At 32.4% G+C, this 126,585-nt stretch overlaps 3 protein-coding genes and 1 long non-coding RNA gene across 6 annotated transcripts; all 4 read left to right on the plus strand.

The window, feature by feature from the left end:
- Nucleotides 1-7,765: 7,765 nt before the first annotated feature.
- LOC139512168 (uncharacterized) lies at nucleotides 7,766-36,381 on the plus strand. The gene is made up of 2 exons (XR_011662184.1): nucleotides 7,766-7,853; nucleotides 36,125-36,381. It is a non-coding gene; the product is annotated as an uncharacterized lncRNA (long non-coding RNA).
- A 6,071-nt stretch (nucleotides 36,382-42,452) lies between these two features.
- LOC139512169 (cytochrome P450 2B4-like) lies at nucleotides 42,453-48,723 on the plus strand. 3 transcript variants are annotated; one of them, XM_071299577.1, is made up of 5 exons: nucleotides 42,453-42,829; nucleotides 43,656-44,171; nucleotides 45,904-46,344; nucleotides 47,543-47,768; nucleotides 47,806-48,723. In XM_071299577.1, exons 1-4 carry the CDS (start codon nucleotides 42,487-42,489, stop codon nucleotides 47,722-47,724), a joined length of 1,482 nt encoding a protein of 493 aa, XP_071155678.1. In that variant the 5' UTR covers nucleotides 42,453-42,486; the 3' UTR covers nucleotides 47,725-47,768; nucleotides 47,806-48,723. The 3 variants fall into 3 exon arrangements, with proteins under 3 accessions (XP_071155678.1, XP_071155677.1, XP_071155676.1); XM_071299576.1 differs by having other exon boundaries at nucleotides 47,543-47,763; nucleotides 47,800-48,723; XM_071299575.1 differs by having other exon boundaries at nucleotides 42,454-42,829; nucleotides 47,543-48,723.
- A 42,110-nt stretch (nucleotides 48,724-90,833) lies between these two features.
- On the plus strand, nucleotides 90,834-97,190 carry LOC139512170 (cytochrome P450 2E1-like). Its single transcript, XM_071299578.1, has 4 exons — nucleotides 90,834-93,799; nucleotides 94,248-94,766; nucleotides 95,575-96,015; nucleotides 96,492-97,190. Exons 1-4 carry the CDS (start codon nucleotides 93,409-93,411, stop codon nucleotides 96,671-96,673), a joined length of 1,533 nt encoding a protein of 510 aa, XP_071155679.1. The 5' UTR covers nucleotides 90,834-93,408; the 3' UTR covers nucleotides 96,674-97,190.
- Nucleotides 97,191-112,298: 15,108 nt separating this feature from the next.
- LOC139512171 (neuropilin and tolloid-like protein 1) lies at nucleotides 112,299-122,707 on the plus strand. The gene is made up of 6 exons (XM_071299579.1): nucleotides 112,299-112,393; nucleotides 113,139-113,208; nucleotides 113,915-114,163; nucleotides 117,531-117,671; nucleotides 120,756-120,988; nucleotides 122,231-122,707. Exons 2-6 carry the CDS (start codon nucleotides 113,145-113,147, stop codon nucleotides 122,510-122,512), a joined length of 969 nt encoding a protein of 322 aa, XP_071155680.1. The 5' UTR covers nucleotides 112,299-112,393; nucleotides 113,139-113,144; the 3' UTR covers nucleotides 122,513-122,707.
- The last annotated feature ends 3,878 nt before the right edge of the window (nucleotides 122,708-126,585 follow it).

Genomic DNA, 126,585 nt, shown 5'->3' on the forward strand with positions numbered 1-126,585 from the left:
CAGAATCTATAACCAACGAGATGGTTTTAATTTTGAAATTATCAATTTTCCTCGCCCTAGTTGGTGTGTTTCGCCTGCGACAAAAGTCGCAGATTTCGAAACATAAGGATAAGAATGCGGCGGCGGCGTAAACTATTTGTTACCTGTATTAATTATACCTTATTTACAGATACCTTATGCAGCGAAGATTCTTATGATTTAGAACCATATTTATCACTGTTACATTTACTTTCAATGGTATGGTTTTGTTGTAAATACATTTCAATCAGCCCGGGCCCCCTTTTGTTGGAAAAAATTGGTTGATTATAATTATAGGGAATAACTGAAGCATGATTGGAGCCCTCCTTTAGAACAGTCAGCGGGACCTCCCTTATAAAAAGTTCTAGATCCGCCACTGTCCAGATGCAAATATTTCATGTATATTCTAGACAAGAACAAAATAATACGTAGGTTTTTTTTATCACGGTAAGGTGAGAACTTTGGTCTACTGTTGTCGGAACTGTGTCTATTGAGTAAGTATACACATTTCCCCTTGTAACTTGTCACCTATAGCTACTGAAGTTGTTCAAATTGTGTCAGGAAATAATATTTAAAATTATGATTATTTCTCTGTAGATTCAAATCTGGTTGCCGTTATGAAATCTAGATATCAGGTGCATGTACGTCTCTTAAGGACAAATTCGCCTGTTAGACCTCGATAGGTATATATACATGCTATTAAAAATAAATAATAAATAAATGAAAAAAAACCGCTTCTTGAGTATATAGATTTTAAATGAATGTTCTTTATTTATTAAAATTTGTCCTTAAGTTACATTATCATGCTCAATTTGAGATCGATATTTAATTGATGAACAAGGCTTTGGTCGAATGAATTTGTGAGTTGTTTTCGTGTCGAGGGTGTGTCTTGTTTTGTTGGTTCTCATTGGTTTGATGTTTTATGACCCTCAATTATTGACCAGTGGAAAACTTCCCGCTGAAATGTTTAAGAAAAAAAAACATTCTCTTTAGACGAACAAGTCGGACATATTTTTAGAGAAGAAAAAGACTTAATGTACTCTTCGAAGCTTTTTAAGCCACACATAAAAGGTATATATTTCTCCAGATTATTTTGTTTTATGGATCAAAACACGACATATAAAATCTGCTCTCATACATTTGGGGTACGTACGAGACAGATCATCAGACGCTCAAACTATTTTATATATTTATATATAAGATCAATAGATGTCCCTTTCCTAAACATCCATTTTTTTCTATACTTGTTAACCAAGTTTCTGCTATTTAGGACATTTGAAATAAGTCATGCAAGCCGAAGGACAAGCAATTTAAAACTTTTCAAATCGAATGAACCTTTGTCAACGGTCAAGGTCAAAGTAAGTGAAATCTACCTTTATCCGAGATTCTATAAAGCTCATTGCGCATGCATCTTTTTAAATTTGAACCACAAATGTTACGTTGAACATCGAGGAACATCAATAGAAAATTCGAGAGAGTTAATGTCTTATTCACAAGGGAAACAGCATGTTCAAATCTGAAACAGACGACAAACATTAAACGAAAAGTAAGTAAAAATGTGTCCATACATATTTTTAAAATGAACGAAACACAGGCCCTTGCTTCTGTTACAAAAAAGATATTTCGTACGGATGTGGTTAGTAAACCCCACATTGACAGAAACAAGTGCCTATGGAACGAAAGTGTCATCATTATACGTCTTATAGTCTTATAATTAGGCTACACATGGAGAGATTTAATCCTCCTACAAAAGTGTAAGGTTCACCATAACCATTTGGCTAAAATGGCCGTATTTACACCACAAATTTTACTCTTGAGTACAGACACACCCATTTGGCGGATCCAGGGGGGGGGGTTCCGGGAGGTTGAAACCCCCCTTTTTTTGGACGATCAATGCATTTGAATGGGGACATGTGGTTGGAACCCCCCTTTTATCTTGGGTTAGGAACCCCCCTTTTATCCTAGGTTAGAAACCCCCCTTTTTCAAATGGCTGGATCCGCCACTGACACCTGTAAAAGTTTAAGGCATGGATGGCTGGACTTAGATAATTAATTTTTAAATGCATTTTATGGTTCAGAAAATTAAAGTACATTGGGGTAATTAGTTGAAAAAACGTGTCCTTATAATGACCCGGCCAACCAACCTAGATGGCCGCCATGGCTAAAAATAGTACCTAGAGGTAAAATCTAGATTTTTGCTTCTATCTCTGAAACCTTTAGCATTAAGAGCAAATCTGATAGGGAGTTAAATTGTTTATCAGGTCAAGATTTATCTGCCTTGAAATTTTAAAACAAATTGGACAATATGTTGTTGGGTTGCTGTACCTGAATTAGTAATTTTAAGGAAATTTTGCAGTTTTTGGTTATTATTTTGAATAATTTTATAGATAGAGATAAAATGTTTACATTAATAATGTTCAGCAAAGTAAGATCTACAAATAAGTCAAAATCATTAAATGACCAAAATTATCAGTTGAATTTTAGTAATCTTTTTAAAAAAAATCATGCCTAGTTTACACTTATATGCTTTTAGCCTTAATACCTAGCTTATGCTTATATTCTGCTTTTAGTGCTTCATTTTTGTGCTGTGATATTTATTGCATGTGTACTATATTATGTATTGTATTGTTATAAATGTTGTACTGTTAAATAATGTCTCATATGTCGGTTAAAAGCTCATTAGAGCTTATGTTTGTCTATGTTTTATATACCATGCCGACTCTAAATAAAGCTTATTTATTTATTTATTTATTATTTATTTATCTCATCTGAAACTACTTTGACAATTTTAACCAAACTTGGCCACAATCATCATTGGGGTATCTAGTTTAAAAAATGTGTCTGATGACCCCACCCACCAACAAAGATGGCAAACATGGCTAAAAATTGTACATAGGGGTAAAATGTAGTTTTTAGCTAATATATCTGAAACCAAAGCATTATAATCAAGGCCTATTATAGCTGACTATGTGGTATGGGCTCATTGTTGAAGGCCGTACGGTGACCTATAGTTGTTAATGTCTGTCATTTTGGTCTTTTGTGGATAGTTGTCTCATTGGCAATCATACAACATCTTCTTTTTTATACATTAAGAGCAAATCTGACCGTAGACAGATTGTTCATAATAAGTCAAGATCTAACTGCCCTGAAATTTGAGACATATCAGGCAACCTGTTGTTTGGTTGCTGCCCCTGAATTGGTTATATATAGAGTTGAATTCTTTGATTTGTCGTTTTTACCCGATGACGGCTGACAAATTGGACCTCGTAATTTTAGTATTATAGATGTGGGAAACACACACAACAAAATAATAGCAATATATAATTGAATTAATATTATGTTGACATTGACTGAGCTAAATCTATGTTGATAGAGTACAGAAAAGCCTGAAAATATCTGAAATGAATAGAATATATAAAAAATGATGGATTTTGGAAAAAAGGGGGAGGACTTAAAAAAATTGTCCTGTCCCCAAGTACCTATGGGCATTTCTACTTGTAATTTCAGATAATGATACACTGTATTACATCAAGTCTGATATTCTTTCACTCTATTTTAGCTGACTTTGTGAAAATATTGTGTGTCATGGAAAAGTCTTTGAAATACCTGTATGAATGAATACTGATTTGCTTTTAGTTTGAAGTTGGTCCTATATGATTTTTTTTGTGACTTTTTCAGCATCATTCAATGGCTAAACTGTGAGGGATATATGTAGAGTTGGGTAAATGAAACACCAAATTATAGCTATAGAGCAAGAGAGAGATACATTAATACATTGTAGGTAAGTTTCAAACTAAGGGAGATAATTTAATTCATGAATAACATAAAAACACAACAGAATTGTTTTTTGTTGTTGTTTGACTATTTTTAGCTCACCTGACTTGAAAGGTCAAGTGAACTTTTCTCATCACTTGGCCTCCGTCGTCCGTTAATTTTTACAAAATCTTCTCCTCTGAAACTACTTGGCCAAATTTAACCACAATCATCATTAGGCCAACTAACCAAGATGGCGGCCATGGCTAAAAATAGACCATAGGGTCAAAATGTAGATTTTGGCTCATATCTCTAAAACCAAAGCATTCACAGCAAATCTGACTGAGATAAAATTGTTCATTAGGTGAAGATATATTTGACCCGAAATATTAAAACCAATCGGGCAACTCATTGTTGGGTTGCTGGCCCTGAATTGATCATTTTAAGAAAATTTTGCAGCTTTTGGTTATTATCTTGAATATTTTTATAGAATGAGATAAACTGTAAACAGCAATAATGTTCAGCAGAGTAAGATCTACAAATAAGTCAACATGACCAAAATGGTCAATTGACCCCTTAAGGAGTTATTGTGATTTATAGTAAGTTTTCAACAATTTTTACAAAATATTTTCCACTGTAACTACTGAGCCAAGTTTTTTATTAGATACAGATAATTTTAAGTAGCAAGAATGTTCAGTAAAGTAAGATCTACAAACACATCACCATCACCAAAACACAATTTTGTCATGAATCCATCTGTGTCCTTTGATCACCTAGCTTGCTTGCTATGTTTGTTTGGAAAAGCTGTAAATGTTCAAACCTGCTGCACTTGTTTGCACCTGTCCTAAGTCTGGAACCTGGAGTCGATTTTTTTGTTGATTTCACAAAAAAATTTACAACTAAGATTGATCGTAACTCATGAACAATTCTGTATACTTACAATTTATCTTAGTCACAAGTTTTTTGTGAAATCGACTCCTGTTGTTTAGTGGTTGTCTTTTGTTGATAAGGTTTATGAGTGTTTCTCGATTCTCGTTTTTAACGAGCCTGTAGAAAACTCGACATAGGGATAGTGATGGGTGGCGGCAGTGTTAACTAACTTCTTAAAAGTTTTATATTTTAGAAGGTGGAAGACCTGCATGCTTCATATTTTGTATATAAATGCCTTACCTATGTTATGAAGTTTCCGTCTTGTCACCTGTCCATTATCCTTGACTTTATTTTCATGGTTCAGTTACTATTTCAAAACATTTTTTGCTATGTTAATTTCTCTCTTGTTATGTGTTATGGATAACTATATTTAGTATGTGCATACCTTGCAAGGTAGTCATTTTTTAGCTCACCTGGCCCAAAGGGCCAAGTGAGCTTTTCTCATCACTTGGCGTCTGGCGTCGTTAACTTTTACAAAAATCTGCTCCTCTGAAACTACTAGGCCAAATTGAACCAAACTTGGCCACAATCATCATTGGGGTATCTAGTTTAAAAAATGTGTGGCGAGACCCGGTCAACCAACCAAGATGGCGGCCACGGCTAAAAATAGAACATAGGGGTAAAATGCAGTTTTTGGCTTATAACTCAAAAACCAAAGCATTTAGAGGAAATCTGACGGGGTAAAAATGTTTATCATGTCAGGATCTATCTGCCCTGAAATTTTCAGATGAATTGGTCAACCCGTTGTTGGGTTGCTGCCCCTGAATTGGTAATTTTGAGGAAATTTTGCTGTTTTTATTGGTTATTATCTTGAATATTATTATAGATAGAGATAAACTGTAAACAGCAATAATGTTGGCAAAGTTAGATTTACAAATAAGTCAACATGACCGAAATGGTCAGTTGACCCCTTTAGGAGTTATTGCCCTTTATAGTCAATTTTTAACCATTTTTCATAAATCTAAGTAATCTTACAAAAATCTTCTCCTCTGAAACTACTGCGCCAAATTAATCCAAACTTGGCCACAATCAACTTTGGGGTATCTAGTTTAAAAAATGTGTGGCGTGACCTGGTCAACCAACTAAGATGGCCGCCACGGCTAAAAATAGAACATAGGGGTAAAATGCAGTTTTTGGCTTATAACTCAAAAACCAAAGCATTTAGAGGAAATCTGACGGGGTAAAAATGTTTATCATGTCAGGATCTATCTGCCCTGAAATTTTCAGATGAATTGGTCAACCCGTTGTTGGGTTGCTGCCCCTGAATTGGTAATTTTGAGGAAATTTTGCTGTTTTTATTGGTTATTATCTTGAATATTATTATAGATAGAGATAAACTGTAAACAGCAATAATGTTGGCAAAGTTAGATTTACAAATAAGTCAACATGACCGAAATGGTCAGTTGACCCCTTTAGGAGTTATTGCCCTTTATAGTCAATTTTTAACCATTTTTCATAAATCTAAGTAATCTTTTACAAAAATCTTCTCCTCTGAAACTACTGGGCCAAATTAATCCAAACTTGGCCACAATCAACTTTGGGGTATCTAGTTTAAAAAATGTGTGGCGTGACCTGGTCAACCAACTAAGATGGCCGCCACGGCTAAAAATAGAACATAGGGGTAAAATGCAGTTTTTGGCTTATAACTCAAAAACCAAAGCATTTAGAGGAAATCTGATGGAGGTAAAAATGTTTATCAGGTCAAGATCTATCTGCCCTGAAATTTTCAGATGAATTGGTCAACCTGTTGTTGGGTTGCTGCCCCTGAATTGGTAATTTTGAGGAAATTTTGCCGTTTTTGGTTATTATCTTGAATATTATTATAGATAGAGATAAACTGTAAACAGTAATAATGTTCAGCAAAGTTAGATTTACAAATAAGTCAACATGACCGAAATGGTCAGTTGACCCCTTAAGGAGTTATTGCCCTTTATAGTCAATTTTTAACCATTTTTCATAAATCTAAGTAATCTTTTACAAAAATCTTCTCCTGAAACTAATGGGCCAAATTAATCCAAAGTTGGCCACAATCATCTTTGGGGTATCTAGTTTAAAAAATGTGTAGCGTGACCCGGTCAACCAACCAAGATGGCCGCCACGGCTAAAAATAGAACATAGGGGTAAAATGCAGTTTTTGGCTTATAACTCATTTTCATGTTTCAGTGGTCTAAGTTAAGTTTTTGAGATTCGGTCTTTTTCTTGTACTATATGCAATAGATCTACTTTATTTGGTGTGTGGAAATATTTTATGAAGTACATGTCAGTATCACAGGTTTTATTTGACCTTGATCTCATTTTTACTGTTCATATTTGCTCGGTGTTATTGTGTTCTGGTCTGTTTTTTTTTTTTAAATATAAGCAATAGGTCAACTATATTTGTTGTATAGAAGGATTGTAGACTAGGTGTACATATCCAACTGGCATGATTCATCTGACCTTGACCTCATTTTCATGGCTCATTGGTCAATATGTTTAGTTTCTTGGTTTAGTCCATCTGTTTCTTAAAAAACTACAAGCAATCGGTCAACTATATTAAGTGAATCGAATGATTGTAAGGTGTACAAAATTTCTCGTTTTTATATAGATTAGACTGTTGGTTTTCCCGTTTGAATGGTTTTACACTAGCAATTTGTGGGGCCCTTTATAGGTTGGTGTTTGGTGTTTGGTGTGAGCCAAGACTCCATGTTAAGGCTGTACCTTGACCTATAATGGTTTACTTTTATTGTCTCATTGGCACTCATACCATATCTTCTCGTATTTGTATTTCTCGTTTGGTTTATATGACCTTGCCCTTATTTTCTTGGATCATGTTAAGTTTATGTGATAGTTGTATTAAAAGCTTTATATCAGAACTATAATATCAATGGTTAGAAAAGAAGGCGAGACACTTCAGTGTGTGCACTCTTGTTTTTTTTTTTTATAGATTAGACCTTTTGTTGTCCATTTAAATTTAGTGGCAAAAACCAAGAATTGTTTTTTCCTTCAAAATATAATTATAATTGATTATAAACATTCATTGATTGCTACTTCTGTTTTGTTAATAAGGAACTTGCTTAATTACTGTTTTTAGATGGAATTTGAATAAGCAGAATAACAGATTGACAAATGAAGAGACAGAAAGTCTTAAAGGAAAGCAATTTGGTTGAGGAATGGTAAGTATATATAGTGGTTACATTTTTATTAAGCAAGGAAGAAATAATTTCATAATGATTGAAAACCTGAGTTATCTCCCATAATTAAAGTTTGTCCAAATACATTTTTACTAAAAATAGGGGAAGTAAGAAAAGATCGTTTTACAGTAATAATATTCTATATATAATAGATAAAATAGTGTTATTGTTAATATGCTTGTTTCAAATCAGGAACCCAGGTATAGTTGTTATATTTCGTCTAAACTAATAGTGATTCCTCTTGTTTCTTAGAAATTGGTAAGGCCAAATAAAAAAAGAAGTGTGTTTCATATTATGGTACTCACCCTATTTTTCAAGCTCGAAAATAGCCTACCCTGAAGTTTATTTTGTTATTTTACAATGAGCACTGTTAAAAGTCAGAATGTCCCTCCCATATCTCAATGTTTATTATTTTTGGCCTAGTGGAAGTTCTCAGATAATCTCTGGATTTCTCAACTTGTCTAATTTACAGCTTGATAAAATCTGCAGTTATTATTAATGAATTTTCGGCTCTCCCTTGACACCATTTGTGAGTATGGTTATGAGGAAATGATGGTAGTCCGTAGGAAGTGGACAATAAATGGCTGACATGTGTTAAGAGACTGCCATATCTCTTGCACATAAAAGACACCCTTTGAAGATTTCGAAAAAAGAGCAGGCTAATGCCACTACAAAGCAGCACTCGCACCCACAAAGTGTAAAGGGATTTATATAAGTTGCAATAACTTGTTTCCCAATCCACTATAAATAAATATGTTTAAATTAAATATTAATGATCTCAGATATGTTGACCACCAGATGTGTTTTAATTTTATAAACTATGTATTCATGAATAAAGCATGGATGCAACCATTTCCTGCTAATTCAGCTTTTCGGTAGATGGAAGCTTCAGGTCTTGTACACCAGAATGTTATTAGTATGACAACAATCCAAAATTTATTTATCAGTTGTAAAGCTGATATTGCTGTAAATTGTACTCTCAACCTTTAGGTAGGTGCACAAAATTCAATCAAAAAATTATTAACAGTGATATGTTTTAAAAGGTTTTGAGAATTAATTTTAAGGTTAAATCTATGATTGTAAAGCACAACACCATAATGTTAAAAAGTTCAGTGTAGCATAATTTTGCTTGACCGTGTTTACAATCTGTTTCAAAGCAAGATAGATTGTAACCTTTGGTTAGCAAAACATAAGAAAACATAAGCATGGCATGGATTAACACAGCAGCTGCACCAAAATAACACTACTAATAGCATGCATAAGCATAAAAACTTAAATGCTATGCTGACTTGCTGATCTTATGGTTGTTCTTATTCTCTCAATTTCTGGTAAATTTAATTTTAATTGACACAAATTGATAAATTGATTGTTTTCTGAGTGCTTGTTTCCTAACCTGTCCTATAAGATTTACAAAAAAATATCACAAAATTTCTGCCCAATTTTTTTCATTTTTCACCAGGATCTTCAACAGTGTGTTTTTTAACTTTAATTTACAAAGTTGACTCTGCAAACATATGTTAAAATAAATTAATGATGTTCACAATGATGTTACTGATTTTTTTTACTTTGCAATATAAATTTTATCAATTTAATTAAGAATAGTTTGACTTTGCCATCACATGTTTTAATAAATAAATGATATTCTTGTTACTTATGATGTTTTTGTGTGTAATCATTTTAATCAGAATCTGAATTATAAGCTCTATTGAGAGTAGCAAGTTTTGGCTATTAAGGAATTATTGAAAGCAGTGGCAGATCCAGAACTTTTCCTAAGGGGGGGCCCACTGACTGACCTAAGGCTCCAGTCATGCTTCAATGATTCCCTATATAATCAACCAACTTTTTCCCACGAAAGGGCCCCCCCTGGATCTGCCTATCAAGGGGTACAATCAAAATCACGTGATCGATATACACACACCGGAAGTAACAGTCGAGCAGACCGCTTGAAAGGTAAGTAGTCGTATTTACTTGTTTATATCAATAAAATTTAATAAATAAGGTAGTGCACCGAATGTAGGATACTATCTAGTTTTGAAATACACAATAATCCTTGCTGGAAAGCGTGCAGTTAATGCGAACACTTCGACACAGTTCCAAAATTTCACCGTCGAAGTGTTTGCAATAACTGCAAGCTTTCTAGCAAAAACAATTGTGTATTTTAAAACTACATACTATCCGACATTCGGTGTGCCAACTTATTAATCAAAATTTAATTGATATTAACAAGAAAATGCAACTACTAACCTTTCAAGCGGCGAGTTCGACTGTAAGTTCCAGTGTGTGTATACCCATCACGTGATTTTGATTGTACCCCTTGCCTATGGAAAGTGTTCCGAACAGAATATAAAATTGGACTTTGCATTCAAATGGAAGAAAAACTTGACTTCACAATCACATGTTTTAATACATCAATGATATTATTGTTATTTATGATGTTTTTTTGTGTATAATCTTTCTTTTTTGCTGTCTGATTAAAACCAGCCTCACCATCAACTTGTAGTAGAGGCTGGTTTTAATCAGACTCTCTTTGTAGCAGATTGTACTTCAAACAACAGAACCATCAGCTCCATTGGGGAGTAGCAAGTATTTTCTCTAAAGGAATTAATGAAAGTGTTCAGAATAAAATAAAAAAAATATTTTTTAGGTCAATATAATTTAACAAATTAAAGAATTTTTTGACTTTGCAATATAATTTAATAAATTTAAAAAAAGTTTGACCTCGCAATCACATGTTTTTATGTATCCTTGGTATTAATGTTATTTATGATGTTTTTTTGTGTGTAATCTTTCTTTTTTTGCAGTCTGATTAAAACCAGCCCCACCATCAACTTGTAGTAGGGGCTGATTTTAATCAGACTCTCTTTGTAGCAGATTGTTCCTTACACACCTGGACCAAACTCCATTTGGGAAGAGCCAGTATTGGCTCTAAAGGAATTAATGAAAGTGTTAAGAATTAAATATAAATATATTTTTAGTTCAATATAATTTAACTTTGAGAAAAGTTTGACTTTCCAATATAATTTTACAAATTTAAGACAAAGTTTGACTTTGCAATGACATGTTTTAATGTATCGTTGGTATTAATGTTATTTATGATGTTTCATGTGTGTAATCTTGTTTTGCAGTCTGATTAAAACCAGCCCCTGACCATCAACTTGTAGTAGGGGCTGATTTTAATCACTCTCTTTGTAGCAGATTGTTCCTTACACAACTGGACCAAGCTCCATTTGGGAAGAGCCAGTATTGGCTCTAAAGGAATTAATGAAAGTGTTAAGAATTAAATATAAATATATTTTTAGGTCAATATAATTTAACTTTGAGAAAAGTTTGACTTTCCAATATAATTTTACAAATTTAAGACAAAGTTTGACTTTGCAATGACATGTTTTAATACATCCATGATATTATTGTTATTTATGATGTTTTTTGTGTGTAATCTTTCATTTTTGCAGTCTGATTAAAACCAGCCCCACCATCAACTTGCAGTAGGGGCTGGTTTTAATCAGACTCTCTTTGTAGCAGATTGTTCTTCACACAACTGGACTAATCTCCATTTGGGAGTAGCAAGTGTTGGCTCTGAAGGAATTAATGAATAAATGTATCCTTGTTATTAATGTTATTTATGATGTTTTTTTGTGTGTAATCTTTCTTTTTTTTGCAGTCTGATTAAAACCAGCCCCACCATCAACTTGTAGTAGGGGCTGATTTTAATCAGACTCTCTTTGTAGCAGATTGTTCCTTACACACCTGGACCAAACTCCATTTGGGAAGAGCCAGTATTGGCTCTAAAGGAATTAATGAAAGTGTTAAGAATTAAATATAAATATATTTTTAGTTCAATATAATTTAACTTTGAGAAAAGTTTGACTTTCCAATATAATTTTACAAATTTAAGACAAAGTTTGACTTTGCAATGACATGTTTTAATACATCCATGATATTATTGTTATTTATGATGTTTTTTGTGTGTAATCTTTCATTTTTGCAGTCTGATTAAAACCAGCCCACCATCAACTTGCAGTAGGGGCTGGTTTTAATCAGACTCTCTTTGTAGCAGATTGTTCTTCACACAACTGGACTAATCTCCATTTGGGAGTAGCAAGTGTTGGCTCTGAAGGAATTAATGAATAAATGTATCCTTGGTATTAATGTTATATATGATTTTTTTTTTGTGTAATCTTTCTTTTTTTGCAGTCTGATTAAAACCAGCCCCACCATCAACTTGTAGTAGGGGCTGATTTTAATCAGACTCTCTTTGTAGCAGATTGTTCCTTACACAACTGGACCAAGCTCCATTTGGAAAGAGCCAGTATTGGCTCTAAAGGAATTAATGAAAGTGTCCATTTGGTATCTTTCATCCCTCTTTTAAACACTAATTAAGAAAAAAAAGTGTATGAATCTAGCTGAGACTATCAAAGATCTTCATCATCAACAAATTACTTAATTTAAAAAAAAAGTTGATTTCAGTTTTCAGAAACATTTAATGCCATATTTGGATGTCTGGTTAATGATGAATTATAAGCAATTAAATAAATTTGAGATGTTATCTGGTGTTAATGGCCATAATTAATTATCCTATGTTAAGGGGAATATGTGCACTACATTATAAATTGGCAGAAAAATATTTGTATTCAAAAGTAAAATGTTTTAATGCAAATAAATATCAAATTATAAATTCAGAAATACATCTTACTTTCTAGCCATTTCTATACTAATATTTAACCTACAATCTAACAAACCTAACATTTTTTCTTTATCATTGGTCATTTCTAAGTTGTGATTTCTTTATTTCTGACTATTTTGCTGGTTTGAATGGTTTCCTTTATTTGATAGTCGAAACGTTCTCTTTAGTTTTATTAGAGTTTCCTAGTTATGTATTTCTGAAATTATTCATTGGTATTTTAAGAACTTTAAAAAAAATCTATTTTTGAATTATTAAAATTAAATTGTCTCATTTGATTCATTAACAATTTAATATGTTTCGTAATTAATTCTTGATAATATTACCATTGTAGTGCATATTATTCATCTGCTAAAATTGTCCAGATCCTTGTCCAATTTTTTCTTTTATTTGTTCAGTAGAGAATTTAGTGTTCATAGCAGCTCTTTTCTGGTTTCTGCTTTAAATTCTCAAATTTTAAATATCCAAGTCTGAAATTTAATACAGATATACTAATAAAGATATATATTTGCGCTAATTCTCCTTCTTTTCATGATCATTAAAAAATTGCTTGTAGAAGGTATTTTCACATACATGTATAATGAAATTTAAAATTATACTTAAAAAAATTAAAAAAATGAGTAAGATCATAAAAAAACCTTTTTTATGAAATTGAGCAGAATTAATATTTATTAAATAGAAATGCACTTGAAATTGAACTCCCTTTTGCTTAAGTTTGATGTTTGAGTTGCATATATGAAAGCAGAATTAATTAAAAATCTAAATTTAATAGTTCCTTTCAGCTCACCTGGCCTGAATTTTTTTATATTGAGATAAACTGTAAACAGCAATACTCTGCAGCAAAGTAAGATATACAAATGACTCAACATTACCAAAATGTTCAGTTGATCCCCTAAAGGAGTTATTGCCCTTTATAGTTTATTTATTAAAAAAAATCGTTAATTTTTGTAATCTTACTAAAATCCTCTCCTCTGAAACTACTGACAAATTTAACCAAGCTGTCAATAATCATTAATAGGGTATGTAGTAAAAAAACTGTGTCCGATGACCCGGCCCGTGAACCAAGATGGCTGCCCTGGCTAAAAATAGTACATAGGGTAAAATGCAGCTTTTGGCTCATATCTCTTAAACCGAAGTATTCGGAGCAAATATGACAGTATTGAATTGTTCATTAGGTGAAGATCCATCTGCCCTGAATTTTAAGACCATTCCGGCAACCCATTGATTGATGGGTAGCTGCCCCTTAATTGGAATTTTAAGGAAATTTTGCAGTTTTGGTTATAGTTGACTGTAAACAGCATTACTGTTCAGCAAAGTAAGATATATAAATGAGTAAACATTACCAAAATGGTCAGCTGACACCCTAAAGGAGTTATTGCCCTTTATAGTTTATTTATAAAAAAAATCGTTTATTTTTGTAATCTTACTAAAATCATCTCCTTTGAAACTACTATGACAATTTTAACCAAGCTGTCCATAACCATTATTAGGGTATGTAGTCAAAAAATGTGGCCGATGACCCCGCCTGCGAACCAAATTGGTTTCCTTGGCTAAAAATAGTACATAGGGTAAAACTCAGCTTTTGGCTCATATCTCTTAAACCGAAGTATTTAGAGCAAATATGATAGTATAGAATGTTTCATTAGGTGAAGATCTATCTGCCCTGAAATTTTCAGACCATTCCGGCAATCCGTTGATGGGTTACTGCCCCTGAATTGGTAATTTTGCAGTTTTGGTTATTTTCTTGAATTTTATTATAGATAGAGATAAGCTGTTAAGAGCAATAATGTTCAGCAAAGTAAGATATACAAAGAAGTCAACATTATCATAATGGTCAGTTGACCCCTTAAGGAGTTGTTGACCTCTATAGTCAATTTATAACAATTTTTCGTTAATTTTTGTAAGCTTACTAAAATCCTCTCCTCTGAAACTACAATGACAAATTTAACCAAGCTGTACACAATCATAATTAGGGTATTTAGTTTAAGGAATGTGTCCGATGACTCCGCCCGCGAACCAAGATAGCTGCCCTGGCTAAAAATAGTACAGAGGGTAAAGTGCAGCTTTTGGCTCATATCTCCGAAACCGAAGCATTTAGAGCAAATCTGACAGGATAGAATTGTTCATTAGAAAAAGATCTATCTGCCCTGAAATTTTCGGACCATTCCAGTAGCCCGTTGTTAGGTTGCTTCCATTGAATTGGTAATTTTAAGGAAATTTTGCAGTTTTTGGTTATCTTGAATTTTATTTATAGATAGAGATGAACTGTTAACAGCAATAATGTTGAGCAAAGAAAGACCTAAAAAAAAGTCTTAACATTTATGTGCAGAAATTTAGAATATATTGAAAGAGAAATAAAACTTTACAACAGACAGAGTATAAATTCCAAAATACAAACAAGGTTAAAAGATCCATGAAAGTGTTAAGAATTAAATATAAATATATTTTTAGATCAATATAATTTAACTTTGAGAAAAGTTTGACTTTCCAATATAATTTTACAAAGTTTGACCGTGCAATGACATGTTTTAATACATCCATGATATTATTGTTATTTATGATGTTTTTTGTGTGTAATCTTTTATTTTTGTAGTCTGATTAAAACCAGCCCCACCATCAACTTGCAGTAGGGGCTGGTTTTAATCAGACTCTCTTTGTAGCAGATTGTTCTTCACACAACTGGACTAATCTCCATTTGGGAGTAGCAAGTGTTGGCTCTGAAGGAATTAATGAATAAATGTACCCTTGGTATTAATGTTATTTATGATGTTTTCTTGTGTGTAATCTTTCTTTTTTTGCAGTCTGATTAAAACCAGCCCCACCATCAACTTGTAGTAGGGGCTGATTTTAATCAGACTCTCTTTGTAGCAGATTGTTCCTTACACAACTGGACCAAGCTCCATTTGGGAAGAGCCAGTATTGGCTCTAAAGGAATTAATGAAAGTGTTAAGAATTAAATATAAATATATTTTTAGTTCAATATAATTTAACAATTTTGAGAAAAGTTTGACTTTCCAATATAATTTTACAAATTTAAGACAAAGTTTGACTTTGCAATGACATGTTTTAATGTATCCTTGGTATTAATGTTATTTATGATGTTTCATGTGTGTAATCTTTTTTTGCAGACTGATTAAAACCAGCCCCACCATCAACTTGTAGTAGGGGCTGATTTTAATCAGACTCTCTTTGTAGCAGATTGTTCCTTACACAACTGGACCAAGCTCCATTTGGGAAGAGCCAGTATTGGCTCTAAAGGAATTAATGAAAGTGTTAAGAATTAAATATAAATATATTTTTAGGTCAATATAATTTAACAATTTTGAGAAAAGTTTGACTTTCCAATATAATTTTACAAATTTAAGACAAAGTTTGACTTTGCAATGACATGTTTTAATACATCCATGATATTATTGTTATTTATGATGTTTTTTGTGTGTAATCTTTTATTTTTGTAGTCTGATTAAAACCAGCCCCACCATCAACTTGCAGTAGGGGCTGGTTTTAATCAGACTCTCTTTGTAGCAGATTGTTCCTCACACAACTGGACTAATCTCCATTTGGGAGTAGCAAGTGTTGACTCTAAAGGAATTAATGAATAAATGTATCCTTGGTATTAATTAAGGTCTTTCCTTTATCTATAAGGAAAGACCTTACTGTATTTCTTCTGATTATTATTATTATTATTCTTCTTGTTCCGCCAAACTTTGACAAAATTTCCCTCCGTAACCGTAAACCATGTCGCTTTCATGTTCACACTTTGTATTGGTGTCATGAATACCTATCCGGAACTCACCCTGTGAGTCGAAATATTTTGTCGGTTCGGAGTAATCCCTCCGAAACCCAAAAACCTTGTTATCGTTCCAACACCGTAACCGTAATAGGTAGAAAAAAAACGAAGGGTGAAATTTGTTCAGGACCAGACCCCGGTTCTTCTTTACATTTGGATCGAAAAGATTCAACGACTCATTGGTGGGGTTATGCCCCTATGAAAATTAACCGGTGTCGGTTGGCCACCAAAACTCAGAAACCGTAAGTCGTAGACACCTAGGATCTTCACCAATCATCATCAATTCATGTATCTTTGAAAAATACCTCAAGGTCAAATTTGTATGTTGACCTTGACCTCTGACCTAACACCTTGTTATGAGATAATCTCAGAAACCATTATACTTACAGAAGTTTTAAATAGTGGAAAATGTTTGGGTCATTATGGCGCAACTTTGTTACATTTTGACCAAAGAGATTTGACCTTTCTATAAGGGGCATAACCCTAGTTTTAGGTTTCTGAAAAGACAAAATCAGCTTTTACTATATAACCAAAGGTCCTAGACCCTTGGGGTCTTCAGTAATGGCGTTGGGGACTAATGACCTTGACAAAGGTCAAAAGGTCAAAGGTCAAGGTCATGTCCAAGATAGCGAATTTAGTGTTTTTAACCTTATATAAAGGATTTTTAGTGTGTTTTCGAGCTTTTTAAGGTTGACCTTGACCTTTTCAATACATTCTAGGTCTGTTGGAACATGTATTTTACATTAAAAAAGGAAAGACCTCTCAATTGTTCAAGAACAATTGACAGTTTAATGTTATTTATGATGTTTTTTTGTGTGTAATCTTTCTTTTTTTGCAGTCTGATTAAAACCAGCCCCACCATCAACTTGTAGTAGGGGCTGATTTTAATCAGACTCTCTTTGTAGCAGATTGTTCCTTACACAACTGGACCAAGCTCCATTTGGGAAGAGCCAGTATTGCCTCTAAAGGAATTAATGAAAGTGTTAAGAATTAAATATAAATATATTTTTAGGTCAATATAATTTAACAATTTTGAGAAAAGTTTGACTTTCCAATATAATTTTACAAATTTAAGACAAAGTTTGACTTTGCAATGACATGTTTTAATACATCCATGATATTATTGTTATTTATGATGTTTTTTGTGTGTAATCTTTCATTTTTGTAGTCTGATTAAAACCAGCCCCACCATCAACTTGCAGTAGGGGCTGGTTTTAATCAGACTCTCTTTGTAGCAGATTGTTCCTCACACAACTGGACTAATCTCCATTTGGGAGTAGCAAGTGTTGGCTCTGAAGGAATTAATGAATAAATGTATCCTTGGTATTAATGTTATTTATGATTTTTTTTTGTGTGTAATCTTTCTTTTTTTGCAGTCTGATTAAAACCAGCCCCACCATCAACTTGTAGTAGGGGCTGATTTTAATCAGACTCTCTTTGTAGCAGATTGTTCCTTACACAACTGGACCAAGCTCCATTTGGGAAGAGCCAGTATTGGCTCTAAAGGAATTAATGAAAGTGTTAAGAATTAAATATAAATATATTTTTAGGTCAATATAATTTAACAATTTTGAGAAAAGTTTGACTTTCCAATATAATTTTACAAATTTAAGACAAAGTTTGACTTTGCAATGACATGTTTTAATACATCCATGATATTATTGTTATTTATGATGTTTTTTGTGTGTAATCTTTCATTTTTTGCAGTCTGATTAAAACCAGCCCCACCATCAACTTGCAGTAGGGGCTGGTTTTAATCAGACTCCCTTTGTAGCAGATTGTTCTTCACACAACTGGACTAATCTCCATTTGGGAGTAGCAAGTGTTGGCTCTGAAGGAATTAATGAATAAATGTATCCTTGGTATTAATGTTATTTATGATGTTTTTTTGTGTGTAATCTTTTTTTGCAGTCTGATTAAAACCAGCCCCACCATCAACTTGTAGTAGGGGCTGATTTTAATCAGACTCTCTTTGTAGCAGATTGTTCCTTACACAACTGGACCAAGCTCCATTTGGGAAGAGCCAGTATTGGCTCTAAAGGAATTCATGAAAGTGTTAAGAATTAAATATAAATACATTTTTAGGTCAATATAATTTAACAATTTTGAGAAAAGTTTTACTTTCCAATATAATTTTACAAATTTAAGACAAAGTTTGACTTTGCAATCACATGTTTTAATACATCCATGATATTATTGTTATTTATGATGTTTTTTGTGTGTAATCTTTCATTTTTGCAGTCTGATTAAAACCAGCACCACCATCAACTTGCAGTAGGGGCTGGTTTTAATCGGACTCTCTTTGTAGCAGATTGTTCTTCACACAACTGGACTAATCTCCATTTGGGAGTAGCAAGTGTTGGCTCTGAAGGAATAAATGAATAAATGTATCCTTGGTATTAATGTTATTTATGATGTTTTCTTGTGTGTAATCCTTCTTTTTTTGCAGTCTGGTTAAAACCAGCCCCACCATCAACTTGTAGTAGGGGCTGATTTTAATCAGACTCTCTTTGTAGCAGATTGTTCCTTACACAACTGGACCAAGCTCCATTTGGTAAGAGCCAGTATTGGCTCTAAAGGAATTAATGAAAGTGTTAAGAATTAAATATAAATATATTTTTAGTTCAATATAATTTAACTTTGAGAAAAGTTTTACTTTCCAATATAATTTTACAAATTTAAGACAAAGTTTGACTTTGCAATGACATGTTTTAATGTATCCTTGGTATTAATGTTATTTATGATTTTTTTTTGTGTGTAATCTTTCTTTTTTTGCAGTCTGATTAAAACCAGCCCCACCATCAACTTGTAGTAGGTGCTGATTTTAATCAGACTGTCTTTGTAGCAGATTGTTCCTTACACAACTGGACCAAGCTCCATTTGGGAAGAGCCAGTATTGGCTCTAAAGGAATTCATGAAAGTGTTAAGAATTAAATATAAATACATTTTTAGGTCAATATAATTTAACAATTTTGAGAAAAGTTTTACTTTCCAATATAATTTTACAAATTTAAGACAAAGTTTGACTTTGCAATCACATGTTTTAATACATCCATGATATTATTGTTATTTATGATGTTTTTTGTGTGTAATCTTTCATTTTTGCAGTCTGATTAAAACCAGCCCCACCATCAACTTGCAGTAGGGGCTGGTTTTAATCAGACTCTCTTGGTAGCAGATTGTTCTTCACACAACTGGACTAATCTCCATTTGGGAGTAGCAAGTGTTGGCTCTGAAGGAATAAATGAATAAATGTATCCTTGGTATTAATGTTATTTATGATGTTTTCTTGTGTGTAATCCCTCTTTTTTTGCAGTCTGATTAAAACCAGCCCCACCATCAACTTGTAGTAGGGGCTGATTTTAATCAGACTCTCTTTGTAGCAGATTGTTCCTTACACAACTGGACCAAGCTCCATTTGGGAAGAGCCAGTATTGGCTCTAAAGGAATTAATGAAAGTGTTAAGAATTAAATATAAATATATTTTTAGGTCAATATAATTTAACAATTTTGAGAAAAGTTTGACTTTCCAATATAATTTTACAAATTTAAGACAAAGTTTGACTTTGCAATGACATGTTTTAATACATCCATGATATTATTGTTATTTATGATGTTTTTTGTGCGTAATCTTTCGTTTTTGCAGTCTGATTAAAACCAGCCCCACCATCAACTTGTAGTAGGGGCTGGTTTTAATCAGACTCTCTTTGTAGCAGATTGTTCTTCACACAACTGGACTAATCTCCATTTGGGAGTAGCAAGTGTTGGCTCTAGAGGAATTAATGAATAAATGTATCCTTGGTATTATTGTTATTTATGATGTTTTTTTGTGTGTAATCTTTCTTTTTTTGCAGTCTGATTAAAACCAGCCCCACCATCAACTTGTAGTAGGGGCTGATTTTAATCAGACTCTCTTTGTAGCAGATTGTTCCTTACACAACTGGACCAAGCTCCATTTGGGAAGAGCCAGTATTGGCTCTAAAGGAATTAATGAAAGTGTTAAGAATTAAATATAAATATATTTTTAGTTCAATATAATTTAACAATTTTGAGAAAAGTTTGACTTTCCAATATAATTTTACAAATTTAAGACAAAGTTTGACTTTGCAATGACATGTTTTAATACATCCATGATATTATTGTTATTTATGATGTTTTTTGTGTGTAATCTTTCATTTTTGATTAAAACCAGCCCCACCATCAACTTGCAGTAGGGGCTGGTTTTAATCAGACTCTCTTTGTAGCAGATTGTTCTTCACACAACTGGACTAATCTCCATTTGGGAGTAGCAAGTGTTGGCTCTGAAGGAATAAATGAATAAATGTATCCTTGGTATTAATGTTATTTATGATGTTTTCTTGTGTGTAATCCTTCTTTTTTTGCAGTCTGATTAAAACCAGCCCCACCATCAACTTGTAGTAGGGGCTGATTTTAATCAGACTCTCTTTGTAGCAGATTGTTCCTTACACAACTGGACCAAGCTCCATTTGGTAAGAGCCAGTATTGGCTCTAAAGGAATTAATGAAAGTGTTAAGAATTAAATATAAATATATTTTTAGGTCAATATAATTTAACAATTTTGAGAAAAGTTTGACTTTCCAATATAATTTTACAAATTTAAGACAAAGTTTGACTTTGCAATGACATGTTTTAATACATCCATGATATTATTGTTATTTATGATGTTTTTTGTGTGTAATCTTTCATTTTTGTAGTCTGATTAAAACCAGCCCCACCATCAACTTGCAGTAGGGGCTGGTTTTAATCAGACTCTCTTTGTAGCAGATTGTTCCTCACACAACTGGACTAATCTCCATTTGGGAGTAGCAAGTGTTGGCTCTGAAGGAATTAATGAATAAATGTATCCTTGGTATTAATGTTATTTATGATTTTTTTTTGTGTGTAATCTTTCTTTTTTTGCAGTCTGATTAAAACCAGCCCCACCATCAACTTGTAGTAGGGGCTGATTTTAATCAGACTCTCTTTGTAGCAGATTGTTCCTTACACAACTGGACCAAGCTCCATTTGGGAAGAGCCAGTATTGGCTCTAAAGGAATTAATGAAAGTGTTAAGAATTAAATATAAATATATTTTTAGGTCAATATAATTTAACAATTTTGAGAAAAGTTTGACTTTCCAATATAATTTTACAAATTTAAGACAAAGTTTGACTTTGCAATGACATGTTTTAATACATCCATGATATTATTGTTATTTATGATGTTTTTTGTGTGTAATCTTTCATTTTTTGCAGTCTGATTAAAACCAGCCCCACCATCAACTTGCAGTAGGGGCTGGTTTTAATCAGACTCCCTTTGTAGCAGATTGTTCTTCACACAACTGGACTAATCTCCATTTGGGAGTAGCAAGTGTTGGCTCTGAAGGAATTAATGAATAAATGTATCCTTGGTATTAATGTTATTTATGATGTTTTTTTGTGTGTAATCTTTTTTTGCAGTCTGATTAAAACCAGCCCCACCATCAACTTGTAGTAGGGGCTGATTTTAATCAGACTCTCTTTGTAGCAGATTGTTCCTTACACAACTGGACCAAGCTCCATTTGGGAAGAGCCAGTATTGGCTCTAAAGGAATTCATGAAAGTGTTAAGAATTAAATATAAATACATTTTTAGGTCAATATAATTTAACAATTTTGAGAAAAGTTTTACTTTCCAATATAATTTTACAAATTTAAGACAAAGTTTGACTTTGCAATCACATGTTTTAATACATCCATGATATTATTGTTATTTATGATGTTTTTTGTGTGTAATCTTTCATTTTTGCAGTCTGATTAAAACCAGCACCACCATCAACTTGCAGTAGGGGCTGGTTTTAATCGGACTCTCTTTGTAGCAGATTGTTCTTCACACAACTGGACTAATCTCCATTTGGGAGTAGCAAGTGTTGGCTCTGAAGGAATAAATGAATAAATGTATCCTTGGTATTAATGTTATTTATGATGTTTTCTTGTGTGTAATCCTTCTTTTTTTGCAGTCTGGTTAAAACCAGCCCCACCATCAACTTGTAGTAGGGGCTGATTTTAATCAGACTCTCTTTGTAGCAGATTGTTCCTTACACAACTGGACCAAGCTCCATTTGGTAAGAGCCAGTATTGGCTCTAAAGGAATTAATGAAAGTGTTAAGAATTAAATATAAATATATTTTTAGTTCAATATAATTTAACTTTGAGAAAAGTTTTACTTTCCAATATAATTTTACAAATTTAAGACAAAGTTTGACTTTGCAATGACATGTTTTAATGTATCCTTGGTATTAATGTTATTTATGATTTTTTTTTGTGTGTAATCTTTCTTTTTTTGCAGTCTGATTAAAACCAGCCCCACCATCAACTTGTAGTAGGTGCTGATTTTAATCAGACTGTCTTTGTAGCAGATTGTTCCTTACACAACTGGACCAAGCTCCATTTGGGAAGAGCCAGTATTGGCTCTAAAGGAATTCATGAAAGTGTTAAGAATTAAATATAAATACATTTTTAGGTCAATATAATTTAACAATTTTAAGAAAAGTTTTACTTTCCAATATAATTTTACAAATTTAAGACAAAGTTTGACTTTGCAATCACATGTTTTAATACATCCATGATATTATTGTTATTTATGATGTTTTTTGTGTGTAATCTTTCATTTTTGCAGTCTGATTAAAACCAGCCCCACCATCAACTTGCAGTAGGGGCTGGTTTTAATCAGACTCTCTTGGTAGCAGATTGTTCTTCACACAACTGGACTAATCTCCATTTGGGAGTAGCAAGTGTTGGCTCTGAAGGAATAAATGAATAAATGTATCCTTGGTATTAATGTTATTTATGATGTTTTCTTGTGTGTAATCCCTCTTTTTTTGCAGTCTGATTAAAACCAGCCCCACCATCAACTTGTAGTAGGGGCTGATTTTAATCAGACTCTCTTTGTAGCAGATTGTTCCTTACACAACTGGACCAAGCTCCATTTGGGAAGAGCCAGTATTGGCTCTAAAGGAATTAATGAAAGTGTTAAGAATTAAATATAAATATATTTTTAGGTCAATATAATTTAACAATTTTGAGAAAAGTTTGACTTTCCAATATAATTTTACAAATTTAAGACAAAGTTTGACTTTGCAATGACATGTTTTAATACATCCATGATATTATTGTTATTTATGATGTTTTTTGTGCGTAATCTTTCGTTTTTGCAGTCTGATTAAAACCAGCCCCACCATCAACTTGTAGTAGGGGCTGGTTTTAATCAGACTCTCTTTGTAGCAGATTGTTCTTCACACAACTGGACTAATCTCCATTTGGGAGTAGCAAGTGTTGGCTCTAGAGGAATTAATGAATAAATGTATCCTTGGTATTATTGTTATTTATGATGTTTTTTTGTGTGTAATCTTTCTTTTTTTGCAGTCTGATTAAAACCAGCCCCACCATCAACTTGTAGTAGGGGCTGATTTTAATCAGACTCTCTTTGTAGCAGATTGTTCCTTACACAACTGGACCAAGCTCCATTTGGGAAGAGCCAGTATTGGCTCTAAAGGAATTAATGAAAGTGTTAAGAATTAAATATAAATATATTTTTAGTTCAATATAATTTAACAATTTTGAGAAAAGTTTGACTTTCCAATATAATTTTACAAATTTAAGACAAAGTTTGACTTTGCAATGACATGTTTTAATACATCCATGATATTATTGTTATTTATGATGTTTTTTGTGTGTAATCTTTCATTTTTGATTAAAACCAGCCCCACCATCAACTTGCAGTAGGGGCTGGTTTTAATCAGACTCTCTTTGTAGCAGATTGTTCTTCACACAACTGGACTAATCTCCATTTGGGAGTAGCAAGTGTTGGCTCTGAAGGAATAAATGAATAAATGTATCCTTGGTATTAATGTTATTTATGATGTTTTCTTGTGTGTAATCCTTCTTTTTTTGCAGTCTGATTAAAACCAGCCCCACCATCAACTTGTAGTAGGGGCTGATTTTAATCAGACTCTCTTTGTAGCAGATTGTTCCTTACACAACTGGACCAAGCTCCATTTGGTAAGAGCCAGTATTGGCTCTAAAGGAATTAATGAAAGTGTTAAGAATTAAATATAAATATATTTTTAGGTCAATATAATTTAACAATTTTGAGAAAAGTTTGACTTTCCAATATAATTTTACAAATTTAAGACAAAGTTTGACTTTGCAATGACATGTTTTAATACATCCATGATATTATTGTTATTTATGATGTTTTTTGTGTGTAATCTTTCATTTTTGTAGTCTGATTAAAACCAGCCCCACCATCAACTTGCAGTAGGGGCTGGTTTTAATCAGACTCTCTTTGTAGCAGATTGTTCCTCACACAACTGGACTAATCTCCATTTGGGAGTAGCAAGTGTTGGCTCTGAAGGAATTAATGAATAAATGTATCCTTGGTATTAATGTTATTTATGATGTTTTTTTGTGTGTAATCTTTTTTTGCAGTCTGATTAAAACCAGCCCCACCATCAACTTGTAGTAGGGGCTGATTTTAATCAGACTCTCTTTGTAGCAGATTGTTCCTTACACAACTGGACCAAGCTCCATTTGGGAAGAGCCAGTATTGGCTCTAAAGGAATTCATGAAAGTGTTAAGAATTAAATATAAATACATTTTTAGGTCAATATAATTTAACAATTTTGAGAAAAGTTTTACTTTCCAATATAATTTTACAAATTTAAGACAAAGTTTGACTTTGCAATCACATGTTTTAATACATCCATGATATTATTGTTATTTATGATGTTTTTTGTGTGTAATCTTTCATTTTTGCAGTCTGATTAAAACCAGCACCACCATCAACTTGCAGTAGGGGCTGGTTTTAATCGGACTCTCTTTGTAGCAGATTGTTCTTCACACAACTGGACTAATCTCCATTTGGGAGTAGCAAGTGTTGGCTCTGAAGGAATAAATGAATAAATGTATCCTTGGTATTAATGTTATTTATGATGTTTTCTTGTGTGTAATCCTTTTTTTGCAGTCTGGTTAAAACCAGCCCCACCATCAACTTGTAGTAGGGGCTGATTTTAATCAGACTCTCTTTGTAGCAGATTGTTCCTTACACAACTGGACCAAGCTCCATTTGGTAAGAGCCAGTATTGGCTCTAAAGGAATTAATGAAAGTGTTAAGAATTAAATATAAATATATTTTTAGTTCAATATAATTTAACTTTGAGAAAAGTTTTACTTTCCAATATAATTTTACAAATTTAAGACAAAGTTTGACTTTGCAATGACATGTTTTAATGTATCCTTGGTATTAATGTTATTTATGATTTTTTTTTGTGTGTAATCTTTCTTTTTTTGCAGTCTGATTAAAACCAGCCCCACCATCAACTTGTAGTAGGTGCTGATTTTAATCAGACTGTCTTTGTAGCAGATTGTTCCTTACACAACTGGACCAAGCTCCATTTGGGAAGAGCCAGTATTGGCTCTAAAGGAATTCATGAAAGTGTTAAGAATTAAATATAAATACATTTTTAGGTCAATATAATTTAACAATTTTAAGAAAAGTTTTACTTTCCAATATAATTTTACAAATTTAAGACAAAGTTTGACTTTGCAATCACATGTTTTAATACATCCATGATATTATTGTTATTTATGATGTTTTTTGTGTGTAATCTTTCATTTTTGCAGTCTGATTAAAACCAGCCCCACCATCAACTTGCAGTAGGGGCTGGTTTTAATCAGACTCTCTTGGTAGCAGATTGTTCTTCACACAACTGGACTAATCTCCATTTGGGAGTAGCAAGTGTTGGCTCTGAAGGAATAAATGAATAAATGTATCCTTGGTATTAATGTTATTTATGATGTTTTCTTGTGTGTAATCCCTCTTTTTTTGCAGTCTGATTAAAACCAGCCCCACCATCAACTTGTAGTAGGGGCTGATTTTAATCAGACTCTCTTTGTAGCAGATTGTTCCTTACACAACTGGACCAAGCTCCATTTGGGAAGAGCCAGTATTGGCTCTAAAGGAATTAATGAAAGTGTTAAGAATTAAATATAAATATATTTTTAGGTCAATATAATTTAACAATTTTGAGAAAAGTTTGACTTTCCAATATAATTTTACAAATTTAAGACAAAGTTTGACTTTGCAATGACATGTTTTAATACATCCATGATATTATTGTTATTTATGATGTTTTTTGTGCGTAATCTTTCGTTTTTGCAGTCTGATTAAAACCAGCCCCACCATCAACTTGTAGTAGGGGCTGGTTTTAATCAGACTCTCTTTGTAGCAGATTGTTCTTCACACAACTGGACTAATCTCCATTTGGGAGTAGCAAGTGTTGGCTCTAGAGGAATTAATGAATAAATGTATCCTTGGTATTATTGTTATTTATGATGTTTTTTTGTGTGTAATCTTTCTTTTTTTGCAGTCTGATTAAAACCAGCCCCACCATCAACTTGTAGTAGGGGCTGATTTTAATCAGACTCTCTTTGTAGCAGATTGTTCCTTACACAACTGGACCAAGCTCCATTTGGGAAGAGCCAGTATTGGCTCTAAAGGAATTAATGAAAGTGTTAAGAATTAAATATAAATATATTTTTAGTTCAATATAATTTAACAATTTTGAGAAAAGTTTGACTTTCCAATATAATTTTACAAATTTAAGACAAAGTTTGACTTTGCAATGACATGTTTTAATACATCCATGATATTATTGTTATTTATGATGTTTTTTGTGTGTAATCTTTCATTTTTGATTAAAACCAGCCCCACCATCAACTTGCAGTAGGGGCTGGTTTTAATCAGACTCTCTTTGTAGCAGATTGTTCTTCACACAACTGGACTAATCTCCATTTGGGAGTAGCAAGTGTTGGCTCTGAAGGAATTAATGAATAAATGTATCCTTGGTATTAATGTTATTTATGATGTTTTTTTGTGTGTAATCTTTTTTTGCAGTCTGATTAAAACCAGCCCCACCATCAACTTGTAGTAGGGGCTGATTTTAATCAGACTCTCTTTGTAGCAGATTGTTCCTTACACAACTGGACCAAGCTCCATTTGGGAAGAGCCAGTATTGGCTCTAAAGGAATTCATGAAAGTGTTAAGAATTAAATATAAATACATTTTTAGGTCAATATAATTTAACAATTTTGAGAAAAGTTTTACTTTCCAATATAATTTTACAAATTTAAGACAAAGTTTGACTTTGCAATCACATGTTTTAATACATCCATGATATTATTGTTATTTATGATGTTTTTTGTGTGTAATCTTTCATTTTTGCAGTCTGATTAAAACCAGCACCACCATCAACTTGCAGTAGGGGCTGGTTTTAATCGGACTCTCTTTGTAGCAGATTGTTCTTCACACAACTGGACTAATCTCCATTTGGGAGTAGCAAGTGTTGGCTCTGAAGGAATAAATGAATAAATGTATCCTTGGTATTAATGTTATTTATGATGTTTTCTTGTGTGTAATCCTTTTTTTGCAGTCTGGTTAAAACCAGCCCCACCATCAACTTGTAGTAGGGGCTGATTTTAATCAGACTCTCTTTGTAGCAGATTGTTCCTTACACAACTGGACCAAGCTCCATTTGGTAAGAGCCAGTATTGGCTCTAAAGGAATTAATGAAAGTGTTAAGAATTAAATATAAATATATTTTTAGTTCAATATAATTTAACTTTGAGAAAAGTTTTACTTTCCAATATAATTTTACAAATTTAAGACAAAGTTTGACTTTGCAATGACATGTTTTAATGTATCCTTGGTATTAATGTTATTTATGATTTTTTTTTGTGTGTAATCTTTCTTTTTTTGCAGTCTGATTAAAACCAGCCCCACCATCAACTTGTAGTAGGTGCTGATTTTAATCAGACTGTCTTTGTAGCAGATTGTTCCTTACACAACTGGACCAAGCTCCATTTGGGAAGAGCCAGTATTGGCTCTAAAGGAATTCATGAAAGTGTTAAGAATTAAATATAAATACATTTTTAGGTCAATATAATTTAACAATTTTAAGAAAAGTTTTACTTTCCAATATAATTTTACAAATTTAAGACAAAGTTTGACTTTGCAATCACATGTTTTAATACATCCATGATATTATTGTTATTTATGATGTTTTTTGTGTGTAATCTTTCATTTTTGCAGTCTGATTAAAACCAGCCCCACCATCAACTTGCAGTAGGGGCTGGTTTTAATCAGACTCTCTTGGTAGCAGATTGTTCTTCACACAACTGGACTAATCTCCATTTGGGAGTAGCAAGTGTTGGCTCTGAAGGAATAAATGAATAAATGTATCCTTGGTATTAATGTTATTTATGATGTTTTCTTGTGTGTAATCCCTCTTTTTTTGCAGTCTGATTAAAACCAGCCCCACCATCAACTTGTAGTAGGGGCTGATTTTAATCAGACTCTCTTTGTAGCAGATTGTTCCTTACACAACTGGACCAAGCTCCATTTGGGAAGAGCCAGTATTGGCTCTAAAGGAATTAATGAAAGTGTTAAGAATTAAATATAAATATATTTTTAGGTCAATATAATTTAACAATTTTGAGAAAAGTTTGACTTTCCAATATAATTTTACAAATTTAAGACAAAGTTTGACTTTGCAATGACATGTTTTAATACATCCATGATATTATTGTTATTTATGATGTTTTTTGTGCGTAATCTTTCGTTTTTGCAGTCTGATTAAAACCAGCCCCACCATCAACTTGTAGTAGGGGCTGGTTTTAATCAGACTCTCTTTGTAGCAGATTGTTCTTCACACAACTGGACTAATCTCCATTTGGGAGTAGCAAGTGTTGGCTCTAGAGGAATTAATGAATAAATGTATCCTTGGTATTATTGTTATTTATGATGTTTTTTTGTGTGTAATCTTTCTTTTTTTGCAGTCTGATTAAAACCAGCCCCACCATCAACTTGTAGTAGGGGCTGATTTTAATCAGACTCTCTTTGTAGCAGATTGTTCCTTACACAACTGGACCAAGCTCCATTTGGGAAGAGCCAGTATTGGCTCTAAAGGAATTAATGAAAGTGTTAAGAATTAAATATAAATATATTTTTAGTTCAATATAATTTAACAATTTTGAGAAAAGTTTGACTTTCCAATATAATTTTACAAATTTAAGAAAAAGTTTGACTTTGCAATGACATGTTTTAATACATCCATGATATTATTGTTATTTATGATGTTTTTTGTGTGTAATCTTTCATTTTTGATTAAAACCAGCCCCACCATCAACTTGCAGTAGGGGCTGGTTTTAATCAGACTCTCTTTGTAGCAGATTGTTCTTCACACAACTGGACTAATCTCCATTTGGGAGTAGCAAGTGTTGGCTCTGAAGGAATAAATGAATAAATGTATCCTTGGTATTAATGTTATTTATGATGTTTTCTTGTGTGTAATCCTTCTTTTTTTGCAGTCTTGATTAAAACCAGCCCCACCATCAACTTGTAGTAGGGGCTGATTTTAATCAGACTCTCTTTGTAGCAGATTGTTCCTTACACAACTGGACCAAGCTCCATTTGGGAAGAGCCAGTATTGGCTCTAAAGGAATTAATGAAAGTGTTAAGAATTAAATATAAATATATTTTTAGTTCAATATAATTTAACAATTTTGAGAAAAGTTTAACTTTCCAATATAATTTTACAAATTTAAGACAAATTTTGACTTTGCAATGACATGTTTTAATACATCCATGATATTATTGTTATTTATGATGTTTTTTGTGTGTAATCTTTCATTTTTGCAGTCTGATTAAAACCAGCCCCACCATCAACTTGCAGTAGGGGCTGGTTTTAATCAGACTCTCTTTGTAGCAGATTGTTCTTCACACAACTGGACTAATCTCCATTTGGGTGTAGCAAGTGTTGGCTCTGAAGGAATTAATGAATAAATGTATCCTTGGTATTAATGTTATATATGATTTTTTTTTTTGTGTAATCTTTCTTTTTTTGCAGTCTGATTAAAACCAGCCCCACCATCAACTTGTAGTAGGGGCTGATTTTAATCAGACTCTCTTTGTAGCAGATTGTTCCTTACACAACTGGACCAAGCTCCATTTGGAAAGAGCCAGTATTGGCTCTAAAGGAATTAATGAAAGTGTTAAGAATTAAATATAAATATATTTTTAGGTCAATATAATTTTACAATTTTAAGAAAATTATGACTTTGCAATATAATTTTACAAATTAAAAAGTTTTTGACTTTGCAATAATAATTAACAAATTTGAGAAAAGATTGACTTTGCAATCACATGTTGAAAACTATTTTGAGGTACTGCCTTGTAGGACATGGTCCAGCGAATTTGAATTAATTACCAATTTTATGTTAAGTTTAGGTAATTTGATAGGATATATATACTTGTTATAGAAAAAGTCTACCTCCAAATTCAACAAATATTTTGTTAATCAGAAACTTCAGCATAATGATAACTTACGTTTTTGTTAACTATAAACGGAGAAATGTTAGCTTATAGCCTTAATTAATGTATCAGATGTTTCTTTGCTTGTGTCTGTACAGAAGCACATTTAATTGATTAATTAAGGACATCTAAAGCAAAATGAACAGTTTAAAAAATAAATTATAAATTATACTCATTTATATTTGGAAAATTGCAACTTAGCTTTGAAAATTGACTTTTTACAACCTGTTTTGTTGCAAAAAGGGCTTTGTGGAAATCAATCCTACATCTTTTATCAATTAGACAGCAACCCAATTACTCAAAAAAAATATGGTCTCCAACAATCGAAAATTAAGTGTCTTGTATAATTGTATAATATGTCAGCTTGGTTGACCGTTATGGAATATATGTTTCACAGATGATAAGGGATATGTTCCTTCTGTGGCAACTACAATCCCTTTTCTCGAATGTGACCTACCCAATTAGTCTAATAGGTTTAAACTATCATGGGCAACATGACGGGTGCCACATTTGAAGCAGGATCTGCTTACCCTTCTGGAGTACCTTAGATCACCCAAATTTTTGGTGGGGTTGATGTTGCTAAGTTTTTTTCTTAGCCATGGCGTTGTCAGTTTATTTTCGATTTATGCGTTTGAATGTCCATTATGGTATCTTTCATCCCTCTTTTAAACACTAATTTAGAAAAAAAAAGTGTGAATCTAGCTGAGACTATCAAAGATCTTCATCAACAAATTACTTAATTTAAAAAAAAATGATTTCAGTTTTCAGAAACATTTAATGCCATATTTGGATGTCTGGTTAATGATGACTTATAAGCAATTAAATAAATTTGAGATGTTATCTGATGTTAATGGCCATATTTAATTATCTTATGTTAAGGGGAATATGTGCACTACATTATAAATTGGCAGAACAAATTTGTATTCAAAAGTAAAATGTTTTAATGCAAATAAATATCAAATTATAAATTCAGAAATACATCTTACTTTCTAGCCATTTCTATACTATAATTTAACCTACAATCTAACAAACCTAACATTTTTTCTTGGTCATTTCTGAGTTGTGATTTCTTTATTTCTGATTATTTTGCTGGTTTGAATGGTTTCCTTTATTTGATAGTCGAAACGTTCTCTTTAGTTTTATAAGTGTTTCTTAGTTATGTATTTCTGAAATTATTCATTGGTATTTTAAGAACTTTAAAAAAAAATCTATTTTTGAATTATTAAAATTAATTAAATTGTCTCATTTGATTCATTAACAGTTTGATATGTTTCGTAATTATTTCTTGATAATATTACCATTGTAGTGCATATTATTCATCTGCCAAAATTGTCCAGATCCTTGTCCATTTTTTCTTTTATTTTTTGAGTAGAGAATTTGGTGTTCATAGCAGGTCTTTTCTGGTTTCTGCTTCAAATTCTCAAATTTTAAATATCCAAGTCTGAAATTTAATACAGATGAAAAAAAAAAATTTTCAGAATACTAATAAAGATATATATATGGGCTATTTCTCCTTCTTTTCATGATCATTAAAAAATTGCTTGTAGTAGGTATTTTCACATATAATGGAATTTAAAATTATACTAAAAAAAAATTTAAAAAATGTAAGATCATAAAAAACCCTTTTTTATGAAATTGAGCAGACATAATATTTATTATATAGAAATGCACTTGAAATTGAACTCCCTTTTGCTTAAGTTTGATGTTTAAGTTGCATATATGAAAGCAGAATTAGTTAAAAATCTAAATTCAATAGTTCCTTTCAGCTCACCTAACCTGAAGGGCCAAGTGAGCTTTTCTCATCACTTGGCATCCCTCGTCGTTAACTTTTACAAAAATCTTCTCTGAAACTACTGGGCCAAATTAAACCAAACTTGGCCACACTCATCATTGGGGTATCTAGTTTTAAAAATGGGTTTCGTGATTCGGCAAATCAAGATGGCCGCCATGGCTAAAAATAGAACATAGGGGTAAAATGTAGATTTTGGCTTATATCTCTGAAACCAAAGCATTTAGAGCAAATCTGACAAGGGGTAAAAAATCAGGTCAAGATCTTTCTGCTGAGTTATTAACAGATGAACTGGGCAACTCATTGTTAGGTTGCTGCCCCTGAATTGGTAATTTTAAGAACAAATTGCAGATTTATGTTATTTTCTTGAATTTTATTATAGATAGAGATATACTATAAACAGCAATAACGTTTAGCGAAGTAAGATCTACAAATAAGTCACATGACCAAAATGGATGGGTAGCTGCCCCTAAATTGGTAATTTTAAGGAAATTTTGCAGTTTTTGGTTATTTTCTTGAATTTTATTATAGAGATAAACTGTAAACAGCAATACTGTTCAGCAAAGTAAGATATACAAATGAGTCAACATTACCAAAATGGTCAGTTGACACCATAAAGGAGTTATTGCCCTTTATAGTTTATTTATTAAAAAAAATCGTTAATTTTTGTAATCTTACTAAAATCCTCTCCTGAAACTACTATGACAAATTTAACCAAGCTGTCCATAATCATTATTAGGGTATGTAGTAAAAAAAATGTGGCCGATGACCCCGCCCGCGAACCAAGATGGCTGCCCTGGCTACAAATAGTACATAGGGTAAAATGCAGCGTTTGGCTCATATCTCTTAAACCGAAGCATTTAGAGCAAATATGACAGTATAGAATTGTTCCCTAGGTGAAGATCTATCTGCCCTAAAATTTTCAGACCATTCCGGCAATCCGTTTATAGGTTGCTTCCCCTGAATTGGTAATTTTAAGAAAATTTTGCAGTTTTTGGTTATTTTCTTGAATTTTATTATAGATAGAGATAAGCTGTAAAGAGCAATAATGTTCAGCAAAGTAAGATATACAAATAAGTCAACATTACCAAAATGGTCAGTTAATCCCTTAAGGAGTTATTTACCTCTATAGTCAATTTATAACAATTTTTCGTAAATTTTTGTAAGCCTACTAAAATCCTTTCCTCTGAAAATTTATCAGGGTTATAACTTTTCAAGTGAGTCTTCCTGGTTAATCACCACTCTTCGCTACTATACTGTTTATTTTATTTTATTTGGTATTTTCATCTCATCTTGTCATGTGTGTTTGTGTTATGTTATATAACTTTTGATGAACTTCTTTGTACCATTGTAATTTATGGTGTTTGAGAAATAAAGAATCTTGAATCTTGAATCTTGAAACTACAATAACATTCAACCAGGCTGTACACAATCATAATTAGGGTTTTTAGTTTAAGGAATGTGTCCGATGACGCCGCCCGCGAACCAAGATAGCTGCCCTGGCTAAAAATAGTACAGAGGGTAAAGTGCAGCTTTTGGCTCATATCTTTGAAACCAAAGCGTTTAGAGCAAATCTGACAGAATAGAATTATTCATTAGGTAAAGATCTATCGTCCATAAAATTTTCGGACCATTCCGGTAGCCCGTTGTTAGATGGCTTCCCTTGAATTGGTAATTTTAAGGAAATTTTGCAGTTTTTGGTTATCTTGAATTTTATTATAGATAGAGATAAACTAAACAGCAATAATGTAAAGCAAAGAAAGACCTAAAATAAAAGATAAGTCTAACATTTATGTGCAGAAATTTAGAATATATTGAAAGAGAAATGAAACTTTACAACAGAGTATAAATTCCAAAATACAAATAAGGTTAAAAGATCTATGATTGGATGAAATCTTTATGGGAAGAAATTTGATGTTTAGGTAAGTAAGCATTAGTATAAAAACACTACACACATGCATTGTTAAGAGACCTCGTATCCTTGTATGCAAATTTTCTTGTTAAAGAATTCCGATGACAGTTATTTCCCTTATTTCTAGCAGTGTTTATAGCAAAGTGTTCAGTTTGACTTTGCAATCACATGTTTCAATACATCCATGATATTATTGTTATTTATGATGTTTTTTGTGTGTAATCTTTCTTTTTTGCAGTTTGATTAAAACCAGCCCCACCATCAACTTGTAGTAGGGGCTGATTTTAATCGGACTCTCTTTGTAGCAGATTGTTCTTCACACAACTATACTGATCTCCATTTGTGAGTAGCAAGTGTTGGCTCTGAAGGAAATAAATGAAAGTGTTCAGAATAAATTAAAAACATATGTTTTAGGTCAATATAATTTAACAAATTAAAGAAAATTTTGACTTTGCAATATAATTTAACAAACTTAAGAAAAGTTTGACTTCGCAATCACATGTTTTAATATATCCATGATATTAATGTTATTTATGATGTTTTTTTTGTGTGTAATCTTTCTTTTTTTGCAGTCTGATTCAAACCAGCCCCACCATCAACTTGTAGTAGGGGCTGATTTTAATCAGACTCTTTGTAGCAGATTGTTCTTCACATCTGGACTAAGCTCCATTTGGGAGTAACGGTGTTGGCTCTTAAGGAATTAATGAAAGTGTTTAGAATTAATTAAAAACATATTTTATAGGTCAATATAATTTAACAAATTAAAGAAAACTTTTACTTTCCAATATAATTTAACAAATTTAAGAAAAGTTTGACTTCGCAATCACATGTTTTAATGTATCCATGATATTAATGTAATTTATGATTTTTTTTGTGTGTAATCATTCTTTTTTGCAGTCTGATTAAAACCAGCCCCACCATCAACTTGCAGTAGGGGCTGGTTTTAATCAGACTCTCTTTGTAGCAGATTGTTCTTCACACAACTGTGCTAAGCTCTATTTGGGAGTAGCAAGTGTTGGCTCTCAAAGAATTAATGAAAATGTTCAGAATAAATTAAAAACATATTTTTTAGGTCAATATAATTTAACAAATTAAAGAAAATTTAGACTTTGCAATTTAATTTAACAAATTTAAGAAAGATTGACTTTGCAATCAAATTTAAGAAAAAATTGACTTGGCAATCACATGTTTTAATACATCCATGCTATTATTGTTATTTATGATGTTTTTTTGTGTGTAATCTTTCTTTTTTGCAGTCTGATTAAAACCAGCCCCACCATCAACTTGTAGTAGGGGCTGATTTTAATCAGACTCTCTTTGTAGCAGATTGTTCCTTACACAACTGGACCAAGCTCCATTGGGAAGAGCCGGTAATGGCTCTAAAGGAATTAATGAAAGTGTTAAGAATTAAATATAAATATATTTTTAGGTCAATATAATTTAACAATTTTGAGAAAAGTTTGACTTTCCAATAGAATTTTACAAATTTAAGACAAATTTTGACTTTGCAATCACATGTTTTAATACATCAATGATATTATTGTTATTTATGATGTTTTTTGTGTGTAATCTTTCTTTTTTGCAGTCTGATTAAAACCAGCCCCACCATCAACTTACAGTAGGGGCTGGTTTTAATCAGACTCTCTTTGTAGCAGATTTTTAAATTTTTAAAAGAAAGACTCCATCATAAAATACAACTCTGGAATTTAATTTGCTGTGATAGAATATAGACTACAAACACTAATGGACTCGGGGAACAAGCTGTGCAAGGGAAGAGACATATAAAGATCCAAAAGAAACAGATTCGGGAATATGTTGTGCAAAACAAAACAATAACAGACTCAAGAATGTGGTTTGCTCAACAAACTTTAATTGAACAACAAAACAATAGAATATAACCAGTGCTGAAATAAAATTTATGGACTTTTTTATTCGTTTGCTATAAAATTGAGATGCGTGTGCTTAGCATTACAACGCTTGCAGTTTTATTTGAGCCCTGCCATTCTTAGACGTGTGTATACTCATTTTTGTCCAGTCTGCAACTTTTGTGCCAAAAAGCTCGACATAGGGTTAGTGATCCGGTGGCAGCGGTGTTAGCTAACTTTTTAAAAGCTTTATATTTTAGAAGACCTGGATGCTTCATACTTTGTATATAGACGCCTTATGTTACGAAGTTTCTGTCTGTCACATGTCCATTGTCCTTGACCTTATTTTCAAGATTTTTATGGCACATTATATTGTCTGGTCTGCACCCGTGGACCGTCCGTCCAGTCGTCCGTTCCGCTCCAGGTTAAAGTTTTTGGTCGATTTAGTTTTTGATGAAGTTGAAGTCCAATCATCTTGAAACTTAGTACACATGTTACCTATGATATGATCTTTCTTATTTTAATGCCAAATTTGAGATTTTATCCCATTTTTACGGTCCACTGAACATAGAAAGTGATAGTGTGGATGGGACATCCGTGTACTATGGGACACATTCTTGTTTGTAATGTTAATTTCTCTCTTATTATGAGTAATAGGATAACTATATTTGGTATGTGTGTACTTTGCAAGGTCCTCAAACCCGTCAGACAGTTTTAACTTGACCTAATCATTATTTCATGGATCAGTGAACAAGGTTAAGTTTTGGTGGTCAAGTTCATATATCAGATACTATAAAGTAATAGGGCTAGACTTAGTATATTTGGTGTATGGAAAGATTGTAAGGTGTACATGTCCAAAGGGCAGGTGTCATCTGACCCGAGACCTCATATTCATGGTTCAGTGGTTATAGTTAATTTTTTGTATTTTGATCCGTTTTTATGCCCCACCTACGATAGTAGAGGGGCATTATGTTTTCTGGATGTGCGTCCGTTCGCTTCAGGTTAAAGTTTTTGGTCAAGGTAGTTTTTGAAGAAGTTGAAGTCCAATCAACTTGAAACTTAGTACACATGTTCCCAATGATATGATCTTTCTAATTTTAATGCCAAATTATAGTTTTGACCCCAATTTCATGGTCCACTGAACATAGAAAATGATAGTACGAAGTTCAGGTTAAAGTTTTTGGTCAAGGTAGTTTTTGATGAAGTTAAAGTTACATCAACTTGAAACTTAGTACGCATGTTCCCTATGATATGATCTTTCTAATTACAATTCCAAATTAAAGTTTTGACCCCAATTTCACGGTCCAATGAACATAGAAAATGATAGTGCGAGTGGGGCATCCGTGTAATATGGACACATTCTTGTTCTTATACTGTATGCAATATGTCTACTATATTTGGTGTATGGAATAATAATAATGTAAGGTTTACATGTCCAACTGGCAGGTGTCATCTGACCTTGACTTCATTTTCATGGTTCAGTTGTCAAAGTTAAGTTTTTGAGTTTTGGTCCTTTTTTTCTAATACTATATGAATAAGTCAACTATATTTGGTGTATGGCAATATTTTATGATGTACATGTCGGTCTCGCAAGGTTTTATTTTACCTTGACATCATTTTCACGGTTTAGTTTGTGTTTTGGTCTGGTTTTTTTCCCAAACTATAAGCGATAGGTTAACTTTCTTGGATCATGTTAAGTTTATGTGATAGTTATAGCAAAAGCTTTGTATTGAGGACTATAACCATTATACCAATGGTTAGTAAAGAAGGCGAGACATTTCAGCGTGTGCACTCTTGTTTTTAATTAGTAATGTATTAAATGCTGGTGATTGATAATTTAAACAGTACATTGTAAGTCCATGATATTTGGTAAACATTTACATCATAATATACATGTGATTTGAAACCGTTTTATTCAAAATTCAAAATTATTTGGTGTTCAACCTCTTTTCGCCTTTATATCCCTGGTCCATGGAAACACAAGTTTTACTAATTTGAAGGGTAAAATTATCAGGACCAATTGAAAATGATTTAGTATTATACTTGAGCATCTACAAATGAGATTTCTTTAAAAATTATGATTGGACTCTCCGTCATGGTTAATTAACACAATGAAAAGGTTTGTGTCAGCCTGAATGGAGTCTAAAAGCAAGACGTGGATATGATGTTTCCGGTGTCGTCAACAATATATTAATATATAATTATTATGTCAGATTATGGGGAACCACTAGTTATGGGTAAAAAATATTTGGTATGCAGTTGTGTCAGCACTGGCACATCTCATTCCCATGTAAATTAGTTGGCCCCATCATTAGTAACCTTTTTTCGCTACATTGAAGACCCATTGGTGGCCTTTGGCTGTTGTCTGCTCTATGATCGGGTTGTCGCTTTGACACATTCCCCATTTCCATTCTCAATTTTATTTTGACTTTGATGCAGATCTGAAACTTGGTTATTGCGAGGATTCAACTCAGATCCGGAGTCTTTAGCTAAAGATTGGTGGTTCTCTCCCGGTACTTGTTCTATATTCTCCCATCAATTATATACTAACTGCCACATATAGTCATGGTTGCTGAAAGTGGCCAACAACTAGGGTTTTGTATTCTTTGAGGGAAATGAAAAAAAGTAATATTTAATTCAGATAAACTTCTGCAGTAATTTTATTCCTTTTTAATTGAATGCGTATGCTGATTTGATTGAACGGTTGATGTTTGTTCAATGTCCAGTGGCAAATATTTCATGCATGGTGAAGACGAATGCAGAATTGAATCTAAATGGCTGAACATTTCTTTTTGTAAAATTCAAATTTAGGGATCGAGCTACCATTTTATGAGGCAGAACAGTAGTTTTAGTAAAAAGAAATTGTTAGTAACTTGGCAAAAAAACATGTAACTATGCTATACAAATATTAATACAATATACATGTACAACAATTAACCAGAGTATACTGATTTGTATCACTACAATATAATAACTATTATGGTGATGTTGAATTCCCTGTCATTCATTTATCATCCCCGCCCTAACTTGTCTCAGAACTTTTTTTTAACTGAACATTAACCTCACTTTCAGTTATAGAGATGTGATTTTATTTACAGGGACAAGTGCTTGTCGGACCATCCAAAAGAACTTGCGGTCATCCAATGTTCAATACTTCAGTACTTTGATTAATTTTCCGTGTCTTTACTCCCATGCTTGTCTCGCATTCGCATTTTATTAAGAAATAAAGTAGGACTAGATTCAAGGTCAGTTCGCAGATTGTTTTAAAATTATGTGTTCCTATGATATAAAGGTGGCACGGTAGTATTTCCTGGCCCATAAGGGATAATGATAGCCTTTTTAGAATTTTCACCACTTTCTAACACTGCAAAAAAAATCTACATTCACAGTTAACTGAAGTACTTTCATTTTACTATTCAGAAATGAATTTCAATATGTATCATCATGACCGTTTACTTTTTTTGCTATTTTAAAAAACCTAAGGCCACTAGTACTTTTATACACCTGATTCATCCCTCAGTTTGGGAAAGTATGTTCAGTGAATACTAAAATTGAGAAAGGAAATGGTGAATATGTCAAAGCGACAACCACCCGACCATAGAGCAAACAACAGCCGAAGGCAACCAATGGGTCTTCAATGTAGCGAGAATTCCCGCACCCGTAGGTGTCCTTCAGCTGGCCCCTAAAATATGCATAATAGTACAGTGATAATAGACGTCATACTAAACTCCGAATTATACACAAGAAACTAAAATTTAAAATCATACAAGACTAACAAAGGCCAGAGGCTCCTGACTTGGGACAGGCGCAAAATTGCGGCGGGGTTAAACATGTTTATGAGATCTCAACCCTCCCCCTATACCTCTAGCCAATGTAGAAAAGTAAAAGAATAACAATACGCACATTAAAATTCAGTTCAAAAGAAGTCCGAGTATTTTTTGTCCAATCACACTGTTTAGATACATTTACCTAAGTAACCAGTTTGGGAAAGTATGTTCAGTGAATACTGTATTTTTTGTCCAATCACACTGTTTAGATACATTTACCTAAGTAACCTAAATTCTGTTCTGGAATGCAAATACTACTGTGCCACCGAAACTGCTATCAAATTTATACTATGATTAATATTCGGTTTTCAAATAAGATGCACCCAAGCGGACACTAACAGGTGATCGCAGGGTCTTTGTCGGTCATTTATAATAACTGCATGATATCCAAGAACGGCTGAGTAATAACTTCTAGTGCTTTCCTTCTTATTAACGATCTTATATCTCGTGCTTCGTTTTTCCCGATTTTTATTTTCAGTGCAACGTTTTTGCGATTTTTATTTAACGTGCTTCCGTGTTTAGATCTTCCAATACCACCCTAAAAAATGTTTAAAATGTATTATTTTGCAACATCGTACTAAATAGCAGCTTGTGTCAAAGTTTTATGATACAACCTTCATTGCAAATCTTTGATAGTTTTAGTATGATTCATTTGCAACTTTCCTGACTCTAGAGGACTTAAAGCTTGACATTACTGACCTGTCGGCTTTTGTTGAAGCCTGCATGAACATTTTTTTGGTATGCAGTAAATTTCTATACTGAACGGCTTTAGAAACGCAACACTAGATTATTCTTTTCAATTTTCATTTTTAATTATGCATTTTTTTGTAAACAAACTTATGAATAGAAGGTTCTGTCATTACTTAAATGTTTGAAAAAAAAATGCAGTTCAAAAGTTGAATTGATTACGTCATTTTCGATGTTCAAATATTGTGGTATACACTGAAACCCTGGTTTTCCCCTTAGCAATGAACGGTGTCACCGTCAAAAGCAATAACTGCCTGTAACAAACGCCAAAATGATTGTCAGAAAGGTCAACCATTTCTGTTTGGCACGTTTTGGTTTCTGTTTTGCACCCTCTGATTTTGCAGTTGTTCCACCCATTACAATGTGTTTTGTCAATTATGCGGTTTAAACTTTAAGGCTCTAAATGTTTTTCTTCAGTCGATTCTTTGCCAGTTCAGTTAATGGGAAACATTTATGGCATAAATCTGTGCAAAGTTTCATTCATCAATTTGGTTAGCAGTTGACGTTGCGGCCGTAGATCTGTCTCACAAATGCCGTTGTCTAATCAAATTCTATTGACGTTGCATTGTCACTACATGTTGATTTAGTCTTTGATGGTCTTCAACAAATCCAGTCTACCGGTATCATTGTCGGAAGGACAGTAAGACGAGTTTCTGACGTCAATTTTTTGTGTTGCAGCACGTTCACGTTTTCCTGTTTGCAGAATTCCAATGAGTTGATTCAGCTTTTCATTCCTGAGTTTTAGCAATATGGAGATGCAACATTTTTTAAATGATTAAAGTGTGTCCAAGGATTGAACGAACTGTTTTACAAAGAAAAAAAACCGGAAAAAATCTTTTATTGGCTCGAAATTTCTCTTTCTGAAATTTCGTGCGATCTAAAAAATCTGGTATGTTCAATAACCACAGGTAAGTCAGATGTTTATTTTTCGAAAGGGAAAGACATATGATGAGCATGAATAGTAGTTGTATGAGGATCAAACATTATTTGGTGAAAAAAAATCTACAAAATGAGTGTTGCGTTTTTAAAGCCAGTCAGTATATTTACCGCTTTATTATATGAGCACCGGTCTATTGTTAAGGACTCAGTGTATGTTGCCTCTAGATGTGTTAATAGTTTTTCTCTACTTGGTAGCAAAGATAGATAAATTTCTTCTTTTTGTTGTTGTTTGAAGAAATTATCTAATTTAACGCTTTATTGTTCTATCATTCTTTTTTTTTATTCTAAACAATACAATAAAACTTAGAATCGTATTTGCCTAACTTAAAAGGTTAAAATAAATGAATTTTAAATATTCAATTGAATACCAGCATTTTATAAACATCCGTTTGTTACAAATATATTAAGCATCATATTGTATGATGAAATATAAAAAGTACAGCTTTCCTGCATCAACATTTTTCCATATCTTTTCTACATCGTCATTGGTACAACTGAAAAATATATTTAACGGAATCATTGGAAACAGGTATGCTAGTCAAAGGACGTTTTATTTACACCTAAAATACTTAATATATTAAAATGAGATTTATCTAAAGATCATTGATAATATAAATGGGTTATACGAGATAAAAATAGACTTAAGTAGGTCGTCAACATGGACGTTCTATTCAATTTTGGATACTTAGACTTGATATTCATTACTTTCTCCGTAAGTCTTTTGTTGCTATGGGTCAGGTCGAGGAGACCATCTGACTATCCTCCAGGACCAACACCTATCCCAGTTATTGGAAACTTTCATAATTTAGTAAATAAGGATTTTATGCAAGCACTGCGAGACCTCAGACAAAAACACGGAGATATATTTAGTCTTTCGTTGGGGACGTTTTGGGTAATTGTGGTGAATGGCAGTGATAATTTAAAAGAAATTCTAATAAAGAGAGGAGAGAAAACATCCGATAGACCAAAATTTTTCGTATTCAATCTAGTTAATAATAGAGGCAAGTAAACGTGGTTTAGGTAATTTAATATACGTGTGTCAGCGGTTTACATCTGTTTGTGATTGTCGTTATTGGTCATAGCATTTTTGGCTATTATTTGTAGATCTATTTTGCACTTTGAGCTACTCTTCACATTTTTTATTAGGAGCTGTTCCTGGTGAAACTAAAACACTCACAAAAACCAGCATTTCGGACTCTTTTTAGAAAGTTTTAATCATTAGATATTCATTTATGCACTAATTTATTTTGTTGTTGAAATGTTCTTATATATGTTATATATGTTTCTGCTTTTTGGTCGGTTGTCTTTTTGAAACATTCGCCATTTCCATCATCAATTTTATATCATAAATAAACATGATTCTAAAATAGATCATCACGAAATGAAATTTGTAAAAATGAGATGAGACAGTTATATGGAAAAAAATAGAAGGAAATTTCAGTCTCAAAGTTAATCATTGATAATTTTACCACTAAACTGCAAATCTAAAATAGGAAATTTTATTACTTATATCGATCAAATTATTTCTGTACTCACATAAGTAACTTCAACGTTCTAGCCAATAACTGAAAATCAACACATGTCTTGAATGTTCCCTTTGCCACTGTCACACATTCAGTGACCGTCGAATGCAATTGTCGGTTTGCATCTTGTATCAGGGAGAATAAAATCACCAAATGTTTAAAGCAGTAAAGTATTTACTTATAGTCTATAGTCACATGTTCACGTTCTTTTTCGCATTTTACGATGTTTCATAAAATAAAGATGATTCAACGTTTGAAATTATATCTTACATTTTTGTATTTATATATTTTCTAATCATTCCAGGAATAATATCTGCAAGTGGTCCTAGTTGGAAACATCATAGAACCTTTGCTTTATCAAAACTACGTGACTTTGGGTTCGGAAAACGAAGTTTTGAGTCAAATATACACGAGGAATTAGAAATATTTCTGAATGAACTGGAAAAATATGACGAACAAGCTTTTGATATATCAGAAATAATTCATACAAGTATGTCGAACATCGTGATGGCCATCACCCTTGGACGACGATTCGACTATAAAGACCCCGAATTTTCGTACTTTGTTCAACTCTTAAATGAAAATTTCACTAATGCTGCAGTGTTGGGTCCAGTAAACTTTATTCCTATTCTTGAAAAGTTGCCCATTGACATTTTTGGTGCAAAGCAAATGTCGAAGAATGTTGAGAGATGTAATGCTTTCCTTCAAAATGAAATAAATGAACATGAAAAAACATTGGATGAAAATAACATCAGGGATTTCATTGATGCATACCTAGTTGAGCTCAGACAGGAGCGAGACACTGATAACTACTTTTCTGGTAATTTATAATTAAGATTTTTGTTGAATAATGAAATTCGATTTTAGGGATTAGAAACGGCTTTATTACACACGCAATTACAGCTTAAATGATACATACATTTAATACTGATAATAATTTATATACAATGATAGTAAGAATTTTTACAAAATATTCCTTAGGTTACACCATGTATAGATATTTAAGTATAACTGACATACAATACAATATATATCATAATTCAAAATACGAGTAGAGTATTGTACACCGTAATGGACACATATTATATGTGAAAATACTCTTGAATATTTTATAAGTTCATCTGCAATATATAAAATTGAGAAAGGAAATGGTGAATATGTCAAAGCGACAACCACCCGACCATAGAGCAAACAACAGCCGAAGGCAACCAATGGGTCTTCAATGTAGCGAGAATTCCCGCACCCGTAGGTGTCCTTCAGCTGGCCCCTAAAATATGCATAATAGTACAGTGATAATGGACGTCATACTAAACTCCGAATTATACACAAGAAACTAAAATTTAAAACCATACAAGACTAACAAAGGCCAGAGGCTCCTGACTTGGGACAGGCGCAAAATTGCGGCGGGGTTAAACATGTTTATGAGATCTCAACCCTCCCCCTATACCTCTAGCCAATGTAGAAAAGTAAAACAATAACAATACGCACATTAAAATTCAGTTCAAGAGAAGTCCGAGTCTGATGTCAAAAGATGTAACAAAAGAAAATAAATAAAATGACAATAATACATAAATAACAACAGACTACTAGCAGTTAACTGACATGCCAGCTCCAGACCTCAATTAAACTGATTGAAAGATTATGTCTTCATCATATGAATATCAGGTACAATCCCTCCCGTTAGGGGTTTAGTATCATACTATCATAAAATATATATATATTAGTTTCATAATCTGGACAGCTATTCATACGCTTATATTTCCACAAAGAGGACATATAACAGTAGCGGATTCATGAGGGCGTCTTTGATAAAAAAAAATAATAGCATCAAATCATTCAAATTCCTTTCGCATCGCCCCACTCGGCAGAATATATACCATTTCATTTTCTGCAAACGAAAGATGCTCCTTGCAATTATAGTTATTAAACTTTGCAGTAAATTATTTCTTTCTCAATGCAATATGTTTCACTACAAAATGCAGATTCAAGCACGATGTTGACATGTCCTTGATTTAGAGTATCCTAGGATAAATATATTTCAAAAGATCCAAAAAGGTTTTTTGACAAGGGACAAGGATGACCCATAAACTACTTTTCATCGCTAAAAAGTAGAATAATAGAATCTATCTGCAACGTCACTCGTTGCTTTCAGGGACTAGTACTGCGATCATGGTTTAACTTCACCAATGATGCTATAGAAATAATGGAAACAAATATACTGGTGTCAGCAGTTGATCAAGGACTTGTCGATTTATAGAGGGGGGGATTCTATAGAATGAAAATATAAGATATAAACGGCCGAGGGGAGCGCGGCGAAAACCAAATTTGGACGATTATATAAAAAAAAGTCAATTCATGGGTTGTTCGCCCTTTACTCCCCTTGAATCCGCCACTTGCATGGCATTGACAAGAAGTTATACATGATCAGTTGTAGAAACTATTGACGCCAATGACAAACTTTGACTGTCACTACTCACTTACATGTAGACTTCACATTGTACTGTGCCTGTCCCTTTACAGATATTAATCATACAATTTTTTTTAATATATAGGTGCAAATTTGTTAGCATCGATTGGCGATCTTTTTGCAGCGGGAACGGAAACAACAGCAACAACTATAAGATGGGCTTTAATGTACCTCTTGAACAATATGGACATCCAGCACAAAATGTGGAAGGAAATTAATGAGAATGTGGGCAGTGGCCGACTGCCAAGTTTGTCTGACAAGCCAAACCTTCCTTACTGTGAAGCTGTTATTCTTGAATCTCTCAGACTTGGAAATATTGTTCCCTTTTCCCTGCCACACACCGTATCAGAGGATATCTACTACAAAGGAATGAAGATTCCAAAGGACTCTGTCATATTTCCAAGTCTTGATTCTGTGGTGTATGACGAAAGCTTATTTCCAAATAGTCATATTTTTAATCCTGAACGCTTTATTGATGAAAATGGAAAACTGTGTGGTCAGGAGAAAATATTAACTTTCTCATTGGGTAAATATATGTAATATGAATTCTAGTTAACGAGAAAAATAAAACAGCTGCAATTTTGGAATACTTAATATAAACACATGAAAAATGTCAGTCTTTCTATCGGAAAATTACTTCTAATGAAATTCTTTTTATATTGTCATTCTTCTAGCTTAGAAGTTAAGTTCGCTTTAAAATTCACTATGCCTATGTCATCAAATAAAGGCAACAGTAGTATACCCCTGTTCATACTCATAAATCCATGGACAAAAAAACAAAATCGGGGTAACAAACTAAAACTGAGGGAAACGCATTAAATATAAGAGGAGAACAACGACACAACATTACAATGTAAAAAACACAGAAATGGACCAAGCATCAGACAAAATCCCACGAGAATAACAAATATAACATCAAAACAAAATACATGAATTTGGGATAGACAAGTACCGTGACACGTCTTATCACTATGTGAATTTACACTCAAAAATAAGAGAATACAAACGACGCAACGTTAAAATGTAACACACACAGAAACGAACTATAATATAACAATGGCCATATTCCTGACTTGGTACAGGACATTTTTAAAGGAAAAAATGGCGGGTTGAACCTGGTTTTGTGGCATGCCAAACCTCCCCTTTTATAGCCATGTGAAATATTACATTAAAATGACAAAGCTCGAATGTTGTATATCTTAGTATTTATTTTAAAGCCACAATGAACTTTAAAGCAACCTGTTGCGTCATTTTCTCCATATGTTTCATCGAAGATTTACATATCATGTGTGTTTCTTAAAAATCCTTTTGATTTGCTGACAACTTTTAAGAGGCATTTGAAAGTCAAATTTTGCTTCACAACAAAATACAACATTTATGACAGCACTTGCTTCACGTCACAACGTCACAACAATGCTTAGGAAAACACACGAACAATTTAATATAAATCATTATTTCATGGTTGCAGCATACAACTGTAGTAATAAAAAAATGAATGCTCCTTTTTGTTAATTTATAGGCTTATAAAAGCGTTGATCGTGCGAACATTTTCAGTATGAAGCGCGATTGCGCTTCATACAAAATGTACTTCGGCCAGCGCTTTTATTCCCCTATAAAATTACAAAAAGAAGCATTCAATTCTTAAATAAAAATAAATAGCGTGTAACAACTTACTGCTTTATCATACACAAACTTTATATATATATATATATATTTATTTTTAGGTCGGAGAGTGTGTCTTGGTGAATCCTTAGCAAGACTTGAGTTATTCTTGTATCTAACAGCTCTTGTTCAGAGATTTCGGTTCTTGCCTCCAGAGGGCGACAATCCACCAGCTGTGGAAGGAAAACTAGGCGTTACTTATTCACCTATCCTTTATAAGATAAGAGCAGTTAGGCGAAGTTGATAATAACCAACAGATCGTTTATAAGACGAGAGCGGTTAGGCGAAGTAATTTTAACCAATAGATAGGAGCAGTTAGGCGAAGTAATTTTAACCAATAGATAGGAGCAGTTAGGCGAAGTTAGTGATAACCAATAGTTTAAAGTGAAGAATGTTGTTAAATTGAAATTCTTGAAAAAGATAAAATACAACTGTTACAATATATGCTAAACATATAGAAATTATTAACATATAAGTGATTGTTATAAATAAACACATTTACAAAGACGTATATATGTTGTAATTGTTAAACAAAAAATAGTATAGATATATATGTAAAATTAGAAACTAAAAAATCGTTTGATCTTTGATTGCATTAGAAAAAAATATTAGTTTTAGGTTTATCTTTTAGCGATTATATTTTCTAGGGTATGTTATCATTTAAAACTCAAATTCACCTCTGTGGTTGTGTTCAATTACCATCTAGGCAATTTTTTCGGAAGAGTGAAAATTTGTTTAGGTTATATTCTTGTTTTAAATCATGTTTTAACTATTACCTGTTAAAGGTGTTGCTCTACCTGATCAGTTAAAGTTTTTTGAATTCTATTAATTTGTTATGCATTTTTGTCACTCATCAGAATATTGTTGAAAATTTTCGAAAATGTAATCAAAGTATGTCACGGCCGGTCACCGTGCTATTTATTTTAAGCTAACAATTGTGCAAAACTAGATTATTCAAGTAACACACTTTATTGTGAATAGAGAGAAATCGGATAGAATTTTGAAATAAAATATAAGAAGTCGGGTTTTATAATATACTTTCAGAAATTAAAAGTTAAAAATGATGTCAGCAAACTTGTTTTCTTCAGATCGTTAAAACATTCCATTAAAAAATATTTGTTAAGAGTTATCTTTCATTTTATGGCAATGCTCAAAAATTTAATCGAACCAAAACAAATATTTCGCATTTGTATCATAGGCTTACTTTTTATTTATTATTCAAATAAACAGTCTAACACATAAATTGTCATTCTGTCTCAAAATTGTTGATCTAAAAAGCACTTGACCGATATATATTCAGGTTTGGAACATCAGTATATTTAAAACGGTAATATTACACAGAATCCAGAACCAACGTACAATGCTAAATAAATTATGAAGATATTCACATAACAGTTTGAAATATAAAATTCTTTGAAAAAAAAAAAAAAAAATTCACACATTTCATTGAATCTGTATTTTGTTTATTTATTAGATTGCACAAAACAGTTTTTTTTTTTGGCTTGTGCTTTAGTTCATTAAATATAGCCGTTTTGGCTAAAATCTGACGTTTTCCCCTATGTACCTTAAACTATGTTAGATGTTTTCTCACAAGACTGAAACCCTTAATCAATATCAACGCCACCTGACTGCGTTATTGAAATGTCGAAAACCAATATAGTACTTGCTCTCTTTTATGTATCAAAGTTTTTTCATTTTTTTTTTCATGGACAAAAAAAAAACCTGAGAGATGGGTTGGTGCCGACTGGAAGTGTTCTAGCTGTTATAAACTTTGACAATTTTCTAATGGTTGTTACCTGTTATCTTTAGTTCTCGTATTAATATATATTTCTCATAGTACACTGAACGGAGTCAATCTCCCATACAGACAGAGTTATCGTCCTTTCCTCCTCAAGATTGAGGAGGAAAGGACGATAACTCTGTCTGTATGGGAGATGATTGAGGAGGAAAGGACGATAACTCTGTCTGTATGGGAGATTGAAGAGGAAAGGACGATAACTCTGTCTGTATGGGAGATTGGAACGGAGTGTGATATGCATAAGTGATACGAAAAATGCATTAATATAGTTGGCTTTTCCTGAAATGGGTTACGAAATTGGCACATTTACATTGGCTCATCGTCAGCTCAAAGGACTCTTGGCAACGGAGATTTGAAGTTTCTTAAAATAATATACAAAACACTTACATTTTCAGAATAAGTCAATTGAAATAATTCTACCCGAGTTAGAAGTGAACTATTCTTTAAAACGAATGATATGAATTTCATGTGCACGTCATGTGTCTTGAATCACCATCATGAGGTACTTTAAAATATTATTCCTCATTTTTAGTATAAAAACCAAAAGGGCCTAAATATTTATCAAATTAAATCATATATTGTCAACTTTGTCTGAGGGAGTTGCGACCTTTTTTTTTTATATCATAATACCAAACATAAATACTTACTTTTAAAAGCCTCCATTTTTCGATCTTTTTACTTTTTAACTTCGATTTGATTTACCAGTTTAACTCAATTTTCCACCGACGGGACTACAACATTATTCGACTTAACGGACTTGCGTTGATTAAATGGGAATTGTGCGGGGCCAAGCACTTACTACGACTCATCTGAGTTTTTGACAAAACAGGTTTAGACTGTAATACATAACAGGACTCCCCAAACCTTACTTTTAAAAGCCTCCATTTTTCGATCTTTTTACTTTTTAACTTCGATTTGTTTTACCAGTTTAACTCAATTTTCCACCGACGGGACTACAACATTATTCGACTTAACGGACTTGCGTTGATTAAATGGGAATTGTGCGGGGCCAAGCACTTACTACGACTCATCTGAGTTTTTGACAAAACAGGTTTAGACTGTAATACATAACAGGACTCCCCAAACCTTACTTTTAAAAGCCTCCATTTGTCGATCTTTTTACTTTTTAACTTCGATTTGATTTACCAGTTTAACTCAATTTTCCACCGACGGGACTACAACATTATTCGACTTAACGGACTTGCGTTGATTAAATGGGAATTGTATGGGGCCAAGCACTTACTACGACTCATCTGAGTTTTTGACAAAACAGGTTTAGACTGTAATACATAACAGGACTCCCCAAACTATTGGACATTACAATAAGACACACCATGCATGCAGCCAACAACAGCCGACTGCACTGAAAAAAGAAGTACAAACAAATGCCAAAAAAAAAGGCAATATGAAACAGTGTACAGACCAGAAGAAAAGAAAAAAAGATAATTTATTATGTCGATCATGGTGCGAATTGTTGAGCAGAATACTCATAACATGGGATAGTTAGACCGAATATCATGCTATTGAAATTATGTACGCTTTATCCAAAATACGTGATACTTTGTTTAAGAATAAGGCGTTTAGGTGTGATTGCCAATGAGACAACTTTGAGACAAAGTTCAAATCAAGTGGATGTTACCAATTATAGGCATCCGTACGGCCTTCAACAATGAGAAAAACCCATAACGCATAATCGGATATAAAAGGTCTCGACACGACATATTTGAAATAATTCAATTGAGAAAACTAACGGTCTAATTTATAACAAAACAATTAACGAAAAGCAAATATGACGGACATGAACCAACGATAACTACTTAACTACAGGCTCGTGACTAGGGACAAGCACATAAAGAATGTGGTAATGTGAACCATGTTTTCGAGCGGTCAACCATCCTCTAACCTGGGGTAGTGGTGTAATAACACAACATAATCTTAACAAACTATAAAAATTGAAACAGACTTAACTCATCACATCAATACAAAGAAGAAAACAATCAAACATAAACACAGATTGGACGTGGCAGGGTATTTATCCATTCCTCATCCTTAATTCAAGTAAAGTAGAATTACAAGTTTTGTTATTATAACACACTATTTCTAAATAGTTTTCCGTCAGAGACTTTTTCCTGCGTAAGGCAAACGAGGGATAAATGTCACAAAATGTAGAAGAACACAAATGATTACATTGTTACATTGAATTTCGAAAGGAAGCAGTGGATCATTACCTGTTTAGGCTCAACAACTTGAAAAAGGTTAGTCGATAAACTCTGCAATGCTGCATTAACAAACAGTATAACAATCTCAAATGGTTTAGCTTCCTGTCATTGTTTCCAAGACAGTAAAAAGTAACAGGGCAATTGTTGTCTGGAGACGGAAAAGACATTTTAGCAATTATGAAATTACATATATACGTATGTTTAGTAAACTTGCATCCTTTATCCTAAATGTGAATGCAACAAAACTAAACTTTAAAACATTTTTTTATTCACAATTTCACCATCTTTTATAAGTATGGAAACTTGGAAGTAACGTTTAAATTGAGTTACCCTTCTTTACTTATATTAGGTATGGCGTCTTTATTAACCTACCAGTAAACATATTTAGTTTTCTGTCATGTGTTTAAATTAAGGCGTCTCTAGCAATATATTTAGTTGTCTGTCGTGTGCAAAAAATGGGGTGGTGTTTGTCTGTTCGTCTATTTCTTATATAAATACAAAATGTAGTGCTTTATTTTACTTCGGATAATATTTAGTTCTCCCTCATCTCATCTCCCCTTTTTTGAAAGTTTATGAACAGACAGTATTTTTTATGAATATTCCCCATTAATGATTAAAAACATCCACACAATATATTTTCATGAAGGTTTGGTTGATTTTTGTTTGGTAAGCGTCCAGTGCCAATTTTCATACCTAAAGAAAATAAAAAATAAATCCAATACGACGGTTCTGTCATGTAGTTCGAGCAAAATGTAGGCCGAGAAAGATTGTTCTTAACACAACAGTTTTCGCTTGATGTTGACAACATTAGCATGCAAGGAGCCATATGCGAACCCTAAAGAGTTGCTGTACTGGTTCTTTTAACAGTGGCATCGGATGTAAAGTCCTTGTTCAGAAGGAACGTGGTTGCGTATTTATACATCCCGCACAGCCAAACAACCGCCACTCTTTAACTTATGTTTTTTGTTGGATGCGAGAAGCCCAGATGACCGTATTTCTATAACGCAGTCAACAATCGTTTTTTATACCCTAAAATGACATATTTTCAAACAAATAACACATAGTGTACCAGCATAATGATAAAATTGTTATGTATAGATGCTCAAGAACACAACCATTTGAACATTTCCAGAGGTAGAAAACTATTTCTCTAAAATTATCGTTCAAAATGTTGACCAGTAGGAATTTATTATATGTGAAAGTTATGCTGCCCACTCAGGGCCCTAAATTGGAACAATAAATATTCTTCCTAAGTCAGTAATCTGATGTTCAGTGGTTGTCGTCTGTTTATGTTGTTCATAAGTGTTTCTCGTTTTCATATAGATTAAACCGTTGTTTTTTTTACACTAGTAATTTTTGGGGCCCTTTATATCTTGCTGTTCGGTATGAGCCAAGGCTCCGTGTTGAAAGCCGTACCTTGACCTATAGTGGTTAACTTTTATAAATTGTAACTTGGAGGGAGAGTTGTCTCCTTGACACTCATACCACATCTTCCTATATATAATTAATAAACTCACACTACCTTTTATTCATACTAAAATGAACCACTCGTTCAGCAGCCGAAATACTAAGTCACTTGTTTAAACATTTTTAATCGAAAAACATCATATTTAGGAACATACTTTTTCTGTTACAACAAATTCATTGCTGTCTGCCAACTATGTTATTTCTAGGCCAGAAAGTTTAGAATGAATTACACTTTATTTCAGTTGTTTATAGCTGTATAATCATAACTGTACTCTTACAAACGATCAATCTCAGACAACATAACATCTTTGCTTTTTCAATCCATTTTGTGATCATGTTTATGAGATTAAGATAGTGTTATTGACCGAGACAGTTCATATGGCTCATAGTTTTCCTCATAAATCGTATTTTTTCAATATTTCTTGCAAAACGAAAGAATTAAAAAAAAAAACACCACAAAAGTTATATCACAGTCATGCATTTCAAAACTTATTTCTATACAAGTTGTCATTCTATAACCCAAAAAAAATCTTATTTTTGCGACGAAACCAGAAAAAATAAAGATAGTACAACAATTCATATTGAAAAAGTAACAATGTGATGACAAAACATTAGACACAAATGAAGATTTCATTCCAAATCGAAATCTACAAAACATCTTTTGAAAGTGTTACTGCATCTGGAAAAGAGATGATGACACTTTTCCAACATTAAAAAGATAAAATATGTATTTATTACTTCTGTGAAATCAGATGTTATCCTCTCATATGTTAGGGACTAACGCCCCTCAGATAAGAGAAGCTTACAACAACTTAATTACATACTGTATGTATGTATGCATTGTAACCTATTCTGGCTTCGGACTCGGACATCTTTTAAGCTGAGTTTTACTGTGCGTATTTTTGTGTATTGATTTTTTTTCTACATTGGCTAGATAGGGGGAAGGTTGAGATATCAAAAAGCATGTTTAACCCCGCCGCATTTTGCGCCTCTCCCAAGTCAGGAGCCTCTGGCCTTTGTGATACTTGTATGATTTTTAATTTGAGTTCTTTAATATATTTCGGAGTTTAGTAAGACGTCCATTATCACTGAACTAGTATACAATTTTGTTTAGGGGCTAGCTGAAGCACGCCCCCGGGTGCGGGATATTCTCGCTGCATTGACGACCCCATTTCCATTCTCATCTTTATTTGAATACATGTTGATTTAATCAACTGTGTGATGTCAAATTCTTCACAATACAGAAACTGAATTTAATATTCTTTAATAATCTTTGCTAACTTTTTGTTCAATTTCCTGACTGTACGATTTATTGTATGATGATATTTTTATATTGTTATATTACAATATATACTATAACTATTTCATAGATAAGTTTTCACTCATTTAATCTATGATCACGAATAACGATTTAATTCGTGATATCGAATTCAAAACATATTTTCAGTGCGACGTCTTAAATGTTCCTGAATGGGCTGTCGTACAATGCATTCGTTTTGCACGCAAGATACAATTTATCAAGATCACACCAGGAACGACATTCAATTATTTGAAACACAAATTGCGTCATTTGACGACAAAGCTCAATTGAATGAAAGAATTTTTAGAAAGTACAGGATTTTCAAAGTATAATATCATTTACTTTATAGATAACTGTTCTTGCATTACTCCGTCACGATATTGTATTCAATATACATGTATAGGATCTTGAAAGATTAACTGAAAGCATTCCAAATTTCGTCTACGCAAATCAAGGATTTATTTCAGGAGGATTATATCCGCCCAACTTTTGTTTTAATTTATATTTGAGAACAGTTCTGTTTAAAATGACGTCATCTATTTAATCACATAGTACCAGATCATGAGATAATGAATGCCAAAAATGCTGATGAGATAGTATTGGTCAAATAATAGTAAACATTTTTGCTTTATCAAACAATGGAATGCTAAGTTATTATCGTAAGTCTACCAACGGGGAAACCTTTCCTTTTTATGGAATTAATTTTATTCAATGTCAACGCGACCGGAATCCAGTTGTTGATATTATGGTCCCGCCGACTTAGGTCGGAACCATATAGTAAAATTGAGAATGGAAATGGGGAATGTGTCAAAGAGACAACAACCCGACCATAGAAAAGACAACAGCAGAAGGTCACCAATAGGTCTTCAATGTAGCGAGAAATTCCCGCACTCGGAGGCGTCCTTCACATATATATATATATATATTTAACTTTGTTTATTAAGGGCTTCAAATGGAAGTGTAATTCTGTGTTCCTTGGCACATCTGCCTCTAAGTAAAAATATCTTTATGACGAGGAGAAGAAAAGGCTGCTTGATGTCTTATATTGTTATTATTAGAAAACAAAGTAGTGGTCTTTTTATCTCTATCGTTGGTTATAGCAAATGTAAAATGTTTATCAATGTTAGTTAATTTTAGGTAGGGATCTCTCGGGATAATGTAAATACTTGTGCAAACAAGGCTGCTATATAAATATAGAAAAAGAGGTGAAACAAGTTCAGTGCGATCTCCGACGGAATGACACCGACTTTCAAATGAGGACACACAGAATTTGCGAAGGCGTCAATTTAGAATTAGTTTAAATAGGATATCAATTTACCATTTCTATAAATGTGCATTTTAATTGCTGAAATATATAATTACATTCTGAATATTGCCCCACAATTATGACACCTTCATTGTATGACGAGTCAGAAGGTACTATGATGATATATAGATCATGACGTGATATACCATGTGACGAATTTATGAAAGCGACCGCGTCCTTGAATTCATTTAAAAATAAAATTTTCATTGATAGAATGCTAAAAATAGTTACAGTTGTTTATATGGAGAAGTCCAGGTAGCTAACCACTTCAAAGGAGCCGCATTTCTACATCACAGCTATCTAGCTATGGATGGTACAATACGGGGCGCATGTCTGATTAATCACATGGTCTAAGGTTTCATGCAACCTATTCTAACGTTTCAAATTAAGGTTTAAAATTGTATGGAAAGGGGTTGATACAGCATGAAATTTAAAAGATTAAGTGTTATAAAGACAGTGAAATAATTGGGGCAGGGCTAATCAAATAACAACCAGTTGAAGTTTACTCAAAACTATGTGTTCTCGGACATACAATACCGGCATTGCCATTTTTTTGTGATAACTCTGTTCCCTTTAACCATCATACGATGCCATCCTTCCCCAAAAATCCAAGAACCACAGATAAAAAGTGTGGCATCTATTAATCATGATACAATATCTAAAAAAATGAAACATGAGTGCATCCTTTCAATTTAGGCACATGTTATACATAACATGATAGTCTCTTTATAGTCTATATATCGCAAGCACGGACACAATAGTGTAATATACTTTTAAATCAGATAAAATTTGGAGTCAATTATGTAAAAAGTCTGAAGTTACCATGCATTTTACTCCATAAAGTCACCCGACCTCTGGTGTGTGCCCCATGGTTGTATTTACGTTTGTATTTTTACTGTATTTTGCAGTGACACTATTGGTTGCTTTATGATAGTATTTGCTAGATCTTATGATTTTATTGCTTTTGTTGTGTTCTTAAAAGACACATTATACTGATCATAATCTGACTTTCAGAAACTGCGATGTTTCTTAGATCAATACCTCGTGTTTTGTCTTTTTGTTAGTTTTTTGGTGTGATTCTTGTCAATCTGATGAGCCAACCCTTTTCAACTGATTTTTACAGTTTTTAGTATATATGGTAGAGGGATGAGCAATCACAACTAGGTTTAAACCTGTCACATTCTTGATGTGCTTAGCTCCAGCCAGGAGCCTCTGATTCAGTGGTTGTTGGTTTTCTCTTTTTGATTTTGTCATGCAGGTTATAAACACAGCATTTTCTTGCTAATTTCCCGATGTTTTTAAATATTGATAAATTGCAAATATCATTGGTTTTAAGGATAGTTTTTAAAGTTTCTTCACAATATCATGTACACTCAATCTGAATTTAAGGGGTCGGAAAAATGGTTATTTATATACATTTAGAATTTGTTTAACATATGTAAACTAAACAGAACAAAATCTACACCATCGCTTCAAGCCTTGGAAAACAATACCTGGATATCATATTAGAACCCCCCCCCCCCCAAAAAAAAATAAAAAAAAATAAAATAAAAATAAATAAATAAAAAATAAATAAATAAATAAATAAATAAATAGAAAAATCATTTGTTGATAAAAAAAAAAATGACAAAAAGAAGTGCACGATGCAATGATTTACAGAACAACATATAAAGATAGTGATCGATTTCCTATAAAAAAATATTTACTTGTGAACAATAAGTAACAGATAAGGATGCACACTAATACATGCAAAACCAATCAAAATATACAATACATGCATACCCCCGCTATCGCTTACTTGATATAAAGTAAAAACCAAAAATACTTAACACTGAGGAAAATTTAAAACGGAAAGTTCCTAAACAAATGGCAAAATCAAAATTACAAAAACATCAAACGAATGGATAGCAAAGTATCGGACACTAGCCTGATTTAAAGACCTCATTATTATAAAACATTGGTGATTTCCTAACTTAATATTTTCAATAATCATGATAATGGTTAAAAATAAAAAAAGGTTATAAACTAAGAACTTTTCATGCTATTTCCTAATGTTTTTAAATATTGATAAATTACACATATTAACTAACAAGTCAGAAGCACATGATGTTAAAAGTAAAAAGGTCATTGGTTTTTAGGATAGTTTTCTTTCAGTTTCTTCAAAATATCCTGTAGGAGTATACTTCATAAATTTATATTTGATATGAATTTATGGGGTCGGAAAAAAGGTTAGTTATACACATTTAGTATTCACATATGTAAACTGAACAGAGCAAAATATATATCCTCGCTTGATAACCCCAAAAAACTTTTGTTGATAAAAAATGACAAAAAAAGGAGCTGAAAGATATCAAAATTCACTGAATAATCAATAATAATTTCCTGTAAATAAATTTACTGGTTTACAATGAGTTACAGATAAAGATGTAAACGTAAGAATTTTATTATAATATTGTATGACATTCTATTTTAAAATTCAAGAGTTTGCCTTGTTTCAAAACTATTGAACTGGAAATTTACCAAAATCCATCAAAACCCACAATAACTTTATACCCCCCGTTATCGCTTACGGGGTATGATACAGTGTCCTCATTTAAGACCTCATTGTTATAAAACATTGGCGATTTCCTAACCTAAACTATTTAATTTTGAATAATAGTTAAAAAATTGTAAAAGGGTTATAAACTAAGAACTTTTCTTGCTATTTCCCAATATGTTTAAAGATTGACGAATTACAAATATCACCTGGCACTTTAAAGGAGTCAGAAGCACATGATGTTAAATATTAAATGGTCATTGGTTTTAGGGAAAGTTTCTTACAGTATCTTCACAATATCACGTAGGAGTATTCTTAATGAATTTATATTCGAAATGAATTCAAGGGGGTCGAAAAAAAGGTTAGTTATTTACATTTATGTTACATATGTAAATACTTATACAAATATTAGGAACAGGAGACCGACCGTATAACTTTAAAGAGATATAATGTACATCTTTATTCATTCGAATAGAACTTTCTTTCACTGAAAAACAGATGTCCGATTTTTTACTTCTAAAATCAATGGCGGATCAAGGATAGTGAGTATAGGGCGAACCCTCCCCTTTTTGGCCTTTGATCGCCAAACAAATAGAAAAATTTCATTGTATAACAACTTACAGAAAATGTATTTTTTTTATTTTAGCATAAATCGTCTCTCACCCCCCTCCCCATTTCAGTCCACTTTGCGGTTTATCTGCACGTTTATCAAATTACGCAGCCCTTTCAAAAATCCAGAACACACCCCTGAATATAATATATTTTCACCTAGGAAGCTATGTCCCCTTCAAAATCATACAATATATAGGAAAACAAGTCCTCAGCAGTCTGGTATATAGGATGAATCATATAAAATTAAAAACAGAAACAATCGCTGGGAAAAATCAGAAACAGTTCAGAAGAATATTTAAAATGAGAAATATAAATGGTTATCTTATGATAAAGTACTACCTTTCATTCGTGTGCTTCTTGCACTAATTTGAAAAGTTTAGACTTTTATTGTTTATAAGTACGTAACAATAAAAACTAACATAACATCACTGAACAATACTTTTATTCTGAGGCTTTTGACATTTCGTCGTTACACTGTAATACAGCGATTGTAAACTAATGTTCAAATAATTCATAAGATATGTTTTACGTATTGACAAATCAAACTTATAAATTGACATCAAAAAGAAGTCTGAAGCATTTGATGTTAAAAAGGGACAAGGTAATTGGTTTTTAGGATAGTTTTTTGCAATATCTTCATATATGTATCACGTGGGAGTAATTAATTTTCGCACCAATTTATGTACATTCTATACATTTATATAATTATTTCACAATTTTTATTTGATTGTACAAATGCTTTACATTTATCATTTTTTGATTTTTTTCCAGATGTACTTTAAGAAGTTCTAAATTATACCTTTCATTCTTTGCCTTAAACAACTTTGAATTGTATTATTTGTATTTGTTTCTACGCCTTCTAGTCTTAGAAATTATATTTTGCTGCGACCGACGTAAAAATGGAAAACTGTAATTAGAAAATAATTTATTTATCTAAATAATTATTATCAGATACAAAAGAATCGAATTAAATAAATACATTTTGATCAGCATATTGAGCAGAAAACCTTGAAAAAATCTATATAAAAATAAGAAGTGGTATGATAATGATTGCCAAAATGCGAAATCTCTCCAGCAGAGATTAAATGACGCGGAAGGTACAATTCTTATAAAAACATACGTTATTTAAATGTCACGATACACAAAAGGTCAATTGGACGTTCCACCTACAAAATAAGAAATTTAATTATACTTAAAACGGTATTAAGTCGATTGAACTTTTAAATTCAATAAAAAAAAATCAAACATAGAAACGATAGCTGTCTACACGTTTGGTTCTTTTATGCTTTTATTAGTTTTTTAAAGTTTGTATTTGATGTTTTTATATTGTGGCACCGAGCTTCACGAAAAAATGAATATTTTTCTGAAAGGCACATGCTGCCATTGTATTTGTACCTTTTTTTATTTTATATTTGAACGTCTATATATACAGATATTTTTTTTTTCGTTAATGCGATGTTTTGGAATTTTCTCAATTTGCATATTCAAAGAAACAATAATAATACCAATGTTATGCGACGTTGACCACCGTGAGATATGACAATAAAGCCTAAGGGTAAATATCGCTATAAGTAAAGCTTTTTCTTTCATTATTATATAAAACACAATAAAATAACACAATGTACCATGACTGCTGTAGCAAATCATAAAAGTACTGTCACTCTATATAGGAATGTCATTTCTATAGTTGCAATACGTATACGGTACTAGTTTCGGTTATTTCTCACATATAGCTTTATTTCAATGTCCAAAGAAATTGAACGTTAGAGTTTTTAATGAAAGTTAATCAGTGTTCCACACGAATTAGTAATCATAATAATAATAATAATAAGGAGAAGAAAAGTGCTTCGAACATTAAACATAAACAAAGTAAATTTTATTTTTTTGGTATTTGACACATCATTTTTTTTAAGATAATAAGATGTCTTAATCGATTTATGACTTTTGAACAGCGGTTAACTACTGTTGTCTTTATGTAATACAATCTCTCAAGGGTTTTGATGAAAAAAATGTTCGTACAGAACTATTTCGTTCACAAATGCATTATCAAGTTAACAAAAATGATAAGTTTCACATTTTTAGAATACCAACCAAGTTGGAGCCTACAACAAAAGCAAACTTTTTGAATACAACAATATGTAACAAAAATAGACGCTCACCTATTGACAATGACCCTGTTCTCAATTACGGTCCACATATTGCTCGCAATTAATGACGCTTGTATTGAATGACGCAATCTGTTTTTAGATTTGATGACAAATATAATATCTGACGTATTCAAACAGAATGCAACTTGATCATGCATATGAAATGGCTCCATTGATAAAGAATTTAAATTTCTGTATTTTGCAATACGAAAATGATATGAATAGATGGTAACATCTTATCAGCTTTCTTTGATGATATACTAGATATCATTTATCGTATCGATCAAATTAAAGCACACCAAATACACAGTACATAATTGAACCTTTGGATCTTGTATGAAATAATTTGATGTGTAACCTTTGATAACTGTTTACTCCACTGGATCGATACCACTGCTGATGGACATTTCGTCCCCGATGTTATCACAAGCCCAGTAGTCAGCACTTCGGTATTGACATGCATATCAATCATATGGTCATTTTTATAAATTTCCTGTCGACAAAACTTTTAATTTTTCGAAAAACTAAGGATTTTCTTATCCCAGGAATAGATTACCTTAGCCGTATTTGGCACAACTTTTGGGAATTTTGGGTCCTCAATACTCTACAACTAAGTATTTGGTTGGCTTCATAATTTTTTGGATTTGAGCGTCATTGATTCATGTAGACAAAACGCGCGTCTGGCGTATTAAATTATAATCCTGGTACCTTTGATAGTAACTGTCGACTACACATCTTGATCATCACCAGAAATACGTGAATTCAATATTTCCGAAATGGTGCTTTGCGGGCTGATATGAAAAAAAAATCCAACTGCTTCCTTTCCGTAACATAATCGCACATGGCGTTCCGTCGTTGTTCGTCAAATTCCTGAAAATACACCTTAATGATACATTTCGTCAGTGAAAAAAAATACAAAGTAGGGTACACAAATGTTGACTTTTCCAAACAGTGTTGATAATATTTTTTTTTGATTTTTTTTATCGTCAATATAAAAATATACGATTTTTCTTCTCGTTTGAAGCATATGTTTAAGATAGTATGTCGAACATAAAAGATTTTGGCGTCCGTACTCCAAAAAAGAACTTTTACTCGGGAACCACTAGAAAGGATCAATATATTAAATTGTTATTTTCTCCATTGTTAAGCATCTATAGTACTAAAAGTTCAGTTTGTAATGATACAATTAATGCATTTTTAAAAGTTTAAAAAAATACTTTAAAAATGTTGACTGTTCCAAAAAGTGTTTATTATGTTTTGTTGAATATTTTTTTTATCGTCGATACAAAAATTTGTTATAAAAGAGAGACGAAAGATACCACAGTCAAACTCATAAATCGAAAAAAAAATGACAATGCCATGTCTAAAAATGAAAAAGACAAACAGACAAACAATAGTACACATGATACAAATTTGAAAACTAAAGAATAAGCAACACGAACCCCACCAAAAACTAGGGGTGATCTTAGGTGCTCCGGAAGAGTAAGCAGATCCTGCTCCACATGTCGTGTTGCTTATGTGATAAAAATACCGGTAAATACTCTAATTCGGTAGGTCACATTCATGAAAGGGAAGGGTATTGTAGTTACGACGCAAGGAACATATCCGATATCATTCGTGAGACTGTTATTCCATAACGGTCAACCAACTCGTGATGGCGTCCGTAAAATTTACGAAGGGCTGATTTCAACTTCACCATTTGGAACTCTTGGTTTAATATCTTCCTTGTGAGCAGCAACCCTCTATCAAGAAAATCATGATAGGAAATGCAAGCACGGGAATATCGTATCGATTGAGGGATTGTTTTTCTTTTTTCTTTTCTGTTGAAGCATATGATAGAATGAATTCATATCAGATGTACAACATCTAACGTCCGACGTTCGTAAATTTTTCACTTTTTGAACTTCTACTTGAGAACTACTAAAAAGGATCAATATATTAAACTGTTATTTACTCCATTGTTGAAGCATATAATAAAAATGTTGTAACATGTCATATTTTATATCAGATGGATTATCAGTGAATTCCATATTTTTCGAAATGCAGCTTAGCGGTCTGATATGAAATATGTATCAACTGCTTCCGGCTATTATCGCCTGTCTTTCCGAAACGTTATCGCATGGCATTTCGACGTCGCCTGACAAATTCTAGTAAATTCACCTGAATGATACGTCTTCAGTGAAAAACATAACACAGTAGGTTACAAAAAATTATTAGGAAACAGGACAACATATTTTGTAAAATGAAAAACAAATGATACAAAAAAATACATTTGTCAAAGTTTTAAGAATATTTCTTTTCTTTTTTTCTTCTACAATATTCACCATCAATGTTGACTTTTTAAAACAGTATTCGTTATCTGTTGTTGAACAGTTTTTATATCATCAATATAAAACTGTATTATACTGTTGTTTTTCTCCTTTTTGAAGCATATGAATAAAAGATCATAACATGTCATTTGCCATATCGGATGTTTTATCCGTTCTCGAGCCTTCGGCTCTTGAGCTGATATTGAACATTGGACTGATAATACATCAGTTATGAAAAATGCCATGAAATAATCTGACACTATCACGTATGGCTGATAATGATGGTAAGTTTTTGCTCAGAATAGGCTAGCAGTACTCTTTGAAACCTATAGTTGTTCCCCACCAGGAACCTCCATTAGAATTTTTGTGATACTTGTCTAGGTAAACTCTAGCTTTTTGCATAAATCAATTTTTCATTGCAAGTGTGATATTAAGTTAAATATCTGTTTACACTCTATCTTTAACTGGTCTGTACGATTAAGCTGCCGTTTGTTTAAAGTATAAATTTTCCTAGATATAGGTACTAAGTTATTATGTATGAATTATTTCCAAAAATTCTGACGAAGGAACTAGTACAAGTATTTATAATAAAAATAATTTGTAAAGAATGTCTTGTGCGTTCGACATATTCATGGCACTTAAAGTACTCTCAGAATTATAATTTCTTAATAGTTCATAAGTGGTTTAAACTAGACAAAAATAAATAATTTTGCAAATAATGTGAAACAACCTCTCAAGTGTTGAGATTTAAATATCAATTTTCATACAATACTATAACGTTCAAGTTTCGTTCACAAATGCATTAACAAGTTGAACAATACCTTGACAAAAAAGACAAGTTTCACATCTTTAAAATACCAACCAAGTTGGAGCCTACAACAAAAGCAACCTTTTATGAATAGAACAATTTATAACAAAAATAGACGCTCACTGACCTGTTCTCAATTACGCCCAACATATTGCTTGCAATTAATGACGCCTGTATTGCGTGACGCAACATGTATTAAGATTTGATGACAAATATAATATCTGACGTATTCAAACAGAATGCAACTTGATCATGCATATGCAATGGCTCCATTGATTATAAATTTAAGTTTCTCTATATTGAATACAAAAAATGAAATGAAGAGATGGTAACACTTTAACAGTTTTCTTTGATGATTTACTAGATATTATTTATCGTATTGATCAAAGTAAAACACACCAAATTCGCAGTACATAGTTGACCCTTTGGCTCTTATATGAAATAATTTGAGGTGATAAACTACACATCCCGAACATCACAAGCACTATCTTTTATTTGAAACAGTTGCGAGAATATCGCTCTTTTTTGTTTTTAGAACTTATGGATTTGATTTATATAACAAATACGTAAAACAGGAATCATGACATATTTACCCTTCCCTGTGCGGCCAAGTTAATCCCTGTGTCAATTGTTATTCGCATTTGAATTGTTTTATCGACTGTTGTTTCTCTTGTCTTGCTTTTTATTTTTGGTTCCTCCCATCGATAATTCTTGCTAGGTTAACTGTTATTATTATTTTTGTAAAAAAACACATAACTTCTAATGAAATACAACTTTTTGGTAAATGCTTTTATTATTAAAACTTTGAACCGATGCCGGGCGTGGTCGAACACCATGTACGCTGCCAATACGCTAGTAATTTTAGACGCATTCAACTTGTCAATCATATCTGTATCGTGTGCACAACGAGCTTTAAGCGTTTTGAGGGCGTACGAGAAGCATACACACGCGTTTATAAGGCGTTCATGTAACGTATGTTGGCGTATGTCTTGCGTTTGTCGAACGTAGATGAAATACACGCTATGAAGGACAAACGCCCATTGAACGTATATGAGACGCGTCCCGGTCGTACCTGGGACGATTATTCGTTTGTCGGTGTTTCTGGGATATGTAAATATGGGGTGTTTCACTGAACGAGTACACATTTTTATTTAGGGTCCAGCTGAGACCCACCTCCGGGAGCGGGATTTTCTCGCTGCATTGAAGACCCATTGTTTGCCTTCGGCTGTTATCTGCTCTTTGGTCCGATTGTTGTCTCTTTGACGTATTCCCCATTTCCATTCTCAATGTTATTATTTGTACTACTTCTGGATACACATTGTCTTGTCTTGTCACGGACATACCCGGTATTCCAATATATAAATGTCAGAGCAAGTTTTGTTGAATGCTAGCATACGTTTTTGATAATACACAGGTGCGTTTTATACGTTTATACAGCGCTAAAACTACACCAGGCGTATGTTATAAACACGCCCCGCATACGTCCAAGTAAAAGTCCAAGTAAAATTAGAACGATCTTGAGGCGCATACAACGTACCATAAACGTGTCTTAAACTTATCTGTAGCGTTGTCCAACACGCTTGTAACGTATGTATTACGAGCTCGTAGCGAACAGGTATACGATTGAAAATCAATAGAGCGAGATGATATTTGAGTTAAAGCATTTACCAAGCGTATTTGCATTTCGACGTACTTCAAACTTGTACAACGTGCGTCTAACGATTGCTAAGCGTTCTAACGCAAACGGACCTAATCAATTTTCTCTATACGTCCTGTGCACATGCCGTAGACAGAGTATGACAAGGTCGATTTACTTGAAACACCTCTGTTTGGATTGGTAGAGTCAAGCTTCCTTCCGTTGATATTTTTTTTGCAATTTATCATGCCCGAGGTATAGGATTAAAACCATCAAATTTCAGAGTTAATATTTCACTTGTCATGCACAAACTCGAATGTATTTACTACATACTTTTTCATTGTTGTTAAGATTCGAAAATATTCATTTTTTGTTTTTTTTTCCCTAGAGATGCATCTTTCGAATAAATTTCATTTGAAGAAACGACACTTACGGAGTATGTATGATAAGTGCGCACAATACGTGTTTTCATATCTTAAATTTGTAACGCGAGAGACCAAAAGTTTAGAAAGCCAAAAATGTAAAACTTTTTAATGCATTATAAAGAACAATATGATCTACGTTTCCGTTCCAATCTTTTCGAACTTTGTTTTCTAGTATTTGTAAAGCCAAATTAAGCTCTACAAATGAAAAATAGTCAGATAAGGTATACGAAATACAAGTTTTGAAGCGCTGTAAACGCCGACAATATTTAACACCACCATGAGCACTGTATCTAGATAGTGTTCTAATAATCATGTTCATTATGTCATATAAATTGTTAACTTCTGCAACGGAATCGTTCAGCACAAATATTTAAGGGCATACGATACAGTTTTGATCCGATATTGAAACAATGCTGCCAATTTGCATATAGGCTATTTTTTGCCAGATTAAATCAAATATGTAATCCCAAATATACCTTCATGTGCTACTTTTTGAGTAAAATGAGGTCCAAATTTTATATATTTGCTTAAAATTCGAAGTTCTGGACGTATTTTTCCTTTCGACAGAAATACATAACTTTTTTTGTTTTATAAGATAAACACAAGCTGTTTTGGTTAAATTATTTTTAAATTCGGTTTAATATAAATGTCCTTTAAATTTGTGCAATTTGTTTTTCAAATAACTCATATTTATCAAATGTTCACGAATGTAGTAAAAAAAAAACGTAATTTTTGCTGCATGTTTATCAAATTTGAAAAAAATGCACTATTTACGTTTTCATGAAAATTGGCACAAATAATCTTCTAACGTAATCAAACCAAATGGCAATTTAAAAAAGTGGGGCCCATAAACTCGTTTGCAAGTAAGATAAGTTTGAATGATAAAAATTAGTCGAAAACTGAATCTTTTCCCGATAAGTCATAGTTTGACGTCGCGAAAATAACCTGTAACTGTATCGCATACCCTTAAACAAAATAAATCTGCATAGATGTTATCATTGTAACCTTTTTGTTTCTATAGTGATTAAATCACAATGTTGACAGTTGTACTCCATTTTTGAAATTTCTTCCTATTTATTTGGTTGTTTTTTTGTTTACATATTGTTGTCAATGCAAAGGACTTTGTTGCGACTGTTATACAAATGAAAGGTTTAGCTAGCTATAAAACCATTTTCTACATAAGGAAATCCCTGTACCAAGTCAGCAATATGACAGTTGTTTCTATTTTTAATTTTTCTTGGAGTTCAGTATTTTTGTTATTTTACATATTTTGAAAGTTTTACTTACTAATACATAATCTGATAGACGGATGACCAAACTTTTCCTCATTTTTTTTTTAGAGTGACGAATAAAAGCGACAGTAGTATACCGCGGTTCAATAGTCATATATCGAGTAAGCAATAGGAATCCGGTTTACAAACTAAAACGGAGGGAAAGACATCATCTATAAGAGAACAACAACAGAAACACTTTATACTTGATTTGATTTGATTTTTTATACTGTAAATTCAGGAATCATTGCGATATTTTTATCATTGCGAAAAATGAGATTGGGTTATAATCGCAATAATTTAAACTCGCATCTTGTAATTTGTTTTTATGAATTAAACAGGATTTTTCTCGATATCGCAAATAATGAAATCGCATTACAGTCCAAAATAACAAAATCGCAATAAAAATTGGACGCAACAATTTCTCAATTTACAGTAACTTCAACAAACAAAACACCCATATACATAGAAAAGAACTACTAAGTATTTGATAGCAAATGCCATATTTCAGAATTGGTACAGGACATTTTAAGAAAACTAGGTAGGTTAAACCTGGTCCGTCAATAGATAAGGATATATATACCTCGTGCTGAGTTATTCTTTTTGTCTTTTATTGTCTATAAACTCTTCTTTTTTCTTAATAAGTTTTGGTTTGAAACATCACTAAAGAGACAATTTTTTCGTGTGAGGAAAGATTGGAGTTCATATTATTTTAAATGATTTACACATACAGATGAATACATAGAATTAATTTTTGGTAGTACATAGCCAATTTTCAAAAGTAATACACTGACCTACAAGGTCGGTGACACGAATTGCATCCTTTGTTCTCAAATATATCGGTAAGTTGTGAAATTCAATGCACTATAAATCTTTGTAAATTTGGAGAAACTTGATCTAAACAAACATTAAGAAGCAATACTTTATATTTACCCCATTAAGTGTTATAATAAGTTATAATATTATAAATTATAAGTATATTAATGTTGACTATAATCTATTTTGAAATATTAATGCAAATGGAGTAAAAAAAATATATCGATTTATTATAAACAAGAAGAGGGAGATGTACGCTGTAGTTTATAAAAATGAATGACCTATTAGAATAGATGTCATTGTATAATATTGAAGAAAACGAATATGTAAATATCTGTCTGTGTTCCTTTTGTTTCGATATAAATTATAAAGTTCTATGAAATAAGACCTGTCCAACTACAACTCTGAAGATTATATATATATTAAACCACAGTATATTGAAACTTGTATGAATCTTCACTGTAGATACGTTTACTTAACTTGAAACTTTTGAGAGTTTTTATGTTACATACTTGATATTTGTTCGCATAACCACGCGCACCCCAATGAAAAGTGTATAGTGTCTCATTTCATAATTAAAGCGATGTTCTGCTAATGGTAAAAAATAGGCAAAGAAAATTTGAAATATAAAATACTGCTGACTTTAAAGTATTTTATATAGAAAATAACCATCCAATGTCACATAAGACGAATTTTAATTGTACAAGACAGAATGCGGGTATTTGACGAGGTTCGGTGCATTGTAACTTTGTTTCAAGTCAACTACAAATAAACGTTTTTCGGCAATTCATGGTTGTCCTCATCATACTGCAACCTTTGAAACTGTTCCAAATGAAACATTTTGAGTAAAAATCAACTTTCTAAAATCAAAGCGGACAACATATTATGAATACATATAAACTGCAAGAAAGATTGAAATTTAAATTAAGATTTTAAGATTTCGATCGTACACATCTTTTTAATTAGTAAGCGCCACATATAAAAAATATATAATCAATTTAACTTAAAACTAATAAAGTGTTTCACCATACATGCACTTGTCATTATTTAAGGAAAGATAACAAATAAATGCTATGATTTTAAAAACATACTAAAAAATGAATTATAAATAGCGCTTGAATCAAAACGACCGGAAGGCAACAGCAATAACAGAGATGAAGAACATTGAAGACCTAAAAAATACAAAAATAGTAGTTTTCAAATATATATGCGTTGGATAGAAAAAACTTATTGCTTCGATTGATTCAGAAAGGTATGACATTTTATCAATTGTTTGAGTATGTTTAGGTTGCGATCAAATATTAAATTACAGAAAATATCATTAAAGCTAACTTGTTTGTAAATTCTTTGTTCATGAAATTTTACTATAATTCGAAACGCTATGGCTTTTCTGTCAGATTTGATCAAACTAATTTTATGTTTTTTGTTTTTTAAGTTCAACAACTTTTCAATGGAGGATTTTCCTGCCAACTTGATTGATTAAGGCGTCATTGGGTGTTTTAAATAAGACGTTATTTAGTTTTGTCTGATCCATATGTCATTTTGAATACAATATGTTAAAACTATATGTGAGTGTTATGTAGACGAAAAACACATCTGGCATACTATATTATAAGCTTTGTGTTTTAAATAGCTTAATAAAACATGTGTCAATGCACTGCTAGTAAATGTTTTGTTCCCGTGGTATCAACACCGAATCTCATTTACTAACATGAAAATCATTGATGGAACCCTTTTCTCTAATTTTGATTCCCTGTTCCTTAAATGTTATGTATCTCGAAACACTACGGATTTTCTGTTTCACGCATAGATTGGTTTAGCAATTTTTTGGTTTCACTGCTCTGCAACTTCAACTTGAGTTTTAGTTTTCCAATTTGTTTTGTACGACTGTAGATTAATCAATAAATAAAGAAATAAATTGAATAGTTGAAGAGAACACTGGAAGAGTAAATATCATCTTAATGCACCAAAGATATAAATTTATTATAAAATGATATTTTTTGTGTATTTTGATGTAAGGCACATTCCTCGACCTTTTTATTAAATAATGTCCCCACTGTTTTCCTCTGACTTTTAAGAATGTTTTGAGATTATAACAATTTTTCTCCATTAACATTTTTTGATAAAGGAAATCTGAATTGTCCTTAGATAAGGATCAAAACTGGAAAACAAATGATACTGTTTAAAATATATAAGAACACATTTGTTTAAAATAACCCCTGCTTAGTCAGAAACCTTTATGAATACATAATTTTCTCTAGTTATGTGACTATTATCTCCTAACAATACACAAACCATAAAGAAATTATAATTTGCGCTATGACGTTAAACAGCAAGTTTCAATTGTCCCCTGATTAAACTAAACAAATATTACGCGATGCACAAGAAATAAATTTAGACCGTGGTCGGTATAAATAGCAGAAACCGCTTTAAAACACCCACGCCAATGTCAACATTAGTATAATGTATATATATAAATATTTCATGTTATTTTATGGTTGTGTCACTTTAGAAAAATATTATTACTTACATTAATATATAAAAGTACATTTCATGTATGTGTTAAATTGAAACTAATCACTTTCTATACTTGCTCAAGGTCAAGTTACAGTTAATTGGTTATGTAAAATATTTTAGTATAATTTTGTAGACAACTTTAGATTGTTGAACTATAAATGAAAATCGGAACAATAATTCATTTATCTCTTTAACTATCTGAGTTCTTTCAAAATAGATGAAAATTTGTATAGAAAGCACACGAAACCGACGAAATATTTTCTTATATTAGTATCGTTCTTTAATTAAATTAACGGTACCAATTTTCTTTCACCAGATGCGCATTTCGACAATACATGTCTCTTCAGTGATGCTCGTGGCCAAAATATTTGAAATTCAAAGCTTATATAAAAGATTTAGAGCTATAATTCAAAAGGTCCAAAAAGTATAGCCATATCCGTGAAAGGAATCAGAGCTTTGCATGAGGGAGATACATTCCTTAATTTATAATAATTTCTAATATTTTGTAACAGCAAATTTTAATAACACAAAAAATCCGTATTTTCATGCCAGTACCGAAGTACTGGCTACTGGGCTGGAGATACCCTCGGGGACTAATAGTCCACCAGCAGAGGCATCGACCCAGTGGTAGTAATTAAATTAACGGTACCAATTTTAACAGCTGTTCCAATCAAAATGACCGTGCACATCACTTCTTTTTACTAGGGCTGTGTAGTGGAACACCCTCCGTGAAAAAACAACAGTAAGCTGTATTGAAAGTAACTAAAACAAATATGAAAAAATCTGGTCTAATAGATAATTGATAAACCTATTCTTAAACTTAAATATATCCGTCTGACAATATTTAATTTAGTTTCATATATTGTAAAGATAAAGTATATCTCTATGTAGTACACCATTTCTTCCAGATTAATTTGATGCAAAATTAAGGGCGACGGATTGATATAAGAGCACTGCTCTTTTTTCCCTATCCAAGTTATTGAACTTGAATATTTACTATTTATGTATTTAGTCTTGTAACTATACATAACGAATTCTAGATAAGATATGTTTACACTAGGTCAGATTTTCAATCGTTCCGTTGGTAAATAAAGTTGTCATTTTTTTTTTGGACTTCCCCTTCTTGATTTTACCTTGGACTTCGCCGATATTTTTGGTAATACTTATTTATATATTTGTCCCCTGGGGACAAACTTTTAGCTTAAACTAAACATATACTGAACACGTATTTACAAGTTAGAGGATGAATCAGCTAAAGAAAAATATAATATAAAATAGGTTTTTAAACTAACGAATATCTGTCATGCATATTCCCATTATATTTGTGATCATTGTCATGAAAGTACTTCAGTTGACTGTGTGTGCATGTTTTGGGTTGGTGTAAGAAACTGGTGAACAATCTAAAAGGGCAGAATTATATACCTACAATAGTTAAAGAATATTTTTAACAGTATGGAATGCTGTCAATAAAATTTCGTAGCTTAGATTATAATTCCCTATCTCAAAAGTAGAAACAAGAGGCTGTCACAACGACAGCAAACAGGATTTATTAATATTTATTTGTGTCCTGGCAATATCACAAGAACCATTACTGATGAATGGTGAAAGTGAAAATCGTCAATATCAAATTTGACCTCCATTTTGTCATCAGTATCAACATCTTAAAATTTGAAAAGCTTAGATTGAATGGTTCATGAGTAAATGCAACAGCGTGAATGGAAACGCCATTTCACAATCTTTCAAGAACCATAACTCCTGAACGGTAAAAAGTCAAAATCGTCATTATTGAACTTGACCTCTAATTTGCCAACAGTAACAACATATAAAAATTTCAAAAGCTTTAGTTGAATGGTTCATGAGAAAATGCACGGACACGACTGGAAACACCATTTTTCAATCTTTCAAGAACCATAACTCCTGAACGGTAAAAGTCAAAATCGTCATTATTGAAGTTGACCTCTATTTTGTCATCAGTAACAACATATTAAAATTTGGGAAGCTTTGGTAAAACAGTTCATGCCGTAAATGCACGGACACGACTGGAAACACCATTTTTCAATCTTTCAAGAACCATAACTCCTGAACGGTAAAAGTCAAAATCGTCATTATTGAACTTGACCTCCATTTTGTCATCAGTAACAACATATTAAAATTTGGGAAGCTTAGGTAGAACAGTTCATGCGTAAATGCACGGACACGACTGGAAACTCCATTTTTCAATCTTTCAAGAACCATAACTCCTGAACGGTAAAAGTCAAAATCGCCATTATTGAACTTGACCTTCATTTAGTTGTCAGTAACAACATATTAAAATTTTAAAAGCTTTGGTTGAACGGTTCATGAGTTAATGCACGGACAACATTTGATTGCCGCCCTTCCGCCCGCCCTCCCGCCGTACATCCCCAAATCAATAACCGACATTTTGTCACAAAAATCCGGTTAAAACTGCAAATAGCTAACTTTATAAATAGAAATGATGTCAAACACATATATATTGACACGAAAATAAAGGCTAAGTTCACATTGACCCAATTTCCATAAATATACATTTATTTAAATACCATTCTATAAATTGCTTACGGTAAATGACGCTGGCATTGCGGGAGACTAGTTTTATTTTGCTGATGACACAAAATAATATCTGACGTATTTATCTTGCATATCATTTGATTTAAGTACAAATTTAAATCTTTCATTAAGGATATTGGTAATCTTGAAAAGAATTTCAGTGATGAGTTCATATGCATATATATGTCTTATGCACAAACAAAATAGAATATATGACTCTTGTGCAATATATTTTAGATGAGGGAAAAACCAAGATGAATAAATTTGTTGAGTCACAAATAACAAATAAGCACTTATTTTTTTCATTAAGTGAAAATATAAATTTCTTTTTTTGATATAAAAAGAGAATTTTAATTTTGAAGACCTTTACAGAAATATAAATTTAGATAAATGTTAAAAAAATCATCTGATAAAAGTGGTAGTGCCAAACTTTTATTTAAAAGATTAAAACTGAGATGACTGATCTCATTTATATTACTTAAAACTGCATCAGAGGCAATTAATAGAACCGATTTTTTTAATATTGCAATTCATTATCTTAACAAAATAAAAAAAAGATGCATCGACACAGAATTATTTAATACAAACTTAAGTCTGTCTACATGTGCAACAGTAGGGTTGAACTCACATTCCGCTGAAATTAAAAAAAAAAAAAAGAAAAAATATTCTTCATTTAATATTAATAAATAAATTTGTCTCTATATTAAACAAAATTAAAATTATAGGAAATTAATATACCTTTGAACAATTTTACAGGGTTGCAAAATGCATACGTGGCTAAACATATCTACATGTATGATTCAGGGGAGGAAAAAGTCAACAGTTTTGTTAATTGTTCATCTAAGAAATTAGAAGATCAGTATAAGTTATCAAATGAGTACAGTTCAGTTATATAACCCGTTTCTTCCATAATGCGTTCTTGCTACAGTAATATAAACAATCATGAATATTATGACATTAATAAATGAAAGGAGATCAGGGATTAATAAAAGACAAGCGTAATTTCACTGAAGATACCATAAGAGTTTTCGTGACGGACAGACCCATACTACACTACATGACATATCCAGCTTTGAAAGAACACTTTTTTTAATAGTGCACAGTTTAAAGTTATAATGATATAATACTTATTTGCAATTATCATTTTTTATAGTATCTTAACTTTGTGAGCACAAATATTTTCGTGCCGCCTTGAAGTTGTTGGATATCATTGTAAGCTAAAGTAAATGAAATACAGTGTCGTAAAACAAGCCTCTTGTTTACAATAAGTGAAATACAATATCATCAAGCTGAATTTTCCTTATGATTTATTTTATTTTGCCCATATAGTGTCCACTTTTAACCAGTGATCATTCAAATCTGTACTGGGTAGCCTTTCTTATTATTTCAAAATTCAAAAGTTCTATTTTATGACATTTTTAAATTTAAAAAAAGAAGAATTTTTAATAGGCAATTAAAGGTGATGAAGATGATCATATGATGTTGGAAATACCAAAGTCCCATGATTTCATTTCAATTAAAATTGACCATAGCTTCAAGGTTTTAAACAAGGTTATTGTTTTGTATATAGATCAGGCCTAGGTTAATCTTTTATCGTATGAATTATTTTACATTTTTGTCGTTTTTGACCCTTTTTCAGCTTACTATACAGTAAATGTTTTGCTAAATGTTGTTGTCCGTAAGGTAATATATAACTGCTTACATTTACTTCAATTGGTCTTTTGTCTTTTTATCTTTGTATCAATTATAATCCCTTGTGTTTGGTTGTAATGTGCACACTACCATTGCAGAGAAACCTAAAGCAATTGCGAGCACAGTAATCATTGTATTAGCTTACTAGCTCTTTTATAATAAAAAAATATATCTTTATAACAAGAACAATCGTAACCTAATCGGGAATTTTAACAGTCGTCGTCGAAAATATTTATAAACATTCACGGAGGATATTTCAAAAGGATCATTAAAAGATTGTTTAGATGTTGTGTCCAAAGTAGTCAGCACAAGTGAGGCATACTTCCAAATGAACCTTAACAAGTGGTTAATGTTTTCTGAAGGGAGCGAATTATTTATTTCGAAAAATTATACAAAAGAGGCATGTAATTTCTTTTAAACTGAATTTTACTGTGAGTATTGATATAGGCTTGTTTATTTTACATCGGCTAGAGGTATAGAGGAGGGTTGACTTGACATCTCACAAAACATGTTTGCGCCTTTCCCAAGTCAGGAACCTTTGGCCTTTGTTAGTCTTGTAAATTTTTTCAAATTCTAGTCCATTTATATGTTTCGGAGATTGGTTTGAAGTCTATTTTAATTGAACTAGCACATAGTTGTGTTAAGGGACCGCCTATATATACGAGTGTAGGTTTTTCTTGCAGTGTTGAAGACCCATTGGTGGTCGTTGGGTGTTTTCTGCACTTTGGTCGGGTTGTTGTTTATTTGACACATTTGTTGAAAAATCTCAATAAATGCGTTGAGTTTTCTATATACGTTTAATCGTCGTGATGGCTGATGCATGTATATCACGTCACTCAGTATAGCGTGCGTAATATTTGTAGTTCGCGTATTTTCCGACATTCTGGGGCCGACAAAAGTGAAATATGTAACGAAAATTAAAAAAAATGTAAATTCACAATATAGATAAACAAATTTAAAATTAATGTCCATCTCAAATAAAATAATCTAGTTCCTTAACCTTAACTGAACACAACTAAAGTTTATCTTATAGTCATTCATGGATGTTTCTTCTGGCACACACGGTTGCTTTACTAAGCGGTAATTTTCTGTACGCGTTATAAGTTCCTGTCCTGTATCTATGTGACTTTTTGACCTCACCAGTTGAGGATGTGTTCAATCGGGCGGTCTAGGTAGCAAGTTACTAGTTCTTCTTTTCAGCTTTTCATGAAGTGGATTTACGTGCACTCTGTTTTGTATGAACAATTGTGATAAGCATTAATAATTTGTTGTGGGTGTTCAAATCTCTCTCTAAGCAAACATACGACTGTCTCATAGTTAGTGTGCATTAGCATAAATCCTACAATGGTTTGGGTGGCGGTTCCTATAAGCTGGGCTTTCAGACAGTTTAACTTTTGGATTGGCATAAGACTACTATTAAAATGTATGTTAGATTCGTAAGAGTCCCAACATGTGCTCCATTGCAAAACATCCCCGTCAAAATGTTGCAAATCTAATTTAGGTAATCTATGGTTTATATTACTAAATACATTTGGTAGTTGGGCTGGTGGTTGTATATACGAATATTCTTCTTGAGTATTGTATGATTGTAAATTCGGGCCAGTAAAGTTGCGTGATTGATTTCCGAATGGATTTTCCTCTGATGGAATTCTTTCTCTATAGTGTTTAGCGTGTAAACGGCTGATGTGTTTGTATTACTAGCGTTTGATGTAGGTACGTATTGCCTTTAACTTCGATTCCATTGTTGAACCAATTTCCCGTCATTCACGGCAATTGTTGACAATTCTCAATAAATGCGTTGTGTATTCTATATACGTTTTAAATCGTCGTGATAGCTGATTCATATATATCACTTCACACAGTATATAGCGTTATGGTAGCAACGTTACCATAGCGTAATGTTTGTACTTCGCGCATTTTCCGACAACATTCCCCATTTCATTCTCACTTTTATGAAATAAATCATGATAACCTTAGGTAACAGCAATCTTAGTAAATAAAGGCAACAGTAGTATACCGGTGTTCAAAAGTAATAAATCGAGTTAGAGAAAACAAATTTGTGTTACAAACCAAAACGGAAGAACACCCATGATTTATAAGAGGGAAACACAAGAACAGCATGAACACTGAAGTTCAGAAAAAACAAACGCAACGTACATAAAATCGAACTCTTTGATAACAACTGCTACATTCCAAACTTGATTTAGGACTTTGAATGAATTATATCGAGTTTCCTGAGCTCGAGTACTTTTTTTAAGATTCCAACTTTTAAATGATCACAATCAAAAGCCTTCAAAAGATGCATGAAAACAGCACTAGTGTTAAATCAAAAGGACATTGAAACATCAAAAGGTAATATAAGTCTGAGCGTTATTAAATCAATATTGGAAACAACTTCTTAATTCTAAATTAAAATCATATAACATTAAAAAATAAAAAACAAAAATAAAAATCCAACCGAGAAATGTTTTTATTCGAAAGAAATGTCCGTTATAAGACAAATTAGTCATATTATTAGTTTCTATTACATCAAAGAACTTTGTCTAAAAAAAAATTGAATGAATACGTCATCATCATTTTATACAAATTTCACTCCAAGGAGGTAATATTTACACTTTAAATATAAATTTAAACATTTGGAAGATTGTATGATTATCTCATGTAAGACATGTACATTTCTATTTTTAATTTTGTTCGTGTGTAATGTTTTTGATTGTTATGTTTACATGTTTGGTCAAAATTAAAGTGAAAGATAAATTATTATAGTATACCAAAGTTTGCACGCATGACTCATAAATCTTCACAGTAGTTGAAGAGACATCTAAAGAAAGTTTACACAACTATTACTAATAAAGTATTATATCTAAAGACTTGATGACATAATGATTATGCCATACATTTTGTCGACCAAAAGCATTTTAAAAACATGAAATCTATAAAGGTTCAGGATGGGCCTGCATTTCTCTAAAACATTTATGTATTGTCTTCCCTCAATTAGTTTTGACAAGACTTTCATTCTTATCAGTTTTCGTGCATTAACACTTTAGATGTTGTCATTTCAATTATTTTGACACCATGCAGACATTTTAAAGGGGCCATTAACTCAAAAGCACCAATAGCAAAACCATTGGCATATGCCAGTAAATTGTTCGTGTTTTACCTCTTTCCGGGTAAGGAACATTGGATAGAATTTCAGATTTAGCAAATGTTGTCATTTTAGTGGTATTTATTAACATTGCCATATAGCGGGAGGTTTGGCTAGCCATATCATCAGGTTCAATCCTTTTTTTTTTTTTTTAAATTTCCTGTACCAAGTCAGCAATATGGCTGTTGTTATCAAATTATTCGTTTCAAGGTATGTTGCATTGGCGTTTGTATTTTTATGCACTTCAATGTTCTGTTGTTTCGTTATTTCCCTCTTATAGTTGATGCGTTTTCCTCGGTTTAAATTTGTAATCCTGATTTGTTTTCTCTCAATCGATTTAGGACTTTTGAACAGCGGTATAGTACTGTTGCCTTTATTAGATACCATTTTGCTAACAACTAAATCTTGTTGAACTAATCCTTTCAAAATAAGTAAACATTAGCATAGAAAGATTATAAAATCGGGGGTTTAGTTCTTATATTTGTCAAATGATCAAATTTACAATATTTTAAATCATAAATTTTTCTTAAAAAGTTTTCTGTTGTTGATGTAAAATAATCGTTTGGTCACAGATTTTGTTTTTGGTGTATTTTAAAACTATTCTGTTACCAAGTTGGTAGTGAACAACATCAGCAATCTACGTTTTACGGCAAATAACGCAATAATATTACGTTTATTTGGATCTGCAGCATTCTGTGTCCTTTTGTCACATATTGCATCACTTTGATTGATGTTTACCGTAAAACAAAGTTATATATCAGCCGTATGTTCTTCATCACTTACGCAAATCCATGCCAAATAGTCAGTTACTAAATGCTCTTTAAAGTATGACAGTTCAACGACAACCACTGCAAATGTAGACTCTTGACTTGGGACAGGCACACATACATAATGACGCGGGATTTAACATGCTTGTGGGTGCTTAACTAATCACTTAACCTTTGACAGTAAAGTAACAAAATACACACGAATGAATGTAAAAATCAGTTGCATCTGAAATCGACACCACGAAACAAAAACAAGTTCATTAAAAACAATAGTCACAATGAACCGATATACTCGCAGTTACTGAAAGCTAGTTCATAACCAGTTACAACTAAAACATAAATGATGCATACGTTTCTCGAACATTTGGTATCAATCTTTTGCAAGCGAGTCTTCGTCCAATACTTTGTAATCTATAGTGTTATTTTCACAGTAGATTTGAACTGTGTATTTTTATATGTGATAACAACGAACAATTAAACTTAAGGTTATTATCAGATAAGACCATTATTTGGTGTCATAAGACCTAAATATATTTAAAAAGATTCATATTGAAGGGAATAGATTAATTATGTAATTTGTGTTAAAATAAAGGTACAATACAACCAACACGTGAACATCTGTATCGGGACAGAGCTAGGAAACAAACAAACAAACAAATAATACATGTTAAGTTACTATTGTCAACAGACAGATAGAGAAAACGTAATCAATATTTGCGTTTATCATTATTGTAGCTGACTTGATGATTAAGGTTAATCAACGCCAAATAGTTTCAATATTTATTTATTTGTTATGATTCCTTTTGTTACATTTCACCAGGAGTTACGATCACCAGCGTTGGTATATGTCTGTGGCACGAAAGGCTAGCTAAATTAACCCACAGGATAGGATTAGACTACCGTGTCTGTATTTAGCAAAACCTTTCGGAAATTTGGATCAATACTCATTAACTTCGTACTATTGTTTGGCCTTTTTGGCATTGATGAGTTTTATGTAAAGTTAAAAGGAATCGCGCATCTGGCTTACCAAATTGTAAGCCTGGTATCTATGATGAGTTTATTCTATATATATATAACCTTGTACCGTAATCAACCTTTAAATATACCAGACCATTCATTCTTTTAAATGAGTGTTCGTATCACAGTAATTTAAATGCTTCATAGTAGACAAAAGAAATCTGAATTCGAGAACTGGAGAAATCTGCGATATAGCTGGTTTACCTCAATGACAAAGATATTGTGCCCGCGTCTTTACAATCAATTATATTTGTTTGACCTTGCAAGTCTTCCACGATTTTCAAAATTACAAACATCTATATTCATCAAGTCGAGTTTCCTTGAAGATTTTTTATTAGCAATAAAAGCTGGGCTTCAGAGTAACTATGACGGTGACAATATGACGTGCAATAAAATATGCTCTACCCCTTTCACAAAAAATCTCAACGGATCGCTTTACTGACGGATCTGACGTGCAGTAGTATTTTCTATATTTTAGGGACGACATCAAAAGTTCGATGTAGGATAAAAAAAAAACTTCATTCATATAGTTTTTTCACTGACACCCCCCCCTCCCCCCCTAATCCCCCTTTTAACTTAATTTGGGAAAAATTGATCGACCAATAAAGATATATATATAAAATTGATGTCAATAAAACAAAACTTGCAGCAATTTTGACCCCCCTCCCAAACTATTTGAGTTAAAGTTTTATCCTTAATTGATTTGTCGTCCCTTACAGAAAGAATTATCGTCGGCACTGACGGATCTGACGCGCAATAGTATTGCTGGTATTTTACACCCACGAAATCAACAAAATTGGTACCCCATGAATAATAATAATGAATCCACAGTATTTTAAAAACATTAAGTTTTATGAAGAATAAAGAAAACAATTACCAACAGAGATACAAATATCGTATTAAAGAAAGAAACAAATAATAATGTGTAATACAAACCCATTCTGATTCACACCAAGAATTCAAATAAATTTTGACTTTGCAGTATTTTAATAACATGTATTTGAGGCCTTGTATCTACTTATCATGTTTGCGGTCAGTTTTCATGTTGCCGTTTAACATTTAAAAATATGATAAATGAATTATATTCCTGGTATTGAAATGATTTATATCCAACCCACAAGAAAATGCTCGGATAAAAGTGGATCGTTCAGTTAACCTTTAAAGGGCAACACCCACGTTTTAATGCACATGTCGCTGATTATACATCATTGATATTCCTTCCAAAAGATCAGTATAATATGTAATGCAAATTACCGATTAGAATATGTAATTAGTAAATAACACTTCGACTTCCGAAGCAAGGTCGTCCATTCTCCAAAGTTTTGCGATGATTGCGGAGTTTATGACAGTCCGTCCTTTCTAGAAAGTTTATTAACACTTTTCACATTAGTTAATTGAAATGCAGACTGGTTCTAAATTATACAAATTGAAACGTCGACTATGGAATGCATGATAAGTTGAAAAAAGATTTACGATCGTTTGAAACAAATTTGTAATGAAAAATTCACTTTTTACATCAATATTTTAGCTTATCAAAAGATAAAAAATTAAACGTAAACAAAAGATTCAAGAATACTAATAATGCACAAATTTTGCTCCTTCTGCTGTCTTCATTGCCGATAAAAAGATTAATCCCTCCAACGAGAAATAGCTCGTGCAATTGCATCTCTAATATAGTGTCAACTATATATATATCTATACTATTAAACGAGAAGACCCCATTTTTGGTGTCGCTTCTCTTCTTTCCACAATAAATTAATCAACACGACTCTGTGTCCTACATGTACAGTGCATAGTTGCATTTGTCATCCATTCATATGATTATTCAGATTGAGTTATTATGGGAGAAAAACGAGAAAAAAGGCATCCGGATATTGTCCCGTCATTGGACGAAATTTTAAGTCAGATTATACTTCCGGTTTGCGTTTTTCTGTATACTTTGAACAAACAAATAGTACGAATAAAGTGTATTTTAATTCTGTTCAGAGTTTATTAAATGGAGAGGGTCTGTATACTATGTCAATTGACCACCATGGATCGATTACTAAACGAAGAATTGAAAGTAAATACACTTTATTTATATAGTAATATACAGATAAGCGCTAAAATTATTCATGTGAACTTTTGATACCTTTTCTGAAATTCTCCATTCATTAAATATTTTACAAAATTCATTGATTACAAAAAAAAAGATGTGGTATGATTGCCATGTTGGGACAACTCTCCACAAGAGACCAAAATGACACAGAAATTTACGACTATAGGTCACCGTACGGCCTTCAACAACGAGCAAAGCCCATACCGCATACTCAGCTTTAAAAGGCCCCGAAATGACGATGTAAAAAAATTCAAACGAGAAAACTAGCGGCCTTATTTATGTACAAAAAAGGAACGAAAAACAAATATGTAACACACTGACACAAACAAACAACAACCACTGAACTACAGGCTCCTTACTTAAATGTTCATAACATACTAAATGTATGTTCATATTGAAATTGATAGAAAACCAAAAATTGAGAATTTTGGAAATGAAGGAGGAGGTATAAAATTTCTAACAACACTTTACATACTTTTAACTCCGCTTTGAATGCCCGCGATTTCGCGGGTGTGTTCTATTCTAGTATATATATATATAAGTACGTCTGAGTCAGTGACAACTCTACAACAGATGTATCCATCGGATCGCCATCATGGCTGTGTACATAATGTATATACAACTCGTCTAAACATCACCCAACAATGTTAGATCTGTAAATTTGCTTTCGCAAATTTTTGGTTCTTCCCTCGCCGGGATTCGAACCCATGCTACTGTGATATCGTGACACCAAATCGCCTGCACTGCAGCCGCCCTGCTAGACAACACGACCACCTGGGCTCTAAAAAAAAGAGCTTTCGCTGGCCGTGTGTTACCTTTCCTCGTCAGTTTTAATCTAGCGGCGTACTACAGTACATGATATATAAGGCATGAAGATGTTATAACATATATATATATACGTAATTGATAAATATAGTATTGCGATATAAATACTGCAAAGGGACATATGCATACCATGTAAATAACAGCTAGCATTTGCTATTTTTATAATAATTTTTCGCAGCAGAAACTTAAGACAGATGTTTGAATCTAAAAACTTCGCTTTTGTTTCACTTTTTATTTAAAACTTGGTCATCTTAATATGTACGCTATATTTGCTACTGGGCGTTCAGTGAACAACCCGCAGACCTTAAGCAGACAAAAAATAATCGAAGTTAAGCTTGATAGACTTTCGTATAACATTGATGAGGTACCTACATATGCATGCCGAAGACAAATGCTAGTGTACCATTGATCCATCAGATATACTTACAGCATATGTCGATTACTAGCAAAATTCTCCCAGTAATGGACTTCTGTTAATAGGTTTTATCGCTATTTTCTGCATTTTTCCTTTGATATTTTTTTGTGATAATTTTAATATCATGCTACTCGCTTGAGATGGAAAATTATCGCTAGAAACTAAGCATGCACGTGGCGTTGCTAACGAAATTGACATGAAATTGGCATGAAGTTGACAACGTCGCCATAGGTAAAATAGCGATAAAAGATTATCATTTATCATCTCAACTCGAATGTCTTTCTCGCTTTCGCCGTACCCGGCTCAAGCGAGAAAATCAATCTCGTTGAGATGATCACCGATAATCTATCAATATAAGTTAAGGGTTGTGTTCAATATCGTAGCAGCTACGTAGCTGCTATCAATATCTATGTAGCAGCTAGTTCTATGGCTACACGTTCAATAGTCAAAATCTACGTAGCACTAAGTAGCAGCTACGATATTGAACGCGACCAAGTTCTAGCTTGCTTGCAGTAAGCGTTTTGCTCATTGTTTAAAGCCTTACGATGACAGATAATGTCTACGTCATTTTGTCATTGGGGACGTGTTGTCTCATTTGCAATCAAATGACTTTTCACCAGTTGAGCTATAATTTTTAAACCATAATTGCATACAAAACTTCATTTTTTGAATTAATTTAGAACACATCTTTAACATTCTCTGCTTGCAATGAATTCATTTTTGACAATCTTAATACTCCATCCTAATTGAGAGTAAAAAGTAAAATCACAAAAATACTCAGAGGAAAATCTAATCGGAAAGTCCATAATGACAGTCACATGGCAAAATCAAATGACAAAAACACATAACGAATGGACAAGAACTGTCATATTCCTGACTTGGTACAGGCATTTTCAAATTTCATCGAATAATTTTATTTGGCAACGTACTAACTATACGATATTCATATCGTAATGTATGGATTGGGTTTCACCGTGGCAGCCAGATACAATATGATACAAGATTCAGTGCTTATTCTTCTAAATCAAAAGGACTGTAACTGTAGTTTCTTGGTTTACAACTACAACTCAATATTCTTGTTGTAAAACGCGTGTATGTTACCAAATACCAGTCTCTATATAGTTAATTGTTTGTATTTTCTATAGAATAACAAGCCCGCCCCTTAACTCCATAATGATTAATAACCGAGTGTGCCTTATAATTGAATTATAAATTGTCATGACCATCACTACGAGTATCACGACTGGGTCATTATTAGCCTCCCTTGCAGAAACAAACGAGTTTACTCCGTGATTCACGATGGTTCATGTGCACAATCTATAGTTTCCTTTAGTTTTTCTTGGACTGTTGTTTAGTTTTTTGCAACAATCAACCAAAAGCATATTTTAAATGTACTAAGTGTCTGTTTAACTTTCGAAGAGACGCCTTCAAATCCTTAGTCAAGAAACCATTGTTTATCGAACTAAGTTTTATTTCTGGAATTGATCCCAAAAGATTGCTGTATCTTATAACAGTTGACACTTGAATAATGATTACTTTTTTGGCTTTAAAAAATAGTTATTTCACATGAAGTGACCTGATTGCATAAAACATTTGTAATATATTTCCGGGATCTATTTCGAAGAAACGCCTTCAAATACCTAGTCAAGAAACCATCGTTTATCGAACTAAGTTTTATGTTTGGAATTGTTCCCAAAAGATTGCTGTATGTTAAGATTTTTATAATAACTATTTTGGCTTTAACAAATATTTATTTCACATGGAGTGACCTGATTGCATAAAACGTTTGTAATATATTTCCGGGAATGTTTATTGCCAGATCTATTGCATTTTAAAGAGACGTAGACAAGTCATACGTGTAAAGATTATTATCTTATTTAGAATAAAGCTAAAGAGATTTTTAAAAGGTCAACTTTACAAAGAACAATTGCAGAACAATTTAGTGATTTTTGTCCTTTAAAGGATCTGTTTAAGGAGTTCCTTTCAAAGGTTATACCAAAAAATTCTTTCCAAATCGGCAAATTCTCCATTTACATTCGACTCATTCTCGGGAATCCTTTTTTTTAGATCTATTTCATTAAAGGTGTACCAGAAAAGGTTTCGTACGTGCATTCATTGAGTTCTCATTTTAAAATAAATCTGAATATGTTTTAAAATGTTTAACTTTACAAAGAATAATTTCAAAACTATTTAGTAATACATCTATTTAAAAAGTTATTTTTTCGAGGATTTCATATTAAATGTTACACCCAAGAAATTGTTTCCAAATCAGCTAATTCTAGTTTTCCTTTTATTTAACATGCTTCCTGAAAAAAGTACAAACCAAAATGTCTCCGATGAAGAAATACTGGATATTATCATCCCATTTTCCGTCCGTCCGTCCGTCCGTCAGATCGATCGACAGTCCCATACAATTTTTGTTACATTTGTTCTTCTTTCTGTAAATCAGAGCGTCTTGAAATTTGATGCCAAGCTGTATGTGAGCATAGCAAATTGTGCTGTGCATTTTCATATTTATCGCTCAACAATTGCCTGTTTACCATTTTTTTTCTTCAAATAATGACCATCTTGATATGCAGTTTTTGTAAGCATTCTTTACCATGTGATCCGTTCTCCCATCCATTGCTTACCAACTTCCTATTTACCATATCTTTTAGCGGGGTATCATTCATGAGCAAAGACTCACAGTTCAATTTCTTTAATATTCCGATGGTACAACTTAAACGGATAACCTCTTCATATTTTTATGTTTTATGTTTTAATGGTTCACGGACTATACCAAACACCTAATTTTAGAAATATCTAGAAATATGTCCTACAATCAATGGATATAAAAAGGAGCAAGTAAGAAGACCTAAGATATAAAACACTTGCTTTATAGAATTGATACTGACATTTTCCTCCGACATTATTGATGTACAACTAAAGCGCGAAGACAAACTTAAGTTATTGCCAAAATCAAATGCTCTCCAACATGATGGTGATGAAAGTGCATGGTCGTATAGCACCGCATGATGCCAGTGACAAGTTGAGTGCATATTTAGGAAAAGACTAAAGTCACAATATGAATCTCTGCAGGACTAGTCACCCTTCCGGACTCTTTGTTTTGACTTTTTTGCTGGGCTTTCTCCTGAATGTCGAACGCTAAGCGAAGAAGAAGCAAATACATATTTCCAGGTCTTTGGTTTGACCTGACAGGGGATAAAAGCAACAACCTCCTGCATTAGAGGCGAAAACGGTATTAACAGACCAGTCAAGGTGGCTACAAATGAAATTACGAACTATTCACAATACGTTAAAATAAAATTTTGCAAAAAGAATCTTTCGTCATCTTCCTTTTATACTTTCTTTGTTGTAAAGAAATTGCAATACACTTCTTATTTTACCTATCTTCGTGATCTATTTACGGCTATTACAATACAAGAACATCTGTTCTCAAACATTTTAAATTGATTTTAACACATTAAACCATACATGGTTATTTAGATTAAATTTACGAGCTGAATATTCAAATGTGGTTACCTGTCACATTACTTAAACTTTTATGAATGACTGAAGTTTAAAACTTTAACTATATATGTCTTGGCATTAATTTCAATATTTTGATATGTAATTCAGTGAAACATATATTTATATATCTTACATAAAACACGTTATCAAATAAGGGAATTTCAAAGCTTAAAATTAACTCCCGAATGAAAATATCAGCAATTTTGCTATCTACAATGTAATCTAGAAAACTCTACGGGAATGATCAATCAGTACATGGTGATCTCAGGGTGCAGTCAGCTCCATATAAGGTTGCTTCCTTCGTGGTGAGACTATCTCCTTTAAAGGAATCATTCAGACAACATATTATTCAAGTGTATGTCTAAATGAACGATATTATCGCCAAACCACCATCTTAAAATTATGGATGGACAATGCGTAATAGCTCCATAGTTCTAGTATTTTTTGAAAGTTCAATGTACGCTGATTTTGTACTGAACAAACATGTTTGCACATCCATATGTAAAACCATTTGTAGCAAATCTCGCGTATGCTACAGACACTATTTGTCTTGCACAAACATTTGTTATTGTCAGGACAGTGATCATCAGAATGTTTTTAAAGATTATCTCTCTCTCTCTCGATCGTTCGACCCTCATGGGTAGCCAAAGTCGTTTGAAATCACTTCAAGTCAAGTCAAGAGTCTGCAACATATTATACTGTTTAAGTTGTTTAGATAATAAGAGGGACACACGATGTTAATATGCTATTGGTCTAGTACTGACTGACCTATTTACATAAAAAATTAATTTCAAATTTCATGTTAATGTTGACATTTCTGCATCAAGACTATTATTTTTTATTTTTCCAACATTCATATAGGTTTGGAAAACTAATATTTACATGAAATTGTCTGTAAAAGTTGCCATTTATATTCATTTTCTTACATATTGGAAGCGGGTATCTACGTCAGAAGTCTCTGCCAACCAGGCTTATAGCCTGTAATTCAGTGGTTGTCGTTTGTTTATGTGTTACATATTTGTTTTTCGTTCATTTTTTTATACAAATAAGGCCGTAAGTTTTCTCGTTTGAATTGTTTTACATTGTCATATCGGGGCCTTTAATAGCTGACTATGCGGTATGGGCTTTGCCTATTGTTGAAGGCCGTACGGTGATAGTTGTTAATGTCTGTGTCATTTTGGTCTCTTGTGGACAGTTGTCTCAATCATACCACATCTTCTTTTTTATATTAAGATATGACAAGCTGAATTTGTGCAACATTTCTAAAGCATGGTTTCCTAGAAAATTATTATGGAGACGAATCACCGTGAAATTGTCCAATATGCAAATAATTTTTTGTACACCCCCCTACGGACCCGTTACCACAATTTTCAAAAATCAGTACAACTTTGGTACTCTTATACAGGCATTAATCAAACGGAATCATATTCATCCCCAAAATGAGATCCAAAATTAGCCGTGACTGAGTTTTTTGGTCCATTGACGTTTTGTTTTTAAATTTCCCTGCTTGTCACCGTACTATAAGAAAGTATTACCGTATACCAATAGATTTAAAAGAATGAGTAATGGGTTTGATGCATGTCATGTGATAGACTATTAACAAAATTTTCCCACAGGTATTTTTAATTCGATTCATTCATATTTCTTGTGAAAGAATAAGGAACGGTTGTATTATCATTGCATCACTCATAAGAGTCTGCAGGAGATTTCTGTAAAAATGTGGAACGATAAAAAAAAGTACTATTGCAAAATTTTTGAAACATAAGCATGTGATACTGATTGCAGTGCAGACGACATGTTTCGAAATAAATGTCGTTACGTACTAATAAGGAGAACACATATCTCGAGATTTATTCAAATAAAATAAACAAAACAAAGCCGAGTAAGAACCATAAAACAACCCCTAAATGTCACAAAGTAACTTGGATGACGTGAAGTAAAATACTGAAATTTAAAATGAAAATGTATCATCAAATGATGACACTATCGGTGGTTTTATCAGGGGTCAATCAGGTTTTAGGGACCATGGGAATGACGGATAGAAAGTGGGACTCCAGTGGCTGGGAGAAGAGGGAAAGGTATTCAATAGAAAAGGGGAAGTAAATACTAGTAATGGTATTTTTAACGATTTGTGTCTTGTAGTAATGGGGAGGGAATTTAGAACAGAGGAGAGGGAAGTGCGAGTAATCTACGTTATGGTAGAAGTAGAACATTCGTTTTAAACGCAGAACATGAGTGACTGCATGTACCACGAAGCAGTCCAGTAAAGTTTAAAGTATGTGTTGCCATTTCATAGTCTGCTATGACATCAGTATTGGACCCCTTATTGAAAAACATCTATCCTACCTCCATGACAAATATGTTGTAACAGTGTTGTCCCCGCAGACAAAGCCCCAAACAACATCGTTTTTGTGAGTAAAACTCATTACATTAACTGCTTGATAAACGAATTAGGTATTGACAATTCACTTGGAAACTCAACATATACCCTCACGACACTTACCAAAGAGGAAATCCTGGATAATCATAGGTCTGTTCTATGTTCCTTTGGAATTTCAACCAAAGATGAAGAACTGGATCTTCCATCACTGTATTGGATACCTAAACTACATATGTGTTCTTACAAACAACGGTATATTGCTGGGTCTTTCAAGTGCTCCAAGAAAAAACCTCTTTCTAACATCTTTTTTTTTTATCAGCAATCAAAGACGGGCTTCAAAGTTATTGTGAAACTGCCTATTCTAGAGGTGGCGTGAATCAGATGTGGATACTTAAAAATTCCAAAGATCTTTTAGAGTACATACAATCTAACTCTCTTTCATCTTGTAACGGTATTAAAACATTTGACTTTTCTACTCGTTACACAAGTATTCCACATTCCAAACTAAAAGACAAATTGAAAGAGTTGGTATTGCTTTGCTTCATAAAAAAGAATGGCCAACGTAGATACAAGTATCTTGTCTTAGGAAGGGATAAATCCTACTTTGTAAAGGATCACTCTGATTCAAACAAAAAATTCTCTGAAACTGCTATTATCAAGATGCTTGATTTCTTGATTGACAACATATTTGTTACGTTCGGAGGACGTGTTTTTCAACAGACTGTCGGCATTCCAATAGGAACAAACTGTGCCCCTCGACTTGCCGACTTGTTTCTTTATTATTATGAGGCTGACCTCATGCAGGAACTTCTTAGGAAGAAAGATAAGAAGTTAGCAATATCCTTTAACTCTACTTTCCGCTATATAGATGATGTTCTTTCACTAAATAATTCTAAATTTGGTGACTATGTGGAACGCATATATCCCATCAAACTAGAAATAAAGGATACTAAAGATACAGTAAAGTCGGCCTCATATCTTGACTTATATCTAGAAATTGACAATGAGGGTCGGTTGAACACAAAACTTTACGACAAAAGAGATGATTTCAGCTTTCCAATTGTGAACTTTCCATTTCTAAATAGCAACATTCCAGCAGCACCTGCATACGAGGTATATATCTCCCAATTGATACGATATTCCCGTGCTTGTATTTCCTATCATGATTTTCTTGATAGAGGGTTGCTGCTCACAAGGAATGTGCCCTACCGAATTGGACTATTTACCGGATTTGTTATCACATAAGCAACACGATTGGTGCCACATGTGGAGCAGGATCTGCTTATCCTTCCGGAGCACCTGAGATCACCCCTAGTTTTTGTTGGGGTTCGTGTTGTTTATTCTTTAGTTTTCTATGTTGTGTCATGTGTACTATTGTTTGTCTGTTTGTCTTTTTTTATTTTTAGCCATGGCGTTGTTAGTTTATTATAGATTTATGAGTTTGACTGTCCCTATGGTATCTTTCGTCCCTCTTTTATTGCCTTTCAAATAACCATTTTATAAAACATCGTTAGATTTTAATTAAATGGTGATAACGAAGCTTTTTTGTGATAATGTATCTAAAGGTATATGCAGATTCCACGTAATATTATTTCACACTTGAAGGCAATATGATTAAAATCGACCCAATAGAAAGGGTATGAAATCATAGTTTTTCAATATATGAATAAATAACCTTTCCAGAATTTTATACCTTTGACACACAAAGCAACAGAACAGAAGAACTGCTTCGATACAATAATATTGTATATGACTGATTATAACCAATGCAATAGTATATCATTAAAATGCGTAGGGCACCATGATTGCGTTGTCCATTTAGGGACAGTCTCGCAGATCTTTTGATTACGATGCAAGTTTCTGTTTAATTGGCCTTTCAGAGAGTGCCTACTTACAAATGAAACATACTAAAAAATAATAAGATTAAGAGATTGATATGATTTGAAATAGTTTGGACCAGCATAAAAAAAACATTTAAAACCGAAAAAAAATGTCAGACCGGAACAAGCAAATTACCAATAAACGTCATCATTGCTTGTAGGCACAATAACTATAATGTTGTTTTTTTTGGTGTTTTTGTTTTTGTTTCAAATTATATCACTGTTCATACATGATCACTTTTGCATTGCTGATATAAACGAAACAGCACTTGCAATGTATTAAACAACAAGGGTGATACGCCTGTTGAAATCGGCTGCTCAAGCAATTACAACAGCCGGCCAATATCGGCTTCTCAAGCAATTACAACAGCCGGCTGATATCTGCTTCTCAAACAATTTCAACAGTCGTCTGATATCAGCTTCTTAAGTTATTTCAACAGTCGGCTAATAACAGCTTCTCAATCAATTTCAATAGTCGGCTGATATCGGTTTCTAAAGCAATTTCAACAGCCGGCTGATATCAGCTTCTCAAGCAATTTCAACAGCCAACTGATATCAGCTTCTAAAGCAATTTCAACAGTCGGCTGATATCGGCTTCTCAAGCAATTTCAACAGCCGGCTGATATCAGCTTCTCAAGCAAGTTCAACAGCCGGCTGATTCGGCTTCTCATACAATTTCAACAGGAAGTTAATATATGTCTAAGACTTTAAGTGCAAAATCCATACCAGTTTCTTAATTTTTAAAAACAACATGTTCAATCCGCGAGACTTACTTGATATGACATTGACCTTATTATGGGTTTATAAAACTGTTTGAACAGTGCACGTTCAAATACAATAACTGTTTCATCTATTTCAAAATAACGTCAGATTTCCTTAAAGTTGAAAAAGTCGTCTTATATGTTGTACTAGGCACTTGCCTTTTCTTTTCTACATGCGAATTCAGCAAATGGAATTCCTCTATTCGATCCCTTTATAATTTTGAAGCCGTCATCAGTCTCCTTCTACAATGTAAATGGATGTCCAGGTGACATTGCCCAAACGGTTACTATTTCATGAGGACAATGAATTGTTTGATCCCAACAACGCCTCACTTTAAGGCGTAGTCACGTGCATGATATGTGTGAATGTGTCTCTGATTGGATCAAGAGAAACGGACCAGTTTTAGAGTACCGAGTGACCTTGATGATCCACTGACCGACGTGTGTATTGAATTAATGGGGAACAATTGGAACGGTTAACAATGTACCTCTCCCCCAACATTATAAAACTTCTCTAATTGAAGAAAATCTAAATCGGCTTTATTAGATCAAATTTACCTTTGATAACCTGCCTTTAACATGGCATTTCCATTTTTCATATAGAATGGTGACATTTTAAAGTTATAGATTAACCACTGAAATAATTTGTTCACACTACAGGGCATGCATCAGGCCAAGCAGACAAGTCTATAAGTTTCGATATTGGTAGACATTATGTTTACAATATGCTTCTATTTTCGTGAGGAGTTGATTACTTGTTCCGCCAACATTTGATGTGTTGTTCACACCGAATACTTATAATTGTATGCTGTACTTTCATGAACTTTCAAATTAAAGCTGATTTTTATTAAGACTGAATTTAATAAATTATAGTTTATTTATTCCGCGACTTATAAAACTCGCTTGAACTCACCTTGATAAATAGAAGTGTTCATGTGATAATTTATGTGTTTATAACGGTAAAAAGTACATCAAGTGTGTTGAATATATATTTAAAATGATTTGAGGCATAAGGAAAAAATAAAATGAAAAATAGTTTATGAACTGAAATCTTTTGATGTAAATAATAATAAAAAAAAACATTGCAAGTTTGTTCAGCAGTCAAAAATAGAGATTCTGAATTTTTAAGTTTCTACTTGTACGTTCAGCTTTGATAACGATTTAATATTTTTTGCATTCCTTTGCAGATATTTTAAAAACGTAAATGATTTAAATGATCAATTGCGTGATATTTGAAGGCCCAAAAAATAAACTTACTGTATATAAGTGTATGTTGTGAATTTTTTAAATTCATTAAATTGCTGCGATAATCAATTATAATATCTCATTAAAACAACACTTCTATGACCGCATACGTCATTAAATACAAATGTCAAGATAAAACAAATAAGTTAATGCGACGTTGCAATGTTCACGTATTGTACTGATGATTGAAGAAGAGTCTAGATATTGTAACATCTCACTTCATTCATGATCTCTCCTGATATGGAAAACGCCAGATCAGATTTACTGGGTGTTCTATTTTTAGCTAGATTGTCGTCATACTTTGGGAGATTTAACAATGGATCGACTTATTAATCTTAACAACCATACACAATTATATTGAAAATGTGTATTACAAAATTTGATATTTATATATAATTTACATACTAAATAAACCGCCCCGGAAACTCACCCAAGTTGTAAGTTCCAGTATAAATACGATGCCCCATCTCCAAAAAAGTCAGTTTCATGAACAACTTGCAACCATGTTAAACTTTATAGATACTCTGGGTTACTTGAATTCTACATTACTTATAAGCATCATATTGGTTGTTCTATTATGGATCCGAAGCAGACGACCGACACATTTTCCTCCAGGACCAACACCTTTTCCAATTATTGGTAATTTTCACACCTTAGTTAAAGGAGATCTGTTCAAAGTAATGCGTGGCCTGCGAAAGGAATATGGTGATATCTTCAGTCTTTCCTTAGGAAAACAATGGGTGACTGTCATTAATGGAAACGAAAATTTGCGTGAACTATTGGTAAAAAGAGCTGATGTTACAACTGACAGGCCATCATGTTTTGTTTTCCGCCAAGGAAAAAATAAAGGTATGCATTTGAGATAAACAAAAGTTCATACTAGTATTATAAATTTGAAAACTTGCAATAAAATATGCAGAAAGTGTCTTTTTCATTTATTGTCCGTACCTTCAGTGCCATTTTCATAACAAAGTAAAAAATCTAAATTAATAAATAAATACGCAATTTTGTTTGACTTACTTGATATACAAACAAGAAGGTAAAATATCCAACACCTTCACATTGATAATGATTTAAAACACTATAAGTTAAGCAACGATAGACGGTCGAAGGACCCAACTGGGGATCCCGGGTGGTAAAGACAAAATAGAGATACTAGACAGGACAAATAAAAATATCCCCAATAACCTGACTGACCAATTTTTTAGTTTTTTTTCAATATTAATTCTTTTTCATAACTATTGTATGTACAGCAATAAATTTTTTTGTTATCACGTTGTAATATTTAATATTCTAGGTATTGTAAGTGCCAGTGGATCGTCCTGGAAGCAGCAAAGGGCATTCGCTGTTTCAAAGCTGCGAGACTTTGGGTTTGGAAAGCGAAGTTTTGAATCCAGCGTGTCAGAAGAAGTTGAACAACTCTGTAATTTGATAAACAGCTTTAATGGCAAATCATTTGACATATCTGGCATAATTCACACGAGCATATCAAATAATGTGATGTCTATTACCGTTGGGCGACGATTTGACTATGATGATCCTAAATTTCAGCAATTTGTTTATCTTCTAAATGAAAACGCTAAAAACTCTGCGTTAGTAGGACCATTAAACTTTGCTCCGTTTTTAAGGAAAATTCCTGGAGACCCTTTTGGGGCTAAACAGATATCAAACAATGTAAGAGAGACATTCAAGTTTTTCCGAACAGAAATCAACGAACACGAAAAAACATTGGATACAGATAATTTACGTGACTTCATTGATATTTACTTAAAAGAAATAAAGAACCAGGAAGAGGAGGAAACCAGTGAGTTTACAGGTACGTCAATAAACCAACTGTAATTGTATATAAAATAGCATATGAACGACCTATTAATTAAACTGTTAGAATCAGACATATTAACATTTTTGAATTAAATAGAATTATATCTTTATTTTTTTTTATTAATTCGCACGAAGCCAAACACTTGGACAAATGAGCGCAAGAAAAGCGAAAAAACGACAAGAATAGCACAATAAAAATAGTATAAGAACTCCCACATGTGAATTTAGTTTGAACCCAATTACCTTTTGACAATACATTTATGAGCTATGTAAAGCTTTCCGATTCCTTAAAATAATATATAAATGAAAATTCTAAGCGATATGAAAATATTTAATGTAATTGACGCAAACGATTGCAATGAAAATTAAAGTTATAATAATGTTTATTTAAAGTGCCCATCAATGTGTTATTATATCATGAAACAGTTTGAGTTTATCCATTAATAGAATGGTCATACAAAAAGAAACACTGTTTGTTTGTATCCAAGTTCTTTCAAAGTCTCTTTAGTATTGTGTTTTGTTTTACTGTATCTATCAGTTACCTTAACCTTACCTTGACCTGATGTTTTGATATATATCTCAATTACCAAAAACTATAAATGAATTTAAAAGTTTAGAAAAATATCCAAATTACCCGATCGTCTGATATCGCAATTAATCCCGACCTAGCTTTGATCTTCCAAACAAACATGTGCTTCAAAAAGGCATATATATAAGTCATACTTTTTATTACTTCTTTAATTATTGTATATCATTTTGAATGTATGCGCATAGACGTAATATTCATTTTTTTTAAATTTTAGCTGGACAGCTGCTGACCATAATGGCCGATTTATTCGTAGCTGGAACAGAAACTACTGCGACAACAATAAGATGGGCGATCATGTATCTCCTAAATAATATGGATATTCAAAAGAAAATGCACAAAGAAATCGAAGACGTTATTGGAAGTGGACGTCCACCCTGTATGTCAGATAAACCAAATCTTCCATATTGTGAGGCTGTTATTTTAGAATCTCTCAGACTTGGCAATGTTGTGCCATATGCCTTGCCACATAAAGCTTCTGACGATATTGTTTACAAAGGATTTACTATTCCAAAAGATTCAATAATTCTTCCAAGTCTAGATTCCGTAGCATTCGATGAAAATCTTTTCCCTGATGCACATTCTTTCAAACCTGAACGTTTCATAGACGAAAATGGTAGACTCTGTGGCCAAGACAAAGTTTTATCGTTTTCTTTGGGTAGGTTGATATTAATTAAAATACCATTTCGCCTTTTTTTCTTTTTTTCATTTTTTGCATTTTCAATATTGTGATGGAATTTAATAGTAACTTTGATGAAACTTACAAGAATCTGCAATACGAAGGAAGTTCTAAATTAGATTTTGACTTTTTGTTGGAATAAAATTGAGGATGGAAATGGAGAATATGTCAAAGAGACAACAACCTGACGAAAGAGCAGACATTTAGAAGAATGTAGTAGATGATTGACTCGTATCTTCAATCAAATATGGTTCAAAAATATAAACCAAACGAAATAATAATAATAATAAATTGAGAATTACATAATATATATACAATAAATTTGAATAGTAACAATTTCTTTTAACATTCTTGACGATCATTTACTACAATGTTTTACATTCAAACTTTTTAAAATAAACATTTGAGTTAAAAGAGCGATAATCGTTATTAAAATTTCAAATTGTTTATTACAGGTCGAAGAGTATGCCTAGGAGAAGCTCTTGCCAGAATGGAATTGTTTTTATACATAACATCCCTTGTACAGAGATTTGAATTCCTTCCGAAAGAAGGCAACAATCCACCAGCAATCAAAGGAAATCTCGGTGTAACATATTGCCCAGAAGCTTTCGAATTTAGAGCGGTCTCAAGGAGTTAAAAACTGAAAAATGAATGGTTATTGTATTTCACTTGTTGTATCATATTGTATCATATTTTCATATTTTCATATTTTCAAATTTTACATATTTCATAATTTCATATATTTCATATATTTCAAATATTTCATATTTTCATATTTCATATATTTCATGTAACATATATTTCAAATATTTCATATCACATATATTTCATATTTCATATATATCGTGTATTTCATTTTTCATTTAAACGAATTGCAAGTTCATTGTTGTAATAGATTTTTGCTGTTAATGTACTACATGTATATTTGTAATAGGTGCTGTGAATGTACTACATTAGTCAATAACGTTTAACATATCAAGTTTATATACTATGTTTTTATTATGCTATAATAAGTGCTATCAGAGGTGGTAAATTTAGCTGCATCTGACAAAGATCTCATCTCAGTGAAATTCTTATGCCAAAGTTAATCACTGAATTATATACTGTTATTTTGTTGAATAAAATTATTGTTATAATAAAACTAATCAATGCTACACATGTTTTATTCGTTATTAATGCATTCTTCGCGGAACAAGTAAAAAAACTACATGGCTTAAATACATATTTTGATGAAACCCATGCTCTGTATTATGACAGGGTTTTAGAGGCTTTCTTGGTCAAAATGAACGATGTGGGAAAAAAATCAAACACAGAAGAAATACAACAAAGGTCTTGACTTTTTACAGTGTTTTCTTTTTTTCTATGTTATTCGATTTTGTGCTTCGTATCAATCTGTTATCTTCAGCCAATTTCAATTGATTTTCAGTTTGTTCTTATATTGTGTTGTTACACCTCTATCGCTGGTTAGGACAACGTTGGGCGCTCTTAACCCCCCCCCCCCCCTCCCCATTCTTAATGTTGCCGACCCTTATAAAAAGTCGGTCATTCAGTGTTATTTGTTGCTGTTTGTTAGATTTGTTTTTTGTTAATAATTTTGTAATAAATAAGGCTATTGGTTTTCTCATCTGAGTTATTTCACATTTTGTCGTGTAAGAATCTTTTATACTAGTAGCTAACTAAAGAGTAAGGAATTTGCTTATAGTTGATGTCCGAACAGTTCTCTTAGCTCCGCGTATTGGGGACTCCAATAAAAAAAATGACTTATTGGCAACCATTCCACCATCTCCTTTTTGCATATAAATAATATTCACAATCTTGGTTGCATTTAACCAAAAAAACAGCTGCGCAAGGGTCCCAAGATATACTCATGGTTTATATATCAACTTGATGCAAGTATAAACTGGAATAAAATAAATAAAACATTAAATCAAAAGTCATGAACATTTCATTACAGAAATACTTTGGATATCCAATTGCGTATATAAGTAAAAACGTCCACATCTCTGGAAAAAACACCCCAAAACTGGATATTATTCAATCCTAACAACAATGACGAAGTGTGTTGTAAATAAATTCGAGCACACTCGAGTTAGTGCATCACAAATGATATATTAACTCTAAAATTTGATGGTTTAATCCCATAACTCGAGCATGATAAATTGGAAAATATTTATCATCGGAGGGAAGCTTGACTCTACCAATCTAAAAAGAGGTGTTTCAAGTAAATCGACAGAACATACTCTGTCTACGAAATGTGCAAATCAAACATTGTCAAACCAAAATATGATGGTAAGAGTCATTTTATTCTTAAACGACAAATATTGTATACAGGTCGGGATACAGGTGTCATGAGCAAACACGTCAAGATATCAGCCTTATAATTTGGTACACCTGACGTACGTCACTAGATATAAGAAGATGTGTGATGAGTGCCAATGTGACAACTCTCCTACCATGTCACAATTTATAAAAAAAAACCATTGTAGGTGTTACGTCTACATACGACTCATAAGTGACGATAAAAACATTCCAAAGGCAAAATCAAAAACGGATGTTGGCGTTCGGACGGAGAGACAGATTAACCATGGTATCTATGATGAGTTTATATACATTAAAATACAAGTACATTCCATCGTAGACGGGCGTATAAAAACTGACAACATGAATCTCATTAAATAGTACACTGTAAAGCACCGAAGCACGTTATACTTTTTGTTACTATACTATATATAAAAATATTAATTTTCGCGAACCATTTAGGTCACGGAAATTCCAAAATATGGCATCAGTAAGGAGAGTTGTGCAAATAATGTGAATCATACACAGAACCCCCATCCAAATTATCTCTAGCTAAAAGTACTCATCTTTTTCTATTTTATATGTACTAACAATATTCAATTTTTCTATAATTTCGATTAAAATATTCCAAAATCTGAGTAAAAATAGATCGAATGCCCCAAATAAACATTGTCTGATTGGTTGAAGTACTGTGGCGTCGATGCTTAGCATAATAAGCCTCGATGTAAAGCACACGCTTCACAGGAATAAGGAGAGTTTTACAAATAATGTGAATACACAGATCCTCCATCCTATTTATATTTTACTGGAAATGTTGCAGTGTTCATCATTTCTGTTTTGATTCTGCTCACAACATTCCATTTTTTCTATAATTCCGATTTAAATATGTGGAACCCGCAATAAAAATAGATGGCCTTAATCACGTGGCCTCCAAGATTTAATAGCAACGCAAAAAATTCCATTAATCATGTAACTCGAATAATTCAAGCCCTTACCGTCTCCGATTCTCTCCACCTTTCGAGGTTAATGTAGACTGTGATCGATAGTGAGCGTAATATAACGACTGGATTATTCGGGTTATTAATCATGTTGTACTTTGTTACCAGTCGGAACTTCTCGGCCTTTCTGGTTGCACGCACTGAATAGCCGAGTAGTTCCGATTGACGATGTTACATTAGCCTGGGGTCCTGGCTACTGATTAGCTCCGCTACTTATCGACGCAGTATGATTGGGCCAGGTTTTCCAGGCTAATGTTACATAAGCCGAATCACACATACAGATCTTTGCGCTCAAATGTAATTTTTGGTGAAGTATACAGGTAACTTCGTTTACGAAAATTTATACACACTTTTTCATTAACATATTACCAGACTTTTGCATATTCACGTTTTTTTATGCTGAACTGTAGTCGAATTCAATTCTATACATTTTTTTTACGTGAAGCAATAGGAGTAGGAATATTTTTTCGCGCCAATTTAAGCAGCTTCATCACCATCAACAAAATTATTTATTGTTATTTTCGTGAAATTTTAGTCATATAGTTTATCAATTAGAGAATTTTTGGTAAGTATTACTTATTAATGTTAAGGTTCTACTGATGTGCTTCTCTAGACCTTTTTGACGGTTCGTTTTATCCCATTTATCTCAATACTATCTCCGATAACAGAAATGTCAACCCGACCTATTCGTGTCGAAAGTGAAAATCGCATCTATTTGATGAAATAATTTCTTCTTCAGCGGTTCATGCATTATATCTGTAATATTTGATAACTAATCACATTCACGTTACATGTTTGCATGAAAATGGTTATGTATTGGTGAATTGTAAGGGCGATGCAACATGGGAGGTCAGTGCGCGATCACGTGACATTATTATTTGTAAACATGCATGCTCCCCGTGTAACACGTGTCTGAATTATCCTTTCAAAGTGTTATGAATCTTTCAATCACTATTTTATGATATATTTCTTTTTGTTTTTAGGTCTGCATATCAGTATAGTCCAAGTGAATTAGTAATAGTTCTGAGTTGTGTGTTGTTTTTTTTTTTTTTATAGAATTAGAAGGTAACTATAAGTCTACATAAGTTATATTTAACTAATGTCTAAAAAGATAACTCCACTTTCCCTCTATATTTAAAACCGCATACTAATTTAAACAGCATTTGCTCCCCTTGAACACTAATTTGCCCCTTCTTCGTCATTTCCCTTTAAATTTGCGCAAAAGTCATACTTTTAGTCCATTTACAGTAATGACCGATTTGTGATTTTACCATCTTAACTGCAATTTTCATATTGAACACATTTCACCATTCAGTTTCCCACGTTTTTTGTCTTATATGAAGGATGTTAACTTTTTAGGTCATGTTTTCCTAAACACCTTATTGCTATTTGGTTAGAGAACACAATTAATTTGTAGTGCATTTCTTTTAGAACATATATGAAAATTAAAAAAATCCCACCCGCGCTTTCTCAATGAAACTTTTACAGTGTGTTGTACTACTTTTGGGACAAATTATATCAAAATTAAAGAACACTTCATCGTCTCTAACCCAAAATATGGACAATTTTATTTTTAGGGCGTCTTGAAATCTTTTGACAGCTTCCGAAGTCCTATATTTCAACCTTTTTCACCTGGACCAAATCACTACTTTCCTTTAAAATTCGGGACCCAAATTTTTTTACAGTGTAATTTCACCCCCCTACTTACAATTTGAGGCATTAAACATGGAGAAATTAATATGGAAGGGGTATTAAAATTAATGGCAAGTAACCCACTATTAGCACTAGGGACTGTATTCATGAACAATGAAAATCAAGGGACGACAATTGTGGTCTCGGACCTAATAGGATAGAAAGAGTTGACAAATCTTAAAAAAAACTTAGTATGACCAAAGCTTAATAAATTATAACACTGCTTGCAAAGTTTCACAACAATAGGATATACATTATAGACAACAAGTACACACCCGTGATATCGCGGGTCCGTGACTGAATTAAAGTATATAACTATGCCTGAGCCTTATTTTAGTAATTGGTATTGTCATCTGATAAAGTCATGTCGATTATAAGATACAGTTTTCTTTGCTTTCAAATCTTTCTGTTTGAACCCGTCGACCTGGAACTTATCAATTATTGGAAATATTAATTATTTGGAAAACAAAAGGTCCAGGCTATTTAGGAATGGGGTATTTTTTAATCAACAGCATTGTCCTATATTAGTTATCTTAGAAAGTCTTGCTGATTGCTGAATAAAGCTACAATAGGGAACAATTTGACAATGATTGAATTTAGTAGTGTCAGCCCTTTGATTATGACCCGTGTATATAGCAAAATCCTAAATACACCGTTTGGTGGTGCGCCTGTCAAATGCGGAACGTACAGATAAGGTAATAGCTAACAGGTGAATATACTATTGGTATCGGTATCGGATTAGACCCGGAACTTGTTAATTATTGGCAATATTAATTATGTGGAAAACAAAAGGGTCTGGAGTGGTGTCATTTTTAATCTACACCATTGTCCTATATTAGTTATATATAGAGTTGAATTCTTTGATTTGTCGTTTTTACCCGATGACGGCTGACAAATTGGACCTCGTAATTTTAGTATTATAGATATGTTAAATTCTATACTCATCTTTGCGTGTTAAATTTTGACGTGAAAATTGGAAAATTTCAACTATCAACATGTTTGGCTTTAAAAATTAAAATATTGCAAAAAAATTCCATTGAAATGTCTTAATATATCATTTATTATGTTCATAAAGCAATAGAGTACTCATTTGATTTATCAGACTTAGCATAATTATTCAAAAGTCAAATTTATATCAGCCTGGGCCTGAAAATTGATGTTTTTCATTGAAAGGGGGCCTTTCATGAAGATGTAATATTTTCCAGCAATTTTAAATTTGTGAAGCTTTTTGGTTATAAATAATCCTTACATATATGTATTGCATGTACTTGAAATGGAAAGAAAAGTTACAAATATCATATCATATTAGTTTAAAAGGGTCTTAAGCCAAGTAAGACTCGAAAAAAATAAGGGTCAATTTAGACTGTGCCACATATTTCCATTAAAAAACGCATATTGAGGCTATCTATAATACTAAAATTACGAGGTCCAATTTATCAGCCGGCATCAGGTAAAAACGACATATCAAAGAATTCAACTTTATATATAGCTAATATAGGACAATTGTGTAGATTAAAAATTACATCACTCCAGACCCTTTTGTTTTCCACATAATTGATATTGCCAATAATTAACAAGTTCCGGGTCGAATCCGGTACCGATACCAAAAGTATATCCACCTGTTACCCATTACCTTATCTGTACGTTCCGCATCTAACAGGCGCACCACCAAATGGTGTATTTGATTTTACTATATACACGGGTCATAATCACAAAGTCGACACAACTAAATTCAATCATTGTCAAATTGGTCCCTATTGTAGTTTTTTAATTAGTAAAACTTTCTAAGATAACAATACGAATACTAAAAATTTGGACTAAGGCGTATAGGTACAGTTTTCAATTTGTTAGCGGGCATGACGCAAAACAGCGAATCAAAGATTTGAACTTTATTGGACAATGCTGTTGATTAAAAAATACTCAATTCCAGGACCTGAATATTATCAATAATTGAAAAGTTCCAGGTCGACGGGTTCAAACAGAAAGATTTGAAAGCAGAGAAAACTGTGTATCTTATCATCGGCACGAGTCGACTTTATCAGATGGCAATACCAATACTAAAATAAGGCTCACGCATAGTTATATACTTTAATTCAGTCACGGACCCGCGATATCACGGGTGTGTTCTAGTAAGAAATAAAAAATTGTGTCTTTTTTTTTTCATTTCTATACTCATGTGACATGATACAACAAATCTGAGCACAAAAAGGCTCTTGCAATTAACTTTTCTTGCAGAGAGAATGGTCTGATAAAAAGATTTTTGGCTTTTTAGTGAAAAACTTGAATGCAATTTTAGTGTCAACAGGCTTATATTTAAACCACTTGCTATCCTACAGAAGAAAAGAAAGATATGTGAAATGGAACAGGTACAATAGACATTGTAAAGTGCTTTTGGTTCAAATTTAGTGAGGTCTTTATTGTGGACTTCAAATTTTATGTACCAAGAACCCCACTTTTGACTTCATCCAAACAAGGGCGTTAGACAAGGGTCATTTATACAACACATTTTGCACATATTGTCTGAGATAATCTTCTTTTCTGTAGATCCTGAGTTCATAAACAAGTAAAGGAACTAGATAAAGGCATAGAAACACAAGTATTGACACATGAAAACCTGTCCGATAGAAAGTCAGGATGCCATGTATGCATTAATATTGAAAAAGCCTTAAAATGCCTATTTTGACCATAAAATGCCAAAATTGGTAATTTTTGTAGAAATTCTATAGAATAAAAGTTTGAATCCTTTAGTTTCATGCTATTTGACAAATTGACACCACCAAATCATTTAAGGAAGTTGCCCAAGTACAGATTCTATATTGACAGACTTCACCTCTTAGGTCCGAGAACACAATTAATTGGTAGCGCATTTCTTTTAGAACATAAATGAAAATAAAAAAAATCCCACCTGCGCTTTCTCAATGAAACTTTTACAATGTGTTGTACTACTTTTTGGACAAATTATATCAAAATTGTAGAAAACTTCATCGTTTCTAACTCAAAATATGAACAATTTTATCTTTAGGGCGTCTTGAAATCTTTTGACAGCTTCCGAAGTCCTATATTTCAACATTTTTCACCTGGACCAAATCACTACCTTCTTTTTAAATTCGGGACCCAAATTTTTTTACAGTGTAATTTCACCCCCTTACTTACAATTTGAGGCATTAAACATGGATAAATTAATTTGGAAGGGTTATTAAAATTAATGGCAAGTAACCCACTATTAACACTAGGGACTTTATTCGTTGAACAACGAAAATCAAGGGACAACAATTGTGGTCTCGAACCATTTGTCTGTCTGGATTGTTAAAACCACAAAATCAGATAGTGATGAATATGCAAGTTTTCAACAATCCCGGAAAATACGAAAAATACACCTTATCGCTATTTAATCCAATCTGGGAAAGACAGTCAAATGTACAACTCCCTGTTTGGGTCATGTGGCTGAAAATAGAGTTTTTTTAGTAGAGAGCTGAGGGAGTAAAAACTTTAGAAAGCGATCATCAAGAAACTTTAAGGGGGTGGCGGGTCTAAATCATTTATATAGGATTTCTCTATATTTTTCTATAAATGAACTTTATATTATAGTTAATAGAAAAATAAAATAAAAAAAGTGGGGTCACCCTTCATTTGCGCTCATAATCAGTCTCCCAAAGAAGCATACATTTATGTAAAAGTGTTTTTTTTCTGTTGAAGTAATAGGAGAAATAAAGTTAATATCGAAATAAAAAAAGAAATTTATTACAGAAATCGCTCAAATTTTACAATAATTTAGTTTAAGTACAGCTTACATATGGAAATGATATTAAAAAATAAAGGTCACAGATGAGTTGAAAAAGATATTTCAATTTTAAAGCAAAAAAATGACATTTACCCACCAAAGGGAGATCATTTGGAACTTTTTCAATGATGAATACATTCTAAAAGTCATCTGGGGCCAACACAAATTTATTGTTTTGAATGATTTTTGTACCATATGATAAAGTAACAACTACAAAAGGTAACAAATAAAATTTGTAATGAAAAACAAATGGTTTTTTTTTCTGAAAATTTTATACCCTCGAGGCTCCTTAATCATGTTAATATAGTATGTTCCACTTTTTTCGAAATTAAAATTGAAGTAAAAAATTATTTTGTTTAAAGTTTTTACGGTAAGGGACGACATCAAAAGATCAATGTAAGATAAAAAAAACTTAATTCAAATAGTTTGGGGGTTGGACTGCGGCAAAATATATCCATATGGGTCAATCAGTTTTTCCCAAATTAAGTTAAGAAGGGGGTAGGGGGGTCAGTGAAAAAACTATGTGAATTAAGTTTTTTATCCTTCATAAGTTGAACTTTTGGTGTCGTCCTTAAGTTAAAACAGGTCTCATAAAAAAGTATTGTGCATCAGTTTAAATTTCATGAATTCTTAAATCACATGTATATGAATCATGGACTATAATTCTTTATAGCAATGTCTGTTAGCCATTTAGGGGTCTTTTGCATTTAAAGTTCAGATTAAGTGGGTTTATTTTGCGAAAAATGACCTCAATATAAAGGACAATATATATATATATATATATATATAGACAATATATAGACTCAAAAAATGGTATATCAAACAGAAGACAAAAAAGGGAAAATATAGTGAATTTTGGAGAATTTATATTATTAAATGTACATGCATTTGAAATATTTAAGACCCATGGTGACCTAGCTACCAGTTTAGAAAACAGTGATTTAAATGCTAGTCTATTAGAGGGATATTTCATTTTCATTGGTAGTAGATATAGAATCTTATTTTATCATGAAGTCCAATTTGAAAATGACTTTGGGGAGGGTTGGGATCCCGCTAACATGTTTAACCCCGCCACATTATTTATGTATGTGCCTGTCCCAAGTCAGGAGCCTGTAATTCAGTGGTTGTCGTTTGTTTATGTGTTACATATTTGTTTTTCATTCATTTTTTTTTACAGTCTTATCGGGGCCTTTTATAGCTGACTATATATGCGGTATGGGTTTTGCTCATTGTTGAAGGCCGTAGGGTGATCTATAATTGTTAATGTTTGTGTCATTTTGGTCTTTTGTGGATAGTTGTCTCATTGGCAATCATACCACATCCTCTTTTTTATATTTGGGTATGAAGATGTAGTAAAGGCTGAATGCCAGTTTTAGTCTTATATATGTACTTTATAATTTTAGTCTTACATGTATATAATTACATATATATATATGTATGTGTACATATATCACTGATTTAGTGGCAATGATAAATAGACACTGACAAGTCTTCAATGGTGGATCCAGAACTTTTCATGGGGGGGGGGGGGGGGCAGTCATGCTTCAGTGAGTGATTCCCTATATAATCAACCAAATTTTTCCCATAAAAGGGGGGGGGCTGGATCCACCTATGGTCTTAGATAACATTTTATAGTTATGAATATTTTGTCAGTTGACTAAAACTAGATGGAGGTGTGTGTGTTCTTATTTCCAACAGATGTACACTAAACCTATATCAATATGTGCATAAAGAAAATTGATAGTTGCTAGATACTAAATGATTATACCACAAGAAAGTTTTAACCTGTGCATATATATACTTAAAATACGATAAGACAATCATGTCTTTTTCAGGACTTCTGAATCCAACCATGTAGTATGGAATGTTCTTGAGATATGGTTTTGGTCGATGGATGTTCACGAAGGACCTGTAGTACAAAGTATATCACTGGATTTAGCTCTTTGTCTAAGTGTATTATTAAATTACTTTGCTTTGAGCTCAGTTCATTGTTATGCAATTCTTTCTTTGTAAAATAAAGATTTGACAGACAACTCTCATGTACAAGGATTTGTCAAAGTAGTATCACCTCTTATGTACAATGTAAGTATTAGGGAGATAAAAGCATTCTATTTTAATTTGAACCAAACATATTATGTTTGTTCAATTATGTTAAAAAAATGATAAGCTCTATCTAGGCTTATCGATTTCTTAAACTATATTTCATTGTTCATGCTTGAAATTTTTATACAACCACAGAAATTTTTGCGGTCCTAAATAGGTATCCTGTCGTCGTCGTCTGAAGACAGATGGTTTCCATATAATAACTTAACTATAAGCAAAAAGAAATAAATAAAATTATAACGCAATGTTTATAAACCCAAAACAAGCATTAATTTAGTGTCAGTACAAAAAAATGTATATAAGTATTTCAATTGCTCTGAAATTGTACCATAATGTTTAATACCATAAGTAGAAGGTTGGGGTATATTTTAAGGGTTATTGGGGCAAACAGTCGAGGAATTGAGGGCCAAAAGCAAGCATGTTTGTAGAGTCGAGACCATAAATTGTCCAGAATGGTTGTTGAATTACCAAAACCAATGCTTTATGAAATCTTCTTTGAAAATTAGAGTTGTCTTTCTCTGTCCAGAATAGTAGTTTAATCATCTTAAACTAATGCTTTATACAATATACAATGCAAAATTCACTTTACTACCAACTGATAAATTAAAGCAGTCTTTAATAACCATTCAGTGATTACAAGCACTTTGATTATCATTCTAGGGTTATGCCCTTTTACAAATGGAAACATTGAAGAATTATTTAGTCTTACTTTAAGTTTGTTTTAACTAAATCTAGTGAACCATACCAATAGTAAGCAAATACATATGAAAAAGATGTGGTATGCTTTCCAATGAGACAGTTCTCCACAAGAGACCAAATGACACAGAAGTTAACAACTATAGGTCACTGTACGGACATCAACAATAGGTAAAGCCAATACCGCATAATCAGGCACCGAAATGACAATATAAAACAATTCAAACGAGAAAACTAATGGCCTTATTTATGTTAAAAAAAACAAAAAAAAAAACTTATATGTAACACATAAATAAACGACAATCACCGAGTTACAGGCTCCTTATATCATGTTCTCAAATCTAGATATCATCTCCCATATAGAAAAAAAACGTGTGAAAAAATTAATCTATTTTGTGTTGCTCTCCTAGATACAAAATGTATCCAAAATCAAAGATGTAGAACATATTCTATCATAATCATTCGGTAACTAGTGTTATAACTGTCTCCTCCATGCCTGTCATGAACATAAAAAAAATAATTAAATAAATAACAGTTCTAATGCTCATGTTGGTTGTCACCGTGCAACACAGTTAATAATATAAAAAAGAAGATGTGGTATGATTGCCAATGAGACAACTATCCACAAAAGACCAAATGACACAAACATTAACAGTTATAGGTCACCGTACGGCCTTCAATAATGAGCAGAGACCATACCGCATATATAGTCAGCTATAAAAGACCCCGATAAGACAATGTAAAACAATTCAAGCGAGAAAACTAATGGCCTCATTTATGTAAAAAAATGAACGAAAAACAAATATGTAACACATAAACAAACGACAACCACTGAATTACAGGCTCCTGACTTGGGACAGGCACATACAAAAATAATGTGGCGGGGTTAAACATGTTAGTGGGATCCCAAGCCTCCCCCTAACCTGGGACCCCTACAACATAAGAACAAACTATAAAAATCAGTTAAAAAAGGCTTTACTCATCAGATAGACAAAAAAATAACACCATAAAGGAAAAACATAGAACTCCTTTTGTCATAAGACACTGTCAAACATCCAAACATACTATCCACACTCATCTGTGTCCACACTTGTATGCATTGAAAGATATTGTTTACACTTCGTATTATTGTTGTCCACCTTCAGATGGTGCGTTGCATATAATGCAGTCTGATTTTATGCATGGTCAATGTGATTGTGTCGGTCTCAGAACTATTGAATGCCTTGAAAGGACCTTGCTGTATTGTTTCCTATAAAACTCTTGTGTTTTTGTTGTGTGTGTTTTTGTTGTGAACAAGGTTAAAATGACCGAATTCAAGGTCAACACGGTCAAGATCATTACTTTGTATATAAAGAATAATAATACAAGGGTGGGAATGCATTTTATGAGTTTTGCTACCTTACCATCTAGTAGTAGTTGGAATGTCTGAATAGGTAAGTTAGTTTTTACCAAAATCATAATGTCTGTCTTGTTATCCTTTAAATCACAATTGAAATACTTTTGAAGCTGAATATGGTGAGACGAAAACATTAAATTTTTTTTAACCTTGAAATTTAATTAACCGGGGGTACCACCTGGTGGCAAAAGATCTCCTTTTTAGCTCACCTGGCCTAAAAGGCCAAGTGAGCTTTTCTCATCACTTGGCGTCCGGCGTCCGTCGTCGTCAGTCGTCCGGCGTCCGTCGTCCGTCGTTAACTAAAATCTACTGGGCCAAATTAAACCAAACTTGCCCACAATCATCATTGGGGTATCTAGTTTAAAAAATGTGTCCGGTGACCTGGCCAACCATCCAAGATGGCCGCCATGGCTAAAAATAGAACATAGGGGTAAAATGCAGTTTTTGGCTTATAACTCAAAACCCAAAGCATTTAGAGCAAATTTGACATGGGTAAAATTGTTTATCAGGTTAACATTTATCTGCTTTGAAATTTTTAGATGAATCGGACAACCCGTTATTGGGTTGCTGACCCTGAATTGTTAGTTTTAAGGAAATGTTGTTGTTTTTGGTCATTATCTTGAATATTATTATTGATAGAGATAAACTGTAAACAACAATAATGTTCAGCAAAGTAAGATTTACAAATAAGTCAACATGACCGAAATGGTCAGTTGACCCCTTTAGGAGTTATTGCCCTTTATAGTCAATTTTTAACAATTTTCATAAAATTTGTAAATTTTTACTAACATTTTCCACTGATACTAATGGGCCAAGTTCATTATAGATAGAGATAATTTTAAGCAGCAAGAATGTTCAGTAAAGTAAGATGTACAAACACATCACCATCACCAAAACACAATTTTGTCATGAATCCATCTGCTTCCTTTAATATTCACATAAACCAAGGTGAGCGACACAGGCTCTTTAGAGCCTCTAGTTTAAATTTTTAATTAGTATGTTGTGTGTATTTCAAGACCTTGACTGCGATTAAGCCCTCTCACGGCCGGTATACAATTCAATATAAATATCTGAATTATTTCAAGAATTAAAATATGTAACCAAGCATATAAAATAAAAACGACAGTTGATTTTACCATCATAAAAGTAATTGAATGTCCAAGACAACTATTATATTTTTGTTTTTATTGAGATGTAGTATGACTGCGAATGAATGAGACAATACAACTCTTCATCAAAATAAATTCTATATAGATGTGTTACGAGTTGGCTTTTGGAAGTATATTTGTTAGCCTGAAAGAGTAACTCAATTGGTTATCAAAACAGAAGAGTGAAGTTAACTCTCAGCCATATAAAAATAAGGAGATGTGGAAGAAATTTTGTTTATAACTGTAAAATAAAGCTACACCTTTCACTTTAGAAATACATATTTTGGCTGCAAAATAATTATCCTACGAAAAATTTCGTTTTATAAAAGTTGCATAACACGTTTTGGATTTCTGTAACTTTGGCTGTTACCTTAAGTTTTCAGTAATGTTACAATAATCATTTAATATTGAAAATATGCTTCAACTTCAAAATTTTCTCAATACTCTAGTATGTTCCATTTTTCATGTAAAAAAATCTGTTCTTTTCATTTTTAATTTTTTCTTCTACCATAGCCGGTACTTCAATAGCCGGTAGTATATGATTTAAAATCTTCATCAACTAACAAACTATACATAATAATATCTAACACATACAGTAGGCTAATATAGGTTGCTAAGGTAGGTATGGATAAGAAATGGAGAAAGGGAGACATTGCAAAATTTAAGAGTAAATAATGAAAGTGGTATCTAAAGATGTAAATTCTATGGAGGGAAGAATGAAGAATTGAGAGGATGAGGATTATGCTGATATTGGTAGGCAAAGAAGGAAGTTTGAGAGAGAATGATAATTTATCTGAAAGGGTTTGTTGTGCTGGTCTAATGGAGGTGCAGTTTTCTAGTTTATCAAGAAATCTGTTCACAATTTAATTTCTGAAATAACTGCTGTGTAAAAATTTACAAGTTAACAGCCTTTCTTGTTACTGATTATGTGCTGCTTTTATATAAACATTGTAGCACTTCTGAGTGACTAGATAGGGTTGCAGCTTTTCGTCAATTTTACCAGCATCCGCTTTACAGTTATATATGCACAGATATATATATTGTAATCATTAACAATTCATATAATTATGCTTTTTTTTTCATTTTGAGAAATTTTGCTTTTAGTCTTTTAAAACGTATGCTTAGCATCTTTTTATATTTTCTTGTGTGGCCTAAATTTTTCTTTGTGCATCTATTTTTGCTGTTAATTTTTCTTTTTTTATCATATGTGTTTTATACCTGTGTTGAAATGCTGTATTTTTTTCTGTAAATTTCTACCAATTTTAAGAATACAAAATGGTTCATTTAGGCATTCTATTGATAACATTAAAGGTATCAATTTTTCTGCACCAGATGCGCATTTCGACAAATAATGTCTCTTCAGTGATGCTTGTGGCCAAAATATGTAAAATCCAAAGCTTATATAAAAGATGTAGAGTTACATGCATTATGGTATATTCAAGTATCTTTTGAATTGCCTCTGTGGTCCTGTGGTAGTTTTTGCCTCGGTGAAAAATGTTCTCAGTGTATAAAGTCCAGCAGAGTCGAACTAGAATTGGCATATGCTGCTTCTTTCCAAAGCACACTGCGTTAAAAAAGAAACAGCAAAGATTGGTCGGCTTAGAGTCGCCATAATTTTGTGAACTATCATTATAAATTCCAGCTTAGCGTGTTTGTCTACCACTAAGAAGGGTCTTAAAAGATACTTAAACACATTATCAACAAAGGTGAAATTGTAAGTTACTTTCGTATATAAGATATTGCCTATGAGTGACGATTTTTAACCATTAATAATCTTGTATTTTTTGCCAAAAATCTATACTGGACCGAGTGAAATCAAAATAGAAAAAATATCAACAATAATATTATTTGGTACCAGATACCAGACGCATGTTTCTTCTTGCATTAGTGGCACTCGAAATAAAACGGTTATATGTGTAAATCTAATACAAAATAAACAAGCATTAAAAACGAAGATTCCAAAAAGTTGTGTTTTACAACATTGTTTCGTTAGTACACAAGTAAAAGTTTTCTCCATCATGCAACAGGACCATGTTATATTTATATAACTTACATTTTTACACCTTACATGCATTTTGTACTTAGTAACTAATACATATATTATGTATGACATTATAAGACCATTCCTTTTTTACATCGACAATTAACAAATCATGTCAAATTAATACATATATTTCGTAGTATCGGTGAAAAAATCATGTTTACTATATCAACGTACAAGAACATTTAGTTAGTGCAATACACGGTAAGTTTGTTTTTGATTTTGGATAATATGCAATTTAAAAGAAAACGTTAAACAAAGAATATTGCTAAGTTCAATTTCATTTAATTGTGTTTGCTAAAAAAAGAAACCACAAGTGCGTAGGATGTACCCTCGTTAATTATTTTCTGTGCTGCAGACATTCTAAAAAAATGAATCTTATTACTATTTTGTCTATTATCTTTTACTTGACTTAGTCTTGCTTATACCAACAATATCTTGCATCTAAAAGACATATTTTTGATTAAGGAATGTATTTCCCTCATGCATATCTTAGGTCTTTCGGGTGTGAGTCTTAATTTTGTTTTTATGTGTATCAGCTCTTCAAGTCGAAGACTTCAATGTTTCTATGAGAATTTCGATTTTAACATATTTTGGCTCTTAGAATCACTGAAGGAACATTACATGTGTAACTGGTGCAGTATATTTTGTTCCGTTCATTTCATAACTGCGATTAATGGAAGATATCTGCACGGAAGAACGCGAAATATAATTGCCATTTCACGATGAACGAACAATTAAAAATTTCTTGCACGTTGATCTTTTTACCGATCTCACGAAACACGGCAAATAACGAACCTTTTTCACGGCTGCACGTCAAATAAAAATGGCAAAACACGTTGCACGAAAATAACCTTTTACCACCCTCACCTTCGTGTTATTTTCATCATTGACATGCTTGCGTTTCAATCACATAAAGAAGTAACCATCACTTCACTTTTCCTTCCAGATAAAAATGAAATTCCTGCAAAAGCTGACCATAGTCTTAACAACGTTATCAATTTCATCTGGTCTTAAAAGTAAGATATTTTTTTAGATTTGAATCTCTGTGTACAAGAACGATTTAATATCTGTAGAAGAACTCTTGAGTCTCGTCACATTCTTGTAAAGACTTCGACATTTTGTAAAATATTCGAATACAATAAAAATAAGGTCTTTAGTTGACTCATAAAAATTGCACGCAAGCTCATATAAAAATATCAAACATTTCCACACAAATAAAAGGATGGCCCAAGTACTTGTATATAAATTAAATTTCACAATGAACCAATCTGTTTTTGCTTTATTTGCTCAAAATCAATAGGTCAGAAAAAAATTAGAAAGCAAAGGAAAGGGTATGATATCGAGGAAACCCTAAATTCTACCACAAAAATCAAGATGTTAATCATAATAAGGTGAGATCATATCTACTTGGTGAAATTACTCTACATTTTCTTAAATAAAATGAAGGGTTCTGACCTATTTATTTCTGAATTATAGTACTTTTTTTAAAGCAAATATAGCGTTTTTATTGCAGTTCTTCATCACTACAAGGCCTTCATCGTTGAGCAAAAGCTTGAATATCATAACAAGTTCAAGAGACCCTTTATTTTAATCAAACTCATTTAAATAAATAAATCAATCTACATATGTTGAAATCAAAGATACAAAGTTTTGAACTCATTTCTATATATCAATATATACTATAATGCAGCAAGAAAATGCTTAATTTTGTATTTTGCCTAGTGTATATGGAAGAACGATGTGGAAAGAAGATCAGCATGGATGAAATAGGTATAACCTGGATGCGCCTGAAACCGTCAAGACGTGTCCATTATTCCCCAAACCTGAATTGTACAGTCAACATTGAGACTGAACTGAATAAGCAAATAGTAATTGTGTTTATGTCTATAGACATTGAATTTGAACCTCATTGTGATGACGACTTTCTGCTCCTGTATGATGGAAACAGTACCAAAAGTAAACTTGTTAATGGTAAATATGAATACCTATATTAGATTTTTACACAAAAACACTGCAAAAAGTATCTGACAGTAAACGAATATCTACCATGCAATTTGAAGTAGCTTTTAATGGAAGATAACACAAGGAAAACATTTATTATTCAAATTATATTAAATTAACAACGTGCAGTTTTTTTAATGTAAAATTATATCACCTTTAACCTTATGATAAAAAAAATCCCAACATCTTAATGAAAGTTAGAAATGTGTCTAGTGGAGCCTGTTTTAAGGTAAGAAGTTAGCAACATCCTTTAACTTTACTTTCCGCTATAGGGATGTTCTCACGCTTAATAATTAAACATTTGGTGACTATGTTGAACGCATCTATCACATCGAACTAGAGATAAAAGATACAACAGATACAGTTAAGTCTGCCTCATATCTTGACTTACATCTGACAATAAGGGTCGGTTGAAAACAAAACTTTACGACAAAAGAGATGATTTCAGCTTCCCAATTGTGAACTTTCCATTTCTATGTAGCAACATTCCAGCAGCGCCAGCATACGGAGTATATATCTCCCAATTGATACGATATTCCCGGGATTATATTCCTATCAAGATTTCTTTTAAAGATGGTTGCTGCTCACAAGCTATTAAACTAAGTGTTCCAAATGAAGATGTTGAAATCACCCCTTCGTTAATGATGTCATCACGAGTTGGTTGACCGTTATACATGTAATAACCGTTTCACAGATGATATCGGATATGTTCATTACGTCGTAACTACAATCCCCTTCCCTTTTCGTGAATGTGACCTACCGAATTAGACTTTTACCGGGTTTGTAATAACATGAGCAACACGACGGGTGCCACATGTGGATTAGAATCTGCTTACCCTTCCGGAACACCGGAGATAACGCCAAGTTTTGGTGGGGTTCGAGTTGCTTAGTCTTTAGTTTTCTATGCTGTGTCCTGTGTACTATTGTTTGTCTGTTTCGTCTTCATTTTTAGCCATGGCGTTGTCAATTTATTGTCGATATACTAGTATGAGTTAGACTGTCCCTCCAGTCTCTTTCGTCCCTCTTTTAAAAATTATAACATCACAATACCCAATTTGCACCAAGTACCAAATGTTCACCAATTTTTGCACTAAAAAACATTTACCAATGTGTTTTCTAAGAGACTAAATATTTCGTATTTTTACATTTATTGTTATTTAAACAATCTTTTAACATAGCTTAATATTCCTAAAGATATACAGAACGGTCAGATTATACATCAGACGAATTCTCTAGTCAAAAATGCAAAATTTAGGAAACGGTGCATGTGACGTCTAGAAAAGGTCGACTTAAAAAATGAAAAATGAAAATATGGAACAGACATCCATTTATTCAAAAAACATAATAAGCATGGACTATTGTCAAATAGTTAAAACAAATGTGAAGAAATAAAACAAAACAGTTATTTGATTTTAACAGATATATTGTTGAGCATGTGCGCAAAATGGGTACTCATCATAAAACCATCTATCAGTTCCATAGGGTGTCAATCCCTGTGCTTCAAAGGGTAGGTCCGGTATGGGCCGATTTGGCCTCAATCTTCAAGTTCATCTGACGAAAGATTTTGAACACTTTTTAAACACTTAAGTGTCTATTTCAGTTGATTCGATTAGTTTATGTGAAAGATTTTAACTGATTCACTTATTTAAAACGCTTCGATTCTAGCTTAAATATGAAAAATCGATGAAATATGCCAAACAATGTCACTTTTAGATGGTTTTTATCAAAAACGAAAGTGGCTGCATCCGTGTTCATCCTCAATCTTTATATATGTTATGTATTATCATCAAATACAACTTACATTTCAATATTAAGAATGAACAAAAATGCGACCACTTTCATTTAAGACGGAAACCGTCCAAAATTTAACAAAAATAGTAAAATTGTGAAGATTTCAGTAATTTAGCATGACTTAATTATGCTAGTACCCAATATATGTGCATTGTATTGTCAAAAAAGCCCATATTTATGTAGCAGAAGCATTTTACTTTCCAATAAATAACTAAAAGTTTACATTTTAACAATTTTGTAAAACTGGTATATTTTGGGGCCAACAAGGGGTCTTACTGGACCTACTCCTATGGAATGAATAAAATTGTACATTTTGTTTGCTATTTCTAGTAGTCAAAAACCATAATTCGAAAAAAAGACAACAAAGGCCAACAGAAAAACGATGAAAAGCCACAAAGTGCAAATAGAACACGAAAGATTTAACAAACAAAGCATGTTAAAAAATTAACCGAAAGCGAGTGATCGCCATGTTTTTTTTTTAAATTTTAAATGTACAAGTTTAACACACAACAGATGCTACTAATGGATCAGGGATGGCATATCCTTTTGGAATACACGAGGTTACAACTGGTCTTAGTAATTGTGTAGCTCAAACTTTCGTTTTATATTAATACTTTATGGACTGTAAAAGAGGGGCGGTCTAAGTCAGAGGGACATTCAAACTCATAAGACGAGAATAAACTGATAAAGTCATGACTACAAAAGACAAACAGACAAACAATGGTTCACAAAACGCAACATAGAAAACTAACGACTAAGCAACACGGATATCACAAAAAAAAACTGGGTGTGATCCCAGATACTCGGAAGGATAAGCAGATCCTGCGCCGCATATAGCACCCGTCGTGTTGTTCATATTTGTAAATACCCGGTAACAAATCTAATTCGGTAGGTCACATCCGTAAAAAAGAATGGATTTTAGTAACGGCATTATGAACATATCTAATATTATATGTGAAACGGATATTTCATAACGGTCAACCAAATCGTGATGGTGTCTATAAAATTATGAATTCAAATACAACATTTGGAACTTTTGGTTTAATACCTTCCTTGTGAGTAGCAATCATCTTTGAAGGAAATCGTGATAAGAAATACAAGCCCTGGAATATCGTAACAGTTGAGAGATTTAAACTCCGTATGCAGGTGCTGTTTGAATGTTGCTACATAAACATGGAAACTTCACAATTGGGAAGCTGAAATCATCTCTTTTGTCGTAAAGTTTTGTTTTCAACCGACCCTTCATATTGTCAATTTCTAGAAGTAAGTCAAAATATGAGGCAGACTTAACTGATCTGTTGTATCCTTTATCTCAAATCCGATGGGATAGATGCGTTCAACAGAGTCACCAAATTTTGAATGCTTTAGTGAGAGAATGTCATCTTTAAAGCGGTAAGTAAAGTTAAAGGATACTGCTACCGTCTTTTCCTTCTTCCTGAGAAGTTCCTGTATATAGTCATGTAAGATGTGTTTTTCGTCGTTTTTTCTATTGGTCATGATATTATCTTTTTTTTTCGACTTAAAAGGATATTTGCAACTTTTACAGGTTTAAGAAGAAAAGTTTGTGGGTCAATTTCTCCTTCGGGGTCCTTCATAACAACGTCACACGTGTTGTCAGTCTATTTCAAATCCGATTCATGGTCCAATGAGAATGGATTCAACCTTGTTATAACAAGCTTTCATGAAGGTACGTTTAGTTGAGAAATATACTAGTCTCGTAATAAAAGTAACGAGAAACACGTTTGAACTCCAATTTATCATAAAATATAATGATAAGGAAAAACTGTTGAATTATCCAACGAAAAACATTTATTTGCAAAACAAATGCATGTAATTAAAACAATTCGACTAAATTGGACAGCGAGAAAAAACGTGTTATTGAACACAGGGGTTAAGTACATTCTGCGGAAAATGAAGACAAAAGACTTAAGTCTGCACTTAATTTTAAAGATGAGAATGAAGTATTCAAATATCTGCAAAGGCATTCAAAATTTGAAGCAGACCATGTTTCAGTTTCAAGTTTTAAATTTTTATATCGATTTTAAATATTGACAATAAATCAACTTTGTAAATTTAGACCAATTGTGCACTTATTTACCTTGGTACAGTGTTTCCAATTTCATTATAAATGGAAAATATAGTGGCTAGTATCGTTTCATTTGTTTTAAAAGAGTATATATGTTACAGTAAATAGGTGAAATTAGGAATTACATGTAATTACTAAAATTTAGGAATTACAGGTAATTCCCGATGCACTTAGTTAATACAAGTAATTCCTTAAACGGCCCAGTTATTACCAGTAATTAATAATTTTAAAATGAATTTTTACACCTATTAACTGACTGCTAAAACAATGTTTTATTATGGTTAGATGATCAAAAGTTATGGTAATACTAACTAGAAGATCAGTTAGTACTCTTAAAATTTTTAGTGGTTGATTTGTATAAAAAAAATCTATTGAATAAATATGGCCTTTCAAATATTTGGTTAAATCAGAGTAACTTTAGTTTTAATCCAAAATGGTTAAAGTTGACCATTATACAGATAATTTTTTACCAATTTCAGCAGACATGGAAATCAGAAATGGAAAATTCTCCCAAAGCATTATGTTTTAACTTTTTAAAGAAAACTTTGAATTTGAAGAATATTTAGACTTATTACCTTATAAAGATAAGATAAAGTTATGTCATTAGCTTCTAGATATAAAAAAAATAAATATCTTTTTTTTGTTGTTAAATTATTAATAAAAATGATATAGTGAAATTATAATTCACTGTTAGCAGCCAATCTGGTTCTATTTTGTTAAATTAGCTAAGAAACAAAGTTGATGAGTTGTGCACTTGCGAGTGAATATTTGGACCTCATTGAATACCTTCAATTCAACCCCTAGCTGGAGATGGGTTATTGATGTATTAAGCTATTAAAATTGTAAGGGTTTTGCAGAACAAAAAGTCTTCTTTTGATGTTAATCGCAGGCTCAACAAAAATGAGGAAAAAATATTAAAATTTTCCTCTAGATACTATATTTTGACTAGTACTGTAAGAAGCTTCTATCAAAATTGGGTAAAAATACAGGATGGTTTATAAATTCTAATGTTTTAAAAACTTTAACTGCAGAGTGTATGTAATGTTAACTGGGGAAAAACTAGTCCTTTTATAAGTAATATAAGAAAAACTTTTGGATATTATCTTATGATCATAAGCATTAAGCTTCTGTCCAAGTTTGGTAGAAATCCAGGATATTTGGAGAAAATGATTTTAAAGTTTTAAACCACAGTGCATGATGGAGATTTTAGTTTAAAAACTTTAACTGCAGAGTGTTTGTAATGTTAACTGGGGAAAAACTAGTCCTTTTATAAGTAATATAAGAAAAACTTTTGGATATTATCTTATGATCATAAGCATTAAGCTTCTGTCCAAGTTTGGTAGAAATCCAGGATATTTGGAGAAAATGATTTTAAAGTTTTAAACCACAGTGCATGATGGAGATTTTAGTTTAACAAAATTATGAAAATCAATTTTGAATTGATATCATTGTCTTGCATGCATATATTTACGGAGTTTCAAAACCTATAAAACAACCATTTTTTTTGTATATTCATTCCGTTACTTTATGTCGTCGCTGGGTGTACGTTCGTCTGATCTATCTCTATCTATCTGTTAGCTACTTTATCCTGGGTTGTATATTCATTCCGTTACTTTATATCGTCGCTGGGTGTACGTTCGTCTGATCTATCTCTATCTATCTGTTAGCTACTTTATCCTATGTTGTATATTCATTCCGCTACTTAATATCGTTGCTGGGTGTACCGTCATCTGATCTATCTCTATCTATCTGTTAGTTACTTTATCCTGGGTTGTATATTCATTCCGTTACTTTATATCGTCGCTGGGTGTACGTTCGTCTGATCTATCTCTATCTATCTGTTAGCTACTTTATCCTATGTTGTATATTCATTCCGCTACTTAATATCGTTGCTGGGTGTACCGTCATCTGATCTATCTCTATCTATCTGTTAGTTACTTTATCCTGGGTTGTATATTCATTCCGTTACTTTATATCGTCGCTGGGTGTACGTTCGTCTGATCTATATCTATCTATCTGGTAGCTACTTTATCATATGTTGTATATTCATTCCGTTACTTAATATCGTTGCTGGGTGTACAGTCGTCTGATCTATCTCTATCTATCTGTTAGCTACTTTATCCTGGGTTATATATTCATTCCGTTACTTTATATCGTCGCTGGGTGAACGTTCGTCTGATCTATCTCTATCTGTTAGCTACTTTATGATTAGTTGCATAACCATTCAGTTACTTTACATCATCGGTAAGTCTGATCTACCTCTATCTATTTTCGTTATTTTATCCTTTATCCTTGAAATTGCTGGCCTATATCTGACTGCACACTTTTTTAATAAGATTTTCGTCCTCAGGCTTCAAACAAACAATTATCCACAAATGACAACCCAGAGATCGTAAAGTTGCAAAACTCGACGCAAAGTTCAAACAGACAGTAATTTTCGGTGATTTGGAAGCTTTAGGAGTTCTTGCTACCACCGATCGTGTTTCTGCGATTGGAATTAGTTTGTGTGCAAAAAAGATTTAAAAACCTACATTGAGGATTTAACATTAATAATGGACTCATGATACCTTCATAAAAAGTAGATATAGGAAGATGTGGTGTGAGTGCCAATGAGACAACTCTCCATACAAATAACAATTTAAAAAGTAAACCATGTGATATTCAAAATTGTTTCTCATGTGACAGGCATATGCAAAGCAAATGAGTTCCACTGTGAGAATGGGAGATGTATATCTGATTATTTGACTAATGATGGTATGAATAACTGTGGAGACGGTAGTGATGAATTTGATCTCAGCATTGGAGCTATCTGGGGAGTTGTAGTTGGGGTTTTTATAGTAACAACTATAGGTGTATGCTTCGCAATCACCTCTAGAAGAAGGAAAAGAAAAACATCAGAAACTGTAAAAGACAAAAAGGTATGATTAAAAAGCATAAGATTTTGCTTTAAATTTGAGTTAAACTTAAGGCAGAGCCTTTATATCTTTTAAGGGTATTTGCATTGATAAGAGCACATATTGCAAGAAGAACTGGTGCATGGTTCTAAAATAATGGAAAGTATATTCCGACACTGAATTCATATATAGGTTTACACTATCCAATGAGAGGTAACAAATTTGAATAACACGAAGAACCTTATTAAAACCGAGGAATGAATTATATTCTCACAAATAGTACACATGTCATATTACACTAGCAGCATTTGTCATGGTTATCACTGAATTTTAAAAGTCAACGATATGTCTTTTCGGTAGAAATTGAATGAAATATATGTATTAAATAAAAATTAAAAATATTGACGCATTTTTGAAATATGTTTGTTTGATTTGAGTTTTTGTTTAAACAAAGTATAGCAGTAGTATGCTTTAATCTGATTGGACTTTTTTTTCAAAAAAGTACAATAATAGTATGCTTTAATGTTTTCCGAACTCAAATAATTGTTTTCTTCGTTATACATTGGGTTTTTTTACGGAACAAAATTTAATTAAGCGTTTTAAATTACATTGTAGTTAACTATGGCTTATACTTATGTAAAGGATTGAGAAAATTTGTTACGGTTTTCTTTGACAAAACGCTACATAAAGCATATGAAATTTACTATACATATAACTATAACAGAATCCCTTCATAATTTTTAAGATTTAGTCTACAAACATGATAATTAAACTTAAAAAGTAATGATATATACCTACTTCATCAGAGGATAGTCTATGATGAATTTGATATAAGTTATATCCTTATGTTCAAGGACAATGTGTAGTAAAATATTGTGAGAATTTGTCTCGTATCTAAATATTTAAAGAGGTGAAGAAATTTTGAAGATCAAAAGCAAGTATTTAGAGATTAAAACACACGAAGGCAACTTTATGGAAACTTTGATCCTTGTTTCATGATGCACCCCTTATCTCTTTTAATTCATAATTTGATAAAAAAAAAATGAATTTGAAAACTTTGTTAGACGGTATATTTTTCTAATGTGGATGCCGTCTAAACTTTAATTTTCAAATAGTTGAAATTTAATGAAATGAGTTTGCAATCTATTTCTGTTCCTAAATTTGTATCTTCAAGTTTTTATTAATATTAAAAAGATTTACAAATGAAATTGAAACTGAGTGATAAAATTATTGCCATTACTTCCTATATCTTTTTTTTTTATATAGAATCAAGTTAAAAATGAAAAACCTTGGAAACCGGAAGAAATTTCCCCGCCTGAAGGACGAAAAACTTACCAACAATGTGTGCAATCAGATATTAGCCAGCAATTTCCAGGCATCCAAGAAAACAGTCAAAATATTCACATGGAGTCAGACGATGGCAATCACAATTATAACACTGTAAACTGTGATAATAACTCACATATGAATTTCAGTAATACTCAAATGGAAGAATATGTACGTGAGATATTTGAGTTAAAGAGTAAACGAAGTCAATCAGTCTGGTAAATTTCACTTGGTAAATTTGGTAAATTTATACTGCTTTAATCGTCCAGATTATTCTTCAAATGCGATTGCTTTTGATGCAATCTCAATCATAATTAATAAAGGTATTCCTCTTTTTCAACTGTTTTATAGCATCGTAACAAACATATATTCATTGTGTTTGTAATCAAACAATAAACATACAATAAGTGAATAAAATTGGAATTTTTTATCAATAACTATAGGTACCTTGACGTATGAACCTTGACGCTGAATCGTTGTCGGTTATACAGTGCCTGTACTTCAATTCAATTCAAAAGATTATAAAAACGTATATAACAGTTTTTGTAACATTCGCATGTATTTTATTTCAATTAAGAATTATAAAAAAGTAGCTAACATTTTTTTTTTTTTAAATATTTCAACAATATGGAAGGTTGCAAGATATATTATTATTCAGTTCAGGTTTATGATGGGGTTTCAATGATTAACGTTTGGGTTTTTTGCAAGTCGAGTGGTAGTAATTGTAGTAAGTGTATGTCACAATAAAATATGGTCAAGTTACTTAAAGTGAATGATTTTCCAATGAAACTTTAAACGATTTTTTTTCATAAATTTTAGTCCACTGTTTTTTCTTCATCTAGGTTTCTTGATTTTAGCCATCAGTGTACTCTTTCATAATTCTGAAAAGCAGCTCACACGACTGTAATGTGTAATTAGAAAGAGGCATAGTTTATGTCGATCATCAGACCATTCTTAAACTTCTATTAAGTATGGTGTACATAATGGAGATTTTCTACACCAGCTCTTCAACTTCGTACTTTATTTGGCTTTTTACTTTTTTTTTATTCTTGGTCACCGGTTAGTCTTTTCTAGATAAAACGCGCGCTTTGTGTGAAGAAAAATATAAGCCTTTTAACTTTGATGTCTTTTTTTACCATTGCATACCAACAGGAATAACATAAATAAAATTTATTAGTAACAATTCGTACAGTCTATAATGATTTGCCAGTTTTATCACAAAAAAACTTATCATATACGGCTCTCAACTTAAATTTAAAATAAAAGATACTGATAATATTTTCAAAAGTGCAGACTTAATGTAAAATAATTTCAAGTTTGCACTCCAAGCTGTTCAGTTGTAGTGTCAAATTGCGTCTTTGTAGAGACAATCAAATAAAATTGTGAACATTTTCGTTCACCAGAAGCACATTTCGAAAATTAATGATGTATTTTCATTGACACTCGCGGTCAAAATACATGAAAACCAACAGCATAAAAAAAAAACGGCGGAGAGCTGATATTTATTAGTAACGAAAATACCGAGCTCCTAAAAAATAGATTAAAAACAGAAAGGCGATAATTAAATTGCAAAATCAAAAGCTCAAACACATCAAACAAATGGATAATAACTGTCATATTTCTGACTTGTACATGCATTTTCTTATGAAGTAAATAGAGGATTAAACTTGGATTTATAGTTAGCTAACTCTTTCTTATATGATAGTCGCATAAAATTCCATTATATTGACAATGATGTGTGAACAAAACAGACAGATATAATATGTGAAAATAAGGGCACAACAGTCAACATTGTTTAGAAATACTATATCCCTTCTGTAGATAAGCTCTTACAGGGACAAATTATTCTTCTGTTGATTAGGGACTAAAGGAATGAACACTGTCACAATGAAAAATCATAGAGCGATACTAGAACCAGATAATATGATGTTGACACGAGACTTGAACAAAGTAACTTTGTCACAAAAAGAAATCCATTGTACTGTACAAAAAAAAAACATAGAACATGTTGTTTTATCGAGTAGCGGTTGGTGAAGAAGCAACAATATCGTGTCGTAAAATCCATATTATAATATATTTTTATGTAACAATTTTTTGTTTTGCATTACCTTAAATGTACCGTAATATCAACAATTTTCTTGAATTCAGAAATGTTCGATTAATACAAAATCATAGAAAAAAAACCATAACTTTCATAATATTTTTTCATCCAAATCTGAATCGTATGTACATGATGTAGGTAACGAAATAACTTTCAGTTTTAAAGTTTTGCCATGGTGTTTATGAGCCAAATTCATTAATGTAGTTTCGCGGAATCTATTTTATCTGAAATCTATATAATAAACTAATATTTTCAAAGCTGTAATGTAAAATATTTTTCTGTGATGCATTAGAATATGATTAATAGTATTGTATTTCAAGGTCGCATATATCTGTTTTACTGGCTCCAGTACGCGTTGTAAGTAACACTACATTTACGATGGTCAAATCATCAATGGACGACGACAAGTTTCAAACTACAACATTGTTATATATGTAAAATTTGAAATTACAAAGGTTTCAACTCCCTCAGTCAAAGATTTCAAGTAATTTACGTCATTTTGTATTATAAAGCTCTATGTCTTTTGATTGAGTAAAGACATTTTAATTGATATTCTATAGTGTGTCTTTCTATGTTGTGATGTAGTACTATTGTATCAGGTAAGGGTGAAGTTGAACCTATTAAAACGTTTAAACCCGCTGCATTTGTTTGCACCTGTCCTAAACCAGGAACCTAATGTTCAGTGGTTGTTGTTTGTTGGTGTGGTTCATAAGTATTTTTCGTTTCTAGTTTTGTTATATGGACTAGATCATTGGTTTTTCCGTTTGAATAGTTTTACACTAGACATTTTTTTTACCCTTAATAGCTTGATGTTCGGTGTTTAGTGAAGGTTCCTTGTTGAATACCGTACTGTGACCTATAATGGTTTACTTTTACAAATTGTGATTTGCTAGGAGAGTTGTCTCATTGGCACTCATACCACATGTTCTTATATTTATCTATATTGTCTCATTGGCACTCATTCCAAACATTCTTATATCTATCTACAACTGATTTGGTTTTATATATCATTGGCTTTCAAATATTCGGGTAAAAGGTTTCTGATGAAGGTAAATCCAGAAAAGCGCTTCAGACGCATTAAATTGATAACGTGTTGTTTGCAATTTTGCAACACTGTGTCGATACATCTGCTGGTGGATTATCAGTACCCGAGGGTATCATCAGCTCAGTAGTCAGTACTTCGGTACTGACATGATTAATACCAAATCTTTCTAAATTTGCTCGTCTATACACTTTGAAATAATGAAAAATAAAGGTTTCAACTCTCCAGCCAAAGTTGTCCTTAGAAGGATTTGACTATTATTTTCGGACTTTTTTTTAATTATTATTTAGCTCTCCAACTGATTCGGTTTTATATATCCTTGGATTTCAAATATTTGGCTATATGCGTTCCTGATTAAGGTAAATCCAGAAAAACGCTTCGAACGCGTTAACTTAATAGCGTGTTGTTTCATTATTACAACACTTGGTTAACACCTCGACTGGTGGACTATCAATCCCCGAGGGAAACATATTATCATCAGCCCAGTAGTCAATACTTCGGTACTGACATAGTTTTAACAAACCTTTCTAAAATTGCTCGTTTATAAATTTTGAAATTACAAAGAAACTAAGGTTTCAACTACCTCAGCCAAAATTGTCCTTAGAAGGATTCGGCTATTTTTTATGCCATGTTTTATTATATAGCTATCCAACTGATTTGGTTTTATATATTCTTGTCTTTTAATGTTTTAAGAATTGAATGCTTTCTTTTGGAAATTCATTGAGGTGTAGAAGCGTTGACCGAAGTACATTTTGTATGAAGCGCGGAAACGTACATGCAATGTAATAATTCGGCTACGAGAGTTCCTGATGATGACATATCCAGAAAAGCGCTTCGGTCGCATTAAATTATTAACGTGTTTTCATTATTATTCCTTAAGTTTAATACAAAAACGAGCAAACCAGTCTTTCTGTCGAGTAGAAACTAGTGCAATAGCAACCGTTTGTCAGAATAAAACAAATGCATAGTATGATACTTGAACGAGACAACTTCTAACCATTCTGTCGAGTAGAGACTTGTAAAAACACGTTTGTCACAATAAAAAATCTACAGTACGATACAAGAACGAGTGAACGTGTATTTTTTTCTAGTAGATACTGGTGCAGTAGCAACCATGTCACAGTGAGAAAAAAACATAGAACGATACAGGAA

The sequence above is a fragment of the Mytilus edulis genome, chromosome 2, assembly GCF_963676685.1.
Source record: "Mytilus edulis chromosome 2, xbMytEdul2.2, whole genome shotgun sequence".
Lineage (NCBI taxonomy): Eukaryota > Metazoa > Mollusca > Bivalvia > Mytilida > Mytilidae > Mytilus > Mytilus edulis.

Excerpts from the sequence above, each read along its gene's own strand:
- LOC139512171 (XM_071299579.1), top strand. The coding sequence starts at position 113,145 with ATGAAATTCCTGCAAAAGCTGACCATAGTCTTAACAACGTTATCAATT. Across the intron at positions 114,164-117,530 it reads CAAAAGTAAACTTGTTAATG|GTTTAAGAAGAAAAGTTTGT; the intron begins GTAAATATGAAT and ends CAACTTTTACAG. Across the intron at positions 117,672-120,755 it reads TATAACAAGCTTTCATGAAG|GCATATGCAAAGCAAATGAG; the intron begins GTACGTTTAGTT and ends CTCATGTGACAG.
- LOC139512170 (XM_071299578.1), top strand. The coding sequence starts at position 93,409 with ATGCCCCATCTCCAAAAAAGTCAGTTTCATGAACAACTTGCAACCATG. Across the intron at positions 93,800-94,247 it reads CCGCCAAGGAAAAAATAAAG|GTATTGTAAGTGCCAGTGGA; the intron begins GTATGCATTTGA and ends TTAATATTCTAG. Across the intron at positions 96,016-96,491 it reads AGTTTTATCGTTTTCTTTGG|GTCGAAGAGTATGCCTAGGA; the intron begins GTAGGTTGATAT and ends TGTTTATTACAG.
- LOC139512169 (XM_071299577.1), top strand. The coding sequence starts at position 42,487 with ATGGACGTTCTATTCAATTTTGGATACTTAGACTTGATATTCATTACT. Across the intron at positions 44,172-45,903 it reads CACTGATAACTACTTTTCTG|GTGCAAATTTGTTAGCATCG; the intron begins GTAATTTATAAT and ends TTTAATATATAG. Across the intron at positions 46,345-47,542 it reads AATATTAACTTTCTCATTGG|GTCGGAGAGTGTGTCTTGGT; the intron begins GTAAATATATGT and ends ATTTATTTTTAG.